The sequence below is a fragment of the Vicugna pacos genome, chromosome 11, assembly GCF_048564905.1.
Source record: "Vicugna pacos chromosome 11, VicPac4, whole genome shotgun sequence".
In the NCBI taxonomy this organism is placed as follows: Eukaryota; Metazoa; Chordata; class Mammalia; order Artiodactyla; family Camelidae; genus Vicugna; species Vicugna pacos.
The window spans coordinates 23,173,066-23,317,244 of NC_132997.1; the positions used below are offsets into that span (position 1 = coordinate 23,173,066).

The window sequence follows — 144,179 nt, forward strand, 5'->3', positions numbered from 1 at the left end:
CAAAACAAACTAGCAATTGAGAGAAATAACCATGATTGATGTGTAAAGAAGGGCATAGTGCTAATCTGATTTTGAAAATAACTGGTGACATGAGGGTTATATATTTTGTGTGTTAAATATACAGAAAAGCAGTCTTGTCTTATAATATGGAGATATAACTGGGAGATAACCTGCATATTTTGGGTACTTATGGTTAAAAGATATATTTTAGTTAGTTTTGTTTTCTGATCAAAGAAGTGAGAAAATTTGCTATTAAATATATTGTTTTCTTCCTTTTCAACCCAGAATCTCAAACTGCTATTGTAGAAACTCTGAAAAAATAATCAGATGCTGTTCAGGAGGTAAGAAGATTTGATTAGGATGTCAGATCCCTTTCTCTTATTTGTCTTAAAATTGTGACAAACTGATTTCTCTTCCCATCTGCCTGCTCACTAGGCTGCCCTGTTTCTCAGCCTGCAGGGGAATCCAGGCAGGTGGAAGCGGATGCTTTCTTCCATTCAGACTTTGCCAAGAAAGTCAGCCTTGAGGTGGAGCTGAATACAGGTGTCTCAGATTCTGTGTCGTTGTGTGTCCAGCCAAGGAGCTGAGCCCACAGCAGCCTCTCCAGCAGTGAGCAGGGCCACTCTGTGCAGGAGAATGTGCCTGATTGAGCTAACAGTCACATGGATAAGAAGTTTTTAATGTGTTAGAGCTTTCCTAAAATCAAATAATATTCTTCAGTTGCTTTGGTTGGATAAAGCATTAGTTTAATTTCCACAAAATTTTTTTATTCTGTTAATAAGGAAGCCAAATGTTATGACTTTTTTCCCTGCACAAATATATACCTCCTGCAATAATAGGAAACACTTATAATTGTGGTTAGCAATTGCTCTTTTGAGTATAAAATCATTTGAAAATTTTACTTACACATACTCCCACTATTCTTTTAAAAATAACTTAGCATGTGAAATTGCCAATAAGAAGAATGTTTTCTGGAGCATGGTGTAAGCAGAAAATGAAACAGTTTATTCCTCAGTTCCAGGCTCAGGTCTGTTTCTGGTTATTTTGTGACAACATACTCAGGCTATCTAGGGCATAGTGTTCATCTCTGTAAAATCAAATAGTTTGCTGATTTTTGAGACTTTTTCCAAATATAAAATGGCTTCCCTCTTCAAGTGAAGCAGCCCTGCATCATACATGAAAGTTTGCTCCTCCTGGAGGAGAAAAAAGACTATAACATTAGTTGAGAACTTCGTTTCATATGTCCATTCCTGTGCTTTTCAGAAATATGGCTAGATTGGTCATTATCATAAGAGTAAAGATTCTCTTAATGTTAATGTCATAAAACAGGTTTTCCCAGCTTCTTTTTTTAGAGCAGAAACCTACATCATGCTAGGGGACTTGGAGAGGCGTGGTGGGCTCAGCTGAATGTTAATTACTGTGTAATGATTAGCTGATAGAGAATACGATTTAGAAAAATAAAGAGTGGTAAAGAGAAATAAAGTGAGATATAATTAAGAAAAATATTTATAATGTCTTTTCATTATTTTTGTGACTCTTTTTCTGACATGACTAAGTTCTAATCTGAGCTAATGTATTAGATTTTTCTAGTTCTCATCTCCAGGCCATATCTTACTGAATTCTCTGTTATATATGATAATGCCAAAGAAAACCTGGACAAAAAGTGTTCTACACAATCAACAATGATAAAGCACATACAACATTGCTCTATATATTAAGATTCCAGCTATAATTCAAGGTAGATATTCATGTCTATAAAATTATAGTGACTTTCTATTTTTCTTAAGCTGTGAACCAATAATAAGCAGAAAACCTGATGAACTGGGTGATTTAAAAACAGCTGATGGTACAGCTTGGAAACGCAATGGTGAAATAGACTGATTTAAATTTCACAGCTTCTCATTTCCTTGTTGCCAGTGAATTGTCTGGAAGCTAGAAAATGTAATACACTAATTGGGAGGTGACAATATTTGGAAGTAATTGAGGTCAAGCACTCAGCAGTGATATCACTTACTCTTGGAATCACTGACTCTTTGTCATAAGTTTACTTCGGGACTGGTTCTTTCTTTAGATGATGTTTGTCTGTGTCATACGAGGCTAAATAACTGGCCATAAAATGGGTTCAGGAAACCAGAATTAATTGCCAACCTTCTGTGCACCTATTCTTTTACTGTATTATCTTATGCAACACTTAGAATAATCCTTTAAAGTAATTATTATAATTGATATTTAACTGATAAGAAAATGATGTTTATAGGATATAACTAGCTTTAGGTCAAAAAACTGATAAAAGGGTGAGAGCCAGGATTTGAACATAGATCTGTTTGACTTTATACCTCATGTTATCTCCACTGTGATAAAAGCTGTACGTTTACATGGGTCATTGCCCTGTGGCTGCTTAATACCATCTCATGCCAAAATCATCAAAGGATGAGGTGACACGTTTACATTATTCTATTATATTTATACCATTTATAAGAGTCTGATGTCAAGATGCTTCAGAGGCATAGAGAGAAACCGGTCAGGTCACCTGTCCATGTTTAAGTTTTATCAGAACTTTGCCGTGCTAGCTCTGGTGCTTCATTACTGTTTAAGAAACCTGACCATTCTGTTTTTCCTGTAAAGCACCTTGCTTCTTAGTTACTAGATGACAGTCTTTAATCTCTGTAAATTTCCCCTGCAGAAGGAAATGGGGGGTTTTAAGCCCATTTTCTCTGTGTGAATAATAAACGTGAGAGGTTTCAGCGCCCTCCAGGGCTGCCTGCCCTCTCTGAGGTGGTGATGCAACGCAAGACCCAGGACCACCCAGCCAGGGCGTGGAGCCAGGTGCCGGGCTCCCTCTGGGGTTTTCTTCAGATGCCAGTTCAGGCACCTCTTCTCTCAGTCTGAGCAGCACACTGGTATTTGTTGAATGGGTTTTGACTTTGACTCTCTCATTGTAACTAATAATTCTGAGAGCGCCATATCCCTGGAAGAAGCATGGCTCTTAAAGCCTTTCCTCAGCTGAAAGGAGTCAAAGGTTGCAGTGATGCTCAGAGCAAACCCAGTCAGCACTCACATGAAGAGAGAGAACTACTGTTGCTCCTTGGGTGCTTTTACAGATGCGCCTATGGAATTAGGAAGTTTTAAATTAAAACTACTTTCTTTACACCTCACTTACTGATTATTTTAATTTTAAATAATTTGCTCTGAAAATCTGCTGTGTCTAAAGAGTTATTTCATAAAAGTGAAATAGGATTCTCAGTTCTGTTCTTTTATTCTTTGGCATTTGAAATACCATTTATAAACTGAAAATTCTTTTACATTTTCACAGTATATAAATATTGTAGCCAAATGTCATTCTCTAGAAACATTTGCTCCTACCTTAAAGATTAACATATGGTAGCAAAACTGGTTACCACCCAGTTTTTCATTTGTTTTTTGCTTTTGAAATTATATATAAGATGTGTGCTTTCAAGTATTTTCCTAAAACTCTTAGCACCTTTCTAATTTAAATGGACATGTTGAAAGGTAAATAGAATGAAGTTTGATCTTTAAAAACTCCAACTTTGGGGCAAGAATTGATAACATCAAGCAATTTAAAGTTAGGTCTACCCACACATTATGATATTTATTAATTGTGAATAGCCACATCTATGACAAAGTGCTGGATAATTAAAAGAAATTAAATAAGATCAATACTCTCTTATCACATATGTTGTATAGTTTATATGCAAATACATTCTCAAAGGTTAGAAAAATGCTTCTGATTTGAGGGGAGTGGCAAAATCCTATCTCATTCCAGTTTTAACCTTCTTTGAAATCGGCTTTAATCTCTTCCCCTGGGGTCCTGCTCTGGTCAGTCCCCCCGGGCCCTCTCAACCTCGCAGTGCCTAACTGGGCTGCAGACTTAATCGAGGGATTGAATATTCTTTTCTATTGGTTCTCCTTTTAAAGTATCTCCTATAGGGCTCTGTATACAACAACCCCTCAGTACAATGTATTATCAGCTTCAGAAACATCTTTATTTAGGAACAAATCAAGGAAACACATGTGACTAATGAGGAGCAGCCTGGTCAGTGGTACTTGAGGGACTACTCACATGTGTCTTGGCAGAGACAGGTTCAAAGAGTAAAAAAAGAATTGCTCAGATCAAAAGAAAGGTGTGGGGAATACAATTCTGAAGAAATAGAAATGGAGACATGAAAACAAGTCACTTGAATTTTATTAGAATTTATTAGTTATATCAAAATGTTGGAAAAATCATTGTTTAATGTTAAGTTCCTGATAAACTGTAAGGCAAAAAAGGATAGAATCCATATAATTTAATTATAAACCCACAAAACCACAATTCACAAGACAAGCATACAGCTAAAATATAGACCAGAGTAGGAAACAGAGGGATTCAAGAAGAGAGGCAAAGGCGTGGCTGAGGCCCCAAAACACGGGTTACTCTTCCTTGAAGTTTACCTCAGACTCTGCTCTTTCTTAGGTGCTTGATAAACACTTTGGCTCAGTGAGCGTGGGGAGGATGAGATGTGGCTGGGGAGGGCGAGGTGTGGCCTCGGAGAGTGGGGTGAGGCGTGGCTGGGGAGGGCAGAGACACAAGGACACCCTTGTGGAGGCACCAGTTTTGAAAATGGGTAACACTTTGGCAAAGTGTTCAATATAATGCATTAAGAAGCAGACAGGATTTTTCTGAAAAGTATTTATTTTATGGAAACTCTAAGAGAAAAAAATTAGACATTTTAGTGTTAGAAATAAAGAAATAAGAGAAACTATTCTGTCAATTTTAAGAATGAAAAGCAGCAGGCACCTGGAAAGCAGTTACAACTTGAGATGAGAATATGAAAGAAGCATTAGAGGTCACACAATGTTTTTCTTTGCTCCGGGGCCATAGGGCTTACCGTGAAATGAATCTGTGTGTTTGCTCTACAGAGCCTTAGAGGGTATGAAGTTCCTTTCTGTTGGGCAACGTTGGTAATGATCTGGGGAGAAAGGCAAATTGTTCAAGCAGCTGATCTAAATTGATAACTGGCCGATAAAAGTTCTTAGCTTATAAAGGATGTTTATCTTTCACTGAACTTTGTTGGACATCTGTTGATGTTCTATGTGCAAGGTAGTTGTGGTAGGTACAGAAGGAAATACAAAGAATTGTAAGGTCCTGGGCTTTTCTGTATATATGAAATGATTTGCTTGATGTGATGTGATTTTGTCAAGGTATTTAGTGTATGTTGCACTACAGAATTAAAATAAAAGGGAACTGTTGGGAAATTGTAATTAAGGACAGCTTTTTAGGAAAGGTGCAACTTAGATCAAGTCCTCAAAGTCATCACTTCTGAACAGAGGGAGGGAAGAAGAGAGAGTATTGCAGATGGAGAAGAGAGTGAAGATATAGAAGTAGAAGTGAATGTGGTGTTGAGGCAGGGAGGACACTGACAGGTGCAAGGGTCCTGGGGCCATGAGAGGCTGCTCACTCCATTCCTCCAGCATCTCGGTCCCCCTCTGGTGCTCCTGCCCGTCCTGCCACCCCGCAGCCCCACAGCCCTGTGTCAGCCCAGCCCCAGCCCAGCCTCAGCCGTGTCGGGTCACCACAGCTGTCTCCCAGCAGATCTCATCACTTCCAGTCCCAACCCCTCCTGATCTTTCCCCCACAGTCCTCCAGAACTTTCTTCCTGAAATTCAGATTTATTTGTATCCGATGTATGCTCAGACCCATTTGATGACTGCTCATAGGCTCTGAAAGAAGAGTCAGACTCCGGAGTTTGACGGGCAAGGCTTTCCCTTGCCATCCCTTGCCATTAGCCTCATCCCTCACTATTTCCTGCCTGTTTAGTTTGTTCTAGCCTTGAAAAGACAGGCAGGTCTTCTGAAAACTTTAGCATTCTTCCTGTCTGCCTTTTACACTTTTTTTCTTCTGCACTCCTAGTGGCCTTTTTAATCCACTGAATTTCTATTTCTTAATCTAAACTCATGTCAAACTTCACTCCCTCTTAGACACTTTCCCAGAGAGGCCTCAGTCTAGAGACTCCTTTTGATGTCTCTTCTGGGATCCCTACACTTGCCTTACTTTCCCATGATTGGCGCCCCATGCATGTCTCAGAGGCAGTAGGGTTCCTTAGAGCTAAGACTCTCCATATTCTGTTTGCCCCTCCAGTATCTAACATAGTGCCTGACATTTCTGGGCAGATCAGAAAATGTTTGATGAATGAATAAACTTTCTGGTGACCACGCTGACTCAAGCAGAGGTGCTTACTGGGGAGAGGTGGAAAGTTTGCTTATATTCACAACATAGTGATTGAGTATTGGGCTCTGAGCCAGTGTGCCTGGGCACAAATCCCAGTTATCCCACTTTTAACTGGGGAACCTCAGCCATGCTTTTTATTCTCTATGCCTTAATTTCCTCATCTACAAAATGGGGATAGTAATAACTCCTGTCTCATAGGTTTCTGTGAGATTTAAATGCATTAATTTTCATGAAGTGCTTAGAAGAACTCCTGGCACATGGTAGGCACTCAAAATGTTAACTGATATTTTGTCATTATTATTGTCATGTCTGAGCAGTACTCTGGCTTCCAGAGTTGCCTTCTTAGCACAGTTGATCCTCATCAATTAGAGATTCTGTATTTGTAAGCCTGACAACTAGCTAGAATTTATTTACAGCCCTGAAACCACTGCTTGCAGGCCCTTTACTTCATTTGCAGACATGCGCAAAGTGGTGAAAAACTTGAGTCACCTGGCGTGCGTCTTCCCCAGCCACGGTGGGATGAAGCAACACTCTGCCTTCTTGCTTCAGCTAATTCTGTAAATAAATGTCTTTTCTGCTGCCTATTTAGTGCCACATTTTCCACCTTTTTGTGCTTTCTGCTGATGACTTGGCCATTTAAAATGCCCCAAGCATAGGGCTGCAGTGCTGTTCAGTGTCCTAGGTGCAGGAGGGCTGCGGAGTGCCTTACAGAGAAAGTGTGTGTTACATACAATGTATACATTTAATACAATTTAAATATATTTATTATATTATATAAGGTGACTTTAGAAAATGTAGCTGGAGGCTTGTGGGAACTGAGCACTTTTTCCCCAGAAGCAGCGGTTCAGTGCTCACTAATTCATTGTTCTCGTTGACTTCATACAACATAACTGAATAAGGGGAGCCGACTGTATCCCATTGAACCCTCACAGTAGCCCTTGGCAGTAGGCAGGGGAGGTAATTAGGGTATCCACTTTTTTACAGGCTATTAAAGACCTTATGAGCCAGGTAGAGTATTTATAATGTTTTATGCTCAACATAAGAGCCATGAGTCTTTGAGCAAGGATGTACCATGATGAACTCATTTTTAAGGACCTTGTGAGAAAATGTCATATGATAAGAAGAGGGAGACTAGAACCAATCAGGAGGACCAGATCCTAAAACTCTCAATTATGAAGTGGGGAGATTCTGAACTAAAGTGTTGATGTGATAAAGAAAAAGTAGCAGCCAAAGGCTGAACTAATGTATTTGGTAACCATATCTAGAGTATAAATTTAGGCTTTGGTTCTCCAAGTGTGGTCCCTGGAGGAACAGCATCAGCATCATCTGGGAACTGGTTAGAAATGCAAATTCTCAGGCCCTGCCCCAGGCCTACTGAACTGGAGACACGGGGTGGGGCCCAGCAGTCTGTGAGTAAACAACCCCTCCAGGGGATTCCGCTGCACATCAAGTTTAAGAGCTAATAAGTTAGAAACATTAATCAAAGCTACTGCCAAGCCTCGAGAAAGTGCAAGGCAGTGAGGTGATATTTATTTATAGGATAAGATGCATTGTAAATATAAAGAAAAAGGAAAGTAATCAAATAGAAATATTATGTCAATTTTTCCTCAATAAAAGATAAAATTTAACAAAATAGCAATCATAACTATGCAGTCACACTATGGAAGTGAAGTATTGTTGAGAGGGGAAAACTTGCAAATCAGCAGTACAGAGATGAGAGATTTAAGATGATAAAATTGTTGATCTCCTCTAGCACAGAAAGAGAGGATTGTGGGCCAAGGACAGAGTCTTGGGAATTACTACAAGTTTGGTACTGTACTCCAAAAAAATTCAAATGAGAGAAGAGAGAAGCAAATGCAGAGAGAGTGTAAAATTATAGAAGCCAAGTGAGGAGAGGATTTTAAGAAGGAAGGAGTGAGAAATAGTTTCTCAGTCTTTATAAAGGCTAAGTTGGAGCTGTAGTGTTGGCAGTGAGAACACGAGGGTCACCAGGACAGCAGTTCCAGCCAAGTGGCAGCAGGGTCAGAAGGTATAGCTCTGCCCCTGTGGGTAACATTCCCAAGCCATTGCATTTGATTTTCTGTGAGCTTTGTTGTTTGGAACTTTTATGATGTTGGAGGCTAGTTGGGTATTGACGCAGCTGGGAGGTGAGACACTAAGCTGTTTGCGTGGATCATCAATGAAGGGAAGCTGTGACAGACTGTTTTCCTTCCTTGCACTAACTCAGACACTTAAGGAATGTTTTGCTTTGGAGTATAGTGCAGGACCTTGCCACAACGCAGGTCATGGGAGAGAAAATTCAGAAGATGTGAGGGAACCAGAAAGGCTGTTTATTTCCATTTTTTTCTGACTCCTTTCCTAAACATGCTGTTTATTACCTCCACTCTGGTCATTCACTAATGATGGTGACTTTAACCTTTCCATCAATCAGATTATCAACTGCTGCCATAGGAGTTTAAAGTTACCCAGCCAGTTATGATTTCTGACTTATCCCTCTCCTCTCCACCTCACATTTCGCATCTAGGCAGTGAAGGGTTTGGAAGTGATTTGTCATTTCCATTCCAGTTCAAAAATATTACAATTTCAATAGCTCATCGTTTCCTTTGTAAGGATTCCAGAAATGCTATTTTAGTGCTCTGGGAGAAATGCGTTTCCTTAAAATGTTCTCATTTAAGGCACCCTAGGTATGTTATTTTCCAGTTACCGTATTTTCTGATATTCCCTTATTTCTTGAAATTCCTTTTCAAAGTTGAAATTTTCTTTTTGAATTGCAAAGGAGAGTTTTATTTATTTTGTCCTTGTGATAATTTGAGTTTTTCCCAAGAATTTGTATATTTTTCTTTCTTAAGAATTTTACCTTTGAGACTATTTTATTTTTATTTTTCAAAATGTTTTTATTGATTTATAATCATTTTACAATGCTGTGTCAAATTCCAGTGTAGAGCACAATTTTCCAGTTATACATGAACATATATATATATTCATTGTCACATTTTTTTCTCTGTGAGCTACCATAAGATCTTTTGTATATTTCCCTGTGTTATACAGTGTAGTGTTGTTTATCTATTCTACATTTTGAAAGCAAGAATAAACAAATGGGACCTAATTAAACTTACAGCAAAGGAAACCATAAGTAAAACAAAAAGACAACCTACAGAATGCGAGAAAATTTTTGTGAATGAAACCGACAAAGGCTTGATCTCCAGAATATATAAGCAGCTCATACCACTTAATAAGAAGCAACCAAACAACCAAATCCAAAAATGGGCAGAAGACCTAAACAAGCAATTCTCCAAGGAAAACAAGCAAATGATCAATAGGCACATGGAAAAATGCTTAATATCACTAATTATCAGGGAAATGTAAATCCTTTTCAAAGTTGAAATTTATTGTACTTTATTTCTGTGCATAATCTTATTCTATTTTAAAATCTGAGTTTATTTTCCTATAGAATAATAACATGTATTAGCTTATTGGAAATCTGGAATCTCACTGGTTTTCTCCAAAACCTAAGACTGGTCAGAATTTACAGCTTGAGAAATAAAGAGTTAAGAAATAAGTATGTGTCTGTGAAGAGTAGAATTCATATTTTACAGCTATCTAGAGGTATCCTAACTTGCCAGTAATATGGCCTTAGAATTTAGCAGAACTTGAAAATCTGAATATTAGAGAAAATGAATTACATAGTAAACATAGTGAAGTTTCAAAAGTTTCAAAGATGAGCAAACTTAACTTTTCAGCAGAAGCTTTCCATGAATATATCTTAGCTTTCTTTTTGATAGTTTTGGCCTTAATATTATAGTAATGTTTCTTTTTCTGGGAACCAGATACTCTTTATTTTGAAAATACTTTGTTGAATGTATTATTTTTAATGGCAGCTTGTATTTTGTGATATTCAAGTGATCAAGCAATTTATAAGAAATAACTAACATCACCCACATGTAAGATTATACAGAAATGAAAGAATTTTGGCTAACTTATTGTACACAATTGTTCAGCCAAAGTGGATGGCAGACTCTACCACTTATGCTAATTTACAGGTTTGAAGCAATATTTTAAAAAAATAATGTCAAATTTGGTGATATGTAAAATAAAATACTTAGTATGCTGAATAAAATAGATTTGTCATCTTTCCTCTGGTACTTGCCCCAGGACCTGGTCACCCACCAGTTGGTGGGCAACAACCCTGGGGCCACCTGGACCCTGACTCTGCTCATCAGTGAGCTGGTATTAGCCCCAGCATTTCCCCAGCTTCTGCAGTCAGCTCTCTTGTGACCCAGTTCTGCCAACAAGTGACCAGCAGCCTGTGTACAAGGCAGAACCTGGCATCTAAGTGGACCAGGAATCAATGAAGCCTACCCACATAGCCAGCCCACCACAATAGAATGATCCATCCCTCATAGGGGGAACATACAGCATAGAGTTTGCATAATGAGAGGGGAGTGTGCTGCTGGGACACAGGATGTCTCCTGCAGAGGGACCCCTCTGCAAGGTCCTGAAATGCAGCTACTGTACCAGACACATAAAAATAAAAACAGAAAGTTAGGCAAAATGAGGCAGCAAGGAACATGTTCCAGACAAAGCAACAAGATAAAACCCCAGAAGAGCTAAGTGAAGTGGAGATAGTTTACCTGAGGAAGAGTTCAGAGTGATGATGGTAGAGATGATCAGAAACTTGGGAGGAAAATGGATTCACAGAACAAGAAAGGAGTTTTTACAAAGAGTTAGAAAATATAAAGAATAACCAAACAGAGATGAAGAATATGATAACTGAAGGGAAAAATACACTAGAAGGAATCGACAGTAGACTAAATGATACAGAGGAAGGAATCAGTGAGCTAGAAGACAGAGGAAATCACTGATGCTTAACTGAAAAAAGAGTAATAAGAAAGAAGAGAAATGATAGTTTAAGAGACCTCTAGAGCAGCATCAAGCACACTAACAGTCACATTATAGGGGTACCAGAAGGAGAAGGGAGAGAGAAAGGGACTGAGAACATATTTGAAGACGTACTAGCTGAAAACTTCCCTAACTGAGATAGGAAACAGTCACCCAAGTCCAGGAAGCACAAGAGTCCCAAAGAGGAGCACACCAAGACATATTGTAATTAAATTAATGACAAAACTTAAAGATAAATGGATAATATTGAAAGTAGCAAGGAAAAATCAACAAATAACAAACAACAGAACTCCCATAAGGCTATCAGCTGACTTTTCAGTACAAAGTCTTCTGGCCAGAAGTGAGTTACACAACATTTAAATTGATGAAAGGGAAAAACCTACAACTACAGATACACTGCCCACAAAGTGAGCATCTCATCAGTAAAGGCAAACATATAGTAAAGGTAGGAAATCATCCACACACAAGTAGGACAGTTAAAAGACAAAAGTAGTAAAGTCACCTGTATCCACAATAAGCAGTTAAGGGATACAAACAATAAATTAGATGTAAAATATTATATCAAAAACAATAATCATGAGGGGAAGAGAGTACAAATGCAGGATTTTTAAAATGCATTTGAAATTAAGAGGTCAGCAAACTTGTAACAATCACATGTATATATTGCATGCTAAATAAAAACCTCATGGATACTCACTTTGGCAGCATGTAGATACTGAAATTGGAATGATACAGAGAAGATTAGCATGGCTCCTGCACAAGGATGACATGCAAATATGTGAAGCATTCCATATTTTTTGGAGTTTGAGATTTGTGAATTTTAAGCACTATATATAAAAATAGATTTCAAAAGCCAAATTTATTCTGTATAGCACAGGGAATATCAATATTCAATATCTTGTAATAACATTTAATGAAAAAGAGTATGAAAATGAATATATATATATATATATATATGCATGACTGGGACATTAGGCTGTACACCAGAAGTTGACATATTGTAACTGACTATACTTCAATTTAAAAAAAAAACAAACAACCTCATGGTAATCACAATCTAAAAATATATAATAGGTACATAAAAAAAAAAGGAATCCAAACATAACATTAAAGATAGTCATCAAATCACAAGAGAAGCAAACAAAAGAAGGAAAAAGGAACAAAAAAAGACCCACAAAAACAACCCTAAAACAGTTAACAAAATGACATTAAGGACATACATATCAATAATTAGTTTAAATGGAAATGGGCTGCATGCTCCAATCAAAACACATAGAGTGGCTCAATGGATACAAAAATGACCCATATATATGCTGCCTACAAGAGACTCACTTCAGATCTAAAGACACACAGACTGAAAGGGAGTGTGTTTTCACTCCCAAAGTGTTTTCACCCAAAATAAGCATAATACATTCTGTTCAAGTGCACGTGGAACATTTTCCAAGATAGATCACATGCTAGGCCACAAGTCTGGGTAAATTTAAGAAAAATTAAATATCAAGTATCTTTTCTGACCACAGTGCTACAAGACTAGAAATCAAGTACAAGAAAAAACTACCAAAAAAAAAAAAAAACAAACAAAACCCCAAACCCACAAATATGTGGAGGCCAAACAATATGCTGCTAAACAACCAATATATCTCTGAAGAACTCTAAGAGGAAATTTAAAAAAATACCTGGAAACAAATGAAAAGGAAAATATAATGATCCAAAACCTATGGAATACAGCAAAAGCAGTTCCAAGAGTGAAGTTTATAGTGATACAAGCTTGCCTCAGGAAACAAGAAAAATCTCAATAAACAACCTAACCTTACACCTAGAGGATTACAAAAAGAAGAACAAACAAAACCCAAAGTTAGTACAAGGAAAGAAATCATAAAGATGAGAGCAGAATGAGATGAAATATAGACTTAAAAAATAATAGAAAAGAGCAATGAAACTAAGAGCTGGTTTTGCAAAGATGAACAAAATTGATAAAGCCATAGCCATATTCATCAAGGAAAAGAGAAGGGCCCAAATCAATAAAATTAGAAATGAGAAAGTAGAAGTCACAACTGACACCACAGAAATACAAAGGATCATGAGAGATTACTACAAATACATGCCAATGAAATGAACAACCTAGATGAAATAAACAAATTCCTAGAAACGTACCATCTTTTAGGACAGAACCAGGAAGAAATAGAAAATATGAACAGAACCAGTTACCAGCAATGAAACTGAGTCAGTAATAAAGGGAAAAATAATAAAAAAAAAAACCCTACATACAAAACTCCAGGACTAAATGGCCTCAAAAATGGATTCTATCAAACATTCAGAGAAGAGTTAACCTATTCTTCTCAAACCATTTTGAAAAATTTCAGAGGAAGGAACACTCCTGACCTTGCCAGCATCACCACGAAACCACAACCAAAGATATCACACAAAAAGTAAAATTATAAGCCAATATCACTAATGAACATTGATGTAAAAATCCTCAACAAGATAGTAATAGAGTGAATCCAATAATACATTTAAAGGATCATGAACCATGATCAAGCAGGATTTATCCTAGGGATGCAAGGATGGTTCAACAGCTTCAAATCAATCAATGTAATACACATGAACAAACTGAAAAATAAAAACCATATGATCTTTTTAATAAATGCAGAAAAAGCTTTTGACTGGATTCAGCATCCATATATGATATACACTGACACACACACACAATAGACTATTACTCAACTATAAAAAAGAATGAAATTCTGCCATTTGCAACAATATGGAAGGACCTGGAATTTATTATGCTTATTCAAATAAGTCAGAGAAAGACAAATACTGTATGAAACCACTTATACTTGAAATCTAAAAAATAAATCAAACATGCATATAATAAAAAGAAGCAGAACCACAGATATAGAGAACAAGCTGGTGGTTATCAATGAGAAGAGGGAGGTAGAGAGGGGCAAAATATTTTTAGGGGATTAAGAGATACAAACCACTATGTATAAAACAAATAAGCTACAAGGATATATAGTAGAACACAGGGAATATAGCTAATATCTTACAATAGCTGTAAGTGGAACATAGCCTTTAAAAATTGTGAGTCACTGTTGTATGCCTGAAACTTACATAATATTCTATTTTTATTATACCTCAATAAAAATATATTTTTAAATTGAGTTTTGGAAAACTTTACTAGAATTTACTTGAATGTGTTTCCTCAAGTAATTTTTTATATGTTCCCATAAAAGGGAAAATGAGAGCATTATTTACATTCTAGGATAACTCAAAAAATACTTATTAATTATTAATGGTCACTTTTAAGGCTATTCTGGAAAAATGAAAATACTCTATATAGTTTACTAATGCAGGTTCAGGAAGAAATTTTGAATATTTGTACTTTCTGGATGAATTTGGGAGCTAGATTTTTGGCTTGTGATTTCTTGTAGCATTGTAATTGGAGAGTGGAATTAACTCTCAGGATATTAGTGATTGTTTATTAAAGTTATTCCTTTTGCTATGGGCTATTTAGAGAATATATGGCCTAATTTCCCAAACTATGGATTATAATACTGTAGTCTTGTGTGTAGACATTGGTGAAAAATAGTAACTTAGATTTTTTTTAAATATAGGTATGAATACCTACATTTACATATAAATAATAAGAGCCTCACAATTTTGCCTGTTTAAGGTGTGTTATATTCCTTAATTAGTTGCACAGTAAATGAGCGTCCCTTGCAGCTTCCTTGTGCAGTAAGAGCTATCTGCTGTTCTTTGATTACAGGGCAGTAAGGGCCTCCTGGCAGGGCCGTGTCTCTGAAGGTGCAGCTTCTCTTTAGCTCTCATTGAGCAGCATAAATGACCTTCAGCAGGTGAAATGTTGTAGTAAATACAGCGTTTTTAGGGAAGAGGTAATGGGTTAGGATTAAGACTGTTAAGCTTAGACCTTTCCTATTCCCGTTAGAAAAAAAACTACTTCTGAAGATTTTGAACAAATACACCCATAGCACCAAAATACTTCATTTATAGTAAATATATGCATTTCTGTCTTGTCTGCCCGTAGCTTTTCCACTGCAAATGGGTTAGGTATTTGTTTTGGATTTATAAATAGTAAAGAGATTTGATAGGGTTTTTTTTTATTTTGTTTTGTTTTTGATTTAGTTTTTGACAAGCAAGATACAAGTTTAGTTTCACACTTCATATCATATTTATATTACCTGTTAACTATTCTTCCTCAGTAGATAAAGAGCAGGTGTGCAGGGTCAGCTTCAGGCTTCCACGTGGGGAAGATAGTAATGTCTGTGTCTGCGGGCTGTGGCTCTTTACGGCGGCCTCTATTGGGATCATCTTTGAAAAGCCCTGGGAAGCTCTGGAGAAACAGTTCACAGCACGAGAACTCGCTCCCTCTCATCTTTTCAGTCCAGCCCCCACTGAGCAGTTAGTTCCCAGCCTGTGTGAGCAGCTGCCTGACACTGCAGCTTCGCACAGCTGGAGTCTGTGCTGCCTTCTCTGGTACCTTCTCTTGTTTCTGTTCTCCTCCTTTTTCTCTACCCATTCCTCTTCCTTCTCTTTTATTTTTACTCATCTATTATTCCTATTTCATTTACCCATAGGGCTTTCCCCTTTGATTTGGGTAGCAAAGCATTTTTTCCCTTAAACTGTTCTGGTAAATTGCATGCCTTGGGAGAGCTGGGCACCATTTGGATGTGAGGGTGACTCATATGTTGGCACAGTTGCTCTCAGCTACCTTGACAAATTGTGGAGAGTCCAAGGTACCACTTTCTGAAATGCCTCGGGTCAAATATTTGAATTAGAGTGAACATGATATAAGCTGTATTCATGCACATAAGACATACGCCCATGGCCATATAAATCACAAGTATCTCACATGATCCTATTGAAGATCTTTTTAGAGATTACCTCTTAAAGGAAGTGACTAACTTTAAAACTTAGAATCTAAAATGTCTTTAGGGAACATTCTACTACCAGGTGTTACCAGGCAGGGAAGAGAGTAGTGTATCTTGGAAGTAAGTTGGTTCGTCACTCAGAATTGTCTCCCCTCTCCTCAGGGGTCTACTTGTCTTCCATGATTTCATTCAAGGATTAGACAAGGACCTTAGGACTTTATGGTAATGTGTGTCACCACTCTGAAATCTGAGGGTGGAGAAGAGGCGACACATACAAATACTGATAGTATCTTCCCATGGAGGGATCTTTTGAAAGTATTATAACCAAACAGATATATTTTGCTTAATTTTATCTTTTTTTTTGGCATTTTGAGTATTCCTTTTTTATATTTATCTCTGATGTCTTTGTTGCCCCTCAGGAAGTTTCTGATATGAAGTCTGAGGGCCAGACCACTGTCATTCAGCAACTGGAACAGACCATTGAGGATCTGAGGACCAAAATAGCTGAACTAGAGAAGCAGTACCCTGCTGTGGACATGGAGGTGGCAACTGGCCCTCACGGGGTTCAGAATGCAGTGGCACCTTCAGAAGACGTCTGTCTGGAAGCTCTCAGGTTAGGAGAAAAGGGTTTGACAGGCAAAGTCAATCCAGACATCCCCAAAAGAAGAGGGCAGGATTCTGACCCTCCCTTCTGTTAGTGCCCGACCAGAGTGTCCCCCAGGCCCACCTGGGGCTGAAAGTGGAGACTCAGCGGTGCCGTCCTCACCTTCTGGACCTCAGACAAAATTCTGTTCAGAGGTACTTTTGATTGTGTCTCCAAGGCAAATATCTGTACAGCTCAACACACATCAGTCCAGCCAGACTCCACCACCTCTACCCTTTCCCTGAATTGATGGTCAAGGAACGGCCAGGGCTCAGCCTTCCCATCCTTCTCTTCATACTGAGTCTGAAGCCAGCCAGGAGCACTCTGTTTGCTCCTCCTTTGAAAACAGCCGTGACATCGCACCCCCACCACCTCTGCCTTGTACACAGTCCTCCAGCTCCATGCCTGGCCTGGCCCCAGTGCCCCCGAACTCCCCCCTCTCCCATGACATGGGATATGCTCTGGCATGACAGGGCTTGCTCTGCACAGTACAGCAGGCCCCTCGACTCCTCCTCTGCCTGGTACAGAGATGCTGCCATTCCCTCCCCCACTTCCTTGAGTGGGGATCCCTCCTCCCCCTCCACTTCCTGGTGAGGGAATCCTTTCTCCTCCTCCTCTTCCCAGTGTAGGGATACCTTCTCCCCTCCTCTTCCTGATGTTGGGAATCCCCCACCTCCTCCTTTGCCCGGTATGGGGGTTCCACCTCCTCCAGCCCCTCCCCCACCCCCTCCTGGAACAGGCATCCCCCTACCCCCACCAGCCCCTCTGCTTCCTGGATCAGGTCTCCCTCTCCCACCACCAGCACCGCAAGTGTGTGGATGTCTTCCTCCTCCATTGCCAACTGGCTTGTTTGGATTAGTGATGAACCAGGACAAAGGGAGTAGGAAACAGCCAATAGAACCCTGTCGGCCAATGAAGCCTCTCTGTTGGACCAGAATTCAGCTACACAGTAAAAAGTAACACGAACGGGAGTCCGTCTTTCCACAATTTGTCAATATGAGGGAAGCATTTTCCTTTCAAACTTTTGGGAAATTGACAATTTAATGTATTCCCAAGTACCACTCTAAAGCTTGCCTGTAGATTTTTACATCAGTATTCCATGAAGCAATCTGCTATTTAAAATTTTAGACTTTTTCCCAGAAGTATCCAAAGGATAAAACAAATGACATATGTCAATGTGCAGATTTCTGTCTATATAGTTTTTGATTGACTTTTTAAACATAGAGGCATATATTTTTCTTAGCATGCAGGCTCTGTTGCCTAGTTGCAGAACCTCACTGACAAATAGCTTATAAAAGTGAATCAAATCCTTAGACAAACTGAGTCTTGAGGATGCTTTCTGCATCCCTTTTAAGGCACATTGCTACTGTTCCATTTTGTTTGCTGTAGTCTTTTCAGAAACATGCTACACAAAAATACACACACCCACACTCCATGAGTGAAATGATTTAGTTCTGAGCACTTCATGGTACTTCTACAGAAGATCAGCAACACCGTGAGGTCATAAAATTATACATTTATATGATTTTTATAAAAGTTACATTTTGCTTCCCACTAGGTATGCTGCTGGTGTATTGCTTATCAATGCACAGACCATAGCCTATGTTCTTGATCTCTGGGACAGTGCTGTGATGTGGCTGTGGAATGTGCTGGTGGGAGACAAAACATACACTTTAAATTTTACTGGACTTCTTTGTCCTAAGTTCTCAGGATTCTTTGAAATTTGTCTGGTGTCTCACAGAGTTAGAAATAGGGTATTTACCAGGCTCATTCTCATTTCTCATATTTATTTTCTCTTCACTGAATCATTCTGAGGGGAAGAATCTATATATTTTGAATACTTCACGCTTTGCAGCTCTCTGAATAATTTGCCACGTCAATTACATATGCTGATGCATCATTTCAAACTGTGACCCAAACTCACTTCATCCGTATGCGTTATATGAAGTTGTCTTGTTTTGTTTTTCTTTTGCTTTTAAAAAAATGGATCTACCCTTTTTAGGTGGTACCACGTGAGTCTGCAGTCACTGAGAAGTCAGGTCACGTGGAAAGATGGGCAGTGGTAGGAAGAGGGAGGGGACACTGTGGGTCATAAAATGATTGCGTTTTAGCCCATGAGTAATCCACAAAGCTGATGAGTCCAGTTGAGATTGTGAGATGGCAAACATTTCCTGCCTTGATAGCCATCCTGAGAGGGGTTTTCCATTTATGTTTTTACATAATGACTTGATGACTGAGAATTCCTGGAAATTATTCTTTCCAAAATTACTATTGTTTTCTCTTCTACCCTCTCCTCCTTGTCCTTTCTGTTCATGCTCCCCATGATGTCTTGGAGTTTGGCTTGATGTCTCTCTTACTGGTTTTTTGCTTAACTTTAGAGACTCCAGTGTTTCACTTATTTGGGAAAAAATTGAAGAGCCATCCATAGATAGTCACGGATTTGAGGAATTATTTTCCAAAACTACTATAAAGGAGAGGAAGAAATTATTTCTGATACCATCACAAAGACCAAGGCTAAACAAGTGAGTACCCATGTGTTTTCTGAAGTTGGACAGTGTTTGGGGCATAAGTGTAAACTTTCCTTACAGAAAATCTTTGAAATCATTTTCTGGGCTCTGTAACCTGCACAGATAGCAGAGGATAGAATTTTACAGCACGTGTTTAAGTAAGAGTTTCCCAAATACAACAGCAAATAATCATCTCCACCAAGTGACAATATTCTGACTATTTCACTCTTAGTCTCACAAAGCTTATTTTCAAAGTCCCAGAAGTTGCTTATTTCTAGAATACATTGTCTAGAAATAAACTGTCACTTGACTGAAATCCATCTGAGTGCTAGTATGGATGGAAAGAAAGGTAACAGTGAGCAAAAACAAACAAACAAAACCAAGCAAGGAACCCGGTCCTTAGTAAACCATCAGGAAAAAGTAGTAAAATCCCAGAATAATGAGCCCAGATGGAAGCTGTTGCTACTGGCGGCCCTCCTTCACCTTGAAATGGGGAGTGGCTACCTTTCCCACCTTTGCAGGGGAGGGGGAAGCGCACAGAGGAAGGAGTGGTGAGCAGCTCAGGTTTTTCAGGTCAGGGAAAGGGAGAGAAGTGAGGCCTGAAGTCCCCAGTGTTCTCCTGGCGCAGTCTCCCCACATGAGCCACAACTAATGGGGTGATGTGATTCCTTGAATTTCTGCCTCTAACCTGGAATCTGTAGCTAGACGTGCGACCCACAGTTGTTCCTCTCAATATTTTATTTCAGAGCAGACAACCCCTACCAGACAGATGCTCCAAAATCCAGGCAGGTAGGAATGGATTTGCATGGAACCTCTATCTGAGTAGGTGGGCAGTTCACCCCAGGCATTTCCGTTAATCTGAGAATGATGCAAATCCAAATATTATGCAGTTCAGTTTTTCAGAACCATTTACTGTGGTACAGCTGGTTGCTGGTGAATTTAGGTCAGAAACTATGGTAAACCTGGCATATTGTAGGCACTGAATAAGTATTGTTGAACAAATAAGCCAGCTGACTGCAGGAGGAGGACTTTATAAATATCTGTGACTATGCCCAATAATGATTAAGAGATTAAAAAAAATCATTCATCTCATAATAATCAATATGGCCAAGGTGAGTTTGTTGGTGGAATAAAGGTGAATGGAAAACCACATTTTTCTGCCAGAGGGAAACATTTAAAAAATCTTTTCTATGGTGTATTGCAGATAGCACGCTTAGACTGAGTCTTCATGTCTCTTCTCTTGGGCTGATTCAGAGATGGAAAATCTGTCTGGGCAAGGAATACAGGCGGGGAGCACAGGCATCATGAAAAAGGAAGCAGCCAGGTTGTCACCTGACGAGCTGGCAGATATGATAGGAAATGTCTCTTGTCTAGAGATGAAACTCTCAAAAAGGCAAACCATGCCCTTCCCACCTCCCATCACACTTTTTCTGTTAAGTGAACAGAAATAAGGCAGATGCCTCATATGTTGTCCATGAGAATGGGATTTCATGGTTTCTTTGACATTCCATTTCTAAGCTTACTGGAATAAGATTCATGTCCAAATCATTAAGACTTCAAACTCAACTAGTTGGCATGGGATGGCCTCAGCATACGAACAGTGCGTCTGTGTTGAACATCATCTCAGCACAGTCGCCTCACCCTGTCACTAGGACATTTCATAAAGTGGGGGTAAGACTTTGCCAGTCCTGTAATGTACACCTGTTGATGGTGACACTGCTGTTGACCTTCTGTCTCAGACAGGGTTTGTGGAACAGTCTCCATCATGACTTGTCATGAGCTTGCTCGGCATCTCTTTGGCCTGGGTCTTGTACTCAGCTCTGTCAGGTCTGTTTTTGGAGGGATAAGGAATTTTTTTCCATATGTTGGTGAGAGAAAAATCTGCTGCAAAGTGTTATATTGCTGAAGAAAGCTAGTTTTATTTACCTGTGTTGTATTTGGAAGAAAAATCTATCCATTATATCTACTTGAGATTTTAAAGGATGCATGCAAATGCATTTGACCCTTGAGCAACACGGGGTTAGGGGCACCAGCCTTCTGTGCAGTCAGAAAGCTCTGTGTAAATTATAGTCAGCCCATCATGTACGGAGTCCCTCCACATCCTCATTTCCACGTCCACAGATTCAACCAACCTCAGATCGTGTGGTACTGCAGAATTTACTACTGGAAAACATCTGTGTGTAAGTGGACCTGCACAGTTGAAATTGTGTGACCTGTAATTCCTCTTTTCATGTGCAAACATTTTAGTACCTCATGATCCATTTCCAGGGAAATGAATAGCCTTAATGCCTTGGAATGTGTTTATAGAATTATTTCAAGCTATTCTTCTTATATACAATGAAAGCTACGAATTCTGGTTTTCTTTAAATATTTCAAAATAGCCAAATAATTTTCTGTGATCTGTCCTCTTCTTGAAAGTAAGACTGTGGCCAAATGCACTGCGATTTAAGGAGGTGGCTGTGCTGTTTTTAGTTTCATAAAAGATGTTTTCAGTGTGATAACAGAAGATTGCTTAGCTGGACACACTGCTGTTTGGTAGAATGAGAAAGAGGTTGTTCTCTGGATGCCTAGAGTAGCTACGATGATGGATCTCTTGTATTTCTAAACCCTTTCTCCTCCAAGGAACCAAAGACAGAGGATTTCATACTTTTCATAGAATCTATATTTGAGTTCTGTGATGACTTCACTTGCCCTTCTGCATTTTGAGATATATGAATCATAATGAGATTAGCTGGGAAGGCATATGGGAGTTTATCAGACTGTGACTTGACACAGTTCTCCTTAAGCAAACAAGCATGACTCAGATCAGAATTAAACACCAACCTGCTAACTTGGCACAACAGTAACCCTGTCTCTTAAGGAATCAAGAAGATAGAAAACCAGTCTCATATGTGGTCCATGCTTAAAACATCACACACATATATACATTTGCCCATTTTTTATGTCTTAACTTTTTTTATTGAAGTATAGTCAGTTTACAATGTTGTGTCAATTTCTGGTGTACAGCACAATAGTTCAGTCATACACATGCATACATATATACATTTTCATATTCTTTTCATTGCAGGTTCCTAAAAGATACTGAATATAGTTCCCTGTGCTGTATAGTCAAAACATTGTTTATCTCACTTGTCCATTTTGAAGGAATGCCCTAGAGCTAGTAAACATGTAGCCGAGTCTCCTCTCACCCAAAAGGGTAATTCCCTAACTGTAATGTTGATAATGACCCTAAGTCAGCTTGGGATCTTTCATGTCCAAATAAAGCTTAAATTTAACCTGAACCTATGAGCAGGAAAGTGGGAGAGTTTACATGGGAATGATTTAGATAGTAAGAATGGCCTCAGAGAGAAGTTTCTGGTTCATCCTATGTCAAATGAGGTCATGAGCAAATATATTTTGGTGAACACAGCAGTAGTGGTAGCAGCTGCTTCAGCAACAGAAATAATCATAGTGGTGATTATGACAACAACGGTCATAACAACCATGGAAACCTCCAGGTCACTGGGCTTTATTTACCACCTGCCAGTCACTGTCCTAGCAATCTAACATTAGCTCATTTCGTCCTCATGATCCTGTGAGGTAGATGCCATTGTCTGTGGTGTATAGTCCAGAAAACCAAGGTGCAGAGGGATCACAATGTTCCCAGGAGAGTAGAGGGCAGAGCTTGGGTGCAGACTTCAGCCATCTGGCTTGAGTCTGTTCTCTTAATCATGAAGTCATAGGTATGGATGTGGACTGTTATATATGAGTGTAAGTTTGGTATTTTATTCATATGGAAACCAGAATCAGAATAGATAATTTTAAAAATAATTTGGGTTTGTATTGATTTTCATATATGCCAAATGTTTATTTATGTATTTGTTTATTTTTGGTTGTTCTTATTTTTATTGGTTATCATTATTAGGTTTGTTTGGCACCTTCCAGTCTATACAGAAATTTACAAACATATCTTTTTGAAAAAATTGAAGTATAGTCAGTTACAATGTGTCAATTTCTGGTATACAGTATAATGTCACAGTCATGCATATATATATATATATTCATTTTCATATTCTTTTTCATTAAAGGTTATTATAAGCTATTGAATATAGTTCTCTGGGCTATACAGAAGAAATGTCTTTTTATCTATTTTTCTATATAGTGGTTAACATTTGCAAATCTCAAAATCCCAAATTTATCCCTTCCCACCCCCTCATCTAATTTCCAGAAAGGCTTCTCTGTGTGTTGTTAAAGTTCATAATAACAATGGGAAAAGAAGCATTCATTGCTTAAATGTTCCTATGTGGAGTGTATAATGTAAAGCCTCTAAGTATTCTTATCTGAAATAGTATTTGCTGTTAAAAAGCTTCCCCTTATCATGTTGGGACATTGGGAAATCATGTGTGCTGTACTTCAAATGTTGTCTGCTGCTGTAAGATTGGTTGGTCGGAAAAGGAAAAGAGAGGTATGAATTTTATCTGTGAATCTGCTTACTTTTACTTATTGAAAATGTTTATTTTTTAGATTAAAAATGTCTTATCATAATCAGTGAGTATTTCAGGGCTCACAGGATGATGGCCTGAGTGATACTCTGAGTAGCAGAAGTCTCGTGTTGTGCATTGGTGTCCATTTGTCCTGTTGTAGCTGGCAGGGGTGTGTTTGGGTTGGACAGTGCTATTTGCCTCTTAGACCTAAAAGAATGTGTGAAATAGCAAACATTTTATAGTAAGACAATTTAGATTTGTTTTGAGGAATGCATCATAAATGTTTGGTACTTTGTAACTTTTAACATAACATCTATTTTTAATAGAATACATTCCTATTGCAAGCCTTAAAATGTATTTACATAGAAAACCACATCAAAATACAAGGCTATAAGTAAGATGAACACATGATTTGTGGAATCTGAGTCTGTTTTAGATGTTGAAAAATCACTGTTTTTTGAAGGTGCTTTTCCTGTAACTATTTATAGAGCATACCCAATCAATTCAAAGAATGCAGCAAAAATAACCTGTTTGTAAAAAATCCTCTTTCAGCCAGAATATTATTTTTATACTTCAAAATAAATGGCTAAAGACTGAACAAGCAAAGAGCCTAATGGCATATTAAAAAGGAAATATAATTAGGCTGATGATCCTTGACCTTGCTAGATGTATTAGGAAAATTATATTTAATTAAATGTACTTTGGAATTGTAAAAAATTTAACAATGATGGTGATGTTTAGTTCTTTTGGACTTTATATTACATTTAATATGATGATATTATGTTCTGCTGGACTAGATGTATTAGAAAGGGGTATTAATTTTCAACAGATGAAATGTTCTGTTTATTAAGTTCCATCAGCATAGAAAAAAGGGCTTGGGGGAAATTTACTTAAGATTTATTGTCTTTTAAAATTCTTTATTGAAACTAAATTTCATCCTTGCAAAAGTGAGGGAAGATTTTTGTTCAGATGATGGGAGTGTGTCTTGTCAATACTGCTAAAGTGGAGTGACGCAGCTACTGCAGAGAACCTGGGAAACTGGAAAGAGAGGGGGCCCCAGTTACTTTCAGGGATGCATCCATTTCTTGACCTGATGGGAACACGGTTTATCCATTTCTGCAGGGAGAACAGCAGAGAAAAGCAGGAGCCATGTCAGGGAGAGCACAGAAGTTCTCTGGAGGGCTAATTTATTACAGAACAGCCCATGGGGTCCAGCATTATCTAATCATGTCACAAAATGTGCTGCCCGTGGTCAGGAATTGAATAGAATGAGTCAGCTGGACTTAGGGTGAGACTGTTTAGAAGAGATGAAACTTGAAGTGGGCCTTGAAGAGTTTATTTTATTTAGATATGTACAGAGGATTAAAGGATGATTTTAAAAAAATTATTGAAGTGTAGTTGATTTACAGTGTTAGTTTCAGGTGTAAAGCAAAGTCATTCAGCTATACATATGCATACATATATACATCATTTTCTTTTCAGAGTCTTTTCCGTTATATGTTGTTACAAGAAATTAAATATAGTAAGGGATTAGTTTTGAAGATAGCACCATGAGCAAAGATTTCCTTGCGTCTTGTTTAAAACCATAGTAAATCAGCCAGCAGAGTAGCAAGCTTCTCCTGTGTGTGGGAAGTTCCGTGTGATGGTTTCAGTAATGTGAATGCAGGCTGTTGGTATTCATTTCCCTTAGCTGAATGTGTCTTCTTCTTGTCTTCCTAGTAAAAGTCTTTAGGTTTTTCACATTAGACATAAGACTGAGAAGTAAATTTAGATAAATTAGACCTGAAGTTAATTTTGAGGTCTTGGTTCTACATAGTGGAATGTATGTTTCTTTACTAGAGACAGCAACAGGGTTTTGGACTATTCCAGTGCAAAGGAGAACTTTATTTCTTTTTTATTTTAAAGTGTAGTTACATTTATGATAGCTCCTACCTTTTGCCTGTAGGAGGTGATGCTGTTGACACTAGACTGATTGCTCACAGTGTGCCTCTGTGTGACCTAAGCTGAAAAATAGCTCCAGTTATGGAGGACACAAACTTAAGACTTAGAAGAAAAATTACTGTTCTTATTTATATCCCTAGTTTTTAATTTAAAACTTTTTTATTTAAACCAAAATATAAATTTATATTTCTGAAAGTAAATGACATCAGACCATAATTTGAAATTACATGCACACACAGACACAAATCACTGGTAAACATAATTTTTATCTACACAGAATATAATACAGCTGCACATCTCTTCTTTATTCTTTTGACTAACTTTAAAAGGAAGTACATAAAACAATATGTATATTATCGAGCCTATGACATATAGACGTAATATATTTGAGAACAAACTAGTAGAAACAAAAGCTGTATTTGTATTAGAGTAAGGAAGTGACACCATATGGTAATTCAAATCTACAGAAAAAAATGAAGAGAACAATAAAGGGTAAATAAGATTAATATAATATAGTTTATAAATATACTTCTCTCCTCTCTCAAGTTCTTTAAAAGGCAAATGATTATATAAACTAATAATTATAACAGTTTGTACCATATATAAATCACACACATAGTATGTATAACAGTAGTAACATAAAAAGGTGGGAAGTGAATGGAGCTATAGAGGAGTAAAGTTTCTATATTTTTGAAATTAAGTCAGTATAAATATGAGATAGATTCTTGTAAATTAAAATAAATATTGTAAGCCCTAGACTAACCACTAAGAAGACTCAAATACAGTATAAAGTATTTGGGCTCAAATACTGAATAAAGTACAAACGAATTAAGTATCTACTTAATCTATGTATCCATCCATTACAAAAGAGGGCAATAAAGGAAGAATAGAGGAACAGGAGCACATTCTGACCCAACAGTTCGCCTGCTCTGGACAAGCCGCGCCCGATTGACTCTAGGAACCCCCGAGCCTGCACAGTCCTCGCGCGGACGAGTAGAGCACCCCCGCCCCGCTCAGCTCACCTTAGCTCCCTCCCCGAGGTGAGCCCGGTCCCCACGTCCTCCAGGCGGGGTTGAGGTTGGGTGGGGGTGCTCCTTTTGGGCGGTCTCCAAGGCGTGAGGCCCCGAGGCGCTCTGGGGGATGGCCTCGTCCCTCGCTCAGTGGCCCCACGTCTCTTTTGGGAGGCCAGTGCGGGTGCGGAATCCGGGAGGTGTCCGCACAAAAGGCCAAGACAAACTCCCCATCGCCTTCCCTCCCTCTTGCCTTCCTCGCCCCCTCCCTTTCGTGCCTGCTCCCTCCTCTTTCAAACCTCGCCTCGGCTCGCTCAGATGGTGTCAGTTCAGTCCCAGCGCCTCGGAGCGAGGAAATGGCCATGGAGCCGGAGACGCAGGTAAAGGGGGCGCGCCCCTCGCCGGCGCGCGGTCCCAGGTGGCGCCTCGCCTGTCCCCTCTGGCGTCCTGCGAGCCCGCCCTCAAGTCTCCGGAACTCATTATCTCGCCCCGTCCCCCCGATGGTCCTGCCGTCCTACCCGCCCCCCAGCCCCCTATCCATACTATGTATTCCGCTCCTCTAGGGCGCCCCCTCCCCACCCATCTTCTGAGCAAATCCACCAGCAGGTGTCCGTGGAGCCCCTGGTGTGTACAGAAGTTTGACCATCACACTCACTCTTGGAAACAGTCTAGATGGCTTGGGGGCAGGGGAGCAACCCCTTCCTCGTGCTGGGAGCGAGGGGCCCGCTGGAGGGAGCCCGGGGGCTGCGTGGGTGGTTGGGTGGGAGGCTGTTCCTGAAAAGTTGGGTGGCTCTTCCGAGCAGGTCTCCCCGTTTGCCTACTCGGTTGTGGGGGGCGAGCGGAACAGTGGGCGCCAGCATGGGGGTCTCCTGCGATTGCCCCGAAGGGGCCACGGCAAGTTGGAAACAGCCAAAACAGTGTATTCTAACAGGCGTCCCCTGCAAACAGTGGCCAGGGCCGTCCGCAGAGGCTGGGCAGAGGGCGCCTCTACAGAGGCCAAGGGAGGGACTGGACCTCGCTGCCCTAGGCACACAGCTGTGTGTGGACCATAGCTGTTTTGACCCTCCTTTTATGAGTGTGGAGCCCAGTCACATTCTGTGTTTCCAGTAGTGAGTCCAGTTCCATTCCCTGCTGTGTGACCTCTCCCCCTACCAGTTTCTGCATAAGCCAAGATCTTTACCTTCTCCTCCATGTGCACACTCCAGTGACCTCTCACCTCCACACTGCTTATTAACTTGGGCTTCTCTGCTATTTCTGGTCCAAAGAGATATTATCATTTTTTTAAAGCACACTGTGTGGCTTGGTTTTCTCTCTTTATGTTCTCATTCATTGCTATGTGTTTTCAGCAGCACAAAGGCTCAGCCTATGAATTTTTCATTCCATTTGACTGGAAATCTCTATTCACTTTTATACATTTTTTCCCACTGAAAATTATAACATGAGCATTTCCCGTGTCATTTAATGTAATTCAAAATCTTTTTAAGATGATTTCATAATAATCCATCTTATGATTGCACTGTAATTTAGTTGTCATTTGATTCTTGTAAGAAATTAGACTCCAGTTTTCCTTGCTCTTGAGAAACATTGTGTTGAACATCCTTATTGACAGCCTTTTTACTATAGCTCTGATTATTCTTTAATATAGATTCTGATAATTATGGGATCAGAGGCAATGAATATTTGTTTTCAGATTCTTGATTTTTATTACCCAAATACCTTCTAGAAAAGCAACTTGTGAATTTAAAGGGTGGGATGTCTCATAAAATAGAATTGAAAAATAAAATTTATGAGATTTAGATCAGTAAGGAATCTCAGAGATATTATAGTCTAATACCTATCATTCAACAACTTTTATTAAATTAATAGAAAATAAAAAATAAAAACATAAACCCTTCCTTCTAGTTCATAGACTAATAAGAAGACCAATACTTCTGTGAATAACTGCTATACAGTATACAGGTACTTTTAGTTATGTAAATAAGATAATATAGAAACACAGAAAAGGAATGTTTAAATATTCTTGGAAAATTACATGTAAATTGGATTTTGAAAAGTAACCTAAAAAGTGACAAGAAATGGATTGCAAAATCTGATATAGCTAGAACATAAGTTGCTCAGGGACATGGAATCAGAAGATGACAAGCCATCCTTGCAAAGGGTCTTAAGGACCTACTGAAAAGTTTGGAATCCATTCTGCAATCACTACTTAGCCACGGGAATGCTTCTAGGCCAGGACGCAGTACACTCAGATAGGCGTTTCTGAAAGGCCATCAGGAGGCACTTGTGAATCATGGTTTAGAGGGGAGACTTGAAGCAGCAGACCTAGACAGTCAGTTGTTGAGGGCACAAGCTGAGGTCCCTGTGTTAGGATGAAAAGGATCTGGGAGTACTTGGAGATGCATTACAATAAGATTCTAACCAGATACAGAGAGTAAGGAAGAAGGGATAAGATGACTCTTTAATAGCTTGTATACCGGGTGGATGCTAATACTATTCCAGAAGAGAATCCAGGAGGAATGAATAGTCCAGATACCCCTGTATTCATAGAATGCAATAAACATAAGATGAGAAAGTTTTCTGATCATGCAGAACACACAAGTTCATATGCTTTAGAAGGGATTTACATTTTATTCCAAATGCAATATCCAGCCACTGAAGAATTCTGTTTAGGGAATTGGAGTGATATAGTTTGTGTCTTGAAAGTACTGCTCTGGCAAGCATAGAATTTCAGAGACATGTTGGTAAGAAACTCAAATAAAAGATGATAATCATTTTGACAAAGGAGGGGGACAGAAGAGATGGAAAGAACTTTAAAAAATGATTCCAATTTTAGGGCCAGTGAGCGTGGTATAAACTATTTAAATGTTTCTGTTTACAAGCTAATATATAACTGCTTCTTAAAAATTTGATCGCTCCATAATTTCCTCCAGGTGAACATCAGATTACTGTAAAGTATTTCTGTTTGAGATGTTTAAAAGCCTTTACATAAGCTTTGAAGGAAACATTTTGACTTGTGATTTTTTCCAAAGTCAGTAAGCTTTTATTATCTTTCTCTCTCTTCTCATTTTCCCTACCCTTCCCTGTATCAATATGCACATGTACTTAATTCAGATAAACATTTTCTAGGATGTTTAGACTTTTTATGCTGTAAATCTCTTGACTTTCCATTACTTTCAGTGGTAATTTTGCTAGTGGAAGGGAGAGTTAATAAGAAGGAAATCAAGTCATTGGTCATTTAATTTTAAGATTTTATGCCATTTATTCACATTACAAAAAAAAAGTAAAGTTGTATTTCCTCATTTTCACTAATCTCTTGCTTTTCGGACCTGACTGCCTTGAGAAAAACCACAATAATTAATGGTGATTATTTATCTGACATTTAAATGAAGACTTATTTTATTTTAGAAATTATCCCTGATTGTGTTACAGTGTGTACTTTGCAAAAGTGTTTTCTTTTCATGCAATGATCAACTTGGATTAATTCAAAGCTGTAAGATACTGTTTCACACAGGGACCCAATAAACAAATTATCACATGAAAGTATAATTTACTTCATATATGGAGTAAACTGTCACCATGGGATTCAAGTCATTTAAAGTACTCTTTGTGAATGTTTCATTCTCTGTGACTGAGGTCCTGTGATTATTTCTTTTTCCATTTTCCATTTGCAAACTCCTGCTCACCCTTTGTACTCAGAGAGACTCTTCAGTAAAGCTGTCTGGATGAACTTGCCCTGCAGGAGAACATTGATAAAAATACACTGGTAGATTTATAAGTAGACATTTACAGAGGTAAATGACAGCATGTTAAAAGTGAGGGTGTAAGTATCAATACCTTTTCAAATTACACCAAAATACTACTGATTAATATCTTTTTAAAAAATTTAAAAAGTCAGAGAATGTGAAATATTTTCAAAAATATGGATTAGTGAGATCTCTTTTACATTGATAGTGGAAATATAAATTAACACACTTTCTTGGAAAAATATCTGGCAATATTTCACTAACTTTTTAAAATCCATATTCTCTGACCCAGCTTTTGGTCCCTAGATGTATATACCAGTGCAGAGTTGACCAGGCTAACTACATTTATAGCAGCAGCAACCAAACCCCTCAGATATTTTTCAATAAAATAATTGCTGAGTAAATTAGTATCTTCTCTCAAAGAACATCATTGAAGAGTGAAATTAATTGCACTACATTTATCTGCATTAAAAATAGATAACTCTTATTAATACAATCTTAAGAAAAAACAAGGCATGGAAAATACAAACAGTATGATTTCAATTTTCAAAGTTTATATATCTATATGTGTATGTGTATATACACACACACACACACACACACATATAAAATAACTTATTTAGGGATAGCAAGGGGATGAAAAAGTCAACCTTGAAGGTAGTGGTTGCCTCTGGGCCTGAGGGTGGGATGTAAGGAGCATAAGGGACCCTTCCAAAATACTAGTTCTGTTCTGTGTCTTAAGTTGGAAATTGGGTATATGTTATATACATGTTATATATGCTCCTCTGTTCATATATATCTTTAATCATTGTATTTAAGAAGAAATAAAAATAGGTAACCATCCAAGAATCTATCTGAATTAGAGCTGAGATGTAATCATCTGGACTTACTAATTTAAAATGTGCAACAATACAGCCTTTTTTTTTATTGTTTATGATGAAATTATATAGCTTAGCAAATTCAAGCATAAACACAATTAAGGACCATGTGAAATTTAATTAAAAGAACAAACTATGTATAAGAAGACTTCAAATATATGTTTGCAGATGAACAGTACTATATATAAAACCGTTTTTGGGGAAAGAGTAACTTGAAAAACTAGCATGTTATCTGTGAACAGTTAAAATAGATATTATGTATAAGCAATAAATAAAAATAAAATTTTTAAATACTGGTGCCAGAAAGCTGTTAAGTACTTAGAAAAATATAATCCATTAAATTAATAGATTAATGTTTCTACTAGTTGTAAGTGAAGTCAGGGAAACAGAAGCCATATTTGTTAGTGTAATGGAAATCATTTTACACAGCTAATTAGGTTAAGACATGTTAGAGCAAAAAGGGACTCTCAGGTAACTATTGGGAGCAGCCATCATCCCTAGGGCTAGAGGAGTGAGATGAAGAGGTTGGAGTTGTCCAGGAACCTAGCACCAGAGGGAGAGCGTTCTGTGGGGCTCAGACCCAGACGTCTGTGGAGAGGATGCTGGCTGTGCAAACAGTGCCCGCGGAGCTCAGAGAATGAGCCTCGCAGAGCTGAGACTGCGAGCTTTGAGGAGGTGGTACTGACTGGGCTGGTACTTTGGAGGGTGCTTTGATGCTGGGTTTGGGCCTGTAAAACCAAGCAGGGAACCGGAGCCACCTGCTGATTCGTGAGAAGTGTCTGGGGGCAGAGCTCACCAGAGCAGCAAATCCCCTAGCTTCCTGTCCCTTCCTCCAATCCCTCTCTTCCCTCCTCCTTGGTGAAACCTGTCAGGGAGCCAGATGGCAAAGGACAAAGGTAATTGGCTGACTCCCAGCACCAGCATCCCAGGCCTTAGTACGGAAAGGGAGTTAGGGACTGAGACAAAATCTTAGTAACTTACTACTTCTTTCATGCTTTTTTTCTTTTTTATTGAAGTGTAGTTGATTTACAATGTTGGGTTTGTTTCTAGTGTACAGCATAGTGATTCAGTTATACACACACACACATATATACATTCTTTTTCATTAGAGGTTACTGCAAATTATTGAATACAGCTCCCTGTTCTCTATAGTAGGGCTATGTTGTTCATTTATTCTGTATATAGTAGTTTGTATCTGCTAATCCCAAACTCCCAATGGATCCCTCCTCCCTCCCTTTCCTCTTTGGTAACCATAAGTTTGTTTTCTATGTCTGTGAGTCTCTTTCTATTTTTAATTCTTTAATTTACATTTTTATTTCCATTATTCTAATATAACCCCACCTGTCTCTCTTACGGTTCTCAAAGTTAAGAATAAATGGAAGAAATGCATCACTTGTGGAGATACTTAAACCATACTGTACTTTGTCTTCTCCTGGTTAACATTTCTTCATGTTATCTTTACACTTTATTTAGTTCTTTCATTGTTGCTTTGTAGACAGCCTCACAGATGACCATACCCATTGCTAAAACTCTGAAAGATAAAAGTCAGAACAGAGCATAGATGGAGGATTCTGACCGGTGTCTGGAGCAGTAGAAAGGCATTGAGCTTGTTTGAGTAGCACACCTCACATAGCCATAACCCACATCCTCTTCGGTTTTAATAATAGTTACTTGTTAACTCAATTGTCCACGTGATTTGCAGGTTATTCTTATTATACCTCTGCCACATTTCTGTGCTACCTGTGGTCTTGGTTTCTATATCTTAAAACTGTGACACAACATTGTAAAATGACTATAACTCAATTAAACTGCTAAAAAAAAAACCCTCTGAATGTATATATGTTGGAACTCATGGTTTCTGATAAGCCTTATCAATTTTCCTAAGAAATAATAATTTCACAGGAACATCTAAAGTTCTTGTCCAGTGTTCTAAAAGTTGCAACTTCACTGAGGTTTCTTTTTTCAAATTTTTTACTCAATTAACATTGGTCTATAACATTATATAAGTTTCATGTATACAACATTGTACTTCTAATTCTTGGTGCCCTACAGTGACCTCATCACCAAAAGTACTTTCCATGTGTCACTATCCAGTTATCCCACCGTTACTTATTTTGTCCTTCCCCTATTGTAACCACTACTCTGTTCTCAGTAGCTATATGTTTATTTTTAGTTGGTTTGGTTTATTAATATATTTTGCTTTTTTGTTTGCTAGTTTATTTTCTATATTCCACATATGAGTGAAATCATACAGCATTTGTTTTTCTGCCCTGACTTATTTCACTTCACATAACACCCTCAGGGTCCATCCATGTTGTTGATTAGGGTGAAAGTTCATCTTTATATGGCTGAGTAATACTGCATTTGTATATATGTACCATATCTTCTATATCCATTCATCTATTGATGGGCAATTAGGTTGCATCCATATCTTGGCTGTTATAAGTAATGCTAGTGAACATAAGGGTGCATGTATCTTTTTGAATTAGTGTTTTAGTATTCTTAGGATAAAGACCCAGAAGTAGAAAAGGTGAGTCATGTGGTAATTCTATTCTTAATTTTTTGAAGAGTCTCCCTGCTGTTTTCCATAGCAGCTGCATGAATTTACATCCCCAGAAACAGTGCGTGAGGTTTCTCTTTTCTCCACATTCTTACCAACACTTGTTATTTCCTATTTATTTGATAATCGCCATTCCAATAGGAGTGAGGCAATTGTAGTTTTGATTTTCATTTCCCTAATAATTAGTGATGTTGAACATCTTTTCAAGAGTCCGTTGGCCACCTGTATGTCCAAAGCATAGTGCCTATATTTGCTTTTAGTAGTTTTATGGTTTCAGGCATTACATTGAAGTTTTTAATCCATTTTGAGTTGATTTTTGTGCATGATGTGAGATAGTGGTCTAGCTTCATTTTTTTTTAAACCTGGCTGTCCAGTTTTTCTAACATGATTTTGAAGAGACTCTCCTTTCTCCATTGTATGTTCTTTTCTTCTTTGTCAGAAATTAATTGCACATACAGGTATGAGTTTCATTGTGGACTTTCAATTCTGTTACACTGATGTATGTTTAAATTTTTCTGCCAATACTATGCTCTTTTGATTACTATGTCTTTGTAATACAGTTTGAAGTCAGGGCATGTGAAGCAAATAACAGTGGTGTCTCTTTCAGTTGATGGGTGTTGCTCATTGCCATTTGGTTGTGTGGAACATTTACTAAACTCCTTTAGGTCAGTGAAAACCTGCTGGGTCCAATATTTATTCCAGTTCCAGCATCAGTGTATTTCAGAATTGGAAGATATTGGCATCTATAGTGACAGAACTACTCCAGAAGCTCTGAAGGCATCTCTGAGTTTTCTAGGCCAGTCAGAGATGCCTGCAGTTACACTTTAAGTCATTATTTAATGACGACTTTAGGGGCAGCCAGTATGCGGCCAAGCCCCTGGCCAGTATTACGAAGAGCCTGTGTAAGCTTCTGGGACAGTCATGCCTGCCCTTGGTAAACATTATCACCTAGTCATAGAAGTTAATTTTGTGATACCCTTAGAAAATGTCAGAGGCTTCACTTTGAATAAATTTATATATGTAGTGTGCTGGTGTATATTGTATAATATTTTCAATTGTATACAAATCACTCTGATACTCAAAGCATTATACCATTTTATTTGTAGATTTTAACCAAGAATTAATTTGTACAAGTCCTAAATGTTAGAGCACCTTTTTAACTTTTCAATATATTATGGTTAAGGATGGACATATTTGAAAAATTCTAGATGCATATGTGAAATGTTATAAACAGCAAGTTCGTATGTGACAAGAACATTTTTATTATTTTATTGTGAGATGTTTCATGTCATCTTAAATATGGTTTTAATCCATGAAGTAATAACTTTTCACAACCAACTTAGGAAAGTTGAATATTTTTACTTATTTAGAAGAGTTGAGCTTGTAAATCATCTTTCATACTATGCCTTCCCAGTGTGTCTGCTGTCGCTCTGAAGTGGCAGCCGCACCATCAGTTAAAGAGATACTTGTGTCCGCAGCTACAGCGCCCTCAGCCTGTAAAACTTACGTCAGATGCAGATGACAGCCAAGCCTTACACTGTCTGTGAGGCGTGTTTGACTGCCATTAACTCTAAACCAGACGTTCTGTAGCAGGGCCCTGGCCTTGGGTCCTTTAATTGGAAGTCTTGAAATTCCAAGTTAGACAAACTGGGACACCTTGTTATTTACTATTGTTGTTTGTATGTAGCTTTTTATTTTGATGTAACTCAAGCCTACAGGAAAGTTGCAAGCTGGCACTTGGAAATCCTACATTTGCTTTACCTGGACAACCAGTTGCCTAATTTTCCTATTTCCCATTTTTTCTATCAGTCCCTCCCTCACATACAGACATGTATGTATGTGTGCTGGTATGTACATATGCAGGTGTGCATGATTTTTTCCTGAACCACGTGCCAGCAAGTCAGAGATGCCATGCTCCTTAACCACCAAATACTTTAGTGCATATGTTCTGAGAACGGGGGTATCCTTTGACATGTACACAGTATAATGATCAAATTGGACCAATTTGACATCGATCAATTATCTAATCCACAGCCGCATTTAGACGTGTTCTTTATAGCTGTTTTTGCTGATCTAAGATCACACATCGCGTTTAGTTTTCACGTCTCCTGAGGCCTCTTGAACCTGTGGCAGCTCCACAGTCTTTGTCTTTCTGACGGTGCCATTGGGGCGCGTACACCGGCTTGTTTTGTACACACACGTCTCTTCTTCTGGGTTTGTCTGCTGAGCGATCCGTGTCCTGTCTGTTGGCTGACTTGTGTCTGAGGGCTGTCAGTCTCATTACTGCTAATGAGGATAAACACTTTGGTCACTTTGTCTAGGTGATGTCTGCCTGTTCCTCCACTATGAAGTTACTTTTTGTCCATTTAGAATCAGTAAGTCATTTGTGTGGTGATTCTTTGAGGGTATCTAAATACCCTGTCCTCATCCTTCACCCACTAGACTGAGCATCTGTTAAAACTTCTAACTTCCTTATACCTTCTCTGCTGGTTGAAGCTTGTCATTCTTCTGTATACATTTTTTTAAAGCAAGTCTGGTATAACTTTAATTCCATTTTAAGCTACTTTGGTCTTTAATGTATTATGAGAGGCATTCATCAGTATTAACTAATTAATTATAGTTATAGCTTATAGGAAAGGTTAAGTTTATAGGAAAACCCAGTTCACCTTTCCTTGTAGTCTCTCAGTGTCATCTTTAGAATTCCTGTAAACTTCTACAGTTTATATTGCTTTCCTATGAGAAGTTCTGAGCTAATAGTAATGTTTATTTAACAATTTGTTTATTCTTAGAAATCAAAAGTTGTTCCCATGAAGAGCCATATGATTTGGAAAGGGAAATGGCTAGAAATAGTCCTATCCTATTTTCAGTAGGAAACTGTCTTTAGTAAGTGACACATTATGTCATGATTCATCACATGAGTGTATTCAAAAAGCAGCATTATTTTAAAAAAATGAAGTTGAATTTATGTATGGACTTAGGTATAGAGCTCTATTGTTGAGTATCAAAATTCCTTAAGACCTTTCCTTTGGCTACTTTGCTGATGGTTGTAATTCAGAACAGGGACAGTGATGGAAATATAAATGGATTCTTTTTGATTTTGTAGATGCTTTTTTTCATTTCTTTTCTCATAGTATAGGTGACGCATGATCCATTTTAGTGGCAGAAGTATGTGAGTATCTTATATATGTACCTTTGAAGGAAACATGTGGCAAAACATCTATTTTTAAGCGGGACCATGTTGCCTTCTGAAGTTAAGAAAAAGCAAATATCCAACACCGAGAAGTGTTGTGATTTGTAATGCTTTTACCTTTTTGATTGCATTGTTGACCATTGAAAACATAAATATTTAGAAAATGGGAGAAATATATATATATATTTAGTGAAGTATACTCAATTTACAGTGTTGTATTTTTGATATACAGCATAATGATTCATTTATATGTGTGTGTGTGTGTGTGTATATATATATATATATATATATATATAAACATATATATAATCCTTACCATATTCTTTTCCATTATACATTACTACAAGATATTGAATATACTTCCCTGTGCTATAGAGAAGAAAGTTATTGTTTCTACTTTATATATAGTACTTAGTGTGTGCAAACCTCGAGCTCCCAATATATCCCTTCTTTTACCCATAAATATGTCTGAATCTGTTTCTGTTTTGTAAATAAGATCATTTGTATCTTTTTTTAAGATTCTACATATAAGCGATATCCTATGGTATTTTTTTTCTCTTTCTGGCTTACGTCACTTCAACTGACAATCTCCAAGTCGTCCATATTGTGGCAAATGGCATTTTATTCTTTTTATGGCTGAGATGTATTCCATTGTATAAATATACCACAAATTCTTTATCCATTCATCTGTAAAGGACATTTGGGTTGTTTCCATGTCTTGGCTGTTGTAAAGAGTGCTGCTATGAACATTGGGGTGCATGTATATTGTCAAATTAGAGTTCCTTCTGTATGTATGTCCAGGACTGGGATTGCTGGATCATGTGCTAAGTCTATTTTTACTTTCGAGGAATCTCTGTACTATTTTCCACAATGGTTGCACCAAACTACATTCCCACCAACAGGATAGGAGAGTTCCCTTTTCTCCACAGCCTCTCCAGCATGTATCATTTGTGGACTTTTGAATGGTGGCCATTCTGACTGGTGTGAGTAGATACCTCATTGTAGTTTTGATTTGCATTTCTCTGATCATTAGCAATACTGAGTATTTCTTCATGTGCCTGTGGGCCATTTGTGTGTCTTCATTGGAGAATTGCTTGTTTAGGTCTTCTGCCCATGTTTGGACTGGGTTATTTGTTTTTTCCTTGTTAGGTTGTATGAGCTGTTTATATATTCTGAAAATTAAGCCCTGTCAGTCTCATCTTTTTAAAGTATTTTCTCCGATTCCATAAGTTGTCTTTTTGTTTTGCTTCTGTTTTCATTTGCTGTGCAAAAGCTTATAGGTTTAATTCGGTCCCATTTGTTTATTGTTGCTTTCATTTCTATTGCCTGGGTAGACTGCCCTAGGAGAACATTGCTGAGATTTATGTCAGAGAATGTTTTGCCTATGTTCTCTTCTAGGAGATTTAGGGTGTCTTTTGTTTTCATGTTTAAGCTGTTTTGAGTTTATTTGTGTGTATGGAGTGAGGGAGTGTTTGACTTCATTGACTTGCATGCAGTTGCCCAGATTTCCCAATACCACTTCTCAGGAGGTGATCTTCACTGTATATTCTTGCCTCCTTTGTGGGAGATTCATTGACCATAAGTCTATGGATTTATTTCTGGGCTCTCTATTCTGTTCCATTGATCCATATGTCTGTCTTTGTGCCAGTACCACACTGTTTTGATTGCTGTAGCTCCGTAGTATTATATGAAGTCTGGGAGGGTTATTTCTCCAGCTCCATTCTTTTTCTTCTGTAGTGTTTTGGCAATTCCGTGTCTTCTGTGATTCCATATAAATTTTAGGATAATCTCTTCTAGTTCTGTGAAAACTGTCCTGGGTCATTTGTCAGGAATCACATTACATCTGTACATTGTTTTGGGTAGTATGGCCATTTCAACAAAAATTCTTCTAATCTAAGAGCATGGGGTATCTTTCCATTCCTTTAACTACTCTTTAATTTCCTAATCACTGTTTTGTAGTTCTCTGTGTACAAGTCTTTCACCACCTTGATCAAACTTGTTCCTAAAGTATTTTATTTTTTGGATATGATTTTAAAAGGATTGTTCCTTTTCTTTTGTGTTATTTCATTGTAAGTGTAAAGAAATGTGACTGATTGGTGTATGTTACTCTTGTGTCCTGCTACCTTGCCAAATTCTTTTATTAGCTCTAGTATTTTCTGTGTTGAGTCTTGAGGATTATTTATATATAGTATCATGTTATCTGCATTTAGTGGCAGTTTTACTTTTTCTCTTATAATTTGGATCCTTTTTCTTTTTCTTGTCTGACCGCTATGCCTAGGATTTCCAGTACTGTGTTGAATAGAAGTAGTGAGAATGGGCATCCTCTTCTTGTGCAGATTTTAGTGGGAAAGCTTTCAACTTTTCACCATCAAGTATTAGTTGCCTGTCAGTTTGTCATAAATAATTTATATTATGTTGAGATATGTTCTGTTTATACATACATTGGTAAGAGTTTTTATCATAAATGGGTGTTGAATTTTATCAGATGCTTTTTCCACATCGATTTAGATGATCATGTAAATTTTCCCTTTTCTTTTGTTGATGTGGTGTGTCATGGGGATTGATTTGCATAAGTTGAACCATCCTTGTGTCCCTTAGATGAATCCAACTTGATCACAGTGTATGATTTTTTTAGGTGTTGTTGGATTCTCTTTGCTGATATTTTGTTGAATAGTTTTGCATCTATGTTGACCAATAATATTGGTTTATAGTTTTCTTTTTTGGTAGAGTCTTTGTCTCGTTTTGGCATCAGGGTGACGGTGGCTTCATAGAATGAGTTTGGCAGTGTTTCCTCCACTTCAGTCTTTTGGAAAAGCTTGCGAAGAATTGGTATCAGTTCTTTGTATGTTTGATAGAACTCCCCAGTGAAGCCATCTGGTCCTGGACTTTTGTTTCCTGGGAAGTTTTTTATTGTTGATTCGATTTCACCTCTGGTGATGTGTCTGTTCAAATTATCATTTTTCTCAATTCAGTTTTTGCAGACTGTATGTTTCTAGAAACCGGTCCATTTTTGTAGGTTGTACAGATTGTTGCCATATAGTTGCTCATAGTATTTTCTTATTATTTTTGTATCTCTGTGGTGTCGTTGCATTTTCTCCATTTACAGTTCTTTGTTTGTTTATTTTTGACGTCTCTATTTTCTTCTTGGTGAGCTTGGCTGAGGTTTGTTGATTTTGTTTACTCTTCAAAAACCCAGCTCTTGGTTTGATTGATTTTATTTCTGTCATTTTTTTAAAATCTCTGTTTTATTTATTTCCCCCCAATCTTTATTATTTCCTTCCTTCTGCTAACTTTTAGTTTGATTTTCTCTTCTTATTTCTAATTCTTTTAGGCAGTGGGATAGGTTGTTTATTTGAGATTGTTCTTGTCTTTTGAGGAAGGCCTGGTTTGCTATGAACTTCCCTCTTAGGACACTGGCTGCATCCTGTAGATTTTGTGTGGTGGTGCTTTCATTGCATTTTTCTCAAGGTATTTTTTAGTTTCTTCTTTGAGTTCTTCATTAACCTATTTTTAACATGTTTATGGTGGTATGGTTCCTGTATAGTAAACTACAAATGTTTCAAATGTACAATTTCATGAATTTTGAAAGATGTCTACACCCATGAAACCACTAACACAATCAAGAATGCCAACATTTCCATCACTCCCCAGGAGATGCAATTTTCAAATTGTCAGTTTATCCCTTCCCACCCCTTTTACCCCCTGGTAACTATAAGTTTGTTTTCTGTGTCTGTGAGTCTGTTTCTGTTTTATAGATATGTTTATTTGTGTCCTATTTTTAGATTCCACATATAAGTGATATCATTTGGTACTTTTCTTTCTCTTTCTGGCTTACTTCACTTAGAATGATGAATTCCAGGTCCATCTATGCTGCTGCAAATGGCAGTATTTTATTATTTTTATGGCTGAGTAGAATTCCAGTATATATATGAGTGTATATATATATATATGTATGTATATATATGTGTATGTATATACACACACACACCCCCCACATCTTGTGTATCCAGTCATCTGTTGATGGACATTTGGTCTGCTTCCATGTCTTGTCTACTGTACATAGTGCTGCTATGAAAATTCAGATGTATGTGTCTTTTTGAATTGTATTTTTCTCATGGGAAACAATTTGTTTTTTGAAGAAATAATTTCTGATATAATCAACATTGTTTTTTGTGTCTGTTATGTGGTTCCTTCAAATGTGCTGGTGACAGACTTATAGCTACCAATGATCTGGAAATTCACAGAAAAGCACGGACTGGAAACTTATAAACATTGACTGAACTTGGAGACTTGTAGATATTAGAGCTGGAATATTTCCATTCCCTAAAAAAAAAAACTCAGACACTTCATGATAATGGTTCAGTTCAGAGAATGGCATGCAGTGTGCCTGCTTTAATGACATATTAATGAGATGATATTTGCTCCGTCCCCCTAAACATGCCAATATGGTGGCATTCATGTATTGGAACCAGTTTTCCACTGGGAATGCCTGAGACATCTTTGTTCTTATTATCCTCTGGCTGGATTTTTCTCTGTATTTGGAAGCCTAACTCATGCTTACCGTTTTAACATACTACATAACCATTTTGGATCAGAAAGTTCTTTAAATGAAACAAAACTTAACATGATTGGAATTACTCAGTTACATCAACAGCCTTTAGAGTTGACTGTAACACAAGTTTTCCAGGAACTCTGTCTTTGATATGTGCCATTTTTTTGTTTGGGGGTTTGATGATTTTTGTCTTTTTTTTCCCCTCTATCTAGCTGGACGAGTGCTGGTGGGCACCATTTCTTATTCTCACATCTAAAGTAACAGCATCCTTGCCCCACTGCAGGTTGACCTACAGACTTAGCCCAGCCTACACTCCTCCAGAGTGGCTCCCAGCCCTGCCAGGCCAGTGAGCATCCTTAGACAGCACCAGTGCCCCTGAAAGTGGCTCTGTCTTCGCACAGCAGTGTACCTGCAGCAAGTACATCCAGCCAGAACTGGAAGGCACCTGCAGCCTTCTCAGGGAACACTCCTGGAGCACCTGGCTCTGGCAACCATGGGGGACCATGCTCCTGGCCACATATAACACCTTCAACACAAAACCGGAAATTGTATCTGATCTTCCTAATATATAGAAACAAACTGATACTAGGCAAAATGAGGAGAAAAAGGAATGCCCTCCACATGAAAGACCAAGATAGCATCTCAGAAAAAAAAAAAACTAAATGAAATATTTAAGTAGACTTATCACAAAAATTTTGAGATGGCCCAAATAAACAAAATCAGAAATAAAACAAGGAAAATGACAACTGATATCACATAAATACAAAGGATTATAGGAGATTACTACAAATGATTATATGCCAAGAAACTGAACTAGCTAAAAGAAATGGATACATTCCTACAAATATCATTCTTCCAAGGCTGTGAAGTATCAGTGGAACAGAATAGATAGTAAAGAAATAAATTCACAAACTTTTGGTCAATTAACCTTTGACAAAGGAGGTAAGAACATACAATGGAGTAAAGACAGTCTCTTCAGCAAATGTTGGGAAAACTAGACAGCTGCATGTAAATCAATGAAGTTAGAACAATTACTCACTCCCTACACAAAAATGAATTAAAAAAAGGATTAAAAATTTAAACATAAGACAAAACACTCTAAACCTCCTAGAAGAGAACATAGGCAAAACATTCTCTGACATAAATCTCAGCAATGTTCCCCTAGGGCAGTCTACCCAGGCAATAGAAATAAAAGCAACAATAAACAAATGGGACCGAATTAAACCTATAAGCTTTTGCACAGCAAAGGGAACCATCAGCAAAACAAAAAGACAACCTACAAAATAGGATAAAATGTTTGCAAAAGATGAGACTGACAAGAGTTTAATTTTCAGAATATAATCAGCTAATATAACCTAATTAGGAAAAAACAAACAACCCAGTTCAAAAATAGGCAGAAGACCTAAACCAGCAATTCTCCAATGAAGACATAAAATGGCCCACAGGCACATGAAAAAATGCTCAATAGCACAAATTGTCAGAGAAATGCAATGAAAACTACAATGAGGTATCAACTCACACCAGTCAGAATGGCCACCATTCAAAAGTCCACAAATGACAAATGCTGGAGAGGGTGTGGAGAAAAGGGAACTCTCCTACCCTGTTGGTGGGAATGTAGTTCGGTGCAACCATTGTGGAATATAGTATAGGGATTCCTCAAAAGAGTAAAAATAGACTTAGCACATGATCCAGCAATCCCAGTCCTGGACATACATACAGAGGGAACTCTAATTTGACAATATACATGCACCCCAGTGTTCATAGCAGCACTCTTTACAACAGCCAAGACATGGAAACAACCCAAATGTCCTTGACAGATGAATGGATAAAGAACTTGTGGTATGTTTATACAATGGAGTACTTCTCAGCCATAAAAGTAAAGTAATGCCATTTGCCATACCATGGATGTCCCTGGAGAATATCACTGTGAGTGAATTAAGCCAGAAAGAGAAAGGAAAATATCATATTTTACCAATTATATGTGGAATCTTTAAAAAATATAGGAGACAGATAAACTTATTTACAAAACAGAAACAGATTCACAGCCATAGAAAACAAACTTACCAGGGAGAAAATCAGGTGGGTTGGCACAAATTGGTAGTTCAAGATTTCTTTGTACTAATATATGTAAAATAGGTAAACAACAATTTTATTCTGTATAATGCAGGGAACTATATTCAATATCTTGTAGTAACTTATGGCAAAAAAGAATATGAAAACAAATATACGTATGTTCCTATATGACTGAAGCATTGTGCTGTGCAGCTCAAATTGACAAAATATTGTAAACTGATTCTAAAAAAAAAAGTATATAAATAAATAAATCTTCCAAGGCTGAATCAGGAAGAAATAGAAAATCTGAACAGGCCAGTTACTTGTAATGATACTGAATCAGTCATCAAAAAACTCCCAAGAAACTGAGGTCTAGATCCAGATGGCTTCACAGGGGAATCAACCATATATTTAAAGAAAAGTTAATACCTATCCTTCTCAAGCTCTTCCCAAAAAATTGAAGGGGAAGAAATGCTTTCAAGGTCCTCCTTCAAGGCCAGAATTACTAGCCAAAGCCAAAGTTACCACAAAAAAAGAAAACTATAGGCCAATATCTTTGAATAAATATAGAAGTAAAATTTCTCGAAAACCTATTAGCCAACTGAATTCAACAGTAAAAATCTTATGCCTGTGGCTGTCTAGCATTAAAAAATTAAAAGGATCATACACCATGGTCAAGTGGATTTTTATCACAGAGATACAAGGATGTTGCACTGTTTCAAATCAGTCAATGTAATACATCACATTAACAAATAGAATAAAAAACATATGATGTCTCAGTATATACGGAAAAATCTTTTTACAGAATTCAACATCTGTTTATGATAAAAACTCTCCAGAAAGTGGGGACAGAGGGAACATACCTGAAAATAATGAAAGCCATTTATGAGTAAGTCACAGCTAACATCATACTCAATGGTAAAAAGTTGAAAGCATTTCCTATGAGATCAGGAACAAGAGAAGGATGCTCACTCTCGCTGCTTTTATTCCTTGTAGTATCAGAAGTCCTACTCATAGCAATCAGAGAAGAAAAAGAAATAAAAGGCATCCAAATTGGAAAGGAAGAAGTAAAACTGTCACTATCGTACAAAGAGTAGAACACAAAGCTACAGCATCAAAACAGTATGGTACTGGAAGTAAAACAGGCACACTAATCAATGGAACAGAATGGAGACCCCAGGAATAAACCCATAGTTTTATGGTCAATTAATTTATGACAAAGGGGTTAATGCTGCACAATAGGGAAATAATAGCCTCTTCAATAAATGCCTTTGGGAAACCTGGACAGCCACACACAAAAGATTGAAACCGGTCTTACAGCATTCACAAAAATAAACTCAAAATGATTAAAGACATAAACTTAAGACCTGAAATCACAAAGCAACTACAATAAACCATAGGTAGGACATTCTTTGGTATTAGTTCTTGGGATTTTCTTTTGGATCTGTCTCCTCAGGCAAGGGTAAGAAAAGCAAAAATAAACAAATGGGACAATATGAAAGGAATAGGTTTTGCATAGCAATGGGAACCATCAACAAAATGAAAAGACAGCCTACTGAATGGGAGAAGATATTTGCAAATAATATAATTGATGAAGAGTCAATATCCAAATTGTATAAAGAAATCACAAAACTTAATATCAGAAAAACAAAGAATTTGATTTAAAATTGTGCAGAGGACCTGAATAGACATTTCTCCAAAGGACAAAAAGATGGCCCACAAACACATGAAAAGATGCTCAGTATCACTACTCATCAGGAAAATGCAAATTAGAACCACAATGAGATGTCAAGTCACACCTGACAATGATTATTATCAAAAAGGCAAGAAATAACAGGTACAGGGGAGGATGTGGAGAGAAGGGATCCCTTGTGCACTGTTGGTGGGAATGTAAATGTGTGCAAGTACGATGGAAAACAGCATGGAGATTCTTCAAAAAATTAAAAATTAAACTAACATATGACCCAGCAATTTCACTTCTGGGTATTTCACCCCTTAAAAATAAAACCACTAATTCAGAATGATAGAGGCACTACTCTGTTCATTGAAGCATTATTTATAATATTAAGATATGAAAGCCAATTAAGAGTCCACCACAGGTGGATGGATGAAGATTAGTTTTCCATATATACATTTCATATACAGACACCCACAGTAGAATATTACTCAGCCATAAAAAGGAAAGCTTTCCACTTGCCACAGCATGGACTGACTTAGAGGGTATTATTCTAAGGAGAATAAGTCAGACAGAAAAAGACAAATACCATGATGTCACTTAAACATGAATTCTAAAAAGCAAGACAAATGATCAAACAAAACCAAACAGAAATATACTCCTAGATACAGGGAATAAACTCATGGTTGCCAGGGGTAGGGGTGCAGATACAGTTGAAAAATTTGAAGTGGTTAAGAGGTACAATTGTATATTTAATATAAAATAAATTATAGGGCTCTAATATACATCATAAGGAACATAGTCAATAATACTGTAATAACTTTGTATGACCGTAGATAGTTACTAGATTGATTGCGGTAATAATTTCAGAATGTATATAACTGTCCAATCACTATGTTGTACACCTGAAACTAACACAATGTTGTATGTCAAATATATTTTTAATTTCTTTAAAAAAAGTATTTTCACAATCCCCTAGAAGATGAAGTCTTGTTCATAGGCTTTCTTTGTCAGTATTTGGATGTTTCCAAAGTATGTCTGGACTTATGTCAATTATTGGGATTAACAGGATTTTCTAACTCTCATATATGTTTTAGTTGTTTTAAATGCACCATTAACAGTGTGACACTCTGCACAAGGTCTCCTTCTAATTTCAGCCTGTGAGGTTGAAGTAGGGAAAGTGTACCAGGTATCCTCAAAAGGGCACCTCCAGCCTTTCAAAGAAAACACAGAACAACTTAGCATTGAAGATAAATTTTGAAGTGAAATGTTGCGTTTCCCCCCTCTTTTCAGCAGAAAGTTAGGAAGCATTTTTAAAAATAGGCATTGGTTTAAAGGGATTATTCTGACATCACAGAAAAACAAATTATGTTTAATCATGAATCACAGAGTTTCAAGAGCCTAGCATTTAACTGAACATGCTATTTTGTGGATTTTGCTCATCATTACTGGTTTTTATTTTTTGCTGACATTAAATACAATAATTATTTGTTAAAATAGCATAATTTATAGAGGCATTAAAACATTATGTTTTTATGATAGAATATTAGATATTCTTGTAAGTTTTGTCTACACTTATGATTTGAGTTCAACCTGGTGTTTTTTGCTTTGTCAAAACATTGTGCCCCAAAACAAAGTATATTGATATTTTTCAGATCTTTGAAACATTCAACCTAATTTTTTATGCAGTATAAATTTCTCTGGATAATTAACACAATTTTCCAGTAACTTTAAAAGCTATATAAATATTATGTTATTGATTCTTCCTATATTCCTATGAAATAAGCAAGGATGGAAATTTCAGATAATATTAAAGCATCAAAAGAAATTTTTGAAAGAATAGAATCTATTAAAAGACTTTCTCTTTGAAATCATTGAAACTTATAATTATATCAGAACATTCACTACTCCAAACATTTCTGCTTTGGAATGTTACTCATCTTCTAAAGTTCAGATTTTAGTATCATCCCAGGCTCTGGGAAAGTTCTTGCTATTTCAGGACTTCTCCTAGAGGCTGACATGTCATGAGACTGAGGCTAAATGATATTCTGAAGACTGGCTCCATCCTTTTATTAGGCCATGGTTTTTATAGGTTGTTAAAGTGTCATTAATGATGATACACACAATGAATGAGTTATACCAGAATTTGATTAAATGTCAAGCACAGCTCTTTTTTAGGTGGGAAAATATTATTTAAACTTCTAAGATAATCATGAAGATAGAAACTTGGTCAGTCATAAATCAGAGTGATTTTCATTTCCACATTCTGAGGTCCTCATGACTGAGAGTGGAAAATCTACTCATTGAGTCCTAAATAGTCCTTGACCGAAGTCAGAGTCCTGTAGTTACATATTAGAGGATCCTATAAGCTCACTCCACTGTTAATACTGAATACAAATGAGTCTTGCTTTTTCCATCCAGAGGGGTTTTAGGACCAAGAACATGTAATTTTAGCAAACTATATAGGGAAAGGGTGAAATATTCTTTTTTACCCAAGGGTAGAAATGACTCCTTAATTCTATAACTCATTAAAGAAAGAAGTCAAAAAATTTGCTTGATTTTTGCATCTAAAACATTAATGAGTGTGTCATTCATATGGTTCACATAATATGTGGTATATTATATAATATTTTGAATCTGTGTTTTTTAGACCAGGCATTGAAATTATCTTTTGATTCTATCTCAGTCTATTTTTTTTGAATGAATAGCAAAATTATGTTTTGCAGCCTAGCTGGAATTGAGGAATTGTACTTACATACCACACACTGTCAGCCATATCTGATACCTTTGGAAATCATTCATAATGACTCCCAGGGTGTGTATAGGCCTTCAGGATTTGTCTAGTAATTCACTTGCACAGAAGACCATATCTGGCCATAGTAAATGGATAAGTATTTATTCATATTTTAATGGTCTTCCATGAAGATATTTTAACCACTTTACTATGAAATTGAGGTGTCAGTGATTCTTATAACTCTCCATGACAAATGAAACCATAACTATTATAAGGGAAATAACCTATATATTCTTATAGGTATGAAATACTTCACCATTTTGCCATTAGGTTAGCCCCAATTGTATGAGTCTTTCTTCATGTCTCTTCATTAGCTTGTTTATTTTTTCCCTAATCCACTTTAAGTGTTCTGTGATTATATGTTCATTGAAAAAAATTTGAATGCCTGCTATCTGCCCAGACATTCTTTGTGGTACTGAGGTAGAGCAGTGAAGAGGAAAATGTATGTGTCTCAGTGGACCATATGTTGTATGTTATCTGAAAGACATAAGGACAGCAGCAATCCTTTAGAAAAACTTATGTAGATCAAATGTGTCCAAAATCTGGAAGAAAAAGAAACTAGTCCAGCTTTAAACATCATTGTTCATGAGCCTGTGTTCTGTGACACATAATGAAAACAATGGATTTCAAAATACATTTCTCTAGGAACGTAGCCAATTTTTTTGTCCCATATTTCACCTTGTCATCAGGACAAAATTCTAAAATTAAATTTATATAGTAAAAACAGCATTCCACTTTAGTACAAATAATATATGCCAAATGTTTGGCTCCAACTGGGCTTTCTTCACTATTGAAGTAGTTTTCTTACAGTAACCTATGTGCTCAAATTGCCTGACATAGGCATATTTATGCTTTTATAAATCCTGTCAAAGTCTTTTTTTTTTGGAGTGGAGGTAATTAAGTTTATCGATTGATTAATTTAATGGGGGTACTGTGGATTGAACCCAGGACCTCCTACCACTGAGCTATACCCTCCCCCTGTAAAAGTTTTTTTAATGCACCTCATTCTCAAAAACTAAACAATGTCTCCTACAATTTAAGACTGTACCAGATATTTTCATTTCATTAGCTTCCAAAATATAGTAGAAAATTCTCTTATTCTTGTAACTAAGCTATTATGTGGTTTTTGGACCACACTCTAAGAGTCTCAGATTTCATCTAACCCTATGGATCCCCCTGTTCCACCCACTTCTGCACTCCCTGTCTTCCCAGTTTTAGTCAAGCCAAGATTTTATGGCCTCCACTTAAACACCTCTTAGGAATGTCCCTCATCTCTGCTCTAAAATAGGCAGTTGAGTCCTACTGCCATAAGGCATTCATTGTTTGTACTGGTGCTAGCTGAGGACCATCCTTGGCAAAACTGAGAATATAATGTTAATGATTAATGTTCTTGGCAATCTGTGAATTTAAGGCAATCCCTATCAAATTACCCAGGACATATTTCATAGAACTGAACAAAGCATATTAAAATGTATATGGAATCACAAAAGACCCACAATTGCCAAAGTATTGCTGAAATAAAAGAATGAGGCTGGAGGAATAACCCTCCCACTTTTCAGACAATGCTATAGAGGTACAGTCATCAAAGCAGAATGATATTGGTACAAAAACAGCCATATGGGTTAATGGAACAGAATAGAGAGCCCAGAAATGAAGCCACAAACTTTTGGTCAATTAATCTTTGACAGAGGAGGCAAGAACATACAATGGAATAAAGGCAATCTCTTCAGCAAACGGTGTTGGGAATACTGGACAGCTGCATGTAGATCAATGAAGTTAGAATACTCTCACACCATACACAAAAATAAACTCAAGATGGCTTAAACACAATAAACCTCTTAGAAGAAAGCAGAGGCAAAACAATATCTCTCATATATCTCAGCCATGTTCTCCTATGGCAGTCTACCCAAGCAAAAGAAAGAAAAGCAAAAAAAACAAATGGGACCTAATTAAACTTACAAGCTTTTGCACAGCAAAGGAAAGAAAACAAAATGACAACCAACACAATCGGAGAAAATATTTGCAAAAATGAAACTGACAAAGGCTTGATCTTCAGAATACATAAACAGCCCATACAACTTAATAAGAGAAAAACAAACAACCCAATTCAAACATGGGCAGAAGACCTAAACAAGCAATTCTCCTGTGAAGACATATGAATGACCAATAGGCACACGAAAAAATGCTCAATATCACTAATTATCAGAGAAATGCAAATCAAAACTACAATGAGGTATCACCTCACACCAATCAGAATGGCCATCATTCAAAAGTCGACAAGTAATAAATGCTTGAGCATGTGTAGCAAAAAGGGAACCCTCCTACACTATTGGTGGGAATGCAGTTTGTTCCAGCCATTGTGGAAAACAGTATGTAGATTCCTGAAAAGACTAAAAATCAACCTACCAAAATACACAACAATCCCACTCCTGTGCATATGTCTAGAAGGAACCCTAATTCAAAGAGACTTCTGCACCCCAATATTCATATCAACAATAATTTACAATAGCCAAGACATGGAAACAGCATAAATGTCCATCAACAGATGACTGGATAAAGAAGTGATGATATGTTTATACAATAGAATATCATTCAGTCATAAAAAACAGCGTAATGTCATTTGCAGCAATATAGATGTCCCTGAGAGTGTCATTCTAAGTGAAGTAAGCCAGAAAGAGAAAGAAAAATACCATATGATATCACTCATATGTGGAATCTAAAAAACAAACAATCAAAGAAACAAACAAATGAACTTAAATATAAAACAGAAACAGAATCACAGACATAGATTACAAACTTCTGGTTGTCACAGGGGAGGTGAATGGGAAGGGACAGACTGGAAGTTATAGATTTGTCAATACTGACAGGTATATATATAATAGAAAATCAAGAGGGATAGACTGGGATTTCCAAATTGTAGAACAGATAAACAAGATTACACTGTATAGCACAGGGAAATATACACAAAATGTTATGATAACTCGCAGAGAAAAAAATGTGACGAGTGTGTATATGTCCATGAATGACTGAAAAATTGTGCTGAACACTGGAATTTGACACAACATTGTAAAATGATTATAAATCAATAAAAAATGTTAAAAAATTATACTGTATAGCACAGGGAAATAAATACAAGATCTTATAGTAGCTCATGGTGATAAAGAATATGAAAATGAACACATATATACAAATGCATGACTGACAAATTGTGCTCTACACCAGAAATTGACACAACATTGTAAACTGATTACAGCTCTATAAAAAATAAAATAAAATAAAGTCACATCCAATAACATAAAATACTTAGGAATAAATCTGACCAAGAAGATGAAAGACTTACACATAGAAAACTTCAAAATATTGATTAAGGACATTAAAGAAGACTTAAAAAAATGGAAAGATATCCCATGCTCTTGGATTTGAATAAATATTGCTAATGACCATACTACCCAAATCAATCTACAAATTGAATGCCATCCCTATTAAATTACCCAGCACATTTTTGACAGAACTGGAACAAATAATCTGCCAATTTATATGGAATCACAAAAGACCTAGAATTGTTAAAGAAATACTGAAGAAGAAGAATGAAGTGGATGAATAAGCATGCCAGACTTCAGGCAATACTACAGAGGTACAGTAATCAAAACAGTGTAGTATTAACACATAAACAGACATACGGATCAATGGAACTGAATAGACAGCCCAGAAATAAAACCACAAACCTACAATCAATTAATCTTTGACAAAGGAGATAAGAATATCCAATGGAGAAATGACCGTCTCTTCACCAAGTGGTGTTGTGAAAACTAGACAGTGACATGTAAATTAAGTTAGAACACTCCCTCACACCATACACAAAAATAAAATCAAATTGGCTTAAAGACTTAAACAGAAGGCAAGACATGATCAACTTCATAGAAGAAAACATAGGTAAAACAGTTTCTAACATAAATCTTAGCAATGTTTTACCAGGACAATCCACCAGGCAATAGAAATAAAAGCCAAAAAAACTACAAATGGGACCTGATTAATCTCCTACGCTTTTGCATAGCAAAGGAAACCATAAGCATAACAAAAAGACAACCTATGGAATGGGAGAAAATATTTGCAAATGATGGGAATGACAAGGGCCTAACTTCCAGAATATAAGAACAGCACAGACAGCTGAATAACAGAAGAACAAACAATCCAGTCTAAAGTGAACCAAAGACTAAAGAAGCAATTTTTCAGTGAAGTAAGCCAAATGGCCAATAGGCAGATGAAAAATGTTCAATATCCCTAATTGTCAGAATGAAAATCAAAATGAAACCTATAGTGAGATATAACCTCACACCTGTCACAATGGTCATCATTAAAAATCCACAAATGATAAATGCCAAAGAGGTATGGAGAAATAGGGAATGCTCCTACACTGTTGGTGGGAATGCAATTTGGTGTAACCATTATAGAAAACTATGGATATTCCTCCAAAAACTATAAATAGGCTCAAACATATGATCCAGCAATCCCACTACTGGGCATATTTCTGAAGGGGATTCTATTTTGAAAAGTTACATGCACCCCAATGTTCACAGCAGCAGAATTTAAAATAGTCAAGGCATTGAAATGACCTAAATGTCCATTGACAGGTGACTGGATAAAGAAATTGTGGTATATTTATACAATGGAATAATACTTAGGCATAAAATGAATAAAATAATGTCATTTGTAGCACGATGGATGGGCCTGGAGATTTTCATTCTAAATGAAGTAATCCAGAAGGAGAAAAAAAATGCCACTCATATGTGAAATCTAAATTTAAAAAAATGACACAAATTAATTTATTTACAAAACAGCAATAGATTCAGAGACAGAACATCAACTTATGGTTACCCGGGGACAAAGGGGATGTGAAGGGACAAACTGGAATCTAGATTTGGAGTCACTAACTACTATATATAAAATAGATAAACAAGTTTCTTCCTTATAGCACAGTTACTATATTCTATATCTTGTAGAAACCTATAATGAAAAACAATATGAAAACACAAAAACCACAAAAAATTCCATACCTAATAGGGAAAATTCAACTATTAAAGGCCTAGTTGATATTTATACATGAATATAATAACCATATAGCAGTATTTAGAACAAGAATACTACTATCACAATAGTTGCAGGTAAAGAATAGGACTACATTCAACGTCTAATCATAGTGTAACCCTATACACTGGGAACAGACGGGAACTTCCATAGTTTGATTAACAAAAAGAAAAAGAAAAAGCCTGCAGCTAATAACAGCACAGTTAATGGTAAAAACTTCTAACCCCCTCAGATCCAGGACAGGGTAAGAATGCGTTCCTTTACAGGCTTATGCAGGGGTCCTTGGGTTAGGGCCAGGGAGAGAGAAGGGGACCAATTAAGGGGATGCCTGGAGCGACTTTGGCTGGGAAAGGGCAGGGAGGCGGCCAATCACAGGCACTGCTGAGTCTCAGGCGGCACACAGTGCGCACAGGTGACGTCCGATAAGACGCAGCCAATCAGAATCCTGCCTGGCTGGGTGGTGGTGACCTGGGGTCGTAACTGAAAGTGGAGGCTGATGTAGGTCACCTGGAGCTACCATGGTGGCTGGGGCCCTCCCGCAGAAGGACGCACTGTCACCTCCCCGGTGGCCCTGTCTCCTGGCGTCCTGTCCTGCAGTGCTGCTGGGATCCTCTCACCTGGCCCTGCTTCGGGTGAGTTACCTCCCAGAAGGTCTCTCAGCCTCCTGGCCTTTCTTGTTGTTCGCATTGTCTTCTCACTGGACTGTTGGGTCTTTGTGATCTTCTGACAGTGATCGGAAGATGTATTTTTACATTTTCTGTTACCTGGAGTTCGGGGGCCCTTGGGCCCTGGGCTTGGCAGCGTTGGGCGCCGGCTGACCTGGGCCGGCGTGCTTCCCAGTGGCAGCTGCGCAGGGAGGCTGAGGCCGGGTCCCCGCTGACCCAGAGCACAGCGCACAGCAACCTGGGCTGGACCGAGCCTGGCTGGGGAGACCACGCGGCCCCCTGGGTTCCAGGGCCCACCTGAGGCATCCAAGGTCAGTGTGCTTTTTGCACGTTTCCTTCAAGAGGTTTCGTACTTTCAGTTGTGATGTTTAAGTCTCTAATCCATTTTGGCTTGATTATTGTGTGTGGTGCAAGTAGGGTTCAATTTTCTTGCACGTGTATATCCCCTGCAGCCAATGAAATGTATTGAAGAGAATATTGGTTCCCCGTTGTGCGTTCATGATACCCTTGTCAGAGTTAGGTGACTGTCTATTCTTGGGCATATTTCTGAGCTTTCTGGTCTGTTCTGTGAGTCCCCTTGTCCGTGCTGGTGCTAGTCAAGTTGTGTTTTGAGGATGATGGCTTTCAATACAATCTGAAATCAGGAGATGAGATCCCCCCAACTTTGTTGTTCTTGCTCAGAATTGCTTTAAGGATTTAGGGTCTTTGGTGGTTCTATATATATATATTTTTTTTTTCTATATAGGATTATTCCCTTTGCATACAGACAATTCCCTCCTTTATGATTTGGTTCACTTTATTATTTTTTCCTTCTAAAATTCTATAAATTTGACTTCCTAGATTGAATCAGTGGTGAGAGTGGACATTGTGCCATCTACTAGAACTTAGAGGGAAAGTATGCAGATTTTTCTCTTTGCTGGAAATGTTAAATTGGGCTTTCATAAAGGTCCTTAATTTTGTTAAGGTAAATTATCATGTAACTATTTTGTGTAGAATAATTCTCATGAGTTTTTAAAATTGATGTATATTTGATTTAGAATGATGTGTTAGTTTCTGACATAGAGCAAAAGGATTCAATTATATATATACACACTCATATATATGTATATGTATATTCTTTTTCAAATCTTTTCCATTATAGGTTATTACAAGATATTTAACATAGTTCCATATGCTATAGAGCAGGCCCTATTGTTTATATATTTTATTTACAGTAGTGTGTATATATTAATCCCAAAATTCTAGTTTATTCCTCCCTCCACCATTTTTCCTTTTTGTAACCATTATTTTTTTCTGTGTCTATGAGTTTAGTTCTGGTTTGTAAACAAGTTCACTTTTATCATTTTGTTTTAGATAGCACTAATCATATCATGAAATAACATTTGTCTTTCTCTGTCAGACTTATTTCATTTAATATAATAATCTCTACGTCCACTTGTGTTGCTACAAATAGCATAATCTCATTCTTTTTATGCTTGAGTAATATTCCATTGTGTGTATATATATATATATATATATACACAATCTTCCTTATCCACTCATCTGTTGATGGACATTTAGGTTGCCTCCATATCTTGGCTATTGTAAAGAGCGATGCTGTGAACACTGGGGTACATGTGTCTATTTGGGTTATAGTTTTACCCAGATTCATCCCTAGGAGTGAGATTGCTCAGTCATATATTAACTCTGTTTGCAGTTTTTTCAGGAACCTCTGTACTCGTCTCCAAGATGACTGCACCAATTTACATTCCCACCAACAGTGTAGGAGGGTCCCCTTTCCTCCACACCCTCTCCAGCATTTATTCTTTGTATACTTTTTAACGATGGCCAGTCTGACTGGTGGGAGGTGACACCTCATTGTAGTTTTGATATGTATTTCCCTAATAATTAGCGATACTTTGAATCTTTTCATGTGTCTGTTGGCCATCTGTCTGTCTCCTTAGTGAAATGTCTATTTAGGTCTTCTATCCATTTTTTGATTGGGTTGGTTGTTTCCTTTTATATTAAGTTGTATGAGCTGCTCATATATTTTGGATGTAATCCCTTGTCAGTCTCATCATTTGCAAATATTTTCTCCCACTCTGTCAGTTGTCTTTTCACTTTCTTTATGGTTTCCTTTGCTATGCAAAGCTTTTAGGTTCCATTTGCTTATGTTTGCTTTTATTTCCATTATTCTAGGCACTGCTGGGGGAAAAAAAAGTTACTGCTGTGATTTACCTGCCTATGTTTTCCTCTAGGAATCTTAGAGTATCTTGTCTTATCCATTTTGAGTTTATGGTTGTATATGGTGTTAAGAGATGCTCTAGTTTCATTTTTTACAAGGAGCTGTCCAGTTTTCCCAGCATAGCATTTATTAAAGAGACTGTCTTTTCTTCATGATATATTCTTACCTCCTTTGTCACAGCTTAATTAATCAAATGTGTGCACTTATTGTTGGGCTTTCTCTTCCATTCCATTGGTCTTTGTGTCTGACTGTGTGCCATTATCATCCTGTTTGATTGGTGACCATTGTTGTTTGAATGTTTTGAGACTTCATCCATGAACGTTCTGGACCTGGGCTTTTCTTGTTGGGAAGTTTTTTATTCTGATTTCAATCTTCTTCTTTCTTATTGGACTGTTTAGCCTCTCTATTTTTCTTTATTCAGAAAAAAAGGTAGGATGGTAGGATGTATGAGACTAAGAACTTATCCATTTCTTGTAGGTTCTCTAATTTGTTGTTGAATAACTGTTCACTGTTTGAGGCATCCGTTGTAATTTCTCTTTTTTTTTAATTTCTGATTTTATTTATTTGAGACTTTTCACTTTTTCACAGTCTAAAGTTTTCTCTGTGTTGTTTATTTTCAAAAAAACCCCAAAACCTCAATTTTGTTGATTTTTTTGACATTTTGATTTCTCTATTTTCTTTGTTTCTGCTCTAATCATTACATTTTCCTTCCTTCTAACTTCAGGTATATTTTGTTCTCATTTTGTAGTGCCTAAGTGTAAAGCTTGGTCATTTACTTGAGACATTTCTTCTTTTTATAATATAAGAAATTATCCATATAAACATCCTGCTTTTGCTGCATCCCATACCTTTTGGTAAGTAGTGTTTTCATCTTCTTTAGTCTGTGGGCATTTTTAAGTTTCCTTTCTGATTTTGTCTTTGATCCTTTGTTGTTCAAGTGTGTGTTATTTAGTTTCCATGTTTTGGTAAATTTTTATCAGTTTCCTTGCTGCCATCTATTTCTGCTTTGTCTCTGTTGTGGCCAAAATAGATATTTGGAATGGTTTTAAACTTATTAAAATGGTTACGTCTTGTTTTGTGACCTGGCATATATTTTATCATGGGGAACATTCTGTGTGTGCTTGATAATAAACACGTGTATTTTTCTGCTGTTGGGCAGAGACTTCCGTATATGTTAGTCAGTCTTGTTTGCACTATAGTGTAGTTCAAGTCCACTGTTTCTTTATGAACTTGCTATCTGGATAAACTATCAATGACTCAAAGTCAGGCATTGAAGTCTCCTATTACTGTTATAGTGCAGACAGTTTTTCCTTTCTGATTTGTCAGCATTTGTTTTAAATATGTGTTTGCTCTGATATTTGGTGTATATATATATGTACAGCTGTTTACCTTCCTGTTGAATTACCCATTTATCTTTATGTTATGACACTCTTTTCTTTTAGGGGCCATTTTTCATGTAAAGCTGATATTTTCTGATATAAATATATCCACTTCTGTTTTCTCTCAGTTACATATGCATAGTATACAAATTTCCATTGCCTCACTTTTGATCTATTTGTCCCTGAATCTAAAGTGAGTTTCTTGAAGACAGGGTTCAGTTGGCTCTTTTTTTTCCCTATCCATTTAGCTGTGCTTTATCTTTCTATTGGGGAGTTGAATTCACTTCCATTTAAAGTAAGTATCTGTAGGAAAAGTTTTGAACTTGCTGTTTTGTTAACTGTTCCCTGTCCTGTATTCTTTATACTTCTTCCCTTTTGCTGTCTTATTTTGTGTTTAATGACTGTTTTTGCATGGATAGATTTTGATTCCTGTATCTTTTTCAGGTGTAAAAATGATGTAGGCAGTTATATAGGAATTACCAATAATCTTATATAAAATGTCTTATAACAATGGCTTATTTTAAACTGGTAACATCTGAACGTCACTTACATAAAGTAATGATAAAATTTACCTTTTCACCCCCCTCATATTATATGATATTGCATATATATTTTATGCATCTATGTTATATATAGTATATTTATATCTATTTTCATGATGTTTCCATTATTCTACGTGAGTGATCTTATATACCAGTTGCCTTTTATTTCCAAATTATCTCATTTACATAATGTGCTTAACCTCCATTCATCTTTTAGCAAATTGAAGAATATCCTTCTTTCTCTTGGATGCATACTGTCCATTTGTGCACATTCCACATACTTTTATCCATTCATCTGCTGATGGGCATTTGGGTTTCCCTAATTTGGGCTGTTGCACATAATGCTGTAACGTGGGCATGCATACACTTCACCAAAATGCACATCGAAGTTCTCATACACTTTGGGTGTATATATGCACAAACAGAAATGTTAGATTGCATGGTAGATCTGTTTTTAATTTTTTTGCTATAGTTGTATTGTTTTCCAAAGTGTTTAGGCCACTTTACATTCCAAACAACAATTTGAAAGGGTTCTCTTTTCACCACATTCTTGCCCCACCTGTTGTGTCTTCTTGATGATAGATATTCTAACAGGTGTGAGGTTATATCCCATTTTGGCTTTGGTTTGCATTTCTCTGATCGATAGAGATATTGAGCATCTTTTCATGTGACTTTTGGAGCTCTTTGCAACAATATCTGTTTATTTATTCCGTCTATTTTTTCATTGAATTGGTGGGTTTGTTCCTTGTTCTTGTTTATATGTTGTATGAGTTTTTATATATTTTGGATATTAACCTCTGCTTGAATACACATTTCCAAAATTTTCTGAAATTCTGTAGATTATCTTTTTTGAATTTTTACTTGTTCTTTTGTGGTGCAAAACCTTTTGAGTTTGATGTGGTCCCATGTGTTGATTTTTGCTTTTGCTGTTTGTGTTTTTGTCATTATTTCAAGACAAATCCTTGCAAAAAGCAATATCAATGCGGTTCTTTAGGATGTGTCTAGGAGTTTCACGATACCAGTGCTTAATCCATTTTGAGTTAATTGTTTGCGAATGGTGTGGGACAGGCGTTCAGTATTTTTATTGCATGCATTTGTGTAGTTTTCCCCTGCACCTTTGTTGAGTGACTATCTTGCCTCATTGTGTGTTCTGGGTTTTCTTGTCTAATATTAGTTGACCATATGTAGCCGGATTTAACTCTGGCATCTCCTATTCCATTTGTCCATGTGACTGTTTTTTTTGACAGTACCATATTGTTTTTAGTAGTTTGGGTTTGTAGTATAGTTTGAAGTCAGGAAGCATGATACCTCCACGCTTCCTTTTCTTCTAAGAAATGCTTTGGCTCCTGAGTGGCTTTCGCATTTACACTCAAACTTTAAAACTCTTTCCACTATTTCTGTAATGATTGCCTTTTGTATGTTGATTTGGATTGCAGTGAATTTGTAGATAGCTTTGGGTAGTATGGCCATTTTAATAGTATTAATTCCCCAGATCTACATACATAAAGAGTGTTGTTGGTTTTTTTTTTTTACTTTTTTTTTATTTCTTTCAGAAAGTTTGCAGTTTTTGTTGTATAGATCTTTCACTTCCTTGATAAAATTTACCCGTATGTTATTTAATCTCTTAAAGTAATCTCTCTACTCATTACTGGTTTTGTTTGTTTGTTTTGCTTTCTTTTCATTTGCTATTCTGAATGAGATCATTTCCTTTATTTCTTTTTCAGCTGCTGCATCATTAATACGAAACAATACATCTGGATTCTGTATTTTGATGTTTGTATCAAGCCACTTTTTTGAAATCGTTAGGTACTTCCAACAGTGCTTTATTTCGCTCATGGGGATGTAACATCATATCAGCAAATAGTGGTGATTTTATTTCTTTGTTTCTGACTTGGATGCCTTTTATTTCTTTGTCTTGCTTAATTACTCTGGCTAGGACTTTCAGTACTATATCTATTGATGCGAAGTGGTGAGAGTAGGCATCCTTTTTTTTTTTTTCATGTTATTCGAGGACCCACTTTCAATTTTTCTTCACTGAGTATATTGCCAGCTCTGTGTTTGATATATATTCCCTTTATGATGTTGAGGTATCCTTAATTTGTTAAGGGTCTTTATTGTGAAAGGCTGTTGCATTTTGTCAAATGCTTTTTCTGCATCAACTGAGATTTTTTTTTAACTCTTCAGTTATTGATACAATATTTTACATTTATTGATTTGCATATGTGGAACCATCTCTGGATCCCAGGGTGAAATCCCACTTGGATAATGTGTACAATCCTATTAAGATGTACTTGAATTTGATTTTCTACTATTTTGTTAAGAAATTTTGTATCTACATTCATCAGTGATACTGGTCTATAGTTTACTTGTGGTACCCTTATTTACTTTTGGTATTCAAGTAATTCTTGCTTTGTAGAATTAGATTGGATGTGTTCCTTGTCCCTTGATATTTTTGAGGAATTTGAGAAGAATGTGTATTAATTCTTCTTTAAATGTTTGCAAGAATTCTTCAGTGAAGCCGTCTGATACTGGGATTTTGTGTTTTGGTAATGAGTATTTCCCCCCACCCTTTTTCCCCAAAGTCTCACTGTACCATACGATTCTGGCTTCTCTTACTAGAAGTGATTTGTTACTAAGAGTGGGAACATGTAAAAAAAAAATAAGCTCATGGAGGGAAACAAAAGGGGGTGCTACCCAGTAGTAGGAAGATGTGTGTTTGGGTCTAGGGTTTTGGATGTGCCCATATACCAATAGATAAATCCTAGTTTGGGGATGTGGACCCAGAAGCCAATGGGATGACCTTTGGGATGATCCATGGATGAACAGGAGGGTATTCATTCAGTTTTCTTTGTCTGCCTTCTTCCCTTTTGTTCCTCTCCCAATGTGGCTGCAGTCTCTCCTATGGGGAGAAACAGATCCTTCCAGCTGCAGCATGCACAGCTGACCACTGACTCACCACCTTCCCCTTCCACCTGCTTTCCCAGAAAGGTTGAGCTGTCCCACTGCCACCTGCTGTTTCCACTTGTGCTGCTGCCACCGCCACTGCCATGCCCCTTCTCTCCAGTACATGCTGAGATCTCATCCAACTGTTTGAGGATCTGTAGGTGAATGGCTCCCTTATATGCTGTGTGGAGGCACATTTTTTGGTTATGGATGTCCCATTATTTTTACATCGTAGGAGAAAACAAAATGTACAAATCACATTGCCATGATGTTTATGTAACTTTTCTGTTTGGTCTTTTAAAATTATTTTCTTTCTACATTTAAACTTCTCACTTTGCTTATGCATTGATCTCATGATTCTGATGAACATCTTTATGACCATTATGTTGAACTCTCTTTTGGGTAAATCAGTTATCACCATTTTTATTAGAATTTGGTTCTGAAGATTGACTTTATGCTTTTCTTTGGGCCATATTTCCTTGTTTCTTCATTTTCCGTAAATCTCTGTTTTGGTTTCTGTACATTTGACAAATAGCCACCTCTCAAATGTTCACAGACTGGCCTTGTATGGCAGATAAACCTCACTAATCAGCTAGGCCATAAATTTTGCTTTCCTCAAAGCTTTGTGCTTGTCCAAATGGCCACCTATGTTCATAGTATGCACAGGGTACTAGGTTGTGCCAAGTCCTGTAAGTATCCTTAGCAAATGAGATAGAAACCTCTCTGTTCAGTAGCTGCCACAAAAGTTGATGTCCTGTGTGCCATCCATCTTCTCTTCTCCTCAGCCTTAATTACAGGGAACTGGAATTTTTCTCCTATACATTCTACAATAAATTGGGGGCAGGATTTATGGAAAATACCTGCACATTTGTTCAAACCACATACTCTTTCAAGATGTTTCTTTGTGCTTTGTCATTGCCAGGAATCTGGAGGCTGCTGGGTTCTGTGGGCTCTCAGAGGTGGGTGGGGCAGCTGCAGGCTGGAGTCTATCTGTGGAGCTGGGTGGGGAAGGAGCTTCCTTACGTATTCACCTGTGCATGAAAGTTATCAGGGGGCTGGGGGTTGTCTTATTCATCATTTCCAGAGAGAGACAATCTAGGAGAGACCCCTTTGTTCTGTAGCTGGAAACACTGCTGCATCAGTGGTGAAGGGGAGCATCTTCCCGGAAAGGGCTGTGATCTTGGAGTCACTTCAGACATGAGTTGGGGAAGGGAGTCACAGGAGAGGGCATGAGGCTGGTAGGGACCGCTGACTTGTTCTCTGTACACACTGAGCAGCCTAGTGAGTGCAGGGCCTCATGAGCTCACAGTGAAAAAAATAGGTGAGTTAGAAGTCAGACCCTCAGGTGGCAGAGAAAACAATCAGAGTAATATATAGTTCTCCTCCTAGGGAAAGCTGAAAGCCTGATCCCAGCCTGTACACACACGCACACATACACGCTCACACACACACACACACACACACACACTGGAGGAAGGATTAACAGGAAACGCTCCCATGTACAAGGTCATTTGATGTGTGACTTTCAGGCAGCATTTCTAAACATTGGACTTAAGTGTGTAGTCTGCACCCTGCACTGGAGAAAATGGGAGCTGTGTTTTTGCCCGAGTCCTCTGTTCTGAGATAGGAGAAAGAACCCCTGAAGGACTTTACACACCTGTTTTAAATCACCACTTTATTGTCTGTGGTCCCTGGGTGACTCATGAATATTCAGCCCTCTGACCTCCAAGAGCAAGGTGATCTAGGGACCTCAGAAGTCATCCATAAATGTTAGTGCCCTAGATGTCTTGTCTGAATCCTGTGTTTCCTAGAATGAAGATGAGAGCCAGGGTTTATATCCTGATTGCAAGGGCCACTGCTGGGCCTTGGGTTTATGGCCCTCGTGTATGTTGGCTTTTCCTAACATGTCAGTATTTTGCCCGTCATCCAGTGTGTAGGAGAACCAACCCATTTTTACATTACTCTCACAGGAAATTGATTATTGTGTCGCTGTTTATTTAGTGCATCATGGGAGGAAGGAGTCAGGAGCCTCCAGTTCTGCTTTTGCCTTGATGTCCAAATTGAATACTTTAAAATAGTTATATATTGAATTTTATCAAAAAATAATAATTAAAAAAACCTTAAAACCACTTTTGCCAGTAATGGACATGAGCTTATTGCCTCTAAATGTAGCAAAACCTCAGAAACAGTAAATTAGCAGCGAAGAGTAAAATTAAGAAGACAGAGAGTCAACCAATTGCTTTTTGTTCTTTGGACTCACCTTGGAGAACCAAAAAGTAACCCATCTGGGCTTCAGCCCTGCTCGTGGGGCACTTTCTTTTCATCAAGACTTCCCTGATCCCAGGAGATGAGTCAATGGGCACTGTTTTTTCTTGAGGAAAACACAATAAAAACAAAAGTAACATACTGACCTTTATGTTAAGTAAGACTAACAACATGATACATTGTAACAGCTGAGAAGGAAAAATACCAAGCATTGGGAATGGTATGGAGCAATTTGAGTTTTTGTATTGGTGATGAGATGTTTTAATGGTACAAACATGTTGGAAAAAATCAATTTAAGCACACAAACTCCGCATCAACAAGCAACTCTGCCCCCAGGATTTTGCTTAAGGAAAAAGTAGGTAAACAAAAAATGTGTCCATAGATATTTATAGTAGATATTTTTTTCATTCCCTCCAAAACTGGAGACACACTAAATATCCTACAATGGGAGAATACATAGGTGTTGTACAGCCATATAAAGTTTTAAACTGGAATACACATGATTAATATGTTCACAGCTTTATAATACAACAAAATGGTAAAATCTCATTAAAATCATGCTGAGAACAATGGTGAGGTAACAGGATATGCTGTCCTGTTGAAAATAAGAGCCTTCATTACAGATTGTAAACTGAATCCTCACCTCACCTTTCCGTGATCAGCCTCCAGGATCCTGGCAGACTCTCTCGACCCTGCCACAGAAGGTCACGGATCGCTTGCTGAGACACCGGGGGCCATCCAAGGCACAGCCTCACAGTTCCGTGTGTGGCCCATAAGTAACACAGGGAGGAACACTGAGAGATGCAGGCCATTATCCAGGTGCATGGAAGTCATGTGCAGCTAATTTCCACTCATCTCATAAACATGTAAGTGCAGGGTAGGACTATGTGTTATGAGAGCATATCTTCTAGGATGAAAAATGGAGGAAAAAACTACATTGAAGGAAGGTAACAAAGGAACAGAAAACAATGAAAAGATCATAGGAAAACATGAAATAAATGATCTGTTAATATATCTCAAGCAAATAGAGAAGGTATTTTATACAATGACACTGTTGTTTACATACAAAACTCTATATATTACATATATATGTGTATGTATTCATGTACAGATATATATATATATATACACATAATATGTGTATGAATAAGGTTTGCCCAATCACCTAGAAATTTCCACCAACAGGCTTGTTATACTCAGTTGAGCTCTCCATCCCTGCATTGAAAGAAATCTCCTGGCCTATTGGGAGAATTTGAACAGAACAATCTGGATTTACGCTCCCTAAAAGGATTCCCCAAATGCACTCTCAGTACATATATCATCTTCAGTTACCCCCATGAACATAACCACAAATGCTTCTAATGTCAACTTTTCTTTTCAAGATAGTTTAGAAAACCTCTCACCACTTCTATTTCCATCGGCTCCCACTGGATACATGAGTTCAGAATTCACAAGCAGAGTATTCATCACACAGCCCTGTGAATATCAGCCCTTTCTTGCTTAGTTAGGAATGAGTGAATTTTCTTGTATCTCAGTTTCCACCGGGGTGTTATGAGGTCACAGCAGATACTGCCTTGTTTTGTCCTCATGAGGATGGAGTGGGATAATGCAAATAATGGGTATGTTTTTAATCTGTTCTCACTGCAAGGCTAGGCAGTTTCTGGCTAATTACTAGGCATATGTGGCAGACTCCTGTGGCCTGCATGGGCTCTGACTTTCTGGCTAAAGAGCACTGAGCCCCAGCTCTGAAGTGAGAGGAGATGGTGTCAATGGTTCATAGGATGACAGTGCCTGAATTCACGCTCCTGAAGCACAAGGGTAGTTAGGATCTCTTAGGATCTGAAGTTCACTTGTTAGAGAGGGGAACAGGGTACCTGGAGGCAGATCCCAGAGTTCAAAAGCAATCAATGGCTGAGCCTCCAGCTCAAAAACAGGTTGGCATCATTTTACAAGAGCCAAAGACAAGAGAAGCACCCTGTGTACCATGGCTCTTGTGTGATGGTTCCAGCCATGTTCCTCATTTCTCTTCAGAGCCCTGTGACTACGTGAGGTGTCCCATCCCTTGTGAAAAGGGACCAGGTAGGGGATCATGCACAACTCAAGCCCCAACATGCGTACAGACTGAAGAATACCACCATTGTGATCACTGGTTTATTTTTGATCCTGAGAGACCTAAGTTTACTTGTGAACACAAATAGGCCCATGGAATTTATCCAGTGACATCAACCCAGTGCTTGGACTCCATCTCTGCTAAAGTAACTTCACTCCCCAATGACCCTTCATATTTATAGCTGCCTCTCTGATTACTGTACGACCCTTGCATCCCCATTAGCACATCTTATTTCTACTCTGGTGTCATGGACCTTGTCAAAAGTCTCCTTCCAAACTCTCACATTTCAATTTCCCTTCCAAGTACACCCCTCTGAATTCATCCGCATTTCACTGGAAGACACTGGTTCTGATCCTGATGCTTAAATACGAATTCTGTCTTCATCCCCACCCCTCTCTTCCCTGGAACCCACAACCATCATCCGTCACATGTTCTCTGCCTGCAGGGCCCCTGGTTGATTTGATCCCATCTCTCAATCTCTACTTCTTTTGCTTCCACCGGGTCCTGTCACCTCTGTCCTCAGCCTCTAATCAGTGTCACGTTCTCACACCTGGTTTATCCTCTTTCCAGAGTGGCAGCCAAAGCCCAATTTACTTGAAATCAAGCTATTTACTGTGGTGACACTTCCCTCCATCTTCTGATGCCTGGTGGCATTTACCCCATCTCTGCCATTCCCTCACTGCATTCTGGCCATCCTAGATTTTGACAGCTCTTCACGCCCAGCATGATCCCCACTGTATCTCTTGTTTGTGCCCTCATCCCACAGGGTGTCTCTCCATGTGTCTGCCATGATGAGGTGTCCCCTCCTCGAAGGGGCCTTCCAGCCCCACTTCTGCCAAGACCACCAGCCCCCACCCTACCGCTGCCTCTTTCCCTGTTTCTATTTCTTACACAACTTATGCCATCCTGACAGGCACTATCTTCTGTTTAATTTTCCTCTCTAGAATCTTTTTTCCTCCCTTCAGTGTCAGCGCCACAAAGAAATGGACATAGTTTTAATTTTAATTAACCTTCCCCAGCCCAAACACCATGCATTTATCAATTTGAGAAAATGTCACATAACTTATGATGCTACCTCTGCCATTTTTTCATGTGATTCCTTCTAGTTACAAAAGTATTTTGTCTCCTTCACTTCTGACATGGCAAAAACCAATTTGTGCTGATTGCCTTATAAGTGTGCGTGATGTGTAAATAAAGATAGTAATTGTGGGCGTCAGACTAAATTTTGCATGAAAAAAAAACTTTTACACTGCCCTAGTTTTCCGCCACATTTTGAGTGCAAGATGGTGACTGAGAGGGGAAGGGCAGGGATGTGATTCTCCTCCCAAAGTGTCCAATTGAATTTCTTCTTGATCAGAAACTCATGATGCAGATTTCTTGCAGGGAGAGAAATGAAACAACCTCACATAATGTAACAAACTTATTTCTAATATGGATATTGTTATAGCAGAATATAAAACTTAAATAAAAAATTTCTTCTAAGAGTACAATTTAACTTCGTCTTAAAGAACATTTATTTTTTTTAAAATTACACATACTAAGGTGAGAAAGACTCTTTGACTTAAACTTACAACTTCAGAATTAAACTCTAGAAATAAATGCTATGGCCATCTAAAACTTTATATTGACAAGTTGCGTATGATTTCAAATTATAATGTAACATTTGTGCACAGAATAACTCTGTGTATACTTCACTTACATGGCTGGTATATAATAGTTACCCAAACTGTCTTCAGAAACGAGGCTTAATGTAGATTCCAGCTAAGTAGAAGATCAGTCTCAGTTACAACATTTCTTTCACAACGAATAAGAGAGAATCCACACATTTGCTGAATATAGAGAAAGCCCCATGCTTCGTGCTGTGTTCTGGGAATTCCAGTATATTGTAGATGAGAGATGTTGACCATAAAGGAGTTCACCGCTGCGCTCACTTTTAAAGTTGGAGGGACTCTGGTCCAAAGGAGGGGACTGCCCTCCATCCACTGGCCTCCGTGCAGTGCAGGTGGAGATCTGACCAGGTGAGTGAATGCAGCCCGGCAGCTTGGGAGGCCTGAGTCGAGGGCAGGGCACAGCATGGCTTTAACACGAGGACCCACTCCTGGGAAAGGGACCAGCAGGACTTGGTGCTCGGTCCCCTGGCTCATTTGTAACAGCCCCTTGTGATGTGCTGATTCTCATGACCTTTTCCAGGAACGTGCGCACTTTCAGCATCTCCGTCACCTCTGCTTGAATGGACTGCAGGGATCTATCTTTCCTCAGTTCTTCAATGACAAAACTGATTTCCTTCCTTAAACTGAGGTTGAAAGTCATCAAGTGTCTGTAAGCCTTAGTGAGGCTGGGTACGTTTACTGGCTCCTTCTCTAGCCCGGCATTCCTTAAAGGCATCTCCATGCTGGCACGCTCCTGTTTAGCCACATACAGCTGGTCGATGAGGTGGCACTTCTCTTCTATCTGGGCAGCCAGTGTTTCAGCCAGCTGCTTTTCATAGCTTTGATAAAGGTGACTCTTAACAGACTGAATAAGCCTGCAGGTAAATAAGACACTCACCAATGAGGTGAAGACAGGGAGACTCAACACTGCCTCCCACTGGAGGCTCTGGAACATGAGCTGAGAACACAGGCCATCGGGCAGCAGTACCACCAGGACCAAACCCACCTCCCTCAGGATCAGCCCAAAGCCAAGCTCCATGGAGGACAGCAGCCCCTCCATGGCACTGACCCACCCAGGGCTCTGCCTGGTTACCGTGGAGCCACCAGCCACAAGCCCCGGGGGGCACCCCAAGATTCCACCTGGAACCCAGCCAGCAAATGACATCCCAGATTGGTCAGTTACCAGTGTGTGGGGGAGGGGCTGTGCCAGAGGGGAGGGTTGTAACCAAAGTGTCCTTCTCTCCATTACTGTCCAATGGTAATTTTTCTTGCCTGTTTCTTTTTGTGTTTAGATCTATATACAGTAAAAAATAGAGTGAAATGTATCGATGTTAATTTTTAGATTTTACAGATCTTTCATTTTCCTAATCCTCAACAGAAGATACACCCTCTGTCATATTTTAGTTGAAGTACACACGCTCTCAGGACATAATCCATTAGTTTGATGGTGGCTGAACTTGACAAAAATGGAAAAAATCACAATGTATACTTTGATGTCTTTATCATTTGCTCTAAGTAATGTTTTTAGAGCTAAATATTTGTATTTGAAGATGCCATTCATTCTGTTTGTAGGGCTGAATAATGTGACCTTGTAAGATTATATCACAAAATATTTATCCATTCTCTTAATAATAGACATTTGATTTACTTCAAGTGTGGGTTATTATGAATAAATTTTTTGTATATATATGCATGCATCTTTTTTCTAAACATCTGTTCTCATTTACCCTGAGAGACGAGTACCTGGGAGCAGCTCTGCTGGGTAGATATGTGCTAAGTGCTCCTTCATTTTGAAGGAGATTTCTTGGGGTATATTTTACATGCCATAAATTCACTCATTTAAGCACATTTTTTTTTTTGGCTTGTGTGTGTGTAAATGTGCAGAGTTGTGTCTCCCTCACGATCCCATTTTAGAACAGTTCTATCACAGGAAAAAGTTTTCTCAATCCACACTTTTCTTTATCAGCTTCTTCTGACACAGTAAGTCTCTCTCCCTATTTGAAATGCTTCCATGATATACATTCTAGTTCAATACATTCTACCATTTTTATATGTTTTTTGTTGTTGTTTTCTGGGTTTTTTATTTTACGAACTCACTGGCCTTTCTTTCTGTGACTCCACTGATGGTTTCTACTTTTCTTCCAAACCCTTTAGCATTAGTTTGACTCAGGAATTAGGTCTTGATTCACTTTTTTTCTCAGTCACTCGTCTCCTTGCTGACGTCATCCAGACTTGTGGCATCCATGACATCTAGACTGTCATGATTTGAAATTCACTTCTTTGTTCCAAACCTTCACATACATTCTAGATTTATGCCCACCCAGCTGTCTCCATACCATCTGCAGGTGGACATCTAACAAGCCAAAAACAGATTAACCATCTCCCCTGAACCTGCTCTCCCTCATTCTCCCCATTTTGTGACACTATCTCCAAACTGACAGGAGCTCAAACCCCAGTTTTGTGGTCTGTCTTGACTTCTCCCTTCTCTCCACCTCATCTCCTCCCCATCAGCAAAGCCTTCATCTTTAATTTAAGACTATGTCCCTCATTGGCCTCCCCCTATTCTACCTGAGCAGAGCTGCCACCACCTCTTGACAGGATGGCAGTGGCTGCCACTAACCACGCTCCTTCCCGGGCCCTCACTCCTGTAGGCTGTTCTCCACCCAGCATCAGAGGATCCAGTCAGGTCACTGCTCAGTTCACTCTGCCCACAGCTTTCCATTCCTCACAGATGAAGCCAACATGCACACAGCACCATGAGTCCTACATCACCTGTCAGGTGGTTCCCTCTCTGATCTAACTGAGCAGTCTGGCTGGGCCGCACTCTGCTGCATCCTCACAGGCCTCCTTTCAGCTCCTTGATTGTGACGGGGTGCTCCTGCCCCAGGGCCTGGCATTAGCTCTTCCCTCTGCCTTGAATCCTCCCTGGATACACACGTGGTGGTCTCCCTCCTTCCTTCAGGTCTCAGCTCAAATGCCTGCTTGTCTGTAAGAACTCCCCAGGTCCCTTGTAGTGATCACCCAGTAGGAAGAATGATGACTTCCACATACATCACCATCCCTACCACATCAGTGTCTCATTCCCTTCAAGGTTTTCTTACCATTTCCATGTAAAGTACAGCCTTGTGAATTGTCTGATTCTTAACTGAATTGGAAGTTTCACGGGGGCAGTTTTTTTAAGCTGCTTTGTTACTGCTTTATCCTGAATGTCATATTCATTACATAATAAATACAGTATGAATGCAAATGAAAGGATGACTGAATTGCATGGGAATCAAATATATGTTTCATTGTACTTTAATGAATTTCTCACTTTTTCCAAACTGCGTGTGGACACATATGCCAGCAGAGTTCAGGCGCTCTGCACTCCACTGATGTAAAGTTAATTTCTTCAAGATCTCCTTGGGAAGTAACTGTAGCGTCTGGAAAATTTAATGAAAATATTTGAGGAAAATCTAAATGAAATGAATAAATAGTTAATAAAGACTAAACACAATTTTTTAAATTACAATAGGGTTAATAAGCCACTAGCTAACTATTTATATTTAAGTATTTAAACTTAATAACATAAAATAATGTTTGCTGCAGCACAACAGGCACTAACTGAGGGTCAGCAGTTGGAAATAAATTCTCTACAAAACAGAAACAGACTCACAGACACAGAGAACAAACTGATGGTATCCAGGGGGCAAAGGAGGTGGCGAGGGGCAAATTGGGAATTTGAAAATTGCATCTCTTGGGGAGCGATGGGAATGTCAGCTCTCCTGACCGTGGTGGTGGTTCATGGGTGTGTACATCTATCACAGTTCATCAAATTGTATATGTGAAATATGTCTCATTTACTGTACAGGACTCATGGCACAATAAAGCTATTTAAAATACGGAAATAAACTTGAAAAAAAAAGAGCGGCAGCTGACGGCGCTGCGGGAGCTGAGGTCCGGTGCTGAGACGGCGCAGGTTGTCAGAGCAACCCAGGCCTGACGAGAACTGTGATGTGCGCATGCTCTGTCCCTGGACATGGAGGTGCCACATGTGCTCATCCTACTTGCTGAGCTGGATCAAGAGCTCTGACCTGCGCCTGCCTTTGCACTGGAGCTGGGTTTGGTGCAGGTGGTTGTTCTAGCTCTTGACATTAAACAAGAGATCTTCCTGGAACTTGCGTTGGCTCTGAATCTGAAGCTGGTGTAGGTGGTTGTTCCATGTCTTGGGTTTGCATGGAAGCTGTGGCATGAGCCCACTCTGGGTCTGGAGGAGCTGATGCTAGTGCCTGTTCTGGGCACTGAGACTGAACGGGAACTGTGGCTGCAGCCTGCCGTGGGTCTGCAGCTGTCAGGGGCACTAGAGTTGTAGCTGGTGGTAGCTCCTGAGGTGGTTCCACATCTTGCTCTGGAACTGGTGCTGCAGCTCCAGGACAAGAAACTATCATCGACGTGAGTGCCTTTGCATGTGCCTGCCAAGTACATTCATTCCAGTCAATGAAGTGTGAGGCCAAGTTCCCACCCCTAGGAAGTCTTCCAAGACTGCAGTCCATGGGAACAGTGATCTGGGCCTGCTCACTGCTCCTGAATCCACCCCAGCCTCTGGAGGCTTGAGAACAGTCCTGTATCCCTGACACATGCCCACAGCCCTCACCCTGATTTCCTCACCCTCATTCTCTGCCTCAGCAAGTTTGAGTTGCTCTATCAGTGCCAGAAGACTGTGGACATGGTGTTCCAGGCCCAAGTTGGGAATATTGAGACCTAAGGGCCATGTAGGACAATGGCAATGTTCTCATGGGGAAATTAGGGAGCTGGTAAAAGTCCACAGTGAACTGGTATGGCCAGGATGGAGGAGATGGCCCTGGGGCAGACAGGTGGGCAACAGAGTCAGAGTCCATGCCTTTCTTTCCTCACTAACCTTCCAGGGCCTGTGGGGGCCAGGGCACCTGTGCTTGTTGCTCCTGCCCATCCAGGGGCCAGTCCTACCCCTTGTCCACCTGTCACCTGGCAGTCCTGGCAGAGGCAAGCCTAGTCAGCAAGGAGGGGCTGTCAAAAAGCCTCCATTGAAGGGAGGCTTTGATCAATGGGGTGAGGGCCTCTCCCCTTCTTCAGGGAAGCCTGGCACACTGCTGTCTCTCTCCCTGGTCTCCTTCCCACTGGAGTGTCACCTCTGGTGTCTGCTCTGTTCACAGCTCTCACTGGCACACTGGAGGTGCTCCATGAAGATCTGATGGACCAGGGAACAAATGGACTCTTTCTCCTGCCCAGGCTTCCAGGTCCTACCTGAACACCTGCAACATTTACTCCCGTGTCTGCATGTTGCTGACCCCACTAGGTTCCCCATGTGGGGCTTCTCCTCCCAGACACTCATCTTCCACAGGGAGGGTTCAGCCCACCCCTGAGCGCCCACTGAGCCCTTGCTGCAGAGGTTCCACCAGATCAGTGAGAAGGACTCTCTCCACTCCCCCATTATAGCTCCCAGGATGGGGAGGCATGCCAGGATGGGAAAGGGATGGGTATGAACACTGTCCTCCAGCTCCTCTCTGCTTTTCTGGAGCAGCCAAAGCCCCAGTTACAGCTTTGACTTCTTTCCTCAGACCTTTGCCTTCTCTCAAGATCCATAATGTGTGGGATCCAAGATTCTGCCAGCACCTCCCATCCACAGTCCCCACACTCCTTTCAGCTCTCTGGAGAAGGGAACCCCTCCACTTGATCCAAAGCTCACTCACATGGCAGCTGGTCCAGGGCTCTGCTGCCCTCAGCAGAATGCATCAGGGTGCACCAATGTCTGGAGGAGGCGGCCAGCTGGGGGAACACAGACTGCACCGTGGGCACTACCTGCTGGTAGTGTGTCCAGGGACTGTGTGATTCCCAACTAGGGTGAAGCCCTGAGGGCAGGGTTGTCTGCTCTGTGCACTGGGTTATGGTTTGTGCTTGGAAAAGGGCCTGCACCCAGCAGGGCTTGCTGTACATTTGATGAATGAATGAGGCCCAACCAGCCCCATGTCAGCTGTCTGAGTCAGCCTGTGGCCTCTCCAAATGTCCCCAGGGATCCCTGAATGGCTTCACCCAGGACAGGACCACCCTACGTGGAATCTCAACTCTCCTCTTCAATAGGAAAAAACAGCTCAAATCCAAGACCATGGAGACAGCAATGGATGAGGCCAAGCCCTGGGGAAGAAAATACATTAGCATAAGAGCTCCTCCAGCAGACCTACTGCAGGGCCAGGAACCCAGACAGCGCTTTCACGGAGGACGTCACAGTCCCCAGAGTAACCCTATGAGGTTAACCCTCTGTTCACCCCACTGTTCAGAGGAGCAGCCTGAGGCTCATAGAAGTGTAGTGACCTTCTGAAGACTGACAGCTGGCAGGTGCCCGAGTCCCCACCCTGCTGTGGAGGGGCAGGGCCCTCACCTTTGGAACAGCAAGTGTCAAAACTGATGGGAGATGATAGATGCTCGGTAAGTGCATGGAAGGCTGGGGACACAGGGTATCACTTACCATGAAATTGGGTACCAGGTGCTCCACTAGCTTTTCCAGCCTGCCTGGCTGGATGGTCCACACCATCCAGGCTTCATTCCTCTTCACTGTTGATCCACTTTTGCCCTGGGATGGCGCAGAGGAGGGACATGCAGTCAGGGACAGCACCATTGGCCACCAGGAAGGACGGTTAGGGGCTGGAGCTCAGGCTGAACCCCCGAACCTCATGTCTTGTGACAGAATTGGGCCAACGAGAAAAAATTCCTAAGGTTTAAAGGTGGAATTTGAGGTGGAGAATGACTGAAAATGTTAGTCCTGAGGTCATTTTGTTAGCTGAGTACTGACAGCACCTCCCTGTATCAAGCGCATCATTTCAGTGAGTCCTGATGAAACATCGCATTGTGGAGATGAGAACCCAGAGGCTTGTCCTGGGGAGGAATCAGGTATCAGGACATGTAGGATGCTCAGGGCAGCACTGCTGAAATGGCAACAGAAGGAATCACATCACGGCCCCACATCAGGGAAGGGCTGGATGTAGTGGTAACCATTCTCCCTTCTGGAATCTTGTGCAGCTCACTGAGGTCCCAGTTATCACTGGGTCTTTTGACCCTTGAAAGTTCTTGGAGTATTGTTTAAGTAGAAATAAACCTTGATGTCTAAAAAACAAACAAACAAACACAAAATATAAAAACAAACGAAAAACAGGATCAGCAAAATGCAGAGAAAAAAACATAGTTCCATGAGCTCCATGTCCTTCTGGGTAAAAGCACTCCCGCCAGTCACAGGGAGGGATCAGACTTGGAGAAGAAGTGGAAGGATTGTCTCGCCAACAAGGACAAGGGGTAAGCGATAAAAGAAGAAAATCCATAGAAAAATGCAAAAATACTTTTGATTTAATGTGAGATGACTGCATCTTGCAAGTCTCTTTTCTGACATTTGTACAAACATGTGGGCAGTGACTTTCCATCTGGCTAAGGAGGGGCTGGGCGGTGAGGGCAGGTTTGGAGAAGAGGTGGGGCCCTAGATTCCTTTTGGTGAAAGACTCTAGGGGGGAGCCTTGGGGAGCACAGCATGGTCTGGGGCCCCCTCAGCACCAGCACTCACCCTGAGCCAGTGCTGGACTCTGGGGGGTGGGCACCTGCCCTTCCAGCAGGGAGATGGAGCAGGTGAGCAGGCAGCAACATGGACCAGGTCCTGTCCAGTCTCCTGTGTGGATCCCAGTAAACCCAGTGCCCCAGCAGCCAGGCAGAAAGCTCAGAACCCTGCTTGGCTGGCTTTGCTGGTTCTCAGACCCAAAAGATATGCCCATCCAGACACAAGCACACCACTGACTGTGCAAACGTACACAAAGAGGGAGAAAGATGACAGCCTGAGGTTCTACGGTTCCCACTAGGATAGATAAGAGGTCCCTCAAGAATCCTCCTTCCCCACGCCAGCCTGTCCTGGGGGGTGAACATGATGGGACCACCAGCATATCAGCTGCCCACCAACATATTCCTACCCTGAAGGGACCCTCCCCTCCTGTCCCTCTTCCTGCGACATGAAGGGGAGGGGAAAGGGCACCCAGGGAGGGCTCCCAGAAGTGCCCTAGGCCACCCTGTGCTGCTTTAGGGGACGTCCTGGTAAATGACCAGAGGCATCGGGATGAGGGTTGAGCCAATATCTGCAGCTCTGCAACTTCTGAAAAGCCTTTCATTCCAGGGTTTCCTGAAGATGAAGCCCTGAGAATTCGTGACACAGCAGGAGGACACTTTTCACAGTGCTGTGTCTCTGGCCCTGTAAGCTGGGAATGAGGCTGTTGCTAGAATGTGGGTGCCTGTTTACAAGGGTTCCAAGTTCTGTTAGGGCCCATTGTCATGAGAGTGTCTTCCCTTCTGAGGTCCCCTTACCTGAGGCTTCTCCTTGGACAACATCAATCCAAAGAGTCTTCTCCACTGCCCCCTGGGAAAGCCTGGGTGCCCCCAGGGCCCCGGCTTTGAGACAGACCTGGGTTCAGACTCAGCTCCCCATTCTTACCTGCTCTTGATCCTGGAGAAGCCACCATGCCTCCCAGGGCCTGTCTCCTCACCCGCACAATGCGGACCATTCCAGCGATACTTCCCAGGGATGTCTTCTCATGTATGTGGGACAAGACCTATAAACCTGGAGGAGTTGTGTCACATGTAGCTAGGAGCCTCCAACCTCTTTTCTTCCTCTTGTCACCTCATCTGTGTCTGCCCCTTTTTTGCCCCAAGGCCACAGTCCTTACATCTAATGTGATCTAGTGTGTGCATGTGTATGTGTGTGTGTGCGTGCACGCACATGCCAGTGCTCGTGTTCTGGGTGCCTGAAAGAAAATAGCCCCACATGGGGAGGAAAGGGCAAGTGCTTTCAAGATGTTAAGCATTCTACTTTCCAAGCAAACCCTATAGAAGCGGATGGAGCCTTGGCTTAGGAGGTCAGACCATCCCATTACCTCGGGGCTCCGCCTGCTGTGAGCCCTGGGCCAGTGTCTGCCTCTCTATGGGCTTTAATTTCCCAGTTATCCAACAAGGGATGAGATTCAGAGCTGCAGGAGTGCAAGCTCAGCAGTAGGGTGGCCCCAGGGCCCTCGCCCCTGGGCAGGGTGTCGGTAGGAACGCACTGAGGAAGCTCCCCTGACCTGGGCTCCTCCTAAGAAGACAGCTGGCCAAATGCCCATCTGGGCTGCTGGAGGCTCATCGTCCCCTCCAAGGCCATCTGCACATCTGTGCACAGTTACACCAGAGCACCTGCGACAGCCTGGATGCAGCCAGGGCCCAGCTTGAGGACACAGATTTGGGGTCATACCTGCTCCGCCTTCTTACCAGCTGTGATTCTGAGCAAGGCCTCTCTCAGGGTCTTCCTTTCTCCCCTCAGTGACTCCTCTCAGTTCCCACCTCCGAGCACACACACCCTTGTGCAATCTCTTCCCCTCTGATGTAGACTGGACTTAAAATTCCATAGAAGCTGGCAGAGTGAGCCAAGATTAGTTACTTCCATGATTTGATTATAAAAAGCCAGTGTCTGAGCACATCTTCACTCTGATGTGAGCTCCCTGTGTAGGTGTGTGTCTCTCTCAGTCCCCTCAGTCTGGGGAGCAAGACTGTGGCTCATGAGTTGTGGTTAGAAAGGCCCACGTGTCCCAGCACCAAGGGAGAGCGACAGACAGAGAGGGACTCAAGCCTTCAGCCCAAACTGAGTCCCACAAATGTCCACTGCGTGGGCTCCAGGCCTGAGTGGAGCAGATCTTGACGCAGTTCAGGACCCAGCCCCAGCCTCCTGAGAGACTCAGCACAAGCTCCCATCTGGGGCCTGCGGGGCTTCTGGCCTACAGGGACTGGCAGTAATAACTGTTTGGTGGTTAAGCCACTACGTTCGGGGAAGCATTGTCACATAACAATAGACATAAGTCACTGATGCTGTCCTCCTGCACCAGGCCCTGACCCTGCCCTCCCCAGTGCCCCCCTGGCTCTCCTCCCCAGCTCCTTCCAGCCACACTGGCCTCCTTTCCAACCTTCTCTCTGGCCAAACTCACTTCTGCCTCCACAGTCCTGCACTGTTGTGCCTTCTGCAAGGCTACATATCCCCAGGCTGTTGACCAGCTGGCTCCTTCTTGTCATGCTGCTGGAGATGCAGATGTCACCTCAGTGCAGCCTCTCCAGAGCCCCTCACCTAGTGGACCCCACTTCAGGGCAGCACCTTGCTTTGGTTCCACTTAGCATTCACTCTTCTCATTCACGTGTTTGAGGGGTTCTCATGCTTCTGCCCATCTTCTTCTCCCAACTGTGAGCTCCGGGAGGGCAGGGCCTTGTGGGGGCTTCCAGCACTGGCACCACCTGAGTGCTCAGGGCACCGATGCTGAGTGGATAAGAGGATCTGCCTTCGTACTGACCAGCTCGGCTATTAGAGCCAAACTGACTTCAGTCTTTTAAATCTACTAGGTTCATCATGAGTTAAATTAATCTTGTGACTTAAACCTATTGGGGGTATATTATATGTTTCTGGTGAATTACTAAATAACCCCCCAAATTTCAGTAGCCTATCACTCTATGGTTTCCCACGTAACAGTGCTGGGTGGGTGTTCAGGTAGGAAAGACTGCACTCCTTGGTGTGGTCTTTCAGGAACCCAGAGTTCTTCCACTTTGTGCCTTCTCCATCCCTAGGATCTCACCACATCTGCACCCATCAGCATAAGGGAAAGAGGGGAAAGAAATGCGTGGAGAGGGGGGATATTATCAGTCAGATCTAGAATGGCACATGTCACTTCTTTCCTCTCCCACTGGCAACGAAATCAAATGCCTGCGATGGGGGTCGGGGCTGGACACAGAGCCCAGCTCTGTGCTGCAAGAATATGGAAACGGATTCTTGTTGGACAATTAAAGCAACAATGAGTAACTCATTTAGGTCTACTGTGTTTTTCAAATCTTCATTGAGTTTACTGATGACAAATTGAAATTAGAATGGAGTAATCACAGTTCAGGCAGACAAAAATGGATCAGGGTGGCCACTGGAGTTTTGGTCTCAGATATGTCCTTGCACCACTGAAAACCTGAATCTTCTCTGAGCTGTATCAAACTCAAGGATGCCACTGGCGGTTTTCCAAACAGTATCTGCCAGCAGCTGCTAGCTGCAAGCTTGTAGTTCCAGAGTTCACTCCCCTTCACAACTGTGTAACCATTTCAAATCCCCAACCAATCCTTACTTAATAAACACCCTTACATCTTGTGAGCTCCAATCCTAATTATTTTTGTTTGAGTTTGTGTTTTATTATACAAATACAATGATATGAATGATTATTATTAATTATTTTAACTTCTATGTGTCTGAGATCCCCCAGCCATGGCAAAATCATAAAATGAGGTGTTTGAGTTTCTTCAAATGGTGGAAGGAACACTGACCTGCTTACCAGCAGAATGGGATTCCTGATTCTGCCACCAGACTAAGCTGAACATATTTAATCCTCTTTGTGTTTAGATCTAAAAAGAAAATCTGGACCACGCTTTCTAAAGACCCCTTGTCTTTCTAATATTCTTTGATTTTATGAGGGTCTAGAAATGAGTTTCAAGACATGGACATCAGTTTTCAAGACTATCTGTAAATGATCCAAGCTCTTCTATTTACTCTACCAGCACCACAGGTCCTTTTTCCTTTCTGGTGGCCTGATTTAAGGATAGGACATGGACTTCTATAGAACATCTGGGCAACTGGAGTGTAGGTGTCTTTCTTTATTCAGATACAGTTGATTTATAATATTACATTAGTTTCAGGTATGCAATATAGTGATTCAAAAATGTTATGGATTATATTCCATTCATAGCTAGTATAATGCTTTGGCTGTGTTCCCAGTGCTGTACAATGTATTCTTGTAGGTTGTTTATTTTATACCTAGTAGTTTGTGCCTCTTAATCCCCTATCCCACCTTGTCCCTCCCATGTTCATCTCCCCACTGACAACCACTAGCTTGTTCTTTATACGGATGGGTCTGTTTCTAGTTGGTTATAGTCGCTACTTTGTTTTATTTTCTACATTCCAGATCCAAGTGATATCAAATAGTATTGTCTTTTTTTGTCTGACTTCTTTCACTAAGTATAATATCCTCCAAGTCCATCCATGTGGTTGCAAATGGCAAAATTTCAATCTCTTTATGGCTGAGTAATATTCCATTGTGTGTGTGTGTGTGTGTGTACACAACGAAGATATATATATATATATATATATATAGAGAGAGAGAGAGAGAGAGAGAGAGATATTCATTTTCCTTTAATCTGTTGATGGATATTTAGTTTACTTTCATATCTTGGGTATTGTAACTAGTGCTGCTATGAACAGTGGAGTGCATGCATCTTTTCAAATTAGTATTTTCATTTTCTTTAGGAAACACAGGAGTGGAATTGCTGGCTTATAGGGTAGTTGTCTTTCTAGTTTTTCAGGGAAACTTCATACTGTTTTCATAGTGGCTTCATCAGTTATACTCCCACAAACTGTGTGTAAGTGTTCCTTTCTCTGCACATCCCCCCAACATTTGTTACGTGTGCTCTTTTTGATGATAGCCATTCTGACAGGTGTGAGTGGTTTTGATTTGTATTTCTCTGATGATTAGAAAGGTTGGCCATCTCTATGTCTTCTTTGGAAAAGTATTCTGCTCACTTTTTAATCAGGTTTTTTTGGCTTTTTGCTTTTGAGCTGTATGTGCTGTTTTGGTATTTTGGATATTAACTTTTTATCAGTCATATGATTTGCAAATATTTTCTACCATTCAGTAGCTCGTCTTTTCATTTTGTTGATGGTTTCTTTTGCTATACAAAAGCTCTTAAGTTTAGTTAGGTCCCATTTGTTTATTTTTGTTTTTATTTCCTTTTCCTTAGGAAATAGATCCAAAAAATATTCCTACAATATGCACAGAGTGTTCCCACTAAGCTTTCCTCTATGCGTTTTATGGTTTCCAGTTTTAGATTCAGGTCTTTAATCCATTTTGAGTTTATTTTTGTATATGGTGTTAGGGAATGTTCTAACTTCATTCCTTCCCATGTGGCTCTACAATTTTCCCTGCACCACTTATTAAAGAGACTGCCTTTCCCCACTGTATATTCTTAACCTCTTTGTCACAGATTAATTGACCATAAGTATGGTTTCTTTCTGAGTTCTCTATTCTGTTCCAATGATGTATGTATCTTTTTTCTGCCAGTACCATACTGTTCTGTTTACTGTAGCTTTGTAGTATAGTCTGAAGCCAGGGAGTGTGATTCCTCCAGCTCTGGTCTTCTTTCTCAGGATTGTTTTGGATACTCAGTGTCTTTTGTGTTTTCATACAAATTTTAAAATTATTTTTTCCAGTTCTATGAAAAATGCCATTGGTATTCTGATGGGAATTGCATTGAATTTGTAGACTGACTTGGAAATTATGGTCATTTTGACATTAATTCTACCAATTCATGAAAACAGCATAACTTTTCTTCAGACAAATAATGAGAAGCATGTTTTAATTGGTCTCTAGAGGCCTCTAAATGTAACACCAATAAAACTGCCTCCCTCCAGGCAGTAAATGAAGGGTTGACTTACACTCTCCCTAAACTTGAAAAATCAACTGAACTTTCTTGTCCCTCTTCTACCTGCCTCCCAATTCTGCATCTTCTCCTCCATCCCTTTACCTGCCTGTTTTCTAAACCCTTTTTCTTTATTTGACTGCCCCGACCTTGTCCTCCTCCACTACACCCTCTTCCTCCTCCTCCTCTTCCTTCTCCACCATTGACACCCAAAGCCCCTTTTAGAACTAAACCCACTAGATGGGGAGAAAACCCACCCATGTCCTCAGTGATACCCCCAGAGTCTCCTAGAAATAAATCAGCAGGAGGCCAATATTCAAAGGCTAATGTCAACAACTGTCTTTGTCTTGCAAATATCTGCAAAACTAGAAGTACAAGTCTGGAAACAAGTCAAGTCCTACTAATCTTTACCAGTCCCGAGGCCTCCTGTAGTTCTCTCAGAATGCTTGTAGGTATTAGGAAAGATCAGGATTTTAGGGCAAAATTGTCCTGTACTTAAAAAGAAAACTAACCAAAGAGTTTTCATGTTCACATGGTCTAGCATAAACTCTAAAAAGTGAAAGCTAATTTTAAACTTGGTTTAATTAATTCACATATGCCTTCAAGGTTAGCATTAAATATAGTTGAGAGGAACAATTATTGTTGTACCTGCGTTTACTAGTCAAATGGGATAATGTTGTTTTTGTTAAATGGGAAAAGAAGCAAAGGACAAATTAAAATAGACACAGAAAGTTGTCAAAGATTTGTGAAAAAAGGAAATTTAAGAAAGAAACTTTAATATGAAAATGAATATATGTATATTCATGCAAGACTGAAAAATTGTGCTGTACACCAGAGATTGACAGAAGATTGCAAACTGACTATATCTCAATTTTAAAAAAATGGAATTTTGTGTGTAGTGAAAAATTGGATAATACTGGAATAAAGTTAATTGAGGTTTAATATCAAGAATATAAATTTGGATTTCTCTTTGTAAAGGAGAATTGTTTTTCTGTTATGCTCTTGACAATAAGAGATTAGGATGGACTTCTTTTACCTTTAAACAATCCACCTAGGGTGGAAAAAACCAAACGGATTGTATCTCGTCAAAGTATCACTTACTTTCTGTGTTCCATGTGTCAGGCTTTGATTGCGCAGGCAAAACCAGCTCTCTCAGTAGCAGAACTGAGCTTGGCTCAAAGCCGTTTAACCTTCTACATTCAAAATTTTTGTTATTTTGCTTCAGTGAATAACTAAGCACTATTTCATAGTGACCTATTTGGCTACATGTTTTAAAACATTTTTGATATTATTGACAAAATTCCCCCAAATCAAATTCTAAATGAAATGCTTTTGACTTAGCACTCACTTTGAGACATGTTCTCTCTCCTTCTAAAAAGAAAGATATTAAACTAATTAGGCATATTTAATGTATTAAATGGAAAGCATTATCAAATAAGGAGTAACATTAAGCATTTCCATGTTGTGTCTCTATGGGTATGTTTCAAGCCCCAGAAATTGTATGAAATTCCTGAAAATCTTATATATCCTGACATAAAATGTAACTTGTCATCAAAATTAAGGCTCACGCTAAAGGGACTCTGATCAAGCATCAGGGAAGGGCCCTCACTATCTTTCAGGCAAAGGCAGCAGTAGCAGAATCTGTAAGGATAATGGCCTGTGCAGGTAAAACCCACACTGCTTCTTAAAAAAAAAAAAAAAAAACTGAGCCCTCATTGTAAGAATTACCTATCCTGATGTCCTTGTAACAGAACAACAGTCTGCTCCTAAATCAGAGATATTAAGGTGGGTCAACAACAACTGTGAATTACACACACAACAGGAGCTACTGGAATCCCACGAAGGCCGCTGGGCTCCTCCCAGGTCCCTGGCAAACTCCATGTTTCACTTGATGGGTTAAAATGTCCCTTTGCTGCAAGGCTGATGCCCTCCAAATGGCAAAGAAGCCTTTAGAAAATATGTTTTCACAGCCTTCAGTGACCGAGACCCCCACTTCACTGGGGAAATTTTACAGGCCTTAAGGGAAAAAACCTTACAGATGTCTTGGAATTATCGCTGCCCCATCACCCACAGTCAGCAGGCGAAGTACACAGAGATAATGGAAAAACCGGACTTGAGCAGAATGAGAATTAAGTACATGGGACTGAATGAACTGATCAATATAATTCTACTTTTTATGACTTTTTACCTAAAATATTACTGGTGTTTAGTCCTTTGTTTACTAGATATGAGAATTTTGGTCACATGGGACTATAACTAACAGAGAAAGGATATAAAAAAGTGTTACATGAAGATGCAACAGACCCAGGAGCCTGGGCTTTATCTGAAGGGGGCCTGTTAGCTGCTCATCATGACTGTGGCCTGAGGGGCCGGCTTCTAACTGAATGCACAGCTGGGGGCTGGGCATACTACAGAGGGCAGGAGCATCATCCCCCTCCCATGCTCCAGAGCAGCGGTGTCTCCCCGAGGGGTGCATTACATGTGCCGAATGTCCTGGTTTTTATGGCTGGTGCTCTTGTTTCTGTGACAGTCAGCGGTGACACTGCTTGGTAACCTAGCCCTGGAGCAGGGCGGGGCTGCTTTCCTGAGCCCCACAGGACCTATGGCATCAGAGCCTGGTCACTGCCAGGCTACCTCCCCTAGGGCATGGCACAACAGTGCGCTGAGTCAGACTCCCATTTTTCTGTGAAGAAGGCCTCCCATCCTGGAGCTTCTACCGGAGGGATAGGTTTCAGGTTTGACGGAAATTCAGTGGCTGATGGAGCTGCTCCAAGGAACGTGGATTGTCGGTGCTATTGTGGTGCCCTCTTTGTGCCCAGCTCCAGCCCACAAGAACCACCCAGAAAAGTGCTTATTCACTTGTTTGGAGCCCCAGTCTTGGCAGTAGCATTGGCTCACTCTGCCGTCGTCTATGGAGTGGTAAGCCCAGTCGACACCTGAGGGGAAGGGATTGCACAGGGATGTGCGTGCTCAGAGGTGGGAACTGAGGGGAGTCACTGAGGGGAGAAGGGAAGACCCTGAGAGAGGCCTTGCTCAGAATCACAGCTGGTGAGAAGGCGGAGCAGGTATGAACCCAATTCTGCGTCCTCAAGCTGGGCCCTGGCTGCATCCAGGCTGTCGCAGGGGCCCTGGTGTAACTGTGCACAGATGTGCAGACGGCCTTGGGGGGATGATGAGCCTCCAGCAGCCCAGATGGGCATTTGACCAGCTCTCTTCTGAGGAGGAACCCAGGTGAGGGGAGCCTCCTCAGTGCGTTCCCACCCACACCCCGCCCAGGGGCAAGGGCCCTGGGGCCACCCTACTGCTGAGCTCGCACTCCTGCAGCTCTGAATCTCATCCTTGTTGGATAACTGGGAAATTAAAGCCCATAGAGAGGCAGGCACTGGCCCAGGGCTCACAACAGGCAGAGCCCCGAAGTAATGGATTGTTCTGACTTCTTAAGCCAGGGCTCCACCCGCTTCTATAGGGTTTGCTTGGAAAGTAGAAGGCTTAACATCTTGAAAGCACTTGCCCTTTCCTCCCCATGTGGGGCCATTTTCTTTCAGGCACCCAGAACACAAGCACTGGCATGTGCACACACACACACATGTACACACTAGATGACATTAGATGTAAGGACTGTGGCCTTGAGGCAAAAAAGGGGGAGACACAGGCGAGGTGACAAGAGGAAGAAAAGAGGTTGGAGGCTCCTACCTGCATGTGACACAACTCCTCCAGATTTATAGGTCTTGTCCCACATACATGAGAAGACATCCCTGGGAAGTATCGCTGGAACGGTCCGCATTGTGCGGGTGAGGAGACAGGCCCTGGGAGGCACGGCAGCTTCTCCAGGATGAAGAGCAGGTAAGAATGGGGAGCTGAGTCTGCACCTAGGTCTGTCTCAAGCCGGGGCCCTGGGGGCACCCAGACCTTCCCGGGGGCTGTGGGGAGGGGTGTTCACTGTGACTGCACGGATGTGGTGCTGCGTGGAGAGCACTGTTAGGATGATGTCGCCCAAGGAGAGGCCTCAGGTGAGGGGACCCCAGAAGGGAAGACCCCTTCTTCACAACGGACCCTAACGGAATTTGAAATCCTTGTTAACAGGCACCCACATTGTAGCAAGAGCCTCATTCCCAGCTCACAGGGCCAGAGACACTGCACAGTGAAAGGGTTCCTCCTGCTGCATCACAAATTCCCAGGGCTCTGGCTTTGGGGAACCCTGGAGTGAAAGGGTTTCCAGAGGCTGCAGAGTTGCAGACGTTCACCCAACCCTCACCCACGACGCCTCTGGTCATTTCCCTGGAGGTCCCCTGAGGTAACAGAAGGTGGCCTAGGGCACTTCTGGGAACATTCCCTGGGTCCCCTTCCCCCTCCTCTTCATGTGGCAGGAATAACGACAGGACGGGAAGGTCCCCTCAGTGTAGAAACAGGTAGGTGGGCAGCTGATAAGCGGGTGGTCCTGTCATGTTCACCCCGCAGGACTGGCTGGTGCGGGGGAAGGAGGATTCTTGAGGGGCTCCCTATCTGTGCCAGTGGGAAACCAGGCCCTGTCATCATCAGGCCATCATCTTTCTCCCTCCTTGGTGGAGATTTGTGCAGACAGTGGTGTGCTCGTGTCTGGATGGGCATATCTTGTGGGTCTGAGAACCAACAAAGACAGCCAGGCAGGGATGAGTCTTTCTGCCTGGCTGCTGGGCACTGGGTTTACTGGGATCCACACTGGAGACTGGAAAGAACCTGGTCCATGTTGCCTCCTGCTCACCTGCTCCATCTCCCTGGCACAGGGGCAGGTGCCCATCCCCGCCCCCCAGAGTCCAGCACTGGCTCAGGGTGAGTGCTGGTGCTGAGGAGACCCAACACCCAGGGTCCTGATACCACCAAAGGGGGCCCCAGGTCTCAGACAGCCCTGTGCTCCCCAGGGCTCCCTCCTAGAGTCTTCCACCGAAAGTGCCCTGGAGCCCCACCTCCTCCCCAAACCTGCCCTCACCGCCCAGCCCCTCCTTAGCCAGATGGAAAGTCACTGCCCACACGATTGTACATATATCAGAAAAGAGACTTTCATATGATGTCATCTCACATTAAGTCCAGAGCATTTTTGCATTTTTCTATGTATTTTCTTCTTTTAACACTTACACCTGGGTGTCCATGTTGGCCAGACAATCCTTCCACTTCTCCAACTTTTACCCATCATTGTGACTGGTGGGGATGCTTTTACCCAAGAGGACATGGAGGTCATTGTACTATGTTTGTTTCTCTGCATTTTGCTGACTTGAGGAACATATCCTGTTTTTTGTTTGTTTATATATTTTGTATTTTTTGTTTGTTTTTTAGACATCAAAGTTTATTGCTACTTGAACAATACTCCAAGAAATTTCAGAGGGTTAAAAGACCCAGTGATATCTGGGACCTCAGTGAGCTGCACAAGATTCCAGAAGGGAGACCGGTTACCACCACATCCAGCGCTTCCCTGATGTGGGGCCGTGATGTGGTTCCTTCTGCTGCCATTTCAGCAGCTCTGCCCTAAGCGTCCTGCATGTCCTGATACCTGATTCCTCCCCAGGACAAGCCTCTGGGTTCTCATCTCCACAATGCGATGTTTCATCAGGACTCACTGAAATGATGCGCTTGATACATGGAGGTGCTGTCAGTACTCAGCTAACAAAATGACCTCAGGACTAACATTTTCAGTCATTCTCCACCTCAAATTCTACCTTTAATACTAGGAATTTTTTCTCATTGGCCCACTTCCTGTCACAAGACATGAGGCTCGGGGGTTCAGCCTGAGCTCCAGCCCCTAACCCTCCTTCCTGGTGGCCCATGGTGCTCTGCCTGAGTGCATGTCCCTACTCTGTGCCACCCCAGGGCAAAAGTGGATCAACAGTGAAGAGGAATGAAGCCTGGATGGTGTGGACCATCCAGCCAGGCAGGCTGGAAAAGCTAGTGGAGCACCTGGCACCCAGTTTCCTGGGAAATGACCCCCCTGTGTCCCCACATTCCCTGCACTTACTGAGCATCTGCCATCACCCAACCAGTCCTGCACCTGCTGTCCCAAAGTTGAGGTCCCTGCCCCCACCACAGCAGGGTGGGGACTCGGCCACCTGCCAGCTGTGAGCCTTCAGAAGGTCACTACACTTCTTTGAGCCTCAGGCTGCTCCTCTGAACAGTGGGGTGAATAGAGGGTTAACCTCACAGGGTTGCTGTGGGGACTGTGACGTCCTCTGTGGGAAGCGCCGTCTGGAATCCTGGACCTGCGGTAGGTCTGCTGGAGCAGCTGTTGTGCTAGTGTGTTTTCTCCTTCCCCAGGGCTTGGCCTCATCCATCACTGTCTCCATGGCTGTTGGAATGAAATGTTTTTCCCTATTGAGGAGGAGAGTTGAGATTTTATCTGGGATGTTCCTGTCCTGGATGAAGCCAGTCAGGGATCCCTGAGAACATGTCGAGAGGCCTCAGGCCGACTCAGACAGCTCTGATGGGAACGGCCAGGCCTCGTTCATTCATCAAATGTATAGGAAGCTACCAGGCACAAGCCCTTTTCCAGACACAAACCATAATCACGTGCACAGAGCAGACAACCCTGCTTCATCCTAGTCAGGAGTCAGACAGTCCCAGGACACATTACCAGCAGGTAGCGCCCACAGTGCAGTCCGTGTGCCCCCAGCTGGCCACCTCCTCCAGATGTGGGTGTACCCTGATGCATTCTGCTGAGGGAAGCAGAGCCCTGGACCAGCTGACATGTTAGTGAGCTTTGGATCCAACAGGAGAGGCTCCCTTCTCCACAGAACTGGGAGAGGAGTGTGAGGACTGTGGATCAGACATGCTGGCAGCATCTTGGATCCCACACATCATGGATCTTGTAAGAGGGCAAAGGTCTGAGGAAGGGAGTCAAAGCTGTAACTGGGGCTGTGGTTACATTGGGAAAGCAGAGATGGGCTGGAGGACCATACCCATCCTTTCCCATCGCAGCCTGCCTCCCCATCCTGGGAGCTATAACGGGAAGTGGAGAGCATCTTGCTCACTAATCTGGTGGAACTTCCACAGCAAGGGCTCAGTGGTCGCTCAGGCGCGGGCTGAGCCCTCCCTGTGGGAGATGAGTGTCATTGGGAGGAAGAGAAGCCCCTCATGGGGAACCTAGTGGGCTCAGCAACATGCAGACACAGGACTTAAAGTTCACGTGCTCAGGTAGGACATGGAAGCCTGGGCAGGAGAAAGAGTCCATTTGTTCCCTCACCCATCAGATCTTCATGGAGCACCTCCAGGGTCCCAGTGAGAGCCAGGAACAGAGCAGACACCAGAGGTGACACTCCAGTGGGAAGGAGAGCAGGGAGACAGACAGCAGTGTGCCAGGCTTCCCTGAGGAAGGGGAGAGTCCCTCACTCCACTGATCAAAGGCTCCCTTCAATGGAGGCTTTTTGCCATCACCTCCTTTGTGACCAGGCTTGCCTCTGCCAGGACTGCCAGGTGAGAGGTGGACGAGGTAGGTGTGGCTTCTGGATGATCAGGAGCAGGAAGCACCTGAGCCCTGGTGCCCCACAGGTCCTAGAAGGTTAGTAAGGAAAAAAATTCAGGCCTCTGACTCTGCTGCCAACATGCCTACCGCAATACCGTCTCGTCCATCCTGACACCTGGCCATCCCAGTTCACTGTGGCTTTTCACCAGCTCCCTGATTTGCCCACAAGTACATGCCAATTGGCCTACATGTCCTACAGGCCTCAGTATTTCTGACTTGGACCTGGAGCACCGTGTCCACCCTCTCCTGGCACTGATGGAGCCAATTGAACTTCCTGGGGCAGAAACTGAGGGTGAGGTAGACAGGGTGGGTGCTGTGGGCATGTGTCGGGGATACAGGGCTGTTCTCGAGCCTCCAGAGGCTGGGGTGGGGTCAGGAGCAGTGAGCAGGCTCAGATCACTGTTCCCATGGACTGCAGTCTTGGAAGACTTCCTAGGGGTGGGATCTTGGCCTCACACTTCATTGACCGGAATGAATGTACTTGGCAGGCACAGGCAAAGGCACTCACGTCGATGATAGTTTCTTGTCCTGGAGCTGCAGCACCAGTTCCAGAGCAAGATGTGGAACCACCTCAGGAGCTACCACAAGCTACAACTCTAGTGCCCCTGACAGCTGCAGACCCACGGCAGGCTGCAGCCACAGTTCCCGTTCAGTCTCAGTGCCCAGAACAGGCACCAGCATCAGCTCCTCCAGACCCAGAGTGGGCTCACGACACAGCTTCCAAGCAAACTCAAGACATGGAACAACCCCCTACACCAGCTTCAGATTCAGAGCCAACGCAAGTTCCAGGAAGATCTCTTGTTTAATGTCAAGAGCTAGAACAACCACCTGCACCAAACCCAGCTCCAGTGCAAAGGCAGGCGCAGGTCAGAGCTCTTGATCCAGCTCAGCAAGTAGGACAAGCACATGTGGCAGCTCCATGTACAGGGACAGAGCATGCGCACATCACCGCTCTTGTCAGGCCTGGGCTGCTGGGACCACTTGCGCCGTCTCAGCACCAGACCTCAGCTCCCGCAGCGCCGTCAGCTGCAGCTCCTTTTTTTCAAGTTTATTTCTGTATTATAAACAGCTTTATTGTGGCACAAGTCCTGTGCAGTAAATCACACATATTTCACATATACAATTGGATGAACTGTGATAGATGTACACACCCATGAACCACCACCATGGTCAGGAGAGCTGACATTCCCATCGCTCCTCAAGAGGTGCAATCTTCAAATTCCCCATTTGCCCCTCACCACCTCCTTTGCCCCCTGGATACCATCAGTTTGTTCTCTGTGTCTGTGAGTCTGTTTCTGCTTTGTTGAGAATTTAGTTCCAACTCCTTACCCATAGTTAGTGCCTCCTGTGCTGCAGCAAATATTATTTTACATTATTAAGTTTAAATACTTAAATATAAATAGTTAGCTAGTGACTTATTAACTATATTGTTATTTAAAAAATTGTCTTTAGCCTTTATTAATTATTTATTCATTTCATTTATATTTTCCTCAAATATTTTCATTAAATTTTCCAGACCCTACAGTTACTTCCCAAGAAGATCTTGAAGAAATTAACTTTACATCAGTGGACTGCAGAGCGCCTGAACTCTGCTGGCATATGTGTCCACACGCAGATTTGAAAAATGTGAGAAATTCATTAAAGTAAAATGAAATACATATTTGATTCCCATGCAATTCAGACATCCTTTCATTTGCATTCATACTGTATTTATTGTGTAATGAATATGACATTCATGATAAAGCAGTAACAAAGCATTTAAAAAAACCTGCCTCCGTGAAACTTTCAATTCAGTTAATAATTAGACAATTCACAAGCGTGTACTTTACATGGAAATGGTAAGAAAACCTTGAAGGGAAGTGAGGCAGGCAGGTGGGACAGATGGTGATGTACGAGGCTGTCATCACTGTTCCCACTGCATGATCACTACAAGGGATCTGGGGAGATCTTACTGACAAGCAGGCATTTGAACTGAGACCTGAAGGAAGGAGGGAGACCACCACGTGTGTGTCCAGGGAGGATTCAAGGCAGAGGGAAGAGCTAATGCCAGGCCCTGGGGCAGGAGCACCCCGTCACAATCAAGGAGCTGAAAGGAGGCCTGTGAGGATGCAGCAGAGTGCGGCCCAGCCAGACTGCTCAGTTAGATCAGAGAGGGAACCACCTGACAGGTGATGTAGGACTCATGGGTGCTGTGTGCATGTTGGCTTCATCTGTGAGGAATGGAAAGCTGTGGGCAGAGTGAACTGAGCAGTGACCTGACTGGATTCTCTGATTCTGGGTGAAGAACAGCCTATAGGAGTGAGGGCCCGGAAAGGAGCATGGTTAGTGGCAGCCACTGCCATCCTGTCAAGAGGTGGTGGCAGCTCTGCTCAGGTAGAATAGAGGGAGGCCAATGAGGGACATAGTCAGAAGTTAAAGATGAAGGCTTTGCTGATGGGGAGGAGATGAGGTGGAGAGAGGGGAGAAGTCAAGACAGACCACAAAACTGGGGTTTGAGCTCCTGTCAGGATGGAGTTACATTCACAAAATGGGGAGAATGAGGGAGAGCAGGTTCAGGGGAGATGGTTAATGTTTTTGGCTTGTTAGATGTCCACCTGCAGATGGTATGGAGACAGCTGGGTGGGCATAAATCTAGAATGTATGGGAAGGTTTGGAACAAAAAAGTGAATTTCAAATCATGACAGTCTAGATGTCATGTATGCCACAAGTCTGGATGAGGCAAGCAAGGAGGTGAGTGGCTGGGAAAGAAAAGTGGATCAAGACCTAATTCCTGAGTCAAACTAACACTAAAGGGTTTGGAAAAAAAGTAGAAACCATCAGTGAAGTCACAGAAGGAAAGGCCAGTGAGTTCTTAAAATAAAAAACCCAGAAAACAACAACAAAAAAATTATAAAAATGTTAGAATGTATTGGACTGGAATCTATATCATGGAAGCATTTCAAAGAGGGAGGGAGACTGTGTCAAATGAAGCCGATAAAGAAAAGTATGAAATGAGAAAAGTTTTTCCTGTGATAAGATTGTTCTAAAATGGGATTGTGAGGGAGACACAACTCTGCACAGTTACACACACAAAAGCCAAAAAATTTTGTGCTGAAATGAGTGAGTTTATGGCATGTAAAATATACCCCAAGAAATCTCCTTCAAAATGAAGGAGCACTTAGCACATATCTACCCAGCAGAGCTGCTCCCAGGTACTCGTCTCACAGGGTAAATTAAAACAGATATTTAGAAAAAAGATGCTTGCATATATACACAAAAATATTTATTCATAATGACCCATGCTTGAACTAAACCAAATGTCTATTATTAAGAGAATGGATAAATATTTTGTGATACAATCTTACAAGATCACATTATTCAGCCCTACAAAAAGAATGAAAGGCATATTCAAATACAAACAAACATGTAGTTCTAAAAACATTACTTAGAGCAAATGATACAGACAATGAAGTATACATTGTGATTTTTTCATTTTTGTCAAGTTCAGCAACCATCAAACTGACAGATGCATGTCGCAAGAGTGTGTATACTTCAATTGAAATGTGACAGAGGGTGTATATTCTGTTGAGGGTTAGGAAAACAAAAGATTTGTGAAATCAGTGACTTAACATTGATACATTTTACTCTATTTTGTAATGTATATAGATATAAACACAAAAAGAAAGAGGCAAGAAAAATTACCATTGGACAGTAATGGAGAGAAGGACACTTTGGTTACAACCCTCCCCTCTGGCACAGCCCCTCCCCCACACACTGGGTAACTGACCAATCTGCGATGTCAGTTGCTGGCTGGGTTCCAGGTGGAATTTTGGGCTGTCCCTGTGGGCTTGTGGCTGTTGGATCCACAGTAAGGGGCAGAGTCCTGGGTGGGTCAGTGCCATGGAGGGACTGCTATCCTCCATGGAGCTTGGCTTTGGGCTGATCCTGAGGGAGCTGAGCGCGGTACTGGTGGTGCTGCTGCCCTTTGGCCTGTGTTCTCAGCTCATGTTCCAGAGCCTCCAGTGGGAGGCAGTGTTGAGTCTCCCTTTCCTCACCTCTTTGGTGGGTGTCTTATTTACCTGTAAACTTATTCAGTCTGTTAAGTGTCATCTTATCAAAGCTATGAAAAGCAGCGGGCTGAAACACTGGCTGCCCAGATCGAAGAGAAGTGCCACCTCATCGACCAGCTGTATGTGGCTAAACAGGAGTGTGCCTGCATGGAGATGACTTTAAAGAATGCTGGGCTAGAGAAGGAGCCAGTAAACGTACCCAGCCTCTCTAAGGCTTACAGACACTTGATGACGGCCAACCTGAGTTCGAGGAAGGAAATCAGTTTTGTAATTGAAGAACTGAGGAAAGAGAGATCCCTGCAGTCTATTCAAGCAGAGGTGGCGGAGATGCTGAAAGTGCGCACGTTCCTGGAAGAGGTCACGAGAATCAGCACATCACAAGGGGCTGTTACAAACCAGCCAGGGGATCGAGCATCAAGCCCTGATGGTCCCTTTCCAGGAGTGGGCCCTCGTGTTAAACCTGTGCTGTGCCCTGCCCTCCACCCAGGCCTCCAAACCTGCCGGGATGCATGCACTCACTTAGTCAGATCTCCACCTGTGCTGCAAGGAGGCCAGTGGATGGAGGAGAATCCCCTCCTTTGGACCAGAGTCCCTCCAACTTTAAAAGTGAGCATAGCAGTGAACTCCTTCATGGTCAACATCTCTCACCTAAAATATACTCGAATTCCCAGAACACAGCATGAAGCATGATGCTTTCTCTATATTCAGCAAATGTATGGATTCTCTCTTATTCGTTCTGAAAGAAATGTTGTAACTGAGAGTGATCTTCTACTTAGTTGGAATCTACATTAAGCCTCATTTCTCAAGACAGTTTGGGTAACTGTCATATATCAGCCATGTAAGTGAGGTATACATAGAGTTATTCTTTGCACAAATGTTACATTATAATTTGAAATTGTATGCAAATTGTCAATATAAAGTTTTAGATGGCCATAGCATTTATTTCTAGACTTATATTCTGAAGTCATAAGTTTAAGTCAAGGAGGCTTTTTTTCACCTTAGTATGTGTAATTTAAAAAAATATAATTATTCTTTAAGATGAAGTTAAATTGTACTCTTAGAAGAAACATTTATTATTTAAAATTTATATTCTGCTATAACAATATCCATATTAAAAATAAATTTGATAATTATATGAGATTGTTTCCTTTGTCTCCCTGCAAGAAACCTGCAGCATAAGTTTCTGATCAAGAAGAAATATAATTGGACAATTTGGAAAAATCATCACATCACTGCCACTAATCTCTCATTCACCATCCTGCACTCAAATATTGGGGGAAAACTAGGATGGGGAAGTTTTTTTCATACAAAATTTAGTCTGAGGCCCACAATTACCATCTTTGTTTACACATCATGCATTCTTATAAGGCAATGAGCACAAACTGGTTTTTACCATGTCAGAAGTGAAGGAGACACAGTACTTTTGTAACTGGAAAGAGTCATATGAATAAATGACACAGGTAGCATCACAAGATATGTGACATTTACTCAAATTCATAAATGTATGATGCTTGGGCTCGGGAAGATTAATTAAAACTAAAAACTAAGTCCATTTCTTTGTGGTGCTGACACTGAAGGGAGGAAAGAAAGATTCTACAGAGGAAAATTAAAGAGAAGATACTGACGGTCAGGATGGCATAAGTTGTGTAAGAAATAGAAACAGGGAAAGAGGCAGCGGTGGAGTGGGGGCTGGTGGTCTTGGCAGAAGTGGGGCTGGAAGGCCTCTCCGAGGAGGGGACACCTCAGCATGGAGGACACCAGGAGAGAAGCCCTGTGCGATGAAGGCACAAACAGGAGATACAGTGCTGATCATGCTGGGTGTGAAGAGCTGTCAAAATGTAGGCTGGCCAGAATGCAGTGAGGGAATGGCAGAAATGGGGGTAAATGCCACCAGGCATCAGAAGTTGGAGGGAACTGTCACCACAGTAAATAGCTTGATTTCAAGTAAATTGGGCTTTGGCTGCCACTCTGGAAAAAGGATAAACCGGGTGTGAGAACGTGACAGAGAAGTCTGGACCCAGTGGAAGCAAAAGAAGTAGAGATGGAGAGATGGAATCCAATTAACCAGGGGCCCTGCAGGCAGAGAACATGTGACGGATGATGGTTGTGTGTTTGAAGGAAGAGAGGAGTGGGGATGAAGACAGAATTCTTATTTGAGCATCAGGATCAGAACCAGTGTCTTCCAGTGAAATGTGGATGAATTCAGAGGGGTGTATTTGGAAGGGAAATTGAAATGTGAGAGTTTGGAATGAGACTTTTGACAAGGTTCCATGACACCAGAATAGAAATAAGATGTGCTAATGGGGATGCAAGGGTCTTGGGGCTACAGCGTAACCAGAGAGGCAGCTATAAATGTGAAGGGTCATTGGGGAGTGAAGTTACTTTAGCAGAGATGGAGTCCAAGCAATGTGTTGACTTCACTGGATAAACTCCATGGGGCTGTTTGTGTTCACAGGTTAACTTAGGTTTCCCAGGATCAAAAATAAAGTAATGACCACAATGGTGGTCTTCTTCAGTCTGTACGCATGTTGGGGCTTGAGTTGTGCACGATCCCCTACTGGTCCCTTTTCACCACAAGGGATGGGACACCTCACATAGTCACAGGGCTCTGAAGAGAAATGAGGAACATGGCTGGAACCATCACACAAGAGCCATGGTACACAGGGTGCTTCTCTTGTCTTTGGCTCTTGTAAAATGATGCCAACCTGTTTTTGAGCTGGAGGCTCAGTCTGTGATTGGGTTTTGAACTCTGGGATCTGCCTCCAGGTACCCTGTTCCCCTCTCTAACAAGTGAACTTCAGATCCTAAGAGATCCTAACTACCCTTGTGCTTCAAGACCATGGATTCAGGCACTGTCATCCTATGAACCATTGACACCATCACCTCCCACTTCAGAGCTGGGGTTCAGTGCTCTTTAGCCAGAATGTCAGAGCCCTTGCAAGCCACAGGAGTCTACCACATGTGCCTAGCACTTAGCCAGAAACTGCCTAGCCTTGCAGTGAGAACAGATTAAAAACATGCTCATTATTTGCATTATCCCATTCCACCCTCATGAGGACAAAACAAGGCAGTATCTGTTGTGGCCTCATAACACTCTGGTGGAAACTGAGATACAGAAAAGTTCACTCACTCCTAACTAACCAAGAAAGGGCCAATATTCACAGGGCTGTGTGATGAATACTCTGCTTGTGAATTCTGAACTCATGTATCCAGTGGGAGCCGATGGAAATAGAAGTGGTGAGAGGTTTTCTAAACTGTCTTGAAAAGTAAAGTTGACATTAGAAGCATTTGTGGTTATGTTGATTTGGTAACTGAAAATGATATATGTACTGAGAGTGCATTTGGGGAATCCTTTTAGGGAGCGTACATCCAGGTTGCTGTGTTCAAATTCTCCCAATAGGCCAAGACATTTATTTCAAGGCAGGGATGGAGAGCTCAACTGAGTGTAACAAGCCTGCTGGTGGAAACTTCTGGGTGGTTGGGCAAACCTTATTCATATACATATTATGTGTATATACTTATACACATATTCATATACATATTACGTGTATATATATATCTGTACATAAATATATACATATATACATGTCATATACAGTTTTGTATGTAGATATCAATGTCCCTGTATAAAATGTCTGCTCTATTTGCTTGAGATATATTAACAGATCATTTATTTCATGTTTTCCTATGATCTTTTCATTGTTTTCTGTTCCTTTGTTACCTCCCTTCAATGTAGTATTTTCCTCCATTTTTCATGTTAGAAGACATCTTCTCATATCACATAGTCCTACCCTGAACTTCCATGTTTATGAGATGAGTAGAAATTAGCTGCACATGACTTCTGTGCACCTGGATAATGGCCTGCATCTCTCACTGTTCCTCCCTGCATTACTTACGTCCAGCACACGGAACTGTGTGGCTGTGCCTTGGATGGCCCCAGGTGTCTCAGCAAGTGTTTTGTGACCTTCCGTGGCAGGGTCGAGAGAGTCTGCCAGGATCCTGTAGGCTGATCATGGAAAGGAGAGGTGAGAATTCAGTTTACAATCTGTAATGAAGGCTCTTATTTTCAACAGGACAGCATATCCGGCTACCTCACCATTGCTCTCAGCATGATTTTAATGAGATTGTACCATTTTGTTGTATTATAAAGCTGTGAACATATTAATCATGTGTATTCCAGTTTAAAACTTTACACGCTGTACAATGTCTATGTATCCCCCATTGTAGGATATTTAGTGTGTCTCCAGTTTTGGAGGGAATGAAATAATATCTACTATAAATATCAATGAACACATTTATTGTTTACCTAGTTTTTCCTTAAGCAAATTCCTGGGTGCAGAGTTGCTTGTTGATGCGGAGTTTATGTGCTTAAATTGATTTTTTCCAACATGTTTGTACCATTAAAACATCTCATCACCAATACAAAAACTGAAATTGCTCCATACCATTCCCAATGCTTGGTATTTTCGTTCTTAGCTGTTATAATGAATCGTGTTGTTACTCTAGTTTAACATAAAAATCAGTATGTTACTTTTGCTTTTATTGTGTTTTTCCCAAGGAAAAACACTGCCCATTGATTCATCTCCCGGGATCAGGGAAGTCTTGATGACAAGAAAGTGCCCCATGAGCAGGGCTGAAGCCCAGATGGGTTACTTTTTGGTTCTCCAAGGTGAGTCCAAAGAACAAAAAGCAATTGGTTGACTCTCTGTCTTCTTATTTCACTGCTAATTTCCTGTTTCTGGGGTTTTGCTGCATTTAGAGGCAATAAGCTCATGTCCATTACTGGCAAAAGTGGTTTCAAGGTTTCTTTTTAATTATCATTTTTTTAATAAAATTCAATATATTAACTATTTTAAAGTATTCAATTTGGACATCAAGGCAAAGCAGAACTGGAGGCTCCTGACTCCCTCCTCCCATGATGTACTAAATAAACAGCGACACAAGAATCAATTTTCTGTGAGAGGAATCTAAAAATGATTTGGTTCTCCTGCACACTGGATTACGGGCAAAATACTCAAATGTTAGGAAAAGCCGACATACATGAGGGCCATAAACACAAGGCCCAGTACTGGACCTTGCATTCAGGATGTAAACCTTGGCTCTCATCTTCATTCTAAGAAACATAGGGTTCGGACAAGACATCTAGGGCACTAACATTTATGGATGCCTTCTGAGGTCCCTAGATCACCTTGATCTTGGAGGTCAGAGGGCTGAATATTCATGAGTCACCCAGGGACCACAGACAATAAAGCGGTGATTTAAAACAGGTGCACAACGACTTCAGAGGTTATTTCTCCTATCTCAGAACAGAGGAAGCGGGCAAAAACACAGCTCCCATTTTCTCCAGTGCAGGGTGTAGACTACATACTTAAGTGCAATGTTTAGAAATGCTGCCTGAAAGTCAGACTTCAAATGACCTTGCACATGGGAGCGCTTCCTGTTAATCCTTCCTCCAGTTTGCGTGTTTGTGTGCGTGCACGCGCGCATGGGAGTGTGCGTGTGTGCATGTGGGTGTGTGTGTGTGTGTGTGTGTGTGTACAGGCTGGAATCAGGCTTTGAGTTTTTTCCTAGGAGGAGGAGAACTATATATTACTCTGATTGTTTTGGCTGCCACCTGAGGGTCTGACTTCTAACTCACCTATTTTTTTCACTGTGAGCTCATGAGGCCCTGCACTCACTAGGCTGCTCAGCGTGTACAGAGAACAAGTCAGCGGTCTCTATCAGCCTCATGTCCTCTCCTGTGACTCCCTTCCCCGGCTCAAGTCTGAAGTGACTCAAAGATCACTGCCCTTTCTGGGAAGAAGTTTCCCTTCACCACTGATGCAGCAGCGTTTCCAGCTACTGAACAAAGGGGTCTCTCCTATATTGTCTCTCTCTGCAAGTGATGAAAAAGACAACCCCCAGTCCTCTGCTAATTTTTATGGGTAGGTGAATACTTAATGCAGCTCCTTCCCCACCCAGCTCCACAGATTAACTCAAGCCTCCAGCTGCCTCACCCACCTCTGAGAGCATACAGAACCCAGCAGCCACCAGATTCCTGGCAGTGACAAAGTTCAAAGAAACGTCTTGAAAGAGTATGTGGTCTGAACAAAAGTGCAGGCATTTTCCATAGGTCCTGCTCCCAATTTATTGTAGAATGTGTAGGAGAAAAATCCCACTCCCCTGCCTCTACCTGAGGAGAAGAGAGGATGGATGGCACACAGGGCATCAACTTTTCTGGCTGCTACTGAACAGAGAGGTTTCTATCTCATTTGCTAACGATACTTACAGGACTTGGCACAACCTAGTACCCTGTGCACACTGTGAACATAGGTGGCCATTTGGACAAGCACAAAGATTTGAGGAAAGCAAAATTTATGGACTAGCTGATTAGTGAGGTTTATCTGCCATATGAGGTCAGTCTGTGAACATTTGAGAGGTGGTTATTTGTCAATTGTACAGAAACCAAAACAGAGATTTACGGAAAATGAAGAAAGAAGGAAATATGGCCCAAAGAAAAGCATAAAGTCAATATTCAGAACCAAATTCTAATAAAAGTGGTCATAACTGATTTACCCAAAAGAGAATTCAACATAATGGTCATAAAGATGTTCATCAGAATCATGAGATCAATGCATAAGCAAAGTGAGAAGTTCAAATGTAGAAAGAAGATACTTTTAAAAGACCAAACAGAAAAGTTACATAAACATCATGGCAGTGAGATTTGTACATTTTGTTCTTTCTCCTATGATATAAAAAGCATGGGACATCCATAACCAAAAAATGTGCCTCCACACAGCATACAAGGGAGCCACTCACCTACAGATCCTCAAAGAGTTGGATGGCATCTCAGCATGTATGGGAGAGAAGGGGCGTGGCAGTGACAGTGGCAGCAGCACAAGTGGAAGCAGCAGGAGGCATTGGGACAGCTCAGCCTTTCCAGGAAAGCAGTTGGAAGGGGAAGCTGGTGAGTCAGAGGGCACCTGTGCATGCTGCAGCTGGAAGGATCTGTTTCTCTCCATAGGAGAGATTGCACCACACTGGGAGAGTAGTGAAAGGGAAGAAGGCAGACAAAAAAACTGAATGAATACCCTGCTGTTCACCCTTGGATCATCCCAAAGTTCATCCCATTGGCTTCTGTGACCACATCCCCAAACTAGAATTTACCTATTGGTATGTGGGCACATCCAAAACCCAAGCCCCAAACACACATCTTCCTACTACTGGGTAGCACCCCCTCCTTTTTGTTTTCCTGCATGAGCCTTTTTTTTTTTTTGGCATGTTCCCACTCTTAGTAACAAATCACTTCTAGTAAGAGAAGCCAGAAATGTATGCTACAGTGAGACTTTGGGGAAAAAAGGTCGGGGGAAATATTCATTAGCAAAACACAAAATCCCAGTATCAGACGGCTTCACTGGGAATTCTTCCAAACATTTTAAGAAGAATTATACACATTCTGGTCAAATTCCTCAAAAATATCAAGGGACAAGGAACACATCCAATCTAATTCTACGAAGCAAGAATTACTTGAATACCAAAAGTAAATAAGGGTACCACAAGTAAACTATAGACCAGTATCACTGAGGAATGTAGATACAAAATTTCTTAACAAAATAGTAGCAAATCAAATTCAAGTACATGTTAATAGGATTGTACACATTATCCAAGTGGGATTTCACCCTGGGATCCAGGGATGGTTCAACATATGCAAACCAATAAATGTAAAATATTGTATCAATAACTGAAGAGTTAAAAAAACCATCTCAGTTGATGCAGAAAAAGCATTTGACAAAATGCAACAGGCTTTCACAATAAAAACCCTTAACAAATTAAGGGTATCTCAAAATCATAAAGGGAATATATATCAAACACAGAGCTAGCAATATACTCAGTGAAGAAAAATTGAAAGTGGGTCCTCGAATGACATGAAAAAAAAAAAAGGATGCCTACTCTCACCACTTCACATCAATAAATATAGTACTGAAAGTCCTAAACAGAGTAATTAGGCACGATGAAGAAATAAAAGGCATCCAAGTCAGAAACAAAGAAATAAAATCATCACTATTTGCTGATACGATGTTACATCCCAATGAGTGAAATGAAGCACTGTTGGAATAGCCTAACGATTTCAAAAAAGCGGCTGGATACAAACATCAACATACAGAAACCAGATGTATTGTTTTGTATTAATTATGCAGCAGCTGAAAAAGAAAGAAAGGAAATGATCTCATTCAGAATAGCAAATGAAAAGAAAGCAAAACAAACAAACAAAACCAGTAATGAGCAGAGAGATTACTTTAAGAGATTAAGTATCATAGGGGTAAATTTAATCAAGGAAGTGAAAGATCTATACAACAAAAACTACAAACTTTCTGAAAGAAGTAGAAAAAAGGTAAAAAAAATGCAACATCCTCTATGTATGTAGATCTGGAGAATTAGTACTATTAAAATGGCCTTAATACCCAAAGCTATCTACAAATTCACTGCAATCCAAATCAACATAGAAAAGGCAATCATTAAAGAAATAGTGGAAAGAGTTTTAAAATTTGTGTATAAATGGGAAAGTCCCTGAACAGCCAAAGCAATGCTTAGAAGAAAAGGAAGCATGGAGGTATCATGCTTCCTGACTTCAAACTATACTACAAACCCAAACTACTAAAAACAATATGGTACTGTCAAAAAAAATTGTCGCATGGACAAATGGAATACGAGACACCAGAATTAAAACCAGCTATATATAGTGAACTAATATTATACAAGAAAACCCAGAACACCCAATGAGGCAAGATAGTCACTTCAACAAAGGTGCAGGGGAAACTACACAAATGCATGCAATAAAAATATTGAATGCCTGTCCCACACCATTCACAAATAATTAACTCAAAATGGATTAAGCACTGGTATCGTGAGACTCCTAGACACATCCTAAAGAACCGCATTAATATTGCTTTTTGCAAGGATTTGTCTTGACATAATGACAAAAATACAAACAGCAAAAGCAAAAATCAATACACGTGACCACATCAAACTCAAAAGGTTTTGCACCACAAAAGAACAAGTAAAAATTTAAAAAAGATAATCTATAGAATTTCAGAAAATTTTGGAAATGTGTATTCAAGCAGAGGTTAATATCCAAAATATATAAAAACTCATAGAGCAGAAAAACAAGAACAAGGAACAAACCCACAAATCCAATGAAAAAATAGACAGAATAAATAAACAGATATTTTTGCAAAAAGCTCCAAAAGTCACATGAAAAGATGCTCAATATCTCTATCGATCAGAGAAATGCAAACCAAAGCCAAAATGGGATATAACCTCACACCTGTTAGAATATCTATCATCAAGAAGACACAACAGGTGGGGCAAGAATGTGGTTAAAAGAGAACCCTTTCAAATTGTTGTTTGGAATGTAAAGTGGCCTAAACACTTTGGAAAACAGTACGACTGTAGCAAAAAAATTAAGAACAGATCTACCATACAATCTAACATTTCCATTTCTGGATATATATACCCAAAGAGTATGAGATCTTCGATGTGCATTTTGGTGAAGTGTATGCATGCCTATGTTTATAGCATTATGTACAACAGCCAAATTATGGAAACCCAAATGCCATTCATCAGCAGATAAATGAATAAAAGTATGTGGAATGTGCACAAATGGACAGTATGCATCCAAGAGAAAGAAGGATATTTTCCAATTTGCTAAAACATAAATGGAGTTTAAGCACATTATGTAAATAAGATAATTTGGAAATAAAAGACAACTGGTATATAAGATCACTCATGTGTAGATTAATGGAAACATCATGAAAATAGATATAAATGTATTATATATAACATAGATGTTTAAAATTTATATGCAATATCATATAATATGAGGGGTGAAAAGGTAAACTTTATCATTATTTTATGCAAGTGATGTTCAGATGTTACCAGCTTAAAATAAGCCATTGTTACAAGACATTTTATATAAGAACCTTGGTAATTCCAATATAACTGCCTACATCATTTTTACAAGTGAAAAATATACAGGAATCAAAACCTATCCATGCAGCAACATGGATGCTCCTAGAGAATGTCATTCTAAGTGAAGTAAGCCAGAAAGAGAAAGAAAAATACCATATGAGATTGCTCATATGTGGAATCTAAAGACTCATGGACAGAGAATACAGACTTGTGGTTACCAGGGGGTTAGAGGGTGGGAAGGGATAGACTGGGATTTCAAAACTGTAGAATAGATAAACAAGATTACACTGTATAGCACAGGGAAATATACACAAAATGTTATGATAAATCACAGAGAAAAAAATGTGACAATGAGTGTGTATATGTCCATGAATGACTGAAAAATTGTGCTGAACACTGGAATTTGACACAACATTGTAAAATGATTATAAATCAATAAAAATGTTAAAAAAAATAAATAAAAGTAGATAGGTGAAAAAAAAACCTATCCATGCAAAAACAGTCATTAAATACAAAATAAGACAGCAAAAGGGAAGATATATAAAGAATGCAGGACAGGGAACAGTTAGCAAAACAGCAAGAGTAAAACCTTTCCTATAAACACTTACTTTAAACGGTAGTGAATTCAACTCCCCAATAGAAAGATAAAGCACAGCTAAATGGATAGGAAAAAAAAGAGCCAACTGAACCCTGTCTTCAAGAAACTCACTTTAGATTAAGGGACAAACAGACCAAAAGTGAAGTGAGGGAAATTTATATACTATGCATGTGTAACTGAGAGAAAGCAGAAGTGGATATATTTATATCAGAAAATATCAGCTTTACATGAAAAACTGCCCCTAAAAGAAAAGAGTGTCATAACATAAAGATAAATGGGTAATTCAACAGGAAGATAAACAGCTGTATATATATATATATATATATACACCAAATATCAGAGCAAACACATATATAAAACAAATGCTGACAAATCAGAAAGGAAAAATTGTCTGCAATATAACAATAATAGGAGACTTCAATGCCTGACGTTGAATCATTGATAGTTTATCCAGATAGCAAGTTCATAAAGAAACAGTGGACTTGAACTACACTATAGTGCAAACAAGACTGACTAACATATGTGGAATTTCTGCCCAATAGCAGAAAAATACACATGTTTATCAAACACACACAGAATGTTCCCCAAGATAAAATATATGCCAGTTCACAAAACAAGACTTAACCATTTTATGAAGTTTAAAACCTTTCCAAATATCTATTTTGGCCACAACAGAGACAAAGCAGAAATTGATAGCAGCAAGGAAACTGATAAAAAATTACCAAAACATGGAAACTTAAAAACACAGCCTTGAACAACAAAGGGTCAAAGACAAAATCAAAAAGGAAACTTAAAAATGCCCACAGACTAAAGAAGATGAAAACACTACTTACCAAAAGGTATGGGATACAGCAAAAGCAGGATGTTTATATGGATAATTTCTTATATTATAAAAAGGAGAAATGTCTCAAATAAATGACGAAGCTTTACACTTAGGCACTAGAAAATGAGAACAAAATATACCTGAAGTTAGAATGAAGGAAAATGTGAAGATGAGAACAAAGACAAAGAAAATAGACAAATCAAAATGTCAAAAAAATCAACAAAATTAAGAGGTTATTATTATTATTATTATTATTATTATTATTTTGGAAAATAAACAACACAGAGAAGTCTTTAGCTAGAATGTGAAAAAGTGAAAAGTCTCAAAAAAAATCAGAAATCAGAAAAAGAGAAATTACAACAGATGCCTGAAAAAAGTGAACAGTTATATAAGAACAAATTAGAGAACATACAAGACATGGATAAAATCTTCATCTCATACATCCTACCATCCTTTCTTTTTCTGAATAAAGAAAAATAGAGAGGCTAAACAGCCCAATAAGAAAGAAGAAGAGTGAAATCAGAATAAAAAAACTTCCCAACAAGAAAAGCTCCGGTCCAGAACGTTCATGGAAGAATTCTGAAAACATTCAAAAAATAATTGTCACCAATCAAACAGGATGATCATGGCACACAGTCAGCCACAAAAACCAATGGAATGCAAGAGAAAGCCCAGCAATAAGTGCACACATTTGATCAATTAACCTGTGACAAAGAGGTAAGAATATATCATGGAGAAAAGACAGTCTCTTTAATAAATGCTCTGCTGGAAAAACTGGACAGCTCCTTGTAAAAAATGAAACTAGAGCATCTCTTAACACCATATACAAACATAAACTCAAAATGGATTAAAGACCTAAGCATAAGACAAGATACTCTAAAATTCCTAGAGGAAAACATAGGCAAAGAACACTTTCAAGTAAATCACAGCAATAATTTCTTTTCCAACAGTGCCTAGAGTAATGGAAATAAAAGCAAAAATAAGCAAATGGGACCTAATTAAACCTAAAATCTTTGCATAGCAAAGGAAACCATAAACAAAGTGAAAAGACAACTGGCAGAATGGTAGAAAACATTTGCAAATGTTGAGACTGACAAGGGATTAAATCCAAATTCTATGAACAGCTCATATGACTTAATATAAAAGGAAACAACCAACCCAATGAAAAAGTAGGTAGAGGACCTAAATAGACAGTTCACTAAGAAGACACACAGATGGTCAACAGGCACATGAAAAGATTCAAAATATCGCTAATTATTAGGGAAATACATATCAAAACTACAATGAGGTGTCACCTCACACCAGTCAGAATGGCCATCCTAAAAAAGTCTATAAAGAATAAATGCTGGAGAGAGTGTGGAGAAAAGGGGATCCTCCTACACTGTTGGTGGTAATGTAAACTGGTTCAGTCATTTTGGAGAAGAGTATGGAGGTTCCCCCCACAAAAAAACTAAAAATCGTGTTACTACATGACTGAGCAACCTCACTCCTGGAGATATATCTGGGTAAATCTATAACCCAAATAGACACATGTACCCCAGTGTTCATAGCATCGCTCTTTACAATAGCCAAGATATGCGGGGAACCTAAATGTCCATCAACAGATAAGTGGATAAAGATGTTATACACACACACACATACACACACACACACACATACACAATGGAATATTACTCAAGCATAAAAAGAATGAGACTATGCCATTTGCAGCAACAAAATTGGACCTAGAGATTATTATGGTTAAATGAAATCAGTCTGACAGAGAAAGACAAATGTTATATCATGATATGATTAGTGCTATCTAAAACAAAATGATAAAAGTGAACTTGTTTACAAACCAGAACTAAACTCACAGACACAGAAAAAAATAATGGTTACCTAAGGGAAAAATGGTGGGGGGAGGAATAAACTAGAATTTTGGGATTAATATATACACACTACTGTAAATAAAGTATATAAACAAAAGGGCCTGCTCTTTAGCATATGGAACTATGTTAAATATTTCATAATAACAAATAGTGGAAAAGATTTGAAAAAGAATATATATATACATATTTATGAGAGTGTGTATATATATAATTGAATCCCTTTGCTGTATACCAGAAACTAGTACATCATTCTAAATTAAATATACATCAATTTAAAAAAATCATAATAATTATTCTCACCAAAATAGTTATAGGATAATTTGAACAGACAGATCACTAGAGGTGAAATCAAATCAGCAATAAAAAAACCTCCCTGCAAACAAAAGTCCAGGACTAGATGGCTTCACTGTGGAGTTCTACCAAACATACAAATAACTCATACCAATCCTTAAGCTCTTCCAAAACACTGAAGGAGGGAACACTGCCAAACTCATTCCATGAAGCCACCATCACCCTGATACGAAAACCAAAGTCTCTACCCAAAAAGAAAACTATAAACTAGTATTACTGGTGAACACAGATGCAAAACTTTTCAACAAAATATCACCAAAGAGAATCCAACAATACCTAAAAAAATCACACACTATGATCAAGTTGGAGTCATCTAAGGGACACAAAGATGGCTCAACTTATGCAAATCAATCCTCATGACACACCACATCAACAAAAGAAAAGGGAAAATTTACATGATCATCTAAATCAATGTGGAAATAGCATTTGATAAAATTCAACACCCATTTATGATAAAAACTCTTACCAAAGTATGTATAAAGAGAACATATCTCAACATAATATAAGGTATTTATGACAAACCCACAGGCAATATAATACTCGATGGTGAAAAGTTCAAAGTTTTCCCATTAAAATCTGCACAAGAAAAGAATGCCAATTCTCACTGCTTCTATTCAACACAGCACTGGAATTCCTAGGCATAGCAGCCAGACAAGAAAAAGAAATAAAAGGGATCCAAATTGGAAGAGAAAAAGTAAAACTGCCACTATATGCAGATCACATGATACTATATATAAATAACCCTCAAGACTCCACACAGAAACTACTAGAGCTAATAAAAGAATTTGGCAAGGTAGCAGGACACAAGAGTAACATACACCAATCAGTCACATTTCTTTACACTTACAATGAAACAACACAAAAGAAAAGAAACAATCTTTTTAAAATCATATCCAAAAAATAAAATACTTTAGGAACAAGTTTGATTAAGGTGGTGAAAGACTTGTACACAGAGAACTACAAAACATTGATTAGGAAATTAAAGAGTACTTAAAGGAATGGAAAGATACCCCATGCTCTTAGATTAGAAGAATTTTTGTTGAAATGGCCATACTACCCAAAGCAATGTACAGATTTAATGTGATCCCTGACAAATGACCCAGGACAGTTTTCACAGAACTAGAACAGATTATCCTAAAATTTATATGGAATCACAGAAGACACAGAATTGCCAAAACAGTACTGTAGAAAAAGAACGGTGCTGGAGAAATAACCCTCCCAGACATCATATAATACTACAGAGCTACAGTCATCAAAACAGTGTGGTACTGGCACAAAGACAGACATATGGATCAATGGAACAGAATAGAGAGCCCAGAAATATATCCATAGACTTACGGTCAATGAATCTTCCACAAAGGGGGCAAATTAAGTGAAAATCATCTCCTGAGAAATGGTATTGGGAAAGCTGGGCAACTGCATGTAAATCAATAAAGTCAGAACACTCCCTCACTCCATACACAAAAATAAACTCAAAACAGCTTAAAGATGAAAACATAAGACACCCTAAATCTCCTAGAAGAAAACATTGGCAAACATTCTCAATATAAATCTCAGCGATGTTCTCCTAGGGCAGTCTACCCAGGCAATAGAAATAAAAGCAACAATAAACAAATGGAACCTAATTAAACTTAATAAGCTTTTGCACAGGAAACAAAAACATAAGCAAAACAAAAAGACAACATATGGATTCAGAGACAATACTTGAAAAAGATGAGACTGACAAGGGCTTAATTTTCATAGTATATAAAGAGCTCATACAACTTAATAAGGAAAAAACAAACAACCCAATCCAAACATGGGCAGAAGACCTAAACAAGCAATTCTCCAATGAAGACATAAGATGGCCCAGAGGCACATGAAGAAATACTCAGTATTGCTAATGATCAGAGAAATGCAAATCAAAACTACAATGAGGTATGAACTCACACCAGTCAGAATGGCCACCATTCAAAAGTCCACAAATGATACATGCTGGAGAGGGTGTGGAGAAAAGGGAACTTTCCTACCCTTTTGGTGGGAATGTACTTTGGTGCAACCATGGAAAATAATATAGAGATTCCTCAAAAGAGTAAAAATAGACTTAGCACATGATCCAGCAATCCCAGTCCTGGACATACATACAGAGGCAACTCTAATTTGAAAATATACATGCACCCCAATATTCATAGCAGCACTCTTTACAACAGCCAAGACATGAAAACAACCCAAATGTCCTTGAAAGATGAATGGATAAAGAATTTGTGGTATATTTATACAATGGAATACTTCTCAGCCATAAAAAGAATAAAATGCCATTTGCAGCAATATGGACAGACTTGGAGATTGTCATTCGAAGTGACGTAAGCCAGAAAGAGAAAGAAAAATACCACAGGGTGTTGCTTATATGTAGAATCTTAAAAAAAAGATACAAATGAACTTATTTACAAAACAGAAACAGATTCAGACATATTTATGGTTACCAGGGGGTAAAAGAAGGGATAAATTGGGAGTTCGAGGTTTGCACTCACTAAGTACTATATATAAAGTAGATAAACAACACATTTCTTCTGTATAGCACAGGGAGCTATATTCAATATCTTGTAGTAATGCATAATGGAAAAGAATATGGAAAGGATTTTATATATATTTATATATATACTACACATATAAATGAATTATTATGCTGTATATCAAAAATTAATACAACATTGTAAATTGAGTATACTTCAATAAAAATATATTTATATTCTCCCATTTCCTAAATATTTATCTTTTTAATGGTCAACAATGCAATCAAAAAGGTAAAAGCATCACAAAACACAACACTTCTCGGCATTGGACATTTGCTTTTCCTTAATGTCAGAAGGGAACGTGGTCCCACTTAAAAATAGATATTTTGCCACATGTTTCCTTCAAAGATACATATATAAGATATTCACATACTTCTGCCACTAGAATGGATCATGCATCACCTATACTATGAGAAAAGAAATGAAAAAAAGCATCTACAAAATCAAAACTGTTCTATTTATATTTCCATCACTGTGCCTGTTCTGAATTACAGCCATCAGCAAACTAGCCAAAGGAAAGGTCTTAAGGAATTTTGATACTCAACAATAGAGCTCTATACCTAAGTTCGTGCATAAATTCAACTTAATTTTTTAAAATAATGCTGCTTTTTGAATACATTCATGTGATAAATCATGACATAATGTGTCACTTATTAAAGACTGTTTCCTACTGAAAATGGGATAGGACTATTTCTAGCCATTTCCCTTTCCAAATCATATGGGTCTTCATGGGAACAACTTTTGATTTCTGAGAATAAACAAATTGTTAAATAAACATTACTATTAGCTCAGAATTCATAGGAAAGCAAAATAAATTGTAGAAGTTTACAGGAATACTAAAGATGACACTGAGAGACTACAAGGAAAGGTAAACTGGGTTTTCCAATAAACTTAACCTTTCCTATAAGCAATAACTATAATTAATTAGTTAATACTGATGAATGCCTCTCATAAAACATTAAAGACCAAAGCAGCTTAAAATGGAATTAAAGTTATACCAAGCTTGTTTTAAAGAAATGTATACACAGGAATGACAAGCTTCAACCAACAGAGAAGGAATAAGGAAGTTAGAAGTTTTAACAGATGCTCAGTCTAGTGGGTGAAGGAGGATGAGGACAGAATACATAGATACCCTCAAAGAATCACCACACAAATGACTTACTGATTCTAAATGGAAAAAAAAAATAACTTCATAGTGGAGGAACAGGCAGACACCACCTAGACAAAGTGACCAAATTGTTTATTCTCATTAGCAATTATGAGACCGACAGCCCTCAGACACAAGTCAGCCAATGGACAGGACACGGATTGCTCAGCAGACAAACCCAGAAGAAGAGACGTGTGTGTACAAAACAAGTCGGTGTACGCGCCCCAATGGCACCGTCAGAAAGAGAAAGACTGTGGAGCTGCCACAGGTTCAAGAGGGCTCAGGAGACGTGACAACTAAACACGATGTGTGATCTTAGATTGGCAAACATATACACTAAAATATTTGGGGTAAAGGACTGTGATATCTCTGACTTGCTGGCGGTTTGTTCAGGAAGAAAATCATGCACACCTGCATATGTACATAGAAGCACGCATACATACATGCCTGTATGTGAGGGGCAGGAGGGAGGGAATGGTAGAAAAAATGAGAAATAGGAAAATTAGGCAACTGGTTGTCCAGGTAAACCAAATGCAGGATTTCCAAGTCCCACCTTGCAACTTTCCTGTACGCTTGAGTTCCATCAAAATGAAAAGGAATATACAAACAATAATAATAGTAAATAACAAGGAGTCCCAGTTTGTCTAACCTGGAATTGTACTAATTCTAACCAAAGGACCCGAGGCCAGGGTGCTGCTACAGAACTCCTGGTTTTGAGTTAAGGGCAGTCAAATACGCCTCACAGACAGTGTAAGGCTTGGCTTTCTACTGCATCTGACATAAGTTTTACAGGCTGAGGGCGCTGTAGCTGCGGACACAAGTATCTCTTTAACTGATGGTGTGGCTGCCACTTCAGAGTGACAGCAGACACACTGGGAAGGCATATTATGAAAGATGATTTACAAGCTCTACTCTTCTAAGTAAGTAAAAAATTCAACTTTCCTAAAGTGATTGTAAAAAGTTATTGCTTCACTGATTTAAGCCATATTTAAGATGACAGATACAATATCTTACAATAAAATTAAAACATTCTTACTATGAAAATGCTCATAATATTTCACATATGGTTCTAGAATTCTTCAAATATGTCCATCCTTAACCATAATATTTTTAAAAATTAAAAAGTTGCTTTAACATTTAGGACTTGTACAAATGAATACTTTGATTAAAATCTACACATAAAATAGTACAATGCCTGAAGTATCAAAGTTTCAATTTACATAAAACTGAAAATATTATGCAATGTACACCAATACACTACAAATACTAACTTATTCAAAGTGAAGCTTCTGACATTTTCTAAGGGTATAGTAAAATCATACTTCTAGGACTAGCTGATAATGCTTACCAAGGGCAGACATGACTATCCCAGAAACTTTTACAGGATCATTATAATACTGGCCAGGGGCTAGACCACATACTGCCCCTAAAAGTGTCATTAAATAATGCCTTGAAGTGTAATTGCAGGCATCTCTGACTGGCCTAGAAACCTCAGACACTCCTTCAGAGCTTCTGGAGTAGTTCTGTCACTACAGTTCCCAATATCTTCCAATTCTGAAATGCACCAGTGCTGGAACTGGAATAAGTATTGGATCCAGTGGGTTTTCACAGACATAAAGGAGTTTAGTGAATGTTGCACACAAGCAAGTGGCAATGAGCAACACCCATCAACTGAAAGAGACACCACTGTTATTTGCTTCACATGCCCTGATTTCAAATCATATTACAAAGACATAGTAATCAAAAGAGCATGGTATTGGCAGAAAAATGGAAACATACATCAGTGTAACAGAATTGAAAGCCCACAATGAAACTCACACTTGTATGTGCAATTAATTTCTGACAAAGAAGAAAAGAACATACAATGGAGAAAGCAGAGTCTCTTCAACAAATGGTGTTGGAAAAACTGGATAGCCAGGTTTAAAAAAAAAAAAAAAAAAAGGAAAGCCAGACCACTATCTCACACCATACACAAAAATCAACCCAAAATGGGTTAAAAACTTCAATGTAAGACCTGAAACCATACAACTTCTAAAAGAAAGCATAGGCACTATGCTTTGAGCATTGGTATTCCAATATTCTTTTGGTAATACCAAGCAAGGGAAACAAAAGCAAAAATAAATGAATTGGACTTCATTAAACTCAAAAGCTTTTGCACAATAAAGAAAAATATTAATAAAACAAAAAGCAGCTTACTGAATGGCAGAATATATTTGCAAATGACATATCTGATAAGGGGTTAGTATCCAAAATAAACAAAGAATTCATGCAACTCGACATGAAAAACCAAACAGTCCAATTAAAAATGGGCAGAAGACCTGAATAGACATTTTTCCAAAGAAAAGATACAGTGGCCAATGGACTCTTGAAAAGATGTTCAACATCACTAATTATTAGAGAAATGAAAATCAAAACCACAATTACCTCACTCCTATTGGAATGGTGATTATCAAATAAATAGGAAATAACAAGTGTTGGTAAGAATGTGGAGAAAAGAAAAACCTCACGCACTGTTTCTGGGAATGAAAATTCATGCAGCTGCTATGGAAACAGCAGGGAGTCTCTTCAAAAAATTAAGAATAGAATTACCACATGACTCACCTTTTCTACTACTGGGTCTTTATCCTAAGAATACTAAAACACTAATTCAAAAAGATACATGCACCCTTATGTTCACTAGCATTACTTATAACAGCCAAGATATGGATGCAACCTAATTGCCCATCAATAGATGAATGGATATAGAAGATATGGTACATATATACACAATGCAGTATCACTCAGCCATAAAAAGATGAAATTTCACCCTAATCAACAACATGGATGGACCCTGAGGGTGTTATGTGAAGTGAAATAAGTCAGTGCAGAAAAACAAATACTGTATGATTTCACCCATATGTGGATACAAAAAAGAAACTAGCAAACACAAAAGCAAAATATATGAATAAACCAAACCAACTAAAAATAAACACGTAGCTACTGAGAACAGAGTAGTGGTTACTAGAGGGGAAGGACAAAATAGGTAACGGTGGGACAACTGGATAGTTACACATGGAAAGTATTTTTGGTGATGAGGTCACTGTAGGGCACTAAGAATTAGATGTACAATGTTGTATACATGAAACTTATATAATGTTGTAGACCAATGTTAATTGAGTAAAAAATTTGAAAAAAGAAACCTCAGTGAAGTTGCAACTTTTAGAACACTGCACAAGAACTTTAGATGTTTTTGTGAAATTATTGATTTCTTAGGAAAATTGATAAGGCTTATCAGAAACCATGAGTTCCAACATATATACATTCAAAGGTTTTTTTTTGTAACAGTTTAATTGAGTTATAGTCATTTTACAATGTTGTGTCACAGTTTTAAGATATAGAAACCAAGACCACAGGTAGCACAGAAAGGTGGCAGAGGTATAATAAGAATGACCTGCAAATCACATGGATAATTGAGTTAACAAGTAGCTATTATTAAAACTGAAGAGGATGTGGGTTTTGGCTACATGAGGTGTGCTACTCAAACAAGCTCAACGCCTTTCTACTGCTCCAGACACTGTCAGAATCCTCCACCCATGCTCTGTTCTGACTTTTACTTTTCAGAGTTTTAGCAATGTGTATGGTCATCTGTGAGGCTGTCTACAAAGCAACAATGAAAGGACTAAATAAAGTGTAAAGATAACACGAAGAAATGTTAACCAGGAGAAGACAAGGTACAGTATGGTTTAAGAATCTCCACAAGTGATGCATTTCTTCCATTTATTCTTAACTTTAAGAACCATAAGAGAGACAGGTGGGGTTACATTAGAATAATGGAAATAAAAATGTAAATTAAAGAATTAAAAATAGAAAGAGACTCACAGACATAGAAAACAAACTTATGGTTACCAAAGAGGAAAGGGAGGGAGAAGGAATCCTTTGGGAGTCTGGGATTAGCAGATACAAACTACTATATACAGAATAAATGAACAACATAGCCCTACTGTAGAGCACAGGTAGCTGTACTCAATAATTTGCAGTAACCTCTAATGAAAAAGAACATATATATGTGTGTGTGTATAACCGAATCACTATGCTGTACACTAGAAACAAACCCAACATTGTAAATCAACTACACTTCAATAAAAAAGAAAAAAAGCATGAAATAAGTAATAAGTTATTAAGATTTTGTCTCAGTCCCTAACACACTTTCTGTACTAAGGCCTGGGATGCTGGTGCTGGGAGTCAACCAGTTACCTTTGTCCTTTGCCATCTGGCTCCCTGACAGGTTTCACTGAGGAGGAGGGAAGTGAGGGCTTGGAGGAGGGGATGGGAAGCTAGGGGATGTGCTGCTCTGGTGAGCTCTGCCCCCAGACACTTGTCACAAATCAGCAGGTGGTTCCGGTTCCTGGCTTGGTTTTACAGGCCCAAACCCAGCATCAAAGCACCCTCCAAAGTACCAGCCCAGTCAGTACCACCTCCTCAAAGCTCCCAGTCTCAGCTCTGCGAGGCTCATTCTCTGAGCTCCTCGGGCACTGTTTGCACTGGCAGCATCGTCTCCACAGACGTCTGGGTCTGAGACCCACAGAACGCTGTCCCTCTCATGCTAGGTTCCTGGACAACTCTAACCTCTTCATCTCACTCCTCTAGCCCTAGGCATGATGGCTGCTCCCAATATTTACCTGAGAGTCCCTTTTTGCTCTAACATGTATTAACCTAATTACCTGTGTAAAATTATTTCCATTACACTAACAAATATGGTTTCTGTTTCCCTGACTTCACTTACTACTAGTAGAAACATTAATCTATTAATTTAATGGATTATATTTTTCTAAGTACGTAACAGCTTTCTGGCACCAATATTTAAAATTTTTGTTTTTATTTATTGCTTATACATAATATCTATTTTAACTGTTCACAGATAACATGCTAGTTTTTCAAGTTACTCTTTCCCCAAAAAAGGTTTTATATATAGTACTGTTCATCTGCAAACACATATTTGAAGTCTTCTTAAACATAGTTTGTTCTTTTAATTAAATTTCACATGGTCCTTAATTGTGTTTACGCTTGAATTTGCTAAGCTATATAATTTCGTCATAAACAATAAAAAAAGGCTGTATTGTCACACATTTTAAATTAGTAAGTCCAGATGATTACATCTCAACTCTAATTCAGATAGATTCTTGGATGGTTACCTATTTTTATTTCTTCTTAAATACAATGATTAAAGATATATATGAACAGAAGAGCATATATACCATGTATATAACATACACCCAATTTCCAACTTAAGACACAAAACAGAACTAGTATTTTGGAAGGGTCCCATATGCTCCTTACACCCCACCCTAAGGCCCAGAGGCAACCCCTACCTTCAAGGTTGTCTTTTTCATCCCCTTGCTATCCCTAAATAAGTTATTTTATATGTGTGTGTGGATATATATTAATATATATATAATATATATATACACACGCACACATACACATATAGATACATAAACTTTGAAAATTGAAATCATACTGTTTGTATTTTCCATGCCTTGTTTTTTCTTAGATTGTATTAATAAGAGTTATCTATTTTTAATGCAGATAAATGTAGTGCAATTAGTTTCACTCTTCAATAGATGCTCTTTGAGAGAAGATACTAATTTACTTAGCAATTATTTTATTGAAAAGTATCTGAGGGGTTTCGTTGCTCCTGCTATAAATGTAATTAGCTTGGTCACCTCTGCACTGGTATATACATCTAGGGACCAAAAGCTGGGTCAGAGAATATGGATTTTAAAAAGTTAGTGAAATATTGCCAGATATTTTTCCAAGAAAGTGTGTTAATTTATATTTCCCCTATCAATGCAAAAGAGATCTCACTAATCCATATTTTTTAAAATATTTCACACTCTCTGACTTTTTAAAATTTTTAAAAAGATATTAATCGGTAGTATTTTGGTGTAATTTGAATAGGTATTGATACTTACACCCTCACTTTTAACATGCTGTCATTTACCTCTGTAAATGTCTACTTATAAAGCTACCAGTGTATTTTTATCAGTGTTCTCCTGCAGGGCAAGTTCATCCAGACAGCTTTACTGAAGAGTCTCTCTAGCTGAGTACAAAGGGTGAACAGGTGTTTGCAAACTGAAAGTGGAAAAAGAAATAATCACAGCACCTCAGTCACAGAGAATGAAACATTCACAAAGAGATTACTGTAAATGACTTGAATCCCATGGTGACAGTTTACTACATATGTGAAGACTATATTCATCTGATAATTTGTTTATTGAGTTCCTGTGTGAGACAGCATCTTATGGGTATGAATTAATCTAAGTTGATCATTGCATGAAAAGAAAACATTTTTGCAAAGTACACACTGTAACACAATCAGGGATAATTTCTAAAATAAAATAAATCTTTACTTGAAATGTCAAATAACCACCTTTAATTACTGTGGTTTTCTCAAGGCAGTCGTGTCAGAAAAGCAAGTGATGAGTGAAAATGAGGAAATGCAACTTTACTATTTTTTTCTAATGGGAATAAACGGCATAAATCTTAAAATTAAATGACCAATGACTTGATTTTCTTCTCATTAACTCTCCCTTCTACTAGCAAAGTTACCACTGAAAGCAATGGAGAGTCAAGAGATTTACAGCATGAAAAGTCTAAACATCCAGAAAATGTTTATCTGAATTGAGAACATGTGCATATTGGTACAGGGAAGGGGAGGGAAATTCAGGAGAGAGAGAAAGATGATTAAAGTTTACTAACTTTGGAAAAAGTATGACAAATTAAAATGTATATTTCAAAGCCTATGTAAAGTTATTTAAACATCTCAAACAGAAAAACTTTATAGTAACCTCAAGTCTTTCACCTGGAGGAAATTATGGAGTGATAAAAAAAATTTTAAGAAGTACTAATATATTACTTTGTACATTTAAATAGTTACTTTATACCAACCTCACTGGCCCTCAAATTAGAATCATTTTTTTTAAAGTTCTTTGCATCACTTTTGTCTCCCTTCTTTGTCAAAATCACTATCATCTTTTTTTTCCCACTATCATCTTTTATTTGAGTTCATTACTAACTGGTCTCTGAAATTCTATGCTTGCCAAAGCAATATTTTCAAGACACAAACCATATCACTCCAGTTCCCTGAACAGAATTCCTTAGTGGCTGGATATTGATTTGGAATAAAATGTTAACCCCTTCTAAAGCATATAAACTTGTGTGGTCTGCATGATCAGAAAACCTTCTCATCTATGTGTACGGCATTCCATGAATACAGGGGTATATCTGGACTATTCATTCCTCCTGGATTCCCTTCTGGGAAATCCAACCAGCTATGCGGGCTACTAAAGAGTCATCTTACCTCTCCTTCTTCCTTACCCTGTGTATCTGTTTGGTTAGAATCTTGCTTCAGTGCATCTACAAGGACTCCCAGAGCCCTCTCTCCTCTTCATCCTAACCCAGGGTCCTTAGCTTGTACCATAATATCTGACTAGCAGGTCTCCGGCTTCAAGTCTCCCCTCTAAACCATCATTCACAAGTGCCTCATGATGGCCTTTCAGAAAAGCCTATCTGAGTGCACTGGGTCCTGGCCTAGAAGCATTCCCGTGGCTAAGCAGGGCCTCCCCAATGGAGTCCAAACTCTTCAGCAGGCCCTTAAGACCCTTTGCAAAGATGGCTTGCCATCTTCTGATTCCATGTCCCTGAGCACCTTATGTTCTAGCTATATCAGATTTCACCATCCATTTCTTGTCACTTTATTGTTTACTTTTCAAAATCCAATTTAAATATAATTCTACAAGTATATTTAATCATTCCTCTCCTGTGTTTCTATAGTATCTTATTTATATCACTAACAAAATACCTTTATACTGGGTACTGGTTACTCATATAGCCATTAGTCTCTACTAGTCTATGAACTATGAAGGAAGGGTCTAAGTTTGTATTTTTTATTTTCTATTAATTTAATAAAAACACTTATTGAATGATAAGTATTAAACTATAATATCTCTGAGATTCCTTACTGATATAAATGTCATAAATTTTTATTATTCAATTCTATTTTAGGAGACAAACCACCCTGTAAATTCATAAGTTGCCTTTCTAGAAAGCATTTTGGTAATAAAAGTATCAGGAATATTAAAAAATGCCCATCAAATCTGATCCAGTATTTATAATTCAAATAATCTATAGTAAGGGAATAATCAAAAATACAGAAAAAAAGCTATCAATATGATGTTCAACACAATATTTCTTAACAGCAGGGAAAATTGGAGCCTAATTTCTTACAACAATCTAATGATTTACTAAATTACAGCACAATCATAACATGGATTATTATGAAACCATCTTAAACAGTTCTTGAATTATAGTAAATGACATAGGCAATACTCATGGTATAACTTTCAGTGGGAAAACATGTATAAAAGTGAATACAGATGCCCAGTCAAATGGAATGATGAATTCATAGGCTGAGCCTTTCTTCTGCTGAAAACACATAGCAATGAATGGGAACATAAAAGAGAAAATCAAACCAACACAATGTGCTTTACAAAAAATGTTAATATCTCTATGGACCAGAAATAGCAGAGAAGCCTAAGTTAATAAATAATGTGGAGGTGAGAGGTCACTGGAGTGTGCACATGGTGGACAAGGTAAAGATCTTGCTTAATGTGGAAACTGGTAGAGTGAGAGGTCACACAGCAAGGACTGGAACTGGTCTCACCACTGGAAACCCAGAGCTGTGACTGGGCTCCACTCATGAAAGGAGGCTAAAAAGAGCTATGGTCCATACACAGCTGTGCATCTAGGGCAGCAACAGCAGACAGATACAGCTTTCCAGGCAATACCTGAGCCAAGTCATTCACTAGCTTGATGTCTGAAACTGCAATAACCTAACATGTCCACATGGCAGGACTTTCAGGCAGGCTAAGTCAAAATAATTGAAAAAATTAAGAGAGTGCAGATGTGTGGGGTCAGGGGGTAGGAGAGAGCAAGGGACAAACAGATGGACAGTATCTGTCAAAACTCCTCAACTCTTCAGTTGTAACACAAAAGCAATCATAGATAATTTAAAAATGATTGGATGTATATGGCTATGTTCCAATTGAACTTTACAAACAGCCTGCAGGCTGTAAACTTCTGACATCTTCTGACATCTGTTTTAAATCAACATTCTAATACCTTAAAGAAAACTAATGAGTAGAAACAAAGCTTACAGCTATTAACAAATGAAAGATGAAACAAAAACTATAGAAAATCCAAGTAAAATTTTAATGTATTTTTATAAACATCAAAGAGATAAAGAAAAGATAATATTCAAAATAAGAACTTGAAATTATTTTAAAAGTAAACATAGATATGGTAAAAACCATATTATAAATAATAAGAAACAAAAAAATTATCACAATTTTAAGACAATTGCATTGATAATATAAACACCAGGTTGGACATAGTCAGAAAGAGAATTAATGAACTGGAAGACATTGTGGAGAAAAGCACGAAGGTTATAGCAAAAGGAGTGGGGTAGATTTTAAAAATATAAAAGACAATTTAGGAGACATAGAGTGTTGGACCAAGTGGCTCCAATATACATCTAAGAGGAATTTCAGGAAAAGCAGAGAAAGTGATGAATACATGAAAAGGTAATGGTCAAGAATTCTTAAAAACATTTAGATAGACATCAGCCTATAAATCAAAAGTTCTAAGTACAGCGCAAGATAATAAATAAATAAATAAACAGATAAATAAATAATGTCATACTACATATATTAAACCAGAGCCAAAGATGAGTAAGGATGAGAAAATTACAAAAGTCAACAAAAATCAAAGACAGATTATCTAAAACAGATTCAAACACAGATTTATCAGTGATAAGAGATGGCAGAAGAAAAAAAAAATCTTCAAAATATTGATGAAAATGTGTCAGTCTACAATTCTATGTCCAGCAGACTAATCATTCAAAAATAAGAAAGAAAAATTTTTACAGTTATTTCCAGAATCAGAACTTATTACCTACCAAGCCTCACTGAGCAAATAACCAAATGAGAAGGGAAAAATAGGATACAACATTTGTGGTAGAGTCACTAAATATATTGGTAAATGTTATTATTTAAGGATTATAAAATATCAGTAATTTTTAAAAGAAAAATGATAGTAGTAAAAGTCAGGAAAAACATCAGAAGAAAGAAAAGAGTAAGTATTAGTTAGAATGTTCTAAAAGTTTCATCTTATTTGGGAAGATAAATATCATGAATAAATTTATGACATGTTTTAAAACTATACACTTTAAGAAAATATGTTAATAATTAAGATCAGCCAACAAATTAATAGTAATACTGTCTATAGCCTTCAAAATGTATTGCAGGAGTCAGGAGAGAATGTTGACAAAATTTTAAGACAACAGAAAGCCAGAAAAAAGACATAATGTAAACAGAAATGTATTTTCCATCTATAGAGCAGAGAATGTAAGAATGGACAAAAATTACAAAAATTGTAAGCATCACGGTGTCAATGGAATAATTCGTGCATGTGCAACATATACATACACTAGATAAAAACATAACAAAATATTAATCTTATGTTGTTGGACTACAGGATGACAGATGATGGAAGAAATTTTCACATGCTGAGATATGGGTAAGTCATTCTGGTTTACACATGATTTGGCTTAAAGTTTATGCTAGATACAACAGACTGTTGTGAGGCTTTCAAACATGCACTGTACATCTGCTTTAACTATTAAAGGAAAGAATGCATTCAAGAATCAAAATGGATCAGTACCATACTGTTTTAATTACTATAGCTTTGTAGTATACTCTGAAGTCCGGGAGCATGATTCCCTTAGTTCTGTTCCACTTTCTTAAGATTGTTTTGTCTATTTGTATGCTTTTGTGTTTCCACACAAATTTTAATAATTTATTCTAGGTCTGTGAAAAATGCCCTTGGTATTTTGATAGGGATTGCATTGAATCTGTAAACTGCCTTGTGTAGTATGGTCATTTTAAAAATACGAATTCTTCCAATCCCAGAACATGGTATACCTTTCCACCCATTTGTGTTGTCTTCAACTTCTTTCATCAGAGTCATTATAGATATGTTCCTGTATTACCAAAAACTTGAATTTTCTGCACTGTAGCAAACTCAAGGACACCACCACCAGTCACTCTCAGAACAATATCTGCTAGTAGTTGCTAGCTATTACCACATGGTCTCAAGGTCTCCCCTTGTAACTATGCAACTATTTTGGACCAATCTTTGCTTAACAAATACCTTTACTTCTTGTCAGCTCCAATTCTAATTCTTGACAAACAACATATGTAATTTTGCAGTTTTTGCCTGTATAATCCTTCCCCATTTGTGGTTTGGCAGAATACAATCCAAGTGCTCCTTGACTCTTTGTCTCCCAGGATACAATCCTCAGATTGGCTCAAATAAAACTGTTCTCTGTTCCTACTACAAATTGTTTATTGATTATTTCCATTGATAAAAATAAATATATTTTCTTCTCTACATTTTTCCATGTTGTCTGATGTTCCATACTAAAAGGTTACTCATTCTAAAATCATAATAAAAAATTATTTTTAAAAAAGCTACTGGTTGCATTTGAATTAAGTTTATAACATCTTTTTTCCTCAAACAAAAATAAATAAAATCAGACATCTACAATTATAAATATAAGTGTTCCAAACAAATATAAATCAATACAAATAAATCTATGGCTGATTTTTCCTGTATATGTCTGGGCAAAGACATTATTTCAACTTGAACATATAGGTAATGAATTTTAAATATTTTCAAGTCAGATACTGAAGGTGGGGGAGGGCAGAGGATACAGAGAAGTATGTGCATGAGAACAATCATGCCCAGTCCCAGTAACTTAATTACTCTGTGCTCTGTTCATGTTAAGTCATGTGGCAAGTGGAACGATTTCTACCCAAGTAAGGAATGGGAACAGAAGCCATCATGGGGCACGACGGCATCAAGAAGAGCTGCTCACAGTCAGAACAGGGCACAAGCTGACCAGGCTGATAAACCAACTACACGTCACTGAGCTCGGGAAGCCAGGGAGCTCCCTGAGGAGCCGGAGAAAGCATGGCAACAATATACATACCAAACACAGCGGATGCTCATATAAAGTGCTAAAATGAGATTCAGTTGTCTTATTAAAATGCCAGAGCCATGACACATTACTTCTCGGTCTTTCCTTATAAATAAAAATTAAGTCTGGAAGCAGAAACAGTGACAGAGCCAGAAGATGGGTGACTAAGGGCTGACAGCTTATCTGTCTTTATCAAAATAATCACACTCTTTATTCTATTTTCCTTATCATAAATAGCCAATGTCTTTGAGATATTTATTATATGGAAAATATTGGGATAAATTCTCTACATATATCATCTAATTTTCTAAATCTTCTTTAAAAATGTTGCTTCTGAAAAAAAGAATGGTCAGGCTATTTGAATCTTCGGAAATGAATTATCTAATTTGATCACTTAAAAGGGATCATTATTAGGGTACATTTATCAAGGTAGATATTAATGTAAAGTAATTGTATCCCAAATAACCTCCTATTTGACTCCCATTTACTCAAATCAATCTGTATTTATACCTATCTCATTCCACAAAGGGACATAAGGCAGTTTTATTCTATGCCTTGTTGATATGAAATGCTGCCTTCATGCTAGATGTTTCCTAGAAATGGGATTTAAATTCCAGATCACAAGATTTCCTTCCTTGTGTCACAAAACATCTCATTTTTATGAAATACAAAAACAAAAACAAAAACATTTTGGAAAAGCAAAAAATAAGAGGCATAAGTTGTTCTGATTTTTGTCAGTTTTTCAAAAGATCCCTCAGAGTTTGACAGCCTTGTCAACAGCCATTCAAGCTGCTCTCATTTTACATGAACAGTAACATGTAATGAGACTATTTCATGATCTAAAATTTCATTTCCCCACCTTTACTGTAAGCCCCTCTGAGGCACACACCATGCTTCTGTTACTCACAGGGCAGCAGGCCTGCATTTCTTGAAGTGAGTTCCTCCGACTACAGCACCTACCAGACACACTGGGAAAAGTGCTCTGCCGTCAAGTGAGCTGGGAACTGCTGCTACCCTTTGTCCAGAGGGCCCTGGAAATTCCTTCAAGCTTATCTTAGCCCAGCAGTTCTCATACTCATTTAGCCATGAAATACCCCATTTCTAGGGCACCAAATTGTAACAGCCTATGGACAAACTTGAGAAATGCAGTGCTGAGTTCATGTAGCAGGTGCTAGTTGAGGGAACGGACCAATCAGAATAGTTCTTCTTATCCCAATATAAAGTATAAACTCTTGGGGTTAAAATCATCACCTTCTTAACCCTCTGAGGCACTCAGAAATTGCTTAGATGCTCCTTCAATAAGTAGTCATTGCTCGAGAAGACAGACGTGCAGGAGGAAGTAGTTCTCATCGGTGCTGCCTACCCGTCCTTTCCAAATCCATTTCCCAGTGTGTGTTAGTTCTCCCTTTTTAGCTCTGATTCTTGTGAGTTAGAAATGTGAGCATTTTCATGACCTTATGTAACTATAGCAAGAAAGCATGTAGATATGAAAAGTAAATGAGGTAACGTTCCAAAGTGCAGCACCAACCAAAGTAAACATAAATCCCCTGTTAATGACCTCACCATGACACTTGTTTATAAAATCATTTGTGAGCTATGAAATCCTGCTTTGCAAGACTGAATTGATGAAAGTGTTAAATATTCTCCAGATACCCCAGAAATGTCCAGCACTACATCAGAGGTGGCGGTGCAGGAAGAGAGAGAGAGGGAGAGAGAGGAATTTCAGAAGGAAATCAAGATAACTGGCAAAATTTTGACGTATGATAAATACTACACATGAATTGTTGGGATTCGTATTGCTTTAAGGAATCATACTTAAATGCATAGTGATGTAGCACTACATAAACATAACACAGTTTTAATTGTTATTTTTAAAAAAACAAGGCAATCATTCCTGGAATCAATCAATGAGCACTCGTATTAGAGACTCTAAGGAAGAGTATCTTAATGACAAGACTTCACCCTCCCTGGACAGTTGACTGTAACTTTGGGTACCCACATCACCTAGCAGATGCCTATCCAGCATCAGGCGCATAATAAATGCTTAGTGTTTAAGAACTACAGGCAAACTACATAATGTTACTACTTTGATTTAAATCCATATAAAAGCATCTGTAACTGGAATATAACAACTCCATAAATTTGATATATAGATCAGTATCTTTGGATAAACACTTTAGCACTTAGACTGTATCACTTAAAATATTTTATCATCTTTTTGGTTTCTGGGCAGCAATAACCAAGCCTCTTCTTCTCATCTAGTGAGACATGAAATGAAAATCTCACATAAACTTAGTCACTCCCTGTCTGTACTTAAAAAGATACAAAGAGGCTTAAATAGATAGGTGAGGTTTCTCAACTCTATAACAAGAAGAAGCCTCATGAAAAGAAGATAAAAGGGATGAATAAAAAAGGTGAAGGGAATTAAGAGGTACAATCTGCCAGTTATAAAATTAATAAGTCACAGGGATGTAAGGTACAGCATAGGGAATACAGTTAATAATATTGTAATAACTTTGTATGGTATGTAATATATGAAAAAACTGACTCACTAAGTTGTGCACCTGAAACTAACATAATACTGTAGGCCAAGTGTACTTCATCAAAAGCAGGGATGGGATGAAAGGGAATTTTTCACCAAAAAAAAATTGTAAACTATTTGCTTTTATGTATTACTTCTAATTTACAAATTCAAAGAATTTCAAACTCTCTTCAAAATGATTTGATATAAGGCTTCTCAACTAACAATAAATCATTACACATGCATGTGTTTTTTGATCAAATATGTGAAAGAAAATATTTTCTTCCCAGGCAAGTTCACGAGCCACAAGTTCCTGGGCAGGTGCACCAAGGGCGGGGTGGGGGGGAATATTTATCTTTTAACAACGACGTGACGGAAGTCTGTCCTCTCACTGAAAATGCATAAATATCAATCATGAGTTGCTTTAACACTGTACATTACCTCTCAGGTCTCTCTTTAGTTTTCTGACGTTTTTTTTGAAAATCTTCAAACTTCATCTGTGAGGTCTGAAGAAGGTCCTGGGGTTCAGGCAGTGGAAACACACACTGCTCCTTTTCCAGCATCCTAATCAGCGAGAAGCCCAGAGTGTTCATATAACTGAGAAGAATACAACAGCAGCAGTGACAAAACAATGACACACACTGTCAAATTGCTCACCAGTAAAGAACAACACAACATGACTCTGTGAAAACCGTCTGACCTCACCAAAATTGTGCAGATAATAGGAAACAAAATACAACAAAAGGCTTCTGCAATTGTCCTAGGCAGAAAGACCAAAGTAAGTAGAAATAGATTTTGCAAATTATTACATATACAGTGTCAAATAAAATTAATTCCAGTAAATCCACATATTTAGATGAGAATATTTAGAATGAAAGGTGAAATTCTGTGTTTCACATTACTTTAGCCTAATAGCACAGAAGACCTTGTGTTCCCCACTGTTCCAACCTAATCTCCAAGTGGAAGCACAGCGGTTTCAGGGTGGACTCTCAACTGTGTACACTTTCCTGTTTTCACCCTCCTCGATCAGAAAATTAGCTCATCAATTTTTATGTTTTATTATTAAAAGTATACATACCATCTAAACTGAAAAGGCAAACTCTCTCCAGCATTTCTGCACAGCTGGACCAACAGTGCCACTCCAAAAGTGAGTCTGACCGAGGCTTGTTTGTATGTAGATTAAGAAAATTTTAAAGTTAATTATTATTTCAAGTAAGCTGGAGCTTTAAAAATGCAAATACATATTATTAATTGTGTTAGCAATTGAGATGTCAAAATTAACATCCAGGCAGCTATATGTAACGCAAAATGTGTGTAGTTCTAAAGAAAAAAAGTAAAATTGTTTCGTATCTAACAAAGAAGAAGCTGTTCGCCTTTTTTCTGGCACATTTAGAGATATTAATTTTTATTTTTTTTCATTGCTCAAAATCTGGATGTGTGAAACCTAAAACATATTTCAAAACACCCACTTTAATACAAGCTTTGTTTCCTATAATATTCAATCAGTCAGGATTCTTTCCCCCATTGATAAAAAGAGCAACATCGCTTTATAATCAAGTTTGACATGACATGATAATGAATCTATTAGATTACCCATATAGTAATATATTCCATACTACTAACATATCTATATACAGAATATGCACAGTTATGATAATAAAAGTGATATATTTATAAGAAACAGGATTGTCTGTAAAATGATTTAAGCAACTGGATTCCTTTGTCTTTCCTAACTTATAAATCAGTGAAATGACTAGCAATACCTGAATCAATTAACAGAACATGTATTAAATGCCTGCTGATAGGCACACAGAGCAAAATTAATTCCGAGTGATCAGATCCATGTGGATATACAAATAGCACTAACTATATACATGTAGAACTATATAAATATAGTTATGTTTTATAGAGAAAGAATGAAATCAGGAAGACTTTGCATAGCTCTTGTGAAATTATAAAAAAATCTTGCTTCTTGCTTCATTGCTTTTATCCAGATTACTTCTTATTTATTTAAATTAATGAAATTTAACTTATTGGAGGATTAAGATATATTTACCAATACAAAAAAACCTCTCATTCATATACAGTTATCATTCTCAGACTCTGTTTCAGATTCATTTTTATAAGTAACATTTACAAAAATGACTTGTTTCAATCCAAAAATCAGTTGTTAAAAACTATTCAAGGGCTAGCATATGTTTAGAAGAAAGTGGTTTTTTTTTTTTTTTTTGAAGAAATGTGATTTATCAGGTTGCCAAAGTGGAGGTTCCTATGAAAGTGTGCATCATACAAATAAACAGCATTTGAACAAATATAGCCATAAAAAATCACAAAAAAATGCATGCTGTTGATGTTCTAAGCAAGAATGTTCTCCCGAATTTTGGGAAAGCCCACTGACTGGCATTTCATAGAAGCCCGATGAAAGCCAAGTTAAGAGGAAAAATACAATGCAGAAAAGCACAGTTATCCTCACATTTATTCATGACATGAGTGCACAGAAGATACTGCATTTTCTGAATGGAAAGAGCTCACCCATAGCCTGGATGCCATCTACAGGGTCCTATGGTGTGCTCACTGCTCAGGTTTGTCCAGAAAACTGGCATTTTCCTTGTCTTTGGAGGACTGGCCATGCTTTTCCATTATTTCCAGTTCATCTCATTGTGCTCTGTGGAAAAACAAAAGCCAAGTGGTTGTTAGATAATCATGATCTTAAATACAGGAAAATTCTATATATCTTGATATTTTTATCATCTGTTTGAGGTAAAATTTGACTTAATTCATGATGCATTTTAAAATGTTTAAATATGTTTAATGCTGACCAGATCATCTCCAAATCTTCCAAATGCTATTGGCTATTAGTGATGTTCCCATATAAATAATATATATTTTAATTTATTTCAGCATGCTATAAAACAGTACAGTTTTCCTCCCTTGTTTTTAGCTGTTTATAATGCTCTCTGGAATGCAAGACTTTCATTTTAAATTGGTATTCCTCTCAGAAATTAATCAAGTTAAATTTGAAAGTAATTTGATCCTAAAGGTGTTATAACATTTTTAAAGAAAAAAAATATTTAACTATTGCAATCATTCTTTCTGCCTCTTTGTTTTGGGAAAAGTACAATTTAATTATTAAGTCATGGAACAAAAATAAAAGATTTTGATTCTGTCAAAAATTCTTTCAACACAAAAATGGCTCCAGGCTTCTTTTATTTTTAACTGTCCTATTTCACCCTTTAAAACACAAGCTAAAAATTTGTTGTCCTAAGTTTGGTTCTTTACAGGAGAGGATCCTCTGCATTTTAACCTAAAGCAGAATATTTTATACGTTTCAAACAACACAAATTTTATTCTTAATACAGAATTTAGATGATTTTTATTTGCAGTCTTATCTCTATAATTCACAAAGATGTTTCAAAATACTTTCTACACTTTCTAAGTGTATTAAGAAGTCAGTAGACCACCATATCTTGCCTTTGAGTTTAGTCCCCAGAAGTCAAAATCCCTTCAACATTTTCTGTTGTTTGAACATAAAGGCAGCTCAGCCATAAACTGTTGTGTTGTAAATGATAGAACCTGAGAGATTTCTAACAAAGCTATTTTGTGTTTTCTATTCACTGACTGATTTGAAATGCAGGCTTTTCTGTTAATGGGATTACTTAGCAAAGACTAGCTCCTCAAAGGAAGCTTCTCTCAGCAGGAAAAGAAGATTTAATGACAGACCAATAGATCTTCTGAGGGCTTGATCCATTTGGCTTTTGGAAGGTAATACAACAAAAGGATACAGAGAAGTAAAGGAGATGATTTGGCTTCAGTATAACCTACACTAAAAAGCCTGCCTTGCCCACCTTGATCCTCATTATAACAAGTCTCTGTCCATGATAACACAGAACCTTATATTTGTTCTGTTCTGTACTTACTACAATGTCTTACTGGTGCTACACATGTATGTCTACTTCTTCTACTGACTGGAGCTTTTTGGAGAGAAGGGCTATGTCCTGTGTATCTCTGTGGTCCTAGTGACCATTATGATTCATGGTACAGTCCTGCCCTCTGTATCCATGGGGTCTGCATTTGTGGATTCAACCAAACACAGGTCCAAAATATTCAGGGCAAAAAATTCCATAAAGTTCCAAAAAGCAAACTTGAATTTTCTATGCTCCAGTAACAATTCCGATAGCATTTATGTTGTATTAGAAATTATACATACTCAAGAGGTGATTTAAAGTATACAGGAGGATGTGTGTGGGTTATATGCAAAATAGGAACAATTTTATTTAAGGGATTGAGCCTCTAGGGATTTTGGTAGCAATCCCTTGCAGATACCAAGAGATGACTGTATGTAGTTAGAAGTCATTAATTGTTTTTAAAGACAGAAAAATTGAATCAGTAATTGAATAGGAAAAAAGAAGGCCTCCATCCTTGGAGATGGGACAGGTAAGACGAGGAAAGTTAATGACATGACAATCAAAATAAGAAATATTGCTGACATAATGATATACAGATAATGCCAACTGTTTACCATCATCCTAGAGTAAAATGAGGGTCTTTATGAGGTAATTTGAAACCCAAATAGATACCTATGCATGCTTGAGACAGAACTGGTTATGTCAAACACTAAGATACAAATAGATAGATTAAAAAAATAAGAAGGCTGCGTCCAGCAATGCTACATGTGAATTCACTCATCTATACATTCATTCAACACAACGCTCTCGTGTACATGTCATTCATGTCTTATGCAGGAATATGTATGTGTAGGAAGTTACAAAAATTAGAACTAAAACTTTATGTTAATCAAATCTGCAATATTCTGCTATTCATTGCTACAGCAAGACCAGCTGTTTCTTCTTGCATGACATCTTGGTTTTTTCCTTCCAAAACATATGGTATCAAGCAAAAGTCAGTAATTTTCTACCTGTTAAAAACTCCAATTTCTCAATCTTATCAGCAACTATCAGCTATGTTAAACTAGTGCTACAAATTCATACCACAACTTAGAGGTCATCTCGATACTTTTGGCTTTGACCTTCAAAGTTAATATAATCTCATGTGTTCTCCCCTGGTTCTTCTTTTAAAAAAATGAATTTTAGGGATTATTTATTCATCCACCCACTCAATCAAAAGCTGACTGTTTACCAGGCATTAAACTAGGCACTGGAGATTGCAAGATAAATGCTGGGCTTCAGATTCCAGCAAAACCCACATCACAAAATATCCATTTGCACATAATACCACTCTTGTTTGCTTAAACCTTCTATAGTGATCTTCTTCCTCTGCTTTTTAAAACTGTATATAACCCTCTATGAAGAGGATGTTGGTGATCTCACTGCCATACCAGTGGTGATGAGAGTTACTTATTGAAATAGGTTCATTTTTCCTTATGGCCAAAGCTATGTGCAAAGTAGCTACACGCTAACACATTGATTACCAACACAAAGGAACTTCCAAGTTCTAAACATTTAAATAACAAACCTTCCATCTTCAAATCCCAGGCACATACCTTCTAAGTTTAAATCATTTCAGTCTCCAGGACAGGGGCTATCTTTTGGTTATTTTCTTTCTTTTCTGTTCACCCTGTCCCACACCCACCCCTGCAGAAGGTTTCTTCCAGAACATCCTTTTCTCAGGGTTTCCTGTTTGCCTGTAAATGAACTAGAGCCCTGCTGCTAAGTTGGAGGCTTTCACTGGTTAGCAAAGATTCATCCCACCCAACACCCAGACACGCTATTCACCCAAACACTGGCTGGAATGGATCCAGATTCCTGGCTGTCATCTCTGGTTTCACCAAGTATTTTGACCTCCACTGCCCTAAACTCACAGCACCTGACACTGAACCCTGATATTTCAATGCCTGAGAAAAACTGTACCTTTCCCAGGGAGGGGGTTAGGGAGCAGGGGTGGAGAGGGAGGGGAGGATGTTGAGAGGGACAGATGCACAGTTCTGTGGCCCAGTCTGTTAATGACACCCAGCAGGTGTCTCTCCTGTGCTGTTCCAGAGAACGCGGACTTAGATCCCTGAGAGTCGGTAAGTACTGCTGCATGGGCTGTCCACCTTGAGACTCATGGTGCTAGACAAACACTCTTAGAAGTTATATCGTTGACAAACTGTTTCATCTTAACAGTGATCCCCATACTATCTCCATCATGAAACATGTTTGTGTGTGAGAGACAGAAAAAGAGAAAGACAGAGACAGAGACAGAGAGAGAACATGTCAGTAACACTCCCAAGGACCCAGTGCTCTAAGGGATACAGGTGAAAACACTGTGCTGGGCCAGACTTTCACCAGTTCCTTAATTCAGTTTCTACAATGTTCATTCTATTTCTACTCTAAATCTAATCTTTAAATCTTTGCCTCTGTCCTCAAACACCGCCATGCCTCTCACTCTTAGGCTTGCCTCCTAATACTGTCCCCTTTGATGACAGTACTATACCCTCTGTCCTGGATTTCCTTCCACCCCTCTGCCGACCTCCTCAGTCTTCACTGCCCAGGCTGAAGCCCTTGTTTCCATTATAAGCCTTTGTTTTCCCTTCATATCCACACAGGCAACTACTTTGTCAACATTTCCAAGAAGCATCTTGGATCACATGAAAATCTAAAAATAAACTCAATTTTCTTCCCCTAAATATTCAGTGATCCTGATTACTGGAAACTGGAAACTAGTCACCCAGCCACAAAGCTGAGAGTCATCTGAACATCTCTCTCTACTTTGCCTCCGCATCTGATGCATCACTAATCTCCAGTTCACTTACTTCCCTCCATTTCCACGGCCATAACCCTTGTCCAAACTACCTCCTCTCTCAATTTGCCTTTTTGATACTGGGCTTAGTCTCCTCATAGCCATCCGTGGCTCTCTAATATAAGTCCTACAGGGCACACAGTGCCACCGCCCACGGGGACCACGAGCAAAAGGAGAGGGACCAGAACAAATCAGCGGCTCTGAGGTACCTGCCGAGGAAGCGCCCAGAGGGCGAGGCCCTGGACGGCGGGTGCCAGGGGCTGGAGGCGCGGAACCAGGAGCTGAGGGAGACGGCTGAGTAGGCGGAGAGGGAAATCCAGTATGTCAAGGGGCTGCTCATCTAAGTGTACAAGGCTTGAAGCAAGGGGACTCGGAACAGCTAGCCAGGCAGGGGCTTTGTGCGGTAGGGGGCCCTGGTCTTCTGCTCTGGCTCCCTTGTCTTTCTGGGGCTGAGGTGGGAGGGTCCATCCCGCTGTCATCCCCATGCATCCAGCTTCCCGTCAAACCCCTCCCTCCCTCCTCCCACCCCTCCTTTCTCTCTCCCCTTTGATCCTTGTCTCCTCTCCTGTCCATTCTTAATTGGCTCCCCTCTTCTCTCCCCAGAACCGAGGCATGTTTGGCCTCAGTCAACATGTACATCCATATGTAACAGCTGAGGAACAGAGCCCCACAGGAAACCTGGGGAACAGGGGAGAGCTTGGAAACTTAGTCTCCCAAACAGGAAATGAGGCCAGGAAGCTCTGCAGAATGACGATGCATAGGAGGACAGGGGAATCATCTGGGGACTAAGCCAAGAAAAGTTCTAAGAATGGTGCCCATAGAATGTAAGCCAAACAAGCCAGGTGACCTTGGGGAACTACATTTGGGGGATGGAGCCAAAAGGTGGGCAAGTTCGCAGAGCAGGTGGATATACAGGCAGATGGGGAGGTGGGCGGGGTGGAGAACAGCCGTAATTGATGACTGGGTGTTCATTTTAGCTCTGGGAGGAAGTCAGTGTTTTGTGAAGGTGTTGGAGGAGGGGCCGCATCAAGGTGAGGGGGGGCAGGGACTGACCCTTTTTGGGGAATTGTGAGTGGAAATAAAATGAAGCATTTCCTCTGAAAAAAAATTTTATTGTTTAAAAATTTGTAATATTTTTGTAATATTTTGACAGAAAATTATGACAGTACCAGGAGACTAACACACTCCCCTATTACAGCACAGCCATTAACATCAAGACATTTTTAGTATTCATACAATACCACCATCTAATCCAGACCCATTCAGATTTTCTGATTTCCCAGCCTTGATCTTTATAGCAAAAACAAAACAATTAAACAAAGCAAATAAAACAAACAAAATGGGCTTCTCTTTTCATCCTTCTGTTTCCATTCCAGGATCCAATTCAGGATCATATATTGATCTATTTGTCGTATGTTTTAGTTACCTTTAATTAGGAATGATTTCCCTAATATTTAATTAGCTTTTATGATCTTAACATCTTTAGAGTTCTGGTCATTCATCCCATATAATTTCCTTTGATTTAGGTTTGTTTTATATTTTTGTATGATCAGATTCAGCATATGCATTTTTGGCCAGAATACTAGAGAAGTCAACCTGTGGTCTTTTCAGTGCAGCATAACAAAGACCAATGATATTCATGTGTCTCTGACTGATGATGTTAAATTTTATCACTTGGCTAAGATGTCAGCGAGGTTACTCCAATTTAAAGTTAATTAATAAGTATTTTTATTTATTAACTGATATGTGTAAGTATTTTATCAATTAATAAGTAATTAATCATTGTTTTCTGGGGCAAAACTCTGACACTATGTATAAACCCTGTTTCCTCAAGCATTTATCCACTAATTTTAGCATCTCCTGATGATCTTTCCTGAATCAATTAACATAAATAGTGATTTTCTAATCTATCATAGAAAAACTAAGCAAAGAAATGGAGGATATAAAAAACCAAATAGAAATTATAGAACTGAAAAATACACTAACCAAAATAAAAAAGCCACCAGAGAGGCCAATGATCAATATTCAGAATTACTATCTCAGGGCAAATAATGGAACTTGAAGACAGAACAGAACAGTGAAAATAACCCAAACTGAACAACAGAGAGAAAATAGACTGAAAGAAGTTAATAGAATCACAGGGAACCACCTGTAGAAAAATAACAAAAAATTTAACATTTGTATCAGCAGAGTCCCAAAAGGAAAAGGGAAAAATGTGGGACTGAAATAGTTTTCAAAGAAATAATAGACATAAATTTATAGGTACAAGGAGCTGTGTGGACCCCAAACAGAAATACATATCAAGACACAACAGAAATAAAGTTCTGAGAACTACAGATAAAGGGAAACTCTCAAAAGTAGTAAAAGAGAAAAGGTAAACTAATTACAAGGAGGAACAGTAGCTATCTCAATTGAAACTACGGAACCCAGAAGGAAGTGGCACACTTTTAAAGCAATGAAAGAAAAAATATATATTACTCCAGATTTCTACATCCAGCAAGGCTGTCCTTCCAGAATAAAGGTGAAACAAGACATTCTCAGATGAATGAAAACTAAGTAATTTTGTTGCCAATAGAGCTGCTCTTAAAAATTCCCAAAAGAAGTTCTTCAGGCAGAAGGGAAATGACACCAGAAGGAAACTTGAAATACCATGAATGAAGAAGGAATCATAAAAGGAGTAAATATGGAATGCAACACAACTAATATTACATTTCTTCTGATACTGGGACTTAAGAAGCATCACACCTTCTGCTTTCACTCTCTTAGGATCTTGAGGCCTCCAAGTTTTGCAGAAATTCACACTAGCTTTCTAGAAGAGGAGAGGCCTCCTTGGAGCACACACGGTGATGGCGTCAACTTCTAGGTACATTGAGTAGGTTGTTTTGGGTGTTTCATTTCCATTCAAGCCACAGAAGTGACCCTAGGCAAGACCAGGAGGAAAATCACCAACATTTTAAAACCACAGAATAGAGAAGTAATAAATCGTTGTTGTTTTAAGCCTGTTTCAAATAATTCTTAAGAAAATAAAGATAAGCCAGAGATTTCATGAGAATATTTCCAAAACACATATCTGATAAAGAACTTATATCCAAAACATATAAAAACACTGATAATTCAGTAAGAAACCACTCAGCCCAGTAAAGAGATGGGGGATATTTTTCTGTCAACACTTCAACATAGAAAATAAATGAATGTCAAAATATATATGAAAGGGTGGGTAAAATCATTAGTCATGGAAATTAATTGCTACTTAGTAATAAAGTGAAATCAACTACTGACACATACAATAACATAGAGGAATCTCAAAAAGTGCAGAGTTAAACAAGCTAGACACAAAGAGTATGTATTACATAATTCCAGTTATATAAAATTTGAAAACAGACAAGATTAATATATGATAATGAAAACCAGAACAGCGGTTTTTCTCTCTGGGTGCAAGGCAGTAACTGGGAAAAGAGAGAGGCGAACAGTTTTTGTTGTAGAAATGCTGTGTGTCTTAATTAAGGTGGTGGTTACATAGGTGTATACATTTGTCAAACCCATCAAACTTTAAACTTACCAACTGTGTCTTTTCAGTAAAGGTAAATCACAGCCCCCAAAAAAGAGAAATGGAAAAAATAAAGGATAAAACAAGCTGAAAATGTTAATATAAATTATGAGCAAATACATAATTTTTCTAAAAATATAAAGTACTTACAAAAACTGAAATCAAAGCTTGTTATTTATAAAGACAATCTTCTAAAACAAAGCAGTATTCAGTCAGTCCTTGAACACTGTGGATTTTAACTGCATGAGTCCACTTATTCAGGGATTTTTTTCAGTATTAAATACTACATTACCAAATGACCTGAGGTTGCTTGAGTCTACCAAAGGGGGACCACATATGTGGAGGAACCAGGTATTTGGAGGGCCAACTCTGAGTTACACACAGACTTTTGGTGGCAAGGAGGATTAGTGCCCCTAACTCCTGCATTATTCGAGGGTTAATTATAATCAACTTTTGAGTTGTGAGCATATGTTTGTGAAAAAAAATTACCCATTGTAAAACTCTTCCTGCTACTCTAATGGGAGGAACAGTGCACAGTGCATAGATACTTACAAGCTAACTACAGAAATTTCTCCCTGACTCTAATGTTCAGATAAATTTATCTCTTGTTTGATAACAGTGAGGAAACTTCCAGAAAGTATTGAGCGTTTTCCAGGGGTTGGTGTTTCTATTGATAGTGAATTGTAGTGTATTTATTTATATATGTGTGTGTGTATATATATACGTGTATATACACACACACACACACACACACACACACACACACACTTTTATATCCTGTATTTTCATGATGTTTAGATGGAAACGCCAATGTAGGATCGCTGGGGTCAATTTCAGTACTGTCATGAACATATATTCCACTTGCTCAATATCTCTCTGAAGAAAGATTTTTTCTTACAATAGAAGTTTTGTTTAGCCAGTCACCATTTCCTTATTTCTCTTGATGATTTCAGTGATATCAAAAAATGCTTTATTAAGAAGGACCAACTTTGTTCAATTATAAATTATGGCACAATATATAATTCTGTGTCCATCACAAGACATAATGATTCAGATTTAAGATTATCTTACAATACTGAAATAATTGTATTATGTTAAGGAAACCTATTTGGCTGAATCAAAATTTATGTGACGTTAAGGACTGTAAAAAGCCAGCCAAGAAGTCTCAGTGGATTACTGAATTCATACATGGTGAGGAGGATAATACCGTATCTGTGAATTCTGGTCATTAAAAATGTGTTTGCCTAGTGCTTCCAGGGCCACTGAAGGAGAAAAAACCCTGGAGGAACAATGAGTGGGTTTTTATTAGAAAAATGCCCCTTGGAATAATTGCCAAAGTGTTCACAGTAGCTGGGGAGAACACTCTGCAGGCCACCAGATGGAGAATGCAGAGATGAAAGACACTTTGGATGCTGTCAGCCCTTCACACCCACTATTTATACTTTGCTTTCCCTTCCTGCACTTCGCACAGCCACTCAGGGTGCTAGTGACAAGACTTATTTCAAGCATGGAATAACCAATTCAATAAGTCCTCACAATTTGACAAGCAACTCACATGCGGACCACACCCTTCCCCTTCATTCTACCAGTACCAGGCAATTATTAACTCTCTATTTACAATGGTTCCCAAATTTTGCATACATCAGTATCACCTAGGGGACTTGTTAAAACACAGATTGTGGGACTGCACCTGAAGAGTTTCTGATTCTATAGGTGGGACTCAGGAACTTGCCTTTATAACAAGTTACTAGGTGCTGTATTGCTACTGGTATAGGGACCACACTTCGAGAACCAATGTAATATTTCATTCCTTTGACATCATTCCAGTTCTCTTCTGGGAAGAGTATGTCAATCTTTCAAGAAGATTAGCAGTGAGGGAAAAGAAGCTGAGGAAATAATAGTCTGTTTTACATCCAGAAATGAAGTGGAATATAATTAAATAAATCTAGCAGGAAGTAGGCTCAAGAGAAGGGCTTGTTAGAATTGAGATGTTTGTAGGAATTGGAGATAGAAATTCTGAAGAGGCGGAAGAGAGAGGAAAGAGGAAGTTTATTCACATTTCCCTTCTTTGTGTGTAGCTGGCTCTGAGGGCCACGAGCAGAACTAGCTAGTGGAAACTGTGATGGAACATTTTCAGAGAATTTTCCAGGGCTTCTACATAGGGAACTTGTCATCCTTGAACACCACGTGTAAGGAGCTGCACACAGAAATTCTCTGTCTACTTCAGCTTAAGATAAAAAGTAATAAATTTATTTTCTAGCTTGCCAGTCACTCTAGTGATAAACTAACAGGTAATTAATTTGTTAGCGAGTACTTCTTTCCATTATTTACTTCAACTTGAAAATGTTTTCTCTGAAACATGCCAATGGGAAATCATAAAATATTGCATTGTAATCTTGTTGATGTTCTAATTAACCAACGCAGGACAGTAGTTACCAGGCATTTCCCCCAAATCTCAGTGAGTCTGCCCTTTGAACTTGGAGTGAGGCTAGGCAAAGCAGTTACAAAATAAAAGGAATTAATGTCATTTAATAACACAGTGACTGAGTATTAGGCATTGAATGGGGAAGAAGGAAAATGAGTCAAGACCAGAAGTATTCAGAAACTAGAAGGCCAAGATTGGGTGCAGGTAATATGCAGAAATAAAAAGTAAATAAATAATTCTGGGAGTCAGTTTCAGGTAAGCTGGAGAAAACATGTTCCACCCTGTCTGTACCACTTAGTGCAGCTCTGAGACAGAATGTACAGAGCAGCTGTTAGAAGACTCTGCAAACTGAGTAACAGCAGGACAACTGGAAAGAAGACCAGAATTTAAAGTACCACCAAATCTCTGGTAAAGTTACCCTGTTTTTTATCCTGTGGTCCTGTCACCTCTTGGTCACAAAAGTAAGCAGCACAGAATAACTACGGCCCTGTTCTTCTGAATACAGAACCTGAAAGAAGTACTCCAGGGACATGAAGTGTACTGGGGAGGTTACGATGAGGGGAGACCTCATGAAAGAAATCTCAGTAAATTTTTAAATAATCTTAGAAAATTTAATCCCAAACTTTGTGTGCATGTCTGGACCTGATACTAATCAGTATAATAAAGACTTGTTAAACCTGATTATCAGAAAGACTTCTGGTCAGACCCAGCCGGCCGCTGGACGTGCACTTGTGGGACAGATCTGAATAGCTCTGCAAAAGCGTTGAAATTGAATTGACATTCAACCCAGAGCCAAAGAAGACGGGCTGAAACCTGTGGCCTGAATTTAACCACATAAATTTCTTGCCAAAACAAACATACCAACTTTATTCAAAGGATTAAAAAAAAAACCTCCGTGTATGAAAGCATGATATAGCAGTCCAAAATTCCTCAGCATATGAAGAAACAGGAGACTCTCAATTCTTACGGGAAAAGACGATCAACAAACATCAACATTGACATGACAAAGTTATTAGAATTACCTGGCAAAGATTTTAAAATAGTAAGTTATTTAAAATATTCTAACGAGAAATTGCAAGCACTCCTAAAATTAATAGGTTGGAGGACTCAGAAATGAGGTATAAAGAAGGATCAGAAGGGGGTCCGCCGCATCTCCGCCAGCGGTCGGCCCTGAACCGCGCGCCGCCGGGAGCTCTCGGACTCGAGCCGGCGCCGAGGAGCCCGGGGCCGCTGCCCGCAGCGGCCGAGCGCAGGGCCGGCTGAGCGGGACGCCGCCGCCTCCTCCTCCTCCTCCTCCTCCTCAGCAGGCGGCGGCCCGGGCCGGCAGCCACGCCTAAGACCCCTGGGACGTGCGCCTGCGGCGAACAGGAGGGGAAGGAGGTCGCGCGGCCTCAGCCCGACCTGCCGACCCCGGGGCGCTGAGGTGGCTCGCGCGCCCCCGCCGGGCGCCGCGGATCCGCTGAAGAAGATCAAAAGGCGGCTGTCAGTGACACTCCGAGGGGGCCGAGGTGTAGACAGGACCAGTGGTGCCCCTGAACAGACTGGCCTGGGTGAGAGCGGCGGCGGCGGTGACCGGGGAGAGGCCCCCACACGAGCTGCCCCTGGGGAGCCCCGCTCTGGACGCGGCCCGCCCAGCTCCGCACCAAAGGTTGTACACGGGGACTGGAAGGTGCGGTCGGCGGGGAGAGGGGGCAGGCTTCCGCCGCGCCCTCGCGTGAGGGGCAGGCACCAGGGAGGGTGCGCATGTGCAACCCCCCACCCCTCACCCCCTTCACCTCCTCACACCCGCACCCCCGTGCAAGATCTCCACGGAGGACGTCAACAAGCGCCCATCACTAGCAGCCCCCATCCGGCTGCCCGCTGGCTCCCTTGAGAAGTTGACCCCAATATCCCCGTCTTTGACAAGCCCCTCGGCTGCCACCTCCGCCATGTCAGCCTGCCTGAGATCGACTTTGGGAAACTGGAGACCTACATCAAGTTGGACAAGCTCGGACAGGGTACATATGCCACCGTCTGCAAAGGCAAAAGCAAGCTCACAGACAACCTTGTGGCGCCCAGGGAGATCAGACTGAACACAAAGAGGGGGCGCCCTGCACCGCCATGTGGGAAGCGTCCCTGCTCAAGGAACTCAAACACGCCAGCATCATCCCACTACACGACATTATCCTCAGAGAGGTCGCTCACACTTGTCTTTTGACTACCTGGACAAGGACCTGACGCAGTACCTGGATGGCTGTGGGAACGTCATCAACATGCACAATGCAAAACTCTTCCTGTTCCAGCTGATCCGTGGCCTGGGCTGCTGCCACCGGCAGAAGGTGCTACACCGAGACTTCAAGCCCCAGAACCTGCTCATCAACGAGAGAGGAGAGCTCAAGCTGGCCGACTTCGGCCTGGCCCGGTCCGAGTCAGTTCCAATGAGGACCTACTCCAATTAGGTTGTAATGCTGTGTACCGGCCCCCAACATCCTGCTCGGGTCCACGGACTACTCCTCTCAGATTGGCATGTCGGGTGTGGGCTGCATCTTCTTTGAGATGGCCACGGGCCAGCCCCTCTTCCTGGGCTCCACGGTGGAGGAACAGCTGCACCTCATCTTCCGCGTCTTGGGAGCCCCAACTGAGGAGACGTGGCCAGGCATCCTGTCCAGTGAAGAGTTCAAGACATACTGCTATCCCCAGTCCCCTTGTCCTTGCTGTAGACTTGACAGTGGCGGGGCTGACCTCCTCACCAAGCTGCTGCAGCTTGAAGTTCGCAATTGGATCTCCGCAGAGGATGCCATGAAACTTCTTTTCTTGCTCAGTCTGTGGAAGCGGATCCACAAACTTCCTGACACTACTTCCATATTTGCACTAAAGGAGGTCCAGCTACAAAAGGAGGCCAGGCTTCAGTCTTCATCAATGCCTGCCTAAGGCAGGCCAGCTTTCTGGGTGATGGGCACCGAGTTCTAAGCCACAGACTGAGGCCCCAGCAGGCAGCAGCTGGAGGGATGCCACACCCCTCACAGGGCAGCCCCCAGCTGCATCCTTCCTGCTTGCTGCCTGCCTACCTGCCTGACGCATGCTCACCTTCCCATGTGTCCCCTGCTGCCTGTGCATACACCTGACCATTGGCCTGTCAGCCCACCCATTGGCCAGTCTGCTGAGTGCTAACAAAGCTCTCATCACTCCTTAAATTAAAAAGAAAATCAAAAGGAAATATTTGAACTGAAAAATTTAATAACTGAAGTATAAAACTCACTAAATGAGTTCAAAAGCATAAAGTGCATAACAGATGAAATTGTCAGTGAAACTGAAAATAGATCAATAGAAATTATTTAACCTGGAAAAAGATATTTAAGACAAATTAACACAGCCAGAGGAACCTGTGAGAAAATAACAAAAGGCATAACATCCCTGCCATCAGAGTCCCAGAAGGACAGCAGAAGTTCAGTACTGAAAAAATATAATTCAAGATATAACATAAAAAACTGAAATCAATCAGAAAAAATGGCATATTACCTGTAAGAGAAGAACAATTTGAATGACTAACCAGAAACTACAGAAGGAAGAGGCATGATATTTTTCAGTTGCTGAAAGAACAGAACTGTCAGCTTGAAAATCTATATTTAGTAAAAAAGACCCTAGGCATGAAGGCGAAATGAAAGTGTTCTCAGATGAAGGAAAACTAAGAGAATTTGTTGCCAGCAGATTTGCTGTAAAGGAATTGCTAAAGGAAGTTCAGATTGAAGGGAAATGATACCAGAAAATAATAGTATCTTAGGGATAGTAAGCAAGAGAAATGGTAATTGTCATGGTATATATAATAGGCTATTCTCTTAAGTTCTTAAAAATGCAGTTGATGGTTGAAACCAGAAAAAATAATAACACTATCTGCAGGTTTTTTAATGTGTACAGATGTAATATATAATACAACTACAACCTAAAGGGGTTAAAGAGATTCACATGGTTTTAAGACAAAATTCCACTTAAGGATGAAAGTATTCATTTCAATGTGACTGTGAAAAGTTAAATATGTAAACTGTAATTTTCAAAGAAACCATCAAAAACTATTTATACAAGACATACTAAAAAAACACAGTCAATAAAGTTAAATGATAAAAGTATTCAAATAACTCAAAATGAAGGCAGGATTTGGGGAAACAAAGGAAAAACAGAGGAAAAACACATAAATCACTTAATAAAATGGTAGATCTAAATCCAAACATATCAATAATTACATTAATTTTAAATGACCTAAACTCATCATTTAAAAGACAGACTCTCACAATAAATATGGTAAGATTCTACTTATAAGAGTTATCTAGAGCAGCCAAACTCTTAGAAAAAGAAAGTAGAATGGTGGTTGTCAGGAGAGGAAAGTTAGCTTCCTAAGGAATATAGAATTTGAGTTTTGTAGGATGAAAAAATTCTAGAGATGTGTTACATAACAATATGCATTTGGTTAACACTTTTACACTGTACACTTAAAATGGTTAAGAGGATAAACTTTATGTATCTATAACACAATAAAACATACTGAAGTTGTCAAAATAAAAGAAACATCCAAACAAATAAATAAAGCATAGTCAAACTATATGTGGTTTTTGAGAAACCAATGTCAAATATAATATCAGTGGTTATAAATGAAAGAATGATAAATGATATAGCATACAAACACTAATCAAAGTAATACTCAAGTGAATATATTAATACAAAGAAGTATACTTCAAAGAATGAAAATTACCAAGAATAAGAACATTGCATAATAAACTTATCAGTTTACCAAGAAGATGTAGATTCCTAAATGTACATATACCTAAAAAAAGAGTTTTAAAATGCACAGAATAAAGAGCGTGAAGTTAAGGAGAAATAAAGAAACCTACAAATATAATTAGAGACTTCAACCCTCCTCTATTAGTACTGGATTCAACTAGGAAAAAGAAAGCCAGCAGGGATGTGGAAGAACTGAGCATCACCATTAACTAAAAAGGTAAAATTTACAATTACAGAATGCTTTACTGAACAGTAGCAGAATATACATTATATATATTGTATTCAAAATATACAAAAAAATTCAACAATAAGAACACAATCTGATTTAAAATGAACAAGAGATCTGAACAGACAACTACTGAAGATTTTCAGACAGTAAATCAACATGTAAAAAATTGTTCAACACCATTTGTTGAATGAAAATTGAATGAAAATTAACAAAGCGATGGGTTATCTCTACACAGCTTTCAAAGAGACTAAACTAAAACCTGACAGTACCAGTTGCTGGTGAGGATGCAGAGTAACAGGAACTCTCATGCAAGGCTGCTGGGAATGGAAAATGGTAGAGCCACTTTGGAAGACAATTTAGCTGTGTTTTACAAAGTTCATAGTATTACCATAAAATCCAGCAACTGCACTCCTAGGTATTTAAATATTTCAAAGCTATATACATATAAAATTCAACACATAAATGTTTACAACTGCTTTACTCAATACTACCAAAAACTAAAAGCAACCAGGATGTCCTTGAGTACATGAATGGGTAAGCAAACAGTGGTACATCCATACAATGGAATATTACTGAATAAGAGAATGAGCCATCAAGACACGAAAATACACAAATGTATCTTGAATGAATATCACTAAGTTAAAGAAACCCATCAGAAAAGGCTACATATTGTACAATTCTAGTTATATAGCATTCTGAATAAAGCAAAATGATATATATTATAAACAGATCAGTGGTTGCCAGGAGTTCAGGGAACAAGAGGAAGGGATCAGTTTCCTAGGTGAAGCTTTGAGGATTTTTTAGCTTGGTGAAACCATCTGCATAATTTAAAAACAGGTACATGTTATATGTGTGTCAAAACCCACAGAACTTTACAGCACAAAAACCAAATATTGATGTATACAAGTTAAAAATAGCTAGGAGATCAGTGTATCCCAGAATAGAATGTAGAATGTGACTAAAGAATCTAACTATATACAAAGGTATGTAAAACCTGGCTGAAGGCAAAAAGACCTAAGAAATTTTGATATGAGTGGAATCTGTGAGATTAACCCAACACAATTAACAAAATGGTAATAAGAATATACATACTGATAATTACATTAAATATAATGGGATTAACTGCTCTGACCAAAAAATGTACAGTGACGGACTGGATACAAAAAGAAGACGGATGTATATGCTGTCTACAAGAGACCCACTTCAGACCTAGAGACACATGCAAGCTGAAAGTGAGGGGATGGAAAAACAAAAATTCCATACAAACAGAAACCAAAAGAAAGCTGGAGTAGCAATACATATATCTAACAATATTGATCTTAAAATAAAGACTGTTATGAGAGTCACAAAAGGATTCTACATAATACTCAAGGTACCGGTCCAAGAAGGTATAACAACTGTAAATATATACACACGCAACAAAGGAACACCTCAATATATAAGGCAATTTTTAACAAACATAAAAGGAGAAATCAACAATAACACAATAATTATGAGGAACCTTAACACCTACTTATATAAATGGACATCCAGACAGAAACCAATAAGGAAATACAGACCCTAAATGACACATTAGACCAGATGGACTTAATTAATATCTAAGAGCATTCTAATTGAAAGCAACGTAACACACCTTCTTCTCAAATGCACATGGAATAAACTCCAGAATCTATCACATATTGGATCACAAAGCAAGCCTCAGTAATTTAAGAAAATTGAAATCATACCAAGAACCTTTTCTGATCACAAGGCTATAAGGTCAAAAATCAACTACAAGAAAAAAAAAATGCAAAAACTGCAAATACGTGGAGGCTAAACAATATGCCACTACACAATCAATGAATCACTGTAGAAATCAAAGAGAAAATTGGAAAATACTTTGAGATCAATGAAAATGAAAACACAACAATACACAAGTTTTGAGATGCAGCAAAAACAGTTCTAAGAGGCAAGATTATAGCAATACAAGTCTACCTCAGGAAACAAGAAAAATCTCAAATAAACAACCTAAACTTAAATGTAAAGCAGCTAGAGAAAGAGGAGCAAAGAAAACCCAAAGCTAGTAGAAGAAAAGAAATCATAAATTTCATAGCAGAAATGAATGAAATTAAGACAAAAAAATCAATGAAACTAAAAGTGGGTTCTTTGAAAAGATGAATACAATTGATAAACCTTTAGTTAGACTCATCAAGAAAAAAGGGAGAGGGCCCAATTTAATAAAATAAAAAAGGAGAAGTCATAATCAATATCACAGAAATACAAGGGATCATAAGAGGCTACTATGAGCAACTATATGCCAACAAAAAGGACAACCTAGGAGAAATGGACAATTTCTTACAAAGGTGCAATTTGCCAAGGCTGAATCAGAAAGAAATAGAAAATATGAGTAGACCAATTACCAGTACTGAATTAAGTCAGTAATTTTAAAATATCCACAAGCAAAGGTCCAGGACTAGTTGGCTTCACGGGTGAATTCTAACATAAATTTACAGAAGAGTTAACATCTAAACTTCTGAAACTATTCCAAAAAATTAAAGTGGAAGGAAAAATTTCAAATTCATCCTATGAGGCCACACTCACCCTGATACCAAAACAAGACAGATATCAAAAAACAAGAAAATCACAGGCCAATATAACTTATGAGTATAGATGCAAAAATCCTCAATAAAAACTAGCAAATGG

The 144,179-nt window shown here is 39.2% G+C and overlaps 1 protein-coding gene, 1 non-coding gene and 1 pseudogene across 8 annotated transcripts; all 3 read left to right on the top strand.

The window, feature by feature from the left end:
- The first annotated feature begins 303 nt into the window (after positions 1-303).
- On the top strand, positions 304-70,888 carry LOC140699201 (formin-2-like). Of its 7 annotated transcripts, none has more exons than XM_072970936.1 (5): positions 304-341; positions 16,434-16,627; positions 19,036-19,179; positions 21,286-21,344; positions 70,735-70,888. In XM_072970936.1, coding segments are annotated over exons 2-5 (387 nt in total). In that variant the 5' UTR covers positions 304-341; positions 16,434-16,445; the 3' UTR covers positions 70,737-70,888. The 7 variants fall into 7 exon arrangements, 6 of the variants coding, with proteins under 6 accessions (XP_072827037.1, XP_072827036.1, XP_072827034.1 ...); XM_072970935.1 differs by lacking the exons at positions 21,286-21,344; positions 70,735-70,888 and adding exons at positions 19,911-19,953; positions 26,438-26,554; XM_072970933.1 differs by lacking the exons at positions 21,286-21,344; positions 70,735-70,888 and adding exons at positions 19,911-19,953; positions 26,488-26,537.
- LOC140699952 (U6 spliceosomal RNA) lies at positions 11,821-11,923 on the top strand. Its single transcript, XR_012078178.1, has one exon. It is a non-coding gene; the product is annotated as a U6 spliceosomal RNA (small nuclear RNA).
- A 57,343-nt stretch (positions 70,889-128,231) lies between the features above and the next one.
- LOC140699897 (cyclin-dependent kinase 16-like) lies at positions 128,232-139,465 on the top strand (annotated as a pseudogene).
- Positions 139,466-144,179: the final 4,714 nt, after the last annotated feature.

What these genes read in the sequence shown, in the direction of transcription:
- LOC140699201 (XM_072970933.1), top strand. Translation starts at nt 16,446, where the DNA reads ATGAAGTCTGAGGGCCAGACCACTGTCATTCAGCAACTGGAACAGACC. An exon ending in GTCTGTCTGGAAGCTCTCAG is followed by an intron (nt 16,628 to 19,035) that starts GTTAGGAGAAAA and finishes GCTTAACTTTAG; the next exon opens with AGACTCCAGTGTTTCACTTA. An exon ending in CAAAGACCAAGGCTAAACAA is followed by an intron (nt 19,180 to 19,910) that starts GTGAGTACCCAT and finishes ATTTTATTTCAG; the next exon opens with AGCAGACAACCCCTACCAGA.